This window comes from Rhodamnia argentea, chromosome 3, assembly GCF_020921035.1.
Source record: "Rhodamnia argentea isolate NSW1041297 chromosome 3, ASM2092103v1, whole genome shotgun sequence".
NCBI classification, from domain to species: Eukaryota; Viridiplantae; Streptophyta; class Magnoliopsida; order Myrtales; family Myrtaceae; genus Rhodamnia; species Rhodamnia argentea.
In genome coordinates this window covers 13,362,639-13,492,372 of record NC_063152.1, presented here as the reverse complement: position 1 = coordinate 13,492,372, position 129,734 = coordinate 13,362,639, and the positions used below count along the sequence as shown (strand labels likewise).

The 129,734-nt window shown below is 39.6% G+C and overlaps 9 protein-coding genes across 13 annotated transcripts; 6 read left to right on the top strand and 3 right to left on the bottom strand.

Annotated features, from left to right (window-relative positions):
* The first annotated feature begins 32,058 nt into the window (after nucleotides 1-32,058).
* Nucleotides 32,059-41,905, top strand: LOC115729515. Its single transcript, XM_030660106.2, has 10 exons — nucleotides 32,059-32,512; nucleotides 33,862-33,905; nucleotides 34,463-34,580; nucleotides 34,677-34,788; nucleotides 35,311-35,954; nucleotides 36,487-36,742; nucleotides 36,827-37,106; nucleotides 37,840-38,004; nucleotides 39,304-39,765; nucleotides 41,172-41,905. The coding sequence occupies exons 1-10, from the start codon at nucleotides 32,326-32,328 to the stop codon at nucleotides 41,460-41,462; spliced, it is 2,559 nt and encodes an 852-aa protein (XP_030515966.2). The 5' UTR covers nucleotides 32,059-32,325; the 3' UTR covers nucleotides 41,463-41,905.
* A 2,805-nt stretch (nucleotides 41,906-44,710) lies between these two features.
* LOC115757021 (coatomer subunit zeta-1-like) lies at nucleotides 44,711-48,240 on the bottom strand. Of its 2 annotated transcripts, none has more exons than XM_030660103.2 (6): nucleotides 48,084-48,240; nucleotides 47,513-47,672; nucleotides 46,860-47,007; nucleotides 46,688-46,777; nucleotides 45,109-45,193; nucleotides 44,711-45,015 (listed from the first exon to the last, which is right to left on the bottom strand). In XM_030660103.2, the coding sequence occupies exons 1-6, from the start codon at nucleotides 48,084-48,086 to the stop codon at nucleotides 44,956-44,958; spliced, it is 546 nt and encodes a 181-aa protein (XP_030515963.1). In that variant the 5' UTR covers nucleotides 48,087-48,240; the 3' UTR covers nucleotides 44,711-44,955. The 2 variants fall into 2 exon arrangements, with proteins under 2 accessions (XP_030515963.1, XP_030552955.1); XM_030697095.2 differs by having other exon boundaries at nucleotides 46,688-46,765.
* A 1,690-nt stretch (nucleotides 48,241-49,930) lies between these two features.
* On the top strand, nucleotides 49,931-53,894 carry LOC115729513 (pterin-4-alpha-carbinolamine dehydratase 2, mitochondrial). 3 transcript variants are annotated; one of them, XM_030660101.2, is made up of 7 exons: nucleotides 49,931-50,009; nucleotides 50,174-50,220; nucleotides 52,311-52,408; nucleotides 52,775-52,860; nucleotides 52,956-53,079; nucleotides 53,192-53,260; nucleotides 53,760-53,894. In XM_030660101.2, exons 1-7 carry the CDS (start codon nucleotides 49,953-49,955, stop codon nucleotides 53,846-53,848), a joined length of 570 nt encoding a protein of 189 aa, XP_030515961.2. In that variant the 5' UTR covers nucleotides 49,931-49,952; the 3' UTR covers nucleotides 53,849-53,894. The 3 variants fall into 3 exon arrangements, with proteins under 3 accessions (XP_030515961.2, XP_048132746.1, XP_048132747.1); XM_048276789.1 differs by having other exon boundaries at nucleotides 49,947-50,003; XM_048276790.1 differs by lacking the exon at nucleotides 49,931-50,009 and having other exon boundaries at nucleotides 50,151-50,220; nucleotides 52,342-52,408.
* Nucleotides 53,895-55,312: 1,418 nt separating this feature from the next.
* Nucleotides 55,313-59,188, bottom strand: LOC115729511 (probable methyltransferase At1g29790). 2 transcript variants are annotated; one of them, XM_030660098.2, is made up of 2 exons: nucleotides 57,929-59,188; nucleotides 55,313-55,632 (listed from the first exon to the last, which is right to left on the bottom strand). In XM_030660098.2, exon 1 carries the CDS (start codon nucleotides 59,089-59,091, stop codon nucleotides 57,955-57,957), a length of 1,137 nt encoding a protein of 378 aa, XP_030515958.2. In that variant the 5' UTR covers nucleotides 59,092-59,188; the 3' UTR covers nucleotides 55,313-55,632; nucleotides 57,929-57,954. The 2 variants fall into 2 exon arrangements, with proteins under 2 accessions (XP_030515958.2, XP_030515959.2); XM_030660099.2 differs by lacking the exon at nucleotides 55,313-55,632 and adding an exon at nucleotides 56,711-56,865.
* Nucleotides 59,189-66,659: 7,471 nt separating this feature from the next.
* Nucleotides 66,660-78,121, top strand: LOC115757009 (prolyl 4-hydroxylase 1). The gene is made up of 13 exons (XM_030697069.2): nucleotides 66,660-66,943; nucleotides 67,062-67,142; nucleotides 67,565-67,612; nucleotides 68,596-68,664; nucleotides 71,188-71,240; nucleotides 73,343-73,408; nucleotides 73,875-73,949; nucleotides 75,249-75,323; nucleotides 75,484-75,554; nucleotides 75,646-75,697; nucleotides 75,825-75,914; nucleotides 77,147-77,239; nucleotides 77,829-78,121. The coding sequence occupies exons 2-13, from the start codon at nucleotides 67,079-67,081 to the stop codon at nucleotides 77,934-77,936; spliced, it is 864 nt and encodes a 287-aa protein (XP_030552929.1). The 5' UTR covers nucleotides 66,660-66,943; nucleotides 67,062-67,078; the 3' UTR covers nucleotides 77,937-78,121.
* A 4,221-nt stretch (nucleotides 78,122-82,342) lies between these two features.
* On the top strand, nucleotides 82,343-86,016 carry LOC115757008 (phosphoribosylformylglycinamidine cyclo-ligase, chloroplastic). Its single transcript, XM_030697068.2, has 8 exons — nucleotides 82,343-82,925; nucleotides 83,918-84,012; nucleotides 84,106-84,207; nucleotides 84,286-84,345; nucleotides 84,771-84,943; nucleotides 85,022-85,124; nucleotides 85,253-85,411; nucleotides 85,595-86,016. The coding sequence occupies exons 1-8, from the start codon at nucleotides 82,586-82,588 to the stop codon at nucleotides 85,757-85,759; spliced, it is 1,197 nt and encodes a 398-aa protein (XP_030552928.1). The 5' UTR covers nucleotides 82,343-82,585; the 3' UTR covers nucleotides 85,760-86,016.
* Nucleotides 86,017-86,128: 112 nt separating this feature from the next.
* LOC115757010 lies at nucleotides 86,129-87,008 on the bottom strand. Its single transcript, XM_048276791.1, has 2 exons — nucleotides 86,844-87,008; nucleotides 86,129-86,807 (listed from the first exon to the last, which is right to left on the bottom strand). Exon 2 carries the CDS (start codon nucleotides 86,781-86,783, stop codon nucleotides 86,268-86,270), a length of 516 nt encoding a protein of 171 aa, XP_048132748.1. The 5' UTR covers nucleotides 86,784-86,807; nucleotides 86,844-87,008; the 3' UTR covers nucleotides 86,129-86,267.
* Nucleotides 87,009-94,409: 7,401 nt separating this feature from the next.
* LOC115757025 (receptor-like protein 35) lies at nucleotides 94,410-97,097 on the top strand. Its single transcript, XM_030697102.2, has 2 exons — nucleotides 94,410-94,914; nucleotides 94,985-97,097. Exons 1-2 carry the CDS (start codon nucleotides 94,449-94,451, stop codon nucleotides 96,883-96,885), a joined length of 2,367 nt encoding a protein of 788 aa, XP_030552962.2. The 5' UTR covers nucleotides 94,410-94,448; the 3' UTR covers nucleotides 96,886-97,097.
* Nucleotides 97,098-112,439: 15,342 nt separating this feature from the next.
* Nucleotides 112,440-113,830, top strand: LOC125314103. The gene is made up of 2 exons (XM_048275565.1): nucleotides 112,440-112,992; nucleotides 113,220-113,830. The coding sequence occupies exons 1-2, from the start codon at nucleotides 112,440-112,442 to the stop codon at nucleotides 113,828-113,830; spliced, it is 1,164 nt and encodes a 387-aa protein (XP_048131522.1).
* Nucleotides 113,831-129,734: the final 15,904 nt, after the last annotated feature.

Here is a 129,734-nt window from a genome sequence, read left to right as displayed (position 1 = left end):
CCGAGAGAGATTAAGAACGGCACGCAGTTGATCGAAAAGTTATGCCGATAAGCGACGCAAGCCTCTGGAATTTCAAGTTGGAGATCATGTTTTTCTTAAGGTGTCGCCAATGCGAGGTTTGTCACAATTCAAAAAGAAGGGAAAGCCGAGCCCAAGATATGTAGGACCTTTTGAAATTTTAGAAAGGAATGGAACGTTGGCCTACAGACTTGCCTTGCCACCAAGTTTATCGCAAGTCCACAATGTATTCCATGTGTTGATGCTGAGGAAATACCAGCCAGATTCGACTCATGTTCCGGATTTTGAAACTGTTGAAGTGGACGACAGAATATCGTATATGGAAAGACCGGTCAGAATCGAGGATCGGAAATAACAAGTGTTGGGGAATAAGACTATTCCGCTAGTCAAGGTCGTGTGGGAACATCACGGAACCGAAGGCGCTACGTGGGAAAGTGAAGAAGCGATGAGACGTCAATACCCCCATTTGTTTGATTAGTTGGGTGTTGTAATAAATTTCGCGGATGAAATTTTTGTAATGGGGGAAGAGTTGTGACATTCTGAATTTCATACCATTTCAAGACTATTGAATGAAGATTATCTACCGATGTACTTCGGTTTTATTTCGCTGGGATCTAATCAATCCCGAGTATACTGACCAAAAAGGGAAAGGCTAAAGCACGACAATGTACATAGACCTAGGAAACTCGAATGAGAATTGGCATTTTGACCATAAGGATTGTCCAGGGAATATTTAGAGCCGGTAAAGGTCGATCTATGAGCGACTATGGAATCCTTTGCTAGTGTTATACGATTGGAGCGCGGGTAATACCGCTTAACCAATGTATAATTTGCGAAATTTTCCTAAATCGGATTTTGACGATCGAGATCTAATGAACTAGTAATAAATCTTCGCAATTACATGATAACCAAAATGACCATGACTTGAGTAAGCCTAAGAGTGATGAAAATCACTGAGTCGATATGCGTAATGTCATTGCAAAAGTCGCCCGTCAATTTGAGATGAATTGAAGTTACGTTCGAAGGAAAATGAATCAGGAGATGGATTCTCGAAATTGGGAAAATGGAAATGAAGAATTCCAATTTTGGTTTTGAATTGGACGTCGCCTCATCGATAGTAATTTGGTTTGGAAAAATATGAATTTTTGGACGACAAGTGTAAAATGACCATTTTACCCCTCAAGCATTAACCTTACCTTAAGTGATCTAAAGGGTATTCCGGTCTTTTGCACACCTTATCTGCTGAAAATTTACTGGAGAGAGAGAGAGAGAGAGAGAGAGAGAGAGAGAGTTAGTGAGGGTCAAACCTTCTAGAAGAAATTCTTGGATAAGAGACAAATTTGATATTTACACTTCATTAACCCATGTGCTCAATTATTCACCTTTGGACTAAGCATATAATTGGCATTTAACTCTCTCTCATCCTTTTTGCTCAGCTGAAGATCATCTTCACCCTTGTTCTTCACGTTAACCCCATTTTCCTCTTCATTTTGTTCACCCACAGAAAGTCGCTCAGCCCGTCTAGCCCCAACACCCTTCACTGTTCTGGCCATATCTCCTTCGTTTGACGTCAGATTAAGGTGAGACCACCTACATTTGAAAGCTTATCGTCTTATCTTTCTAGGGACATATTATGAGAAAAATTTGGCCCACTATATTTTCCTGTAGGTCCGATTGAATGGACAAAGGTCCAGTCGGGATTGAATCTGATCCGGTTTGAGAGAGAGCTCTCTTACAACGGTTTTAAGAGCTCATCTTGCTTCAAACTTTTTGTAGGATATTCTAGACATATAGTAATTGACTTGGCTGAGTCAGGATTGCAAATTTAGTTGAGGATTGATGAGTAATCATGGCTGAATGGAGATGGTTTTTGAGGAGCAGAAACTGCCTATTTGCATGTCTGAAAGAATTGGACAAATTGGAGGTCTTCAAAGTCTTATTTTGACTTCAAATTTTCGGTGAACTCATGAGACATATAGAATAAAGTTTTAGCAAGTTGGTTTCGCATTAATTTGGAGCTTAGGATGAAATTATGGACTGTTGGAAATGGTATAAGCAGAACCGGTTTCTGCTCTGTTCTGGGAAGGTGCTATCCGGTTCTGTTCAAGGCTGGAATTGGTGTCTTCTTGTCTTGAATTTGTCGTTTAGACATGCTACGACGTATATGAATGTGTTATTGAGGAGTATGTGCAGTGAATTGACGATTAGAGGTAGTTTTGTGGCTAAACGGCACGATTGAACCTAAATCGCACTCTGCCCTGTTTTGGACAGAATTGATTTTGGACTTGGACGCTTGACTAGAAGGTCGTAGCTAGGTCAATTGAATAGGTAAGTTACCCTTAACCTTTTATTAAGACATTAGGGTACTAAGGGACCTATTTGTGATCTAATTGGGTGATTTATGAGTTGAATTATGCATGATCAAATGAATTGAATGACTATATGATATTTAATCTTTTGTGTGGCATGAGAATGAATTATGATTGAATTGACGAGAATTATGCTTGTTGACTTGATTGCATGTAGGTGCAATTTGTGCCGAGCCTAGTGTAATGTGGCCTTGAGTATTCTCGTGTGCTATGGATTAAATGCTCATTAAGTCGAGATGTACGTGATCATGAAGTAATTTGAAATGTGAGGTGAAATTGTGGACCCTTGGCCAATGAGAAATATTTTTGATTGAGAATAAGTTTGATCAGCTGACTTGCGAATACATGAGTTGTGTTAACCCGATGCGTTATGACTCGGGTTATGAGACTATTTGTACCCCGAGGCGTTATGACGTGGGGTTTTGATATTATCCCGAGGCATTAAATGCAAAATTTGACCTAATGCGTTATTACGCGGGTCCCGGCAATTATATATAAACCCGATGCGTTATTACGCGGGTATTGCCAAGTACATCAAGATAACCTGATGCGTTATTACGCGGGCCTTAATATCAAAAATGAGATTATTGTACTAGTACGTAGAGTTTGGTTCTGAACTACTGAATGCATGGTTATTGTGATTGTTTAAATTGTCAATGTCTATGTTTGCACTTGCATCATGCCTATACTGATTTTATTGACATCTTCGGACGTCTTTGATTTGAGAAGTAGTCCGGAGGTACTAGTGGCTTAGTCTAGGGTTATGGTTGATTTGCTGAGATTTATTCTCACCCCGTCGTGGGATCCTTCTTTTAGACCCCAAACCCCGAAGATGCCATCTGTTCGCTTGGGTGACCCCAAGGAGATGACCTCTACTTTTGACGAGTTTCCCGATGGTAGAGGTTTTGTGTCTATTAGGAAATGTATTGCCGTCAAGGTTGAAGAAGGGAAGGACCATTTGATACCCCATCGTTTTGAGGCGTGGTATCACCGAATTGGAAACTTTACTACTGGTCCAATGAAGCCAACCGAGGTTCCTAGAGGAGTCGTGCCCACTTGGTGTCATCCGATCCAAGATGAGGTTGAGCTAGAGATTAGTATAGTCGGTTCAAGGAACATCCCCGAGAGAACTCCTACTCCTGAAGAAGACATAGAGGTAATTGAGATTTCTGATTCTGAAGAGGAGGAGGAGGATGCCACCGAGGTGCGATCCGATAGTTCTTCCGATTACGACCCTAAAGAGGATCAAGACGAGGATGAAGATGAGACCAACAGTTCGGTGTAGTGGTAGTAGGTTGTGGCATCTTGGTTGTCTTTTGCTAAAAACCTTTGGTGGGACTAAGTGGATGTCTGTTGTATTTTGACCCGACCTTCTTGTAAGACTTTGATGCATATGTTAATTATGTGTGGGGTACCTCGGTGTACCTTTTGTTTGTCGGGGTTATTTATTTACTTCCGCGTGTGCATCTAATTTGAGTTTTGTCATCGTCCGGATCCTGGAGTATGACAATCGTAATGGGATGTAGCGAGCGCTAGGGTACGCGAGCATGATATTGTGCATGCCTTGTATGGGACTTTTTGATTCTGTCATTACCATCCCTCTTCCATTTTCACCTCTTCCTCTCTTGATCAAAACAGTAGTAAAGGTTGCGTGGGAATGTGCACAAGTTCTTATCTTCCGTGTTTGGCCCGAGGTTCGTCATGCGAAGCATCGAAGCAAGTTATACCACATCTCTAAGTCAATATCAATTAGGAACTATAATGATTTCTAGTGAATTGACTTTTCTTATGAATTGTGTAATAAGCATCTATGGAAAAAAAATCAAGAGGTGAAGCCAAGATACATTAATAACTAGGAAGATGACGGTTAGTTTATCTATTTAACCGACACTAATGTCTTGAAGAAATCAACCATAGCACCATACAAATTAATTCAACTCACAACATCATTAGATAGTTAGGTCACAAGCGTATTTATAATGCTTAAGTAAGTAAGGGGAGAAGAACACTAGAAGTGCGAAAGTTGTGTATGATGCTCACTTTAGTGGCAAAAATTTCACCGAATCACTTATGTGACAAATCGGAGAAAAAACGATCACTTAAGTGCCTCCGGCGAAATTCCGACCAAAAATAATACATGGTAGTTATAATTAAATGTTTAATATGAAGTGGCATTTTAAAAAAATAAATTAAGTCCATGTGGGCTTCCACGTGATCTTTTAAACATTAAAATTAGATTTAAAAATAATCTAAAAATTATTTTTTAAAAAATACAAATTTTTTTGAAAATAAATTGAAAATTAAGATTAAAAATTTAACAAAAAAATAAAAAAATTAATTAAAAATGGGTTGGGGGGAGAGCAAGGTGGTAAGAGCTTGCACGGCCCTTGGTGACTACCGGTGGCCATGCTATACCTTCGCCGGCTTGTCCCCTCCCCCCCCTCCTTTTTAATTTTTTAATCTTTTTTGCTGTATTTTCAATCTTATTTTTAAATTTATTTTAAATATAACTTGTATTTTTAAAAAATAGTTACTTTTGCTTTTTTAAATATAAATTAAATAAAAGCTCTATTAAAAATAGAATTTGAACCAAAACAATATCATCTTAGCCACATCATTACTACATAGGAAAGACAAAATATTAAAAATAAACATCAGCATTTTCAGTTAGTTCAAATGATGGAGTTAAAAAGTACTCGATTAATAAGTTTTAAAACTCGATTACACTTTTGGTAAGTTTTAGGATTCAATTTTACTTTTGTGATAAGTTTTAAGACCTCTATTGCACACGTCTTTCTTTTTTAATTTCCACCTTTTTTATTTTTTAAACTAATTAAGATTGAATATTTTTATTTTTTAAATATTTTTAAGATTTGAGCTTTTTTATTGCTAATTAGACCTCTAGCGAGCCACATCAACTCTAGACATTAACAAAAAGAAATGTTATGTCAAATTTTTGGCCAAGCAAATCAGAGTTGGCACTTAAATGGTCGTTTTTCAAAAAATTTGGTATTGAAATGATCCGGACGAAACTTTTGACACTAAAGTGAGCGTGGTATACACAAATTTGACACTCCGAGTGTTCTTCTCTAAGCAAGTAAGAGGAACTCAATAACGCAAAACAATATGACCAAAAGTGTGATGATCTGGATTTTTCCACTAGAATAAGTTTACAAGAGGAAAGTCACTATTGTGCTTAGATTATCAAAGATTGTGATTTGGAATTTAAATAATGGTGCATTACGGAGCGCTAGTAGACTTTTCTAGTACCTTGAAGGAGTACATGGAACCAGATATCCCGAATGTACTGTTTAGGAAGCTATTACGTGTTTTACGGGTAGATGTAGGTTTAGCATTAGGTCCCGTGCCTCACGTTTTGTAGCTATGTATGTTCGAGTCCACGATGGTAATCCGGCATGACCTATCCCTTTCTTGCGGGGCAATGATGGCGATGACAATAGTGGTGTAGAGTAGGCGAGTTAGATGTCGAAGGTGGGGTGTACAAGCAAGTTTTTGGTTGGTGACATGGCATGTGTCTTTTCGACGAGCCGTGGTAGCATGATATGGGTGATGCTAGTAGTTATAGTAGTACAGTGGTAGTTATAATGTAGCATTCCCAACGTTCCACTAACCTTTTGAACTCGTTATGTATGTAACTAGTGAAACTCATGTTATTTATATATAAATCAGGTGTCTATACATGTGGTGTACAATTATATATGACATGTACGAATAGTAAACTTTGGGGAAAAGTACACTAGAAGTGCCGTAACTTTTGTACGAAGTTCACTTGAGTGCCATAATTTTCAAAACGTTCACTTAAGTGCCATAACTTTTAAAAATCGCTCACTTAAGTGCCATGTTAACGTGACAGCCGGAAAAGCTGATGTGGCAAATGGAAAAGTTACTATAGGCACTGGAAAAAATGCTGTAGCACGCCGGAAAAGTTACTATAGACGCCGGAAAGCCGACGTAGCATGCTGGAAAAGTTACTGTAGCACTCAAGTGAACGATTTTGCTCCGACGTAGCACTCAAGTGAACGATTTTTAAAAGTTATGGCACTTAAGTGAACGTTTTGAAAGTTATGGCATTTAAGTGAACGCCGTACACAAGTTATGACACTTCTAGTGTACTTTTCCCGTAAACTTTGTAAGGCCATATCTTGGAGGCACGTATCTATCCCCCGATTGCACTTATATGATGACTTGATGTGTTTGTTTTCAATATAATCTTTCGCATGCGCCTTGATATATATATATATATATATATAATATCATATTAAAGAAGAGCACACTAGTAAGTTACGCTCTAGGGCGCCACAGCTCATCTTGGTATCTAAGCTTAGGTCACATTGCGGTGATAAGGTGCACTAATAGTGAAAGTGTTTGATAGGCATGTACGCGATAAAACTTACAAGTACATGTGATCATGATTGTTTCGAATTGGCGGTAGCTTATGCTACTTATTAGTTAAGAGATACATTGGTCACTACTTAAGAGTGATGATTATTGGGATTATTAATGATATAGTATGGTGACCAATGTGTGAAAGATAGTGGTGGTTCGCCTTTAGGTTTGGATTGTTGGGATCGATGGTTAATTTAGTACGATAGACATTGGATTTTGGACTTACTATGAAGTGATTGGCAATTGAGGATTATAGGAATGAATCGGTGTTGTCATGTTGAGGTTTAGATACCGATCTTCATCGATAGGCCCTGAATGACTAAGTGATGTTTGCGATGAAGTGAGTGGTCATCATGAACTATAGTCATGAACTCGTAGTTATGTATCAAGGATTAGATGTTAATCTCTATTAATAAATTTGAATGATCTTGGATCTAGTTTAGGGGATGATCGAGAAAGATTAGTGTGGACTAGTAATGATTGACCCTTACAAGTTGGATTTGGTGGTCGACAAATGGTTCTATGATATGGAATTTAGATCAAGAACTTATGTTTTGGAAGCCGATTTGGACTTGGTGCGAGTTTCGAGGTTATACATGCATTGCACATGCTTATTACATTAAAATGGTTGAGTTTTGAGGACGAGCATGCATTATACAGGTTATTATCATTATTTATATCAAACTTGATAAACTGTGAAGCTTAGTGTGGGACGAGCTAAACAAGACACCTAACAATTGTGAGACTCGATATGGAACGAGTCAAGCGAGACTCTCTTTGTAGATGTGTGGCTTGTGGACGAACCAGGTGAAGGTTGATGGACCCGTAATGACCCGGTCCGATGAGGGCGGGGAGTGATCGCCGAAGCAAAAAGGCTTAAATAAGGTTTGACTTTTGGCAGGCTTCTAAGATGGTGATGGGGGCAAGAATGAACCAAGTTATACATTGAAAAATGTGGGTATAGGTGTTACGCTAAGTTTGAGCAATTCTCAAAAATCAGAAAATGTTTTTGAGGTTTTCCAATTTTCTTAACTGAAATGGATTTCAACAATTGAGGTACTTCATGTTTTTAAGCTAAACCATTTTCGATGTCCGAAATGTTTCCTTGAGTTTGAACAGAATTATTTTGTTATGGCATGGACATATCATTGCACCGCATTTCGGATGACGAACAATGAGCAGATAAGATGTCATGGATGAGAAATGCCTAGGATGCCTTGTGGAAATTGGTGAAATCGTTTGAATGCCTCCGCTTTATGTATTTAAAGATGATCTCGGCTGTGCGCAAAAGATGTATGTATGCCTGCGGACATAGCGATCTGCAAAAGTTTGGAAAACGTACCGGAATGCCTGAGGACATGGTGATCCTAGAGATCTAGGAAGCGCACCGAAAGTTACCCACACGGGTTGATTAGCAAACCAGTGGTGCCATTAGATAGATGTGGACTTTCTAATTCATTAACCATCAAAACCACATGCATTGCATATTGAGGTGGCATTTATAAATGGCAGGTGATTAGCCCGATCTAAGATACGCAGATTAGACTTTAACTCGCATAGTGGACATTGTGAATTTTTTGTGATGCCATGACGATTGGCGAATTGTGGAAACGAATTTGAATTATTAATGGAGGTCTATACGTAAATAAGTAGTCCGAATAGCGCAGAAGAAGTGTAATGAGGCTGCCTGTATTTGATGAGTTATCGTCTTAAGCAGCTTCGAGGTTTAGTGAGAAGGGAATAAAGATTAAAACTCCGAGTATGAAATTTCCTAAGAAGGGAAGATTTGTGAATACCTGGATTTTTCCATCAGAATAAGTTTACGAGCGGAATAGTCACAATTGGGCCTAGATTATAAGAGATTGTGATTTGGAATTTAGATTATGGTGCGTTATGGAGCGCCGGTAGACTTTTCTAAAACTCGGGAGGAGTACATGGATCCAAATCTCCCGAATGTACTATTTAGGAAGATGTTATGTATTTTATAAGAGGTCCTAGATGTAGGTTTAGCATCGGGTCTTGTGCCTTACCATTTTGTAGCCGTGTATGTTCGAGCCCACGATGGTAGTCTAGCAGGACCTCTCCCTTTCTTGCAGGGCGATGATGGCAGTGACGATAGTAGTGCAGAGTAGGCGAGTTAAATGTCGAAGGTGGGGTGTACAAGCAAGTTTTTGATTGGTGACACGATAGGTATCTTTTCGATAAGCCGTGGTATCGTGATATGGGTGATGCTGGTAGTTATGGTAGTACAGAGAGCAGCTATGATATAGCATTCCCAACCTCCCGGTGACCTTTTGCACTCGTTATGTATGTAACTAGTGAAACTCATGTAATTTATATATAAATTGGGCATCTATATGTGTGGTATGCACTTTTATATGACCAAGACGAGTAGTGAACTTTGTAAGGCTATATCCTATATGCGTGTGTCTACTCCTTGATTGCACTTATATGGGCCTAATGTGTTTGTTTTCGATATTGTCTTCTGCATATGCCTAATGTATATATCACATTAAAGAAGAGCACGCTAGTAAGTAGCGCCTTGGGACGCTACAAAAAGAGTTAGGAATAAGTGTACTGAAAGTTCTAAAATTTATAATAAAAGTATAATTAAATTCTAAAAACTTGCAAAAGATACAATCAAGTCCTAATACTTATTAAGATGGTGCAATCGAGTTTCTCCATTTGCGCCATCCAATTTGACTAAGAAAAATTGTTGATGTGGCTTATTTGAATCATGTTTCTCTTTATGCAGTGGATCATTTAAGTGAAAACTCCAGATATCCAAAATGGCATTGTTCCATTATAGCCCCAAACCATTTCTTATTCATTTAGTTGTTCCACAGTTGCCTCAAATCGTTTCTTTTGCTCCAAATCCCTAAAACCAAATTCTGCGATGTTGGGGTGGAAAGTCCATGCGAGTCCCAAATCAAAGGTTTGAGATCTCTTCTTCGTCCATCATCAATCCGTGCAAGTTATGCATTCTAATATCACTATGTCGCGGTGACAAATTAAAGATATTTATCCCTAAATCATAGATAGGTGTCATGGCATCAAATCCCTTCTCATTTTATGTAAGTCGCAAGAGCCTCGACAACAGATTTAGCGATGACAACCAAGACGGCATTGGTGGGAAGATGGCTACGGCGACTATCTCTAAACCTCTTTCATCCTAGCAAGTATCACTTCCGTAATTTGTCTTTCAATGTTGATTCTATCTAGTCATTTGAACTATTGAATGAGAGCAAATGTTTCATTGTTACTAGTGTTTGTGTCTATGCTGGTGTTTGCATCATGTTCCATTTTGGTATTTGTCATTTTTGAATGATGTTTGTGTTGACATATAAATTTTGATATTCTCATTTGGTCATTAACTACATGGAAACTTAGGGGTCAATCCCTATCCCTAAAATAAAATATTATTTTAGTTTGCATATGGAATTAGGAGGATTCTACATATAGATATGTTCAGTAAATTCATTCTGACTTCAGGATGGCGGTGGAAGGCTATGAGCTCAATTGAATTACTGAGGAGACCGAGTCCTCATAGAGGCAAAAATTTGGGCAGGGTTATAAGGGGAATAAATGGTTGAAGATTACACAAAAGATGGAGGATTCTAAGCTCAATTTAGCCCATTAGAGTTAAAGGCTTTGGAATTAATTAGAATAAGCCCTTAAAGGGTTAAAGTATGTTATTAATTAGGTCTGCAAGTGAACAAAAATTCGGCCATACTATGCACCGAGCTTGGCCGAAATCACAAAGAGATGGGGTCAAAATTGGTGTAAATTGAGTTTCTTTCAGCCCATTAAAAGTCCGAGTGAAAAAGCCTTGCGTTATTGAAACCCATTATTTCCATAGAACTAAACCAAGCTCGGCTAATTTACCTAGGTTTTTCCTATATAAACACGTGAATGCCTTACAAATTAGAGGTTGGCACTTGAATCTTAGAACACATATCAGAAACATTGGAGAGAGAGAGAGAGAGAGAGAGAGCGGGAAGAAAGGCTCCGCCGCCTAGCGTCCCTCCACGGTCATGACTCACCCATTGCGCAGTTCTTCCCACGACATTGCTGCTTTATTCAGAGTCGTTGTTGCCTTGCCTGACTTATCACCCTCCACGACGTAGAGCGGTTGCCTTCTTCTTGGCCAAGTGAATCAGTAATAATAGGCTCAGCCCAACCTATATCTCTTAAACCCAAGCCCAAGTCCAACCATCTTTCTTTCTCCTCCAACAAATGTGCGTGAGTGCAAAAAGGAAAAGAAGCATTCAGTGGACAAAACAAGGAAGTAGGCATGGCCACGGGCCGGTTTAGGCCCGGAACCGGCCCGTGGAATAACTAGAACCAGCCCGTTGATCGGGACCGGCGGTTCCAAACCCGGCCCTCCCCTCCCCCCTCTTCTTATGGCCGTTGCACTCCCCTCCCCCCCCTCCCCAAAGTTTTTTTTCTTTTGTAAATTCTCTATAAATATCATATCCTCCCCTTTCATTTTTTCTCACAAATTGTCACAAATTCTCTCAAATTCTCTCAAATTCGCTCAATCTCGGTTCAATTATGTCAATTTTCTAAATTGGCTCTCCACTCAATTTTTTGAAAAAAATGACAAGTGGAAGCGGAGCCGGTGATAGGGGAAAGAGCCCGATACGGATGGGGAGGGGGGAATCCAATTATCCCTAATATCATGATCCTCGTAAGTTTACATATTGGGTAGACGATGATGATAATATCAATTATGTTCCCAACGTCGAGCACATCCCAATGCAAGAAAGTCTTCATCCTCCTACCGGCATCGAAGAAACGTCGACAGCAAAGGAGCCGAAATAGCGATACTGAGAGAGTACATCCAACTTATGGTAGCACTTCGACAAGATACATGTAAATAGAAACAAATACAAGATAAATTGTAAAAATTGTACAAAATCATACAATTTTAATAAAGGAGACGAATATGGAATATACCGTCGACATCCGACTCAAAAACATGCATCGCAAATGGGGATCGACATCGAGCAATAACAAATTTCCGGGTACGCCAATCCTAACACTTCTCCTTTATTTCGTTATAGTGATGAACTTTATAAAGAAATATTAGCTCAATATGTTGCCATTGAACATTTACCTTTTACTACTGGTGAAAATTTTGGTTTGAATTTTTTGATCAATACCGCATGTACTCCGCAAGCAAAACTTGTTTCGAGAACTACTCTTAAACGTAAACTTTTTAGGGTGTCTAAAAAACAAACAAAAGCTTTGCAAAATATTTTTGCATATTTCAATGGACATGTGCATATAAGTAACGATATTTGGCATGATCATTGACAAATTCATTCTTATATGGATATCATATGTCATTGGATAGGTAACGATTGGAACATTCAAAAAAGAGTACTTGCATTTCGAGTGTTTGATGAAAGGCATACCGCCAATAATATTTATAGAATGATTAGGCAAGTTTTAGAAGAATATAATTTGATTAATAAAGTTTTTCAGTTGGTTTGATAATGTCGCATCAAATACCGCTTCTATTCCCGATTGAGAAAATATTTGTAAACCCTTTTTTGGCGGATAATTTTTTCACATTAGATGTGATTGCCATGTTTTAAATTTATTTGTACAAGATGATTTACGAACTCTTGAAACTTTTCTTACCCCAATAAAGAGAGCAATTAAATTTTTATGGAGTCGTCCCCAAGTTATGAAAGAATGGGACAGATTTTATAAATCACATGGACAAAAACCAAAAAGATTTCCAAAAGATGTTTCGACTCGTTGGAATTCTACTTACAAGTTGCTTCATCAATCTTTTGCTTATAAAGATTTATTATGTACGTTTATTTCAAAACATGTTTATAAAATTACTTTACTCCCTTAAGATTGGGTTGTTTGCAAAAAAATTTAGATTTTTTGAAAGTTTTTAATGATGCAACTTATACATTATCTAGTGTTTATTATCTTACTACTATTTGTTTTTAATAGAATGTGTTAACATTGTTGGTATTTTTTGTGAATATGAGCAAGATTTTCAATTAGCTCCGACTATTATAGCAATGAAAGCAAAATGGCTACATTATTATGCCTGCATTCCTCTTATTTATTTGGTTGCTATTGTTTTCAATCTACGTACTAAATTAGATGGTTTGTATGATTATCCGAATGATTATTACTATGATTGTTTATATTTAAATGAAACAGTAGATATTAAAACTATATAAGTAGAGATAAAAAAAAACTCTACAGTAGTATTATTTAATGAATTTTATAGTAGATATGATTTATGTGATAGTGAAAGTGGATCTTCTCAACCTAGTAGCTCACAAAGGGAGGAGAGTGGAAGACTTAGTAGAGGGTACAATCTGCTAATTAATAGACAAAAAAGATAAAAGGGAGCAACAAGTAATATTTTTGAATTCTAAAATTATTTGACCATTGCTTTTTGAATTCCGTGATTCCGAACACAGCACAGATTTCAAAATTCTAGAGTGATGGAAAACTCATTCCACCCAATTCCCAATCCTTGCTCTCGTCGCAAGACAGATGTTAGCAACCCCTTCTTCAACAGTTGCAATTGAATAAGCATTTAGCGCTGGAGGATAATTTTAGACAACCGCCATTCAAGATTAAATCCGTATGCTGTGGAAGCTCAAGCTTGTGTTCATGATTGGATAAAGGCTAAATTTCGACAACAAGAGCTGGATCGAAATGACGAATTCTTCAATGATGATAGTGGAGATACCACCGCCATGGGTAGTGACGATTGACGATGAGATAAGTTGGGGTTATCAAAAGTAAAAGAACTATATGGATTTTGATTCTTCTATCCCCAAGAAGATATGTAGACACTTAATGATAATTTATTAAGTTCAAATCCATTCCCTCTCCATTTTTTTCCTCCAAATTTGATTACAATGTACAATTTAACTATAATTTATAATTGATAATTTATTATTATTTTTATTTCATAATTTATTATTTTAAATTAAATTTTAAATTCGGAACCGAAACCGGGCCTTGAACTCGCCCTTGAAGGGCCAATTCGGGTTCCATGATGGCTACGAACCGAAACCGCCGGTTCACGGCCCATGGCCACGTCTACAAGGAAGCTCATCCGTGGAGAAGAAAAGAAAACAAAGGAAATGAGAGAAGAGAGATTATGCGCGCACGATTTGACCACCCCAACGAGTTGAATCAACTGTGAATTGCAACGCCGTATAAGTATTCAAGCTTATTATTCATCTAGTCCGAGAAGTTTTCGGAATTAGGGTACCAATTAGGATCCTTGTCAAGTTTAATTTTCTGCGTCCCATTGCGTGGTTTTCGGGCATTGTTTTTATGGAGGAATGAAACTTTAGGTGTTGTAAAGCCCTAAGAGTTTGCTTGGAATGAAAATTTTCAAGTTTGGCATGCATGTTGCATTGATGAGAATAGTACACTTCTAGTTATTGTCTTCCGCTTTTGTATTTTTCCTTTATTTGATGAAATGTGGCTGAAAATATTTTTCAGCATTTGGATCTCTTTTAGAAAATGATCTCAACTTCATGACTTTATCTAGGCAAAAAAAATCGTATTTTTATAAATTAGGAGGAAACAAGGGATTTTTCTCCTTTTTATGGTTTTTTTCTTGATTTTTGCATATTAGATATCCTATCCGGGTTTATTCCACTCCCTAGGGAGAAATTTTTTTATTCAAATTATATTCGGATTAAATCCGGACATATCCGAATCTAGTGTTCTCCCAAACACAAATTATCCTATTCGGAGTTATATCCAGCCCACCAAACGCAATCGAAGTGTTTTCACCTCTTCGGATTGAGGAATTCATTTTTCTAAATTTATACATCAAAATTAAAGTTGATCGGAAAGTGTTTTCCATTGACTCGTCATTTTTAGCAAACCAAACGAGTAAAAGTCCGAAAAACCAATTTCCGTAAAACACTTTCCCCTAAACAAATGCACCCTTAAATTCATATGCGGAGGGAGGCCACATAATATATATATATATATATATATATATATATATATATATATATATATATAAAGAGCATATACCCATTGTCATGCAATGTGGGATATTTTCACCTCCTCTCAAGTGCAAATCGGATTAGATGTGACACATGGAATTTAACTTTAGGGGTGGATGCACATGTGAAAGGGGCAAGCGTAACTCGATCTTGAAAAGTTGAACTTTGGCTCGAACCTAAAGCATGAAGATTAAACTATAAAACCTCATACTCTAATAACATGTGGGAAAGTCCACCCAAAAGTGTAAGCTCATAGGCGGAGGATCATACGTATATAAAGAGCTTATAAAGCACATAGCCAAGTGATGTGAGGTATTTCAAGCCCCCTCACATGCAAGCCAAAGTAACAAATGACAAGTGAAATTTGATGAACAGGGGTGGATTTACATGCAAAATAAGATGGACAAAACTTTGACGGATGTGAAGACAAGAATAAAATGGAAAAGAGAATTGTGGAATTATGCCTTTATTTAATGGGTTAATACCATGAAAAAATCCTAAACTGGTACACCCACGACAAATTTACCCAAAATTATTTTTTTGACCATGAAAAACTCCAAACCGGTACAATTGTAACAAATTTATCTCAAACTATTTTTTGACTGCTAAAAACCCTAAACCGGTACATCTATAATAGATTTACCCTAAACTAATTTTTTTTATGATGAAAAATCCTAAATTGGTATACCTGTGACAAATTTACCCTCCGTTAAATTGGGCTAATACCACGAAAAATTTCAAATTAATACACATGTGATAAACGTAAGGTAAAAATCTCAAGTTGGTACACTCGTCAATTGTCAAGTGTCATACAACTTAGTACTTTAACAGTTAAATTTAACAAAAACTAACGAAAAGCAAATTTATTACGGATGTGTTAGTTTGGAGTGAAATTGTCACAATTGAACCAGTTTGGGATTTTTTTTTGTGGTTACAAAGTAGTCCGGGATAAATTTTTCACGGGCGTACCGGTTTGGGATTTTCTATGGTATTAACTTTTATTTAATAGCTTAAACTTTTAGAATAGTTGATAGTAGTTCCGTAAAATTTCACATAGCGATTAACAAATCCCATGGCTAATGGTCCTTAACAAAGGAAGACGATACCATGGATTTGACTAATCTCATTAAGCATAGAGGCAAGATACAATCCTAAGGAGAAGAGGAGTGACTCTCAAGGATGCAAATGACAACCATTCTGTCTCTTTATTTCTATTCCAAACCTATTTTTGGAATAAGTTTGAAACACACATCGGTTTAGATTGTGCATGGTAAGACTTCTGAAAGTAGATTTCTACTCCACAAGCATTTTTAGAGCAGAAATCCGTTTGATAATATAACTTCTAAAGTAAAAATCCGTTTGGAAACAATTTTTACTTTTGAAAGAAATTTCCCATTCTATAGTGAATTTTTACTTCTGAAGTTATTTTTTCCCCAATTTGAGAAGTTAAAAATAATTGGTTCTCAACTTAAGAAGCACTTCTTGGACAAAAAAAAAACTCAAGAACTACTTCTCGCATCACCCTCTTTTCATTACACTCTCACCCTCTTTTTGACCCCACCAGCCTCCACGACCTCCGCCACCACCCATCGCCACCCTCGACGACCGCCACACACCGTCCTCACCGCCAACAGCCAACCGCCACCGCCACCGACCACCATGGGTCGCCACCTATTGCCGACCTCCACCTGCCCCCACTCACAACTACTGCCGACCAACGCCAATCGCCTCCCACTACAAACCTCTGCCAACCGCAACCCATTGTCGCTTACAATTGCCGCCACCCATCAACCTCTACCCAACGCCGACCGCCACCCGCCCGCAACCACCGCCCAATGTCGATTGCCGCTCACAACCACCACCCCCGCCACTAACCGCCAACCACCACCGCCCACCATCGAACACTATATCGCTCAACGCAGCAATCTATCGCCGAAGTAAAAAATAAATAATAATTTTTAATTTTTAAAAAAATTAATAATATTATTAAAAATTAATTTTCAAAGAAATTTAAAAATTTTAAAAATGAAATAGAAATTTTTCCGTCGTCAACAATAATTTTTCATAAAATATTTTATGTTAATAATATTTCAAAAGTAGAAATTTTCAACCGCTACCCAACGAATTTATCTGATCAGAAATTAACTTCTGAAATAGAAGTATTGCCATGCGTGCCCTTAGTAATGTAATTTCATTTTTCTAGTTATGGAACAAAAATTTATTCCAAAAATAGGTTTGGAATAGAAATGAGAAGTTAAACTTTTTAGCTTCTTTGTTTTTGGAACAAAAATGAGAAATAATAATTCTTCTCCTTGCTCACTACCTCTATCTTACGTTCCGATTGCTGATTCGCCATACGCCGATTGCCGGTCCACTGTCTGCCGACAAACCGATTCACCGGTCACCGGTCCACCGATGATCATTCCATGTCCAACCGTTCGCCGGCCCCCGGTTGACATCGCCAATTTGCCTTTTTCTAATTGTTGTTCACCGATCACGGATAACCTTAGAAATTTTATACAGTTATCAAACAAATTTCTGTTTTGGGAACAGAAAGTTTGTATTATTATCAAACGTGTTTATTTGCTTGAAAACTCATCCATAAATTAGAAATAAAAAAAATTATTTCCGGCCAGAAATTGATTCCAAAAATAGTATGGTTATCAAGAAATTGATTCCATAAACAATATGGTTATCATTCACGCCCTAAGCTTTCATGAATGGACCCTTCAGCAAAGATAAATGAGTCCAAAAGTGGGGGAGGAATGATTGACCCAATATTTTTATAAAGAAAAAAAGAAGAAAAGAATGAAAAGAAATGTATTGTTACTTTAGTATCCTTTAATGCAATAAGAAGTGGAATTTGAGGAAGAAAGAAGAATTTTGTCTTTGCTACTTGGACCAATCCCTTCAAACCCTTTGCATTCAGATTGATTCGGAATTGTTAAAAAAGATAAGTGCACCAAATGACCTAAAATGATGAAAGAACAATTGACTCTTAAATTTCACAAGAATTGCATTCAAGTCTTAACATTTGTCCAATTAACACAATTGATCATTCTCATTAACTTAGTCTATTTTTTTTTTGGTTCAAAAACTCAGTCTAATTCAAGTGACAAAGTAGAGGGAGACATGGGTGCCCTATCAGCCGCTTGCCTTAAGAAAATATTAGAAAATAGACATTGGTTTACATTTTTCGTCACTTGAATTAGATTGAGTGTAAAATAATATCCACGTCACCACTAGCAATGCTATGTAGACGTCCATATCACCAGCTTCTCACCAAAAATGGCTAGGTGGACTCAATTGGTAAAATTTAAAAATTTTGAGGACTCAATTGATAAAAAAGAAAAAAGAGGTTTATGACTAAATTAACACAGTGACAATAGGTTTAGAGCTTTTGGGTAATTTTTCCAATTTAGACTTGATTGCATTTTTGTTATAATTTTAAGATTCAACTGCACTTTAATAGTAAACTTTATGAAGTATTGCACTTATCTTGTGTAAAAAAATTTATACCAACTCTTTTCTGTTATTTTTTCCTTTCTTCTCTTTCATTCTACCTACCCGGGCCGGTTAACTATTTCAATTCTTAGGGCTCATAATTTGACTTTTATTCAACACGGTAAGACCTAATCCGTTTAACACATACAAATATCACATGTCAACAAATATTTTATATTTGGTAGGATGGTAAATAAATTTCTCCATACTTTTCTAAGGCGAGAAAAGGATACTTGTCATAGTTTTCTTGCTGCTTTAGTGTCATAATTTTTCAAGCGAACATGTAAGAGCAACTTCTAACAATAGATTATTCAGGTGACATACTTAGACGACCAAAAAAAAGTGACTCACTTATGTCCTCAAAAAATCACTTGGCATTCTTTTAAAACAAATAACTAGATGTGTCTCATCAAAGAGTTTCAACACTCAAGATATAAGACCAAACAATGTTGTTTGATAACATAAAGTTGCTCAAAATTGAGAAATAAGGTTAAATTTGCTTCATAAATCAAACCCCAAACTCAAAATCTTCCCTCAAGTTGAGTAGTTAGGTTTTTATTTTCTTCCCAAAAAACCGTAGCCCCAAATTCCAATCTCTATTTGAATGGATTGTTAAGCACGGAGACGGCCTGTCTCATCCGAGTAGCAACCAAGGTGTTGATGATTTCAAACATGAGCCTTGTCGAAAGGTTTAACGTTAAGACTAGTTGTGGAGGGAGTAATGGTGGGCGCCGAAGACCTATAAAGAGAGATGTTTAGATCATGGCGGTGGTGGCCGAAGTAGTTGGTAGGCGGGATGTCTAAAATGAATCATTGATTTTAGTTTGCAATAGGGGTGAGTGTTTTCAAGATCCATACAAGTTCCACCAGAAACTTACCCATCATAATAGGTTTCTCATTTTTGTTAACTTGGAACCTATCCTACATACCCCGAAACTTGGAACCTACCCTATCACAGGTTGTAAGGTCGATTATAGGGTCTACCTAGGTTCTACATATAATCTTAATTGAATAATTATAGTAAATCATCACCTTTAATGACCATAAATATGAAACATTAACAAGGAAAATTCTTAGTCATAAATATCACCAGAAATGGAAGCTCAAAGTAGTTGTTCTAGCTTACACATCCATCATCAGATGCCATAAAATACCGCAGGATCATGCAAAGACATATATACTAAGAAAAACACAAAAATAGTTTCTAGGTTCCACTTACCCATAGGATCGGATTCCTCAATTTTTGACACTCAAAATCTACCATACATACCTTGAAACTTGAAACTTGAAACTAGACTTGCTCTTCACCGGCTAGTTTCGGGTTCAAGATTTGTTGACACGTGATTTTCGATCATTTTATTTTATAAAATATAATAAAAATTCATAAAAATTAAAAATCAACTTTGGAACAATTGGCCAAGCATTATGAACCAATTTTGAACAGAAAATAATTTTCCAAATTTGTAGGATTTTTTGAATTTCTCTTTCATTAAAAAGTATCCAAATATTAGAAAAAACACCAATTGTCGCCAAAAAAATATAGAAAAATAGTCGGTAATTTTGTTTTTATCCCAATTACATTTTGGCCAAATTAGTTTTCGAAAATTTAGGTTTGAGTCCTTGATATTCCCAATTTGTGATTTATCATACCTAAACCAAACAAAAAAAAATACAAATTGAGGCCTTTTTAGTTATTTTCTTTCCTTGAGTCAATTGTGACATTTGGTCCAGAAAACCTTTAATTTCATTTTAGTTTAACCAATTTCAAAGTTTAAGCAAATTTAAAATTTGATCAAATTTTGGGGACAATTTAAACCTAATTTGGGACTTGTGATCAATTGGTCAATTTCATGCAAAACCAAGTCATTACTTGAGCATAATTGGCTTTTCTAAACCCATTGGTCAAGTCAAATTTGCAAAATTAGATCATTTAAACGTTCAATTCACCAATTTTTTGCTTAATTTGACACAAGCATTTGAGATTTTCATGAACAATCGAACCAACTAAACCGAAAAACCATTTCTAGATCATATGTATGTTCTAAAGTCCAATTTTGAACTTAAATTTGAGAAAATAGGTCAATCTAGTGTCTAATTGGGCAAACATTGGACATTGGAGTCAATCGGGTATGACAGGTCCGACCCAATTAACCCGGCGACACGGTTGAACACCAAAGACCGGTCTTTTTTTTTTTCTTTCACTGCTATTACGACCCTCTCCGATCAAGCGACCGTTGTGTGGAATGGTCTTGAGGGTTAATGGGTCATCATCATCCAACTCATAATGAATGGATTTCAGACGCGAGCCCCTCCCAAGGCCTATTACCCAAATTGCAATGGCGGGAAAGATTAAAATCGGGGTCGACCTTAGTGTGGTCGTGTGGCTTGTGCATAGTGTATGTGCCATCGGAGTTGCCACCAATCATTTCTTAGATGGTATGATTGAAAACCCTATCGAATAGTCAAGAGTTACCAAACGATTCTGCGAAAATCAAAGAAATGGGTTCGGGGATTTTATTACGCCGAGAATGCCATAGATGCCCTTTCGATACTGAGTTGAGTATTTTTCTAACCTAAGAATTCATATAGATGCTTGAGGAGATTAGATAGGCCCTAACGACCTATGGGTGTCATGCATATGGGAATTTTCTATCTTATCAGACACAATCAAGTATTAAAGTCGCAAATCAAGGAATCAGATATGTGTGGATAAATCGCATCAAACCAATCAATCAAATTAATCATGCCATGCCTAGTGAAGCCCTATAGGCTTAGAGAGTTTTCAATTAAAGTCCAGGGTTGATTCGGAACGTGTTCGGGGGCCAAATACTCAGAAGGTTAAAATGGTCATTTTGGATGCGTCGGGAACCCACAAATAAAAAATTAGGGTCAAGCCAATTGAATGTGGCCATTTCCCATTTTTTGTAATTTTTATGAATTTTTTTAGATTTTTCCTTATTTTTTCTAATTTTTTTAGAATTTTTTACAAATTTTCTAATTTTTTATTATTTTTCTATTTTTTATATTTTTTTATTAAATTGGAACGGGTCAACCCGGTCAACTCGGATCGGGCGCCCAGTCTAAACCCAGACTTGGACCCGCTTGAGCATGAAAACGGCGCCGTATAGCTATTTTCTATTTTTGATTTTTATGATTTTTATGTATTTTCTAGAATTATTGAAAATCTATTTATTGATCCTATGGCCTCTATTAGACCACATGTCACACTCTCAACCGTTCGATCATTTAATTTTTATTTATTAAAACCGAACGGTTATAACGGCCTCACCGACTTGGCTGCCACGTGTCCCGCTACGTGGCGCCACGTCAACGCCACATTTGCGTTAACCTAGTCAACTTTGATTGGAGAAGATGATCGACGCCGGTGCCTCGTCGGAAGGCGATTCCGAGGCCTACAGAGTGCCAAATAAGTTGAAACCAACACCAATTGACTCATCTCGACATCCCTTACCACATAAGTCAAGCACAAGCAAGCAAAATGACAGATTACACACCCGCAACTCCGACCAAAGCCGATCTTCGGCAAGAGTCCGCCCTAGCCGTTTTCTACACAATATAGCTACAACAAATCATCGGGAAACATCACAGGAGGTTGAAGGAACTTACCCGATGCTCGCGATGGCTTGATTTGGCCTAGATCAAGCTCAACGGCTCTCAACCGACCGAAGAAGGTTAGAGGTCGACACGTAGTTTCACTTAATAAAAATGCACAAAACAAGTACAATTGTAATCGATGAAGTGTAAGGAACAAATCAAGGTCAATAACTCGCTAAATGGTCGACTGGATCATGAGATACCATGCGAGGCCGAGAGAGAACTTGAGAAGTAACCTTACCATTTTTCGAGTTCTCAAGCCAATTGGATGGGTCAACAAGCTTCCTTAGGTCTCTAGGGAGCTCGAATGATTATCGGCGTAACTCAATTTTGTCGGAGAAGACCCGGTGAGCTCTCGACGGGTTCGGCACAATTAAGCTCAAATGGCGGTCATTCAATCACCTTTGTCTCTCCTCTCTTTCCCTCTCTAGAGTGTTCTCGAACAGAATGGCCTCCTTTGCGATAAAAAACATGGAGGATTTTATAGTTGGATTTTTGAAAAAATTGGCGTGCGGGAAGGGGTTGCTCGAGCTGTTCCGCATGTGATACCACGTGCAAAATGGTCACCGGAGGTCGATCGTCGGCGGAAACGAAATGATCATTCCATTTGGTTCTCCAAGAAGCTCAATTTCATGCTAATTTGGCATGAATTTGCTCTACATTTGAATAGGCTCGACCGCAGCACAAATCAATTTCGTCGCCGTAACTCCCGCGAGTCTAGGCTATTGAACATGGCTCGATTGATGCGATCAAATGTCTTCTTCAATTCCTCCACCATAATTCGTCCGATTATCAACGAATTGGTGTCGAATTTCCTTGAACGATCTCGGCCTGCAAAATCGGTATTATTTCATGCGGAAAATTGGTCGAAGGAGCTAGGTTTCCACAGGGTCACTAGGTCGGACCCGTTCCGACCCGACAGACCCGATTGATTTTAATCTCAAAATTAGTCAAAAACCTTGGGGAAATTTTCAAATTAAACCTCAAAATTGGATTTAGGGATATGAATATCATCTAAAAATGTGATTTTCCCCAAAATTTCGTGACGAATAGATCAAAAACCCAAATTTTATGTCTTAACTCGGAAATTGAAATTGAGCAATTGAAACCCTAAATGGTCAAATCAAACCAAATCACCCCCACCAATCGATTCAAGAGGTTGAAAAACATAGGGTAATGGTCCTATTTTGCCATGACAATCCCTAGATTTTGATTAATTTGACTTTGAATAGGATTTAGGAACTAAATTAAAAATATTTATGCAATTAAGTCCAATTCGTGCAATTGTGCAATTTCTTCAAATTCAAGGACTCAGTTGCAATGCAAGGTAATCAAGTTGAATGTCAACACTCCAAAAATGCAAAAATTGCAAATAAAATGACTCAAATGGTATTTGTTTTTTTTTTTTTTTTTTGCCTAATTCTAGTTTCTGTGTAATGAAGGAACACATATACTTAAATTAACTTTTTGAAATTTCGCGTGGTCAAAGTGAAAAGAATATTAAAATAAAAATATATACTATTTTTTCATATTTTTCTAGCCTCGAATGCTATTTTTCTGAATTTTTCAATTTTCCTATTTTCAGAAAATATTTAAAAAATGGGAAAAATATGAAAAATTATTTTTTGTTTAAAAATGGTTCTCTAGGCTTGGCCAAGGTCACCAAAGTTGATTTTTCAATTTTTTCAATTTTTATGAATTTTTGAAAAATAAACTAAAAAACTACTAATCAAAATCCAAGTGTCAATAATGCAGGGACAAGATGAAGAAGAAGGACCCAATTGAGATCCAATTCAAGCACGCCCGAGCAACAAAAGGAGATCGTTAGCTTGCCCAATTCCTTCCGACGTCAATCATTTGGCACTCGTTGTTCACGTGCGAGGCGAGTTGACGGCGCCAATTTGCGCACGAGAAGATTTTTTCAAATCTATTAAATACTCCCGAGCCAATTACGAGAGAAGGAGAGCTCATTTGGTTACGAAAATCCTCTCAAACAACCTTGTGAGAGAAACTAGAGAGAGAGAGAGAGAGAGAGAGAGAGAGAGAGAGAGAGCCGACTTTGAGCTTGTTTGGTCGCAATTCTCTCGGACGATCGCGAGGGAGACCGAAGCTTCGCCAAGCCATTTGCGGACGAATCAAGCTCAACTGAGCTTCGTCCGAGCTACGTACGAGTCCAAGGAAGCTCCAGAACCCTGCGGCATCTATCGATGTTGTCGAAAAAGGTACTTGCAATTACCGACCATTCAAGCTGTGCTTTAATGGTAGATCCTCATTCCGACCTTGTTTCTTTGTTTTAATTGGTTGAATCGCACCTAGAGTCGTCCCTAAGCACGATCCTACCTTCCTTTCGCATCGGTTTTGTGTGAAACACCATTAACAACCTCCTAGAGCTTGTGGTTCAATCGTGAGCTCGCGATCTCCGTCCGATCCCAATCGAAGCTAACTGGATGTCGAGTAAGCTTCCTAAATGTAGCAAGTTAATATGAACATAGAAAAGATAGAGAAAAGAGAATATGAACAGAGGTTTACGTGATTCGGTCGACCAAGAAAAAGTTCCTTGGAAGCCTACATCCACGGGAGAAATCTCCATATTTTCTTATTTTCTTGGAGGGAGATACATGCTCCTTAAATAAAGAAGAGTACATCATAGTTGCTAAACATAGCCTATGATTTTTATGGTAAATATAGATATTACATATTGGATCTTGATCCTCAATCTTATCATGATTTGCCAAGTTTATCTTGTCAATCTCGCCGATATCGCCAATCTTGCCAACACTCCCCCTCCAAGTTGGGGCGAAGAGGTCTTCCGAGGTCAACTTAGCTAACAATTGTTGAAATACTCCGTTAGAAAGAGGCTTAGTAAACACATCAGCAAGTTGTTCTATGCTTCGAACATAAAGTGTTTCGATAGTTTTGTCTTGAACTTTCTCTCGAACAAAATGACGTCGACTTCTATGTGTTTTGTTCTTCATGAAAGACCGGATTTGACGCAATGTGAGTTGCTGCTTGATTTTCACAAAATAGCTTCATAGGACCACGAGATCCTTCAAGACCTAAGTCACTTAATAGCAAGCAAAGCCGGACCAATTCACATGTCACCGAAGCCATAGCTCAGTATTATGCTTCAGCGCTCAAATGAGCAACCACACTTTGTTTTTTACTTTTCCACGTAACAAGATTACCCCCCAACAAAAGTACAAAAACCGGTGGTAGACTTCCCATCAGTGGGACTATCAACCCAATCAACATCAGCATATCCAACAACCTCCGTGTGATTGTGTTTCTTCATAAGAATGCCACGTCCTAGACAAGACTTCAAATATCTCAATATATGGTCAACGAGCTCTAGGTGACCTTTCGTAGGGGCATGCATAAATTGGCTCACAAAGCTAATGGCATATGAAATGTCCGGTCGAGTGATAGTCAAATAAGTTAGTCGACCAACTAATCTTTGGAATTGGCCAAAATCTTGGAGAGGAGTAGTATTTTTTATCACTTTATTCCCAAAATCCATAGGAGACTCTCGAGGTTTGGCCCCCAATTTTCCTGTTTCTTTTAACAGATCCAATGCATATTTTCTCTGGAACTAGCAACCTCAATTCCAAGGAAGTAACGCAACCGACCCAAATCCTTGATGTCGAACTTCTCACGCAAATATTTTTTTAGAGATTCAATCTCTTGCAGATTATCACCGGTAATGACAATATCATCAACATAAATTAACACTACCACAATTCCTTTAGAATTTTTCTTAACAAATAGAGAATGGTCGGACTTACCCATTTTAAAGCCAAACATCACTAGGGCTGCACTCAACTTTCCATACCATGCTCGAGGTGATCGCTTGAGGCCATAGATTGCCTTCTTGAGTTTGTAAACAACTCCTTGATCTTCTAAGGGGTGACCCGAAGGGAGGTCCATGTGCACTTCTTCTTCAAGTTCTCCATGAAGGAACGCATTCTTAACGTCCATTTGAAATAATGACCAGCCATAATTGATAGGAACCGACATGAGAACTCTGACGGTACTCATCTTTACCACAGGAGCAAACGTTTCTTTGTAATCCACTCCGTATGTTTGGGTGTATCCCTTGGCGACCAATCTAGTTTTGTGCCCCTCAATTGAACTATCACTTTTGTACTTGATTTTGTAAATCCATCGACGGCCAACGGGACGTTTTCCAAGAGGTGATGGAATAATATCCCAAGTCCGATTTTTGTCAAGGGCTTGTAGTTCCTCATTCATGGCCTTCTTCCACACAAACGATTGTTGTGCTTCAAGAAAGTTTGCGGGCTCAATGTTTGTATCTATAGCGGATAGGAAAGCACAAAACTCGGGTGAGATAAAATCATAGCAAACGTAAACCCGAATCGGATAGGCCGTAGATGACTGATACGTGACAAAGTCGTGAAGATGAGTTGAGGGCTAAGATGTTCGGATTGATCGATGAACAGGAGCTATTTCCTGGATAGGGTCCGGAACTAAAGCGGTTGTGTCTTGATTAGAAGTGTTTGTCCCATCTCTTTGGGTTTCATCAATCACCATATCATCATAAACAATCAGCAAGGGAGAAAATTCCATATCAAATACACTATAATCATAATTGTTAGTGTAATCACCACTATTCTCCCCCTAAATTTGATCCCTAGAAGAAAAATACATGTGAGTTTCATCAAACGTAACATCCCGAGAAATAAACAATTTTTTGGTGGAGGGATCAAAGCATTTATAACCCTTTTTAACACCGGAATATCCCAAAAAAATGCATTTGTTTGCACAAGGATCTAATTTACTCCCTAATGAAGTGTGAACATAGCACACACTACCGAATACACGAAGATGAGAAAGATTAATTGAACGACCAAGGAGCACTTCCATAGGAGATTTGCATTGCAGCACCTTACTGGGAAGACGATTGACAAATAGCAACTTGTTAAAACCGCATCAGCCCAAAACTGTCGAGATAAGTTTCCATGAAATAGAAGTGATCGTGTTACCTCAAGGAGATGACGATTTTTCCTCTCCGCGACCCCATTTTATTGGGGAGTTTTAACACATGAAGTCTAGTGTACAATACCTAGACTTTTGAGAAAGGACTCAAAGGGATGATTGGTATATTTAGTCCCATTATTAGTACGCAATCTTTTAATCCAAGCACCATATTGCATATAGATCATTCGAGTAAATTCCTTGAAGACTGTCAATACTTCACTTTTAGAGGTAAGCAAATACAGCCAAGTAGTTCAAGATTTATCATCCATAAACGTAACAAAGTATTTAAAACCTTCTCGAGATTCAACCGGTGCATTACCCCAAACATCAAAATGAATCAACTCAAATAATTCGGATGCATTATTCGTCCTTTGAGAAAAAGGCAATATATGCTATTTAGCAAAACGACAAGTTTCACAAGATCTTGAATCTAGAGAGAAAGTAGGATTAATAAGACCGTAACACCCAATCTGATGGGTGCCCCATACGCCAATGCCATAGTTGAGATGTTAACCCTTTATCTTGGCTAGCAACCAAAGACGTACTCGCAAAATCAAGAGTATATAGGCCCTTTTCAAACCGACCTTCACCAATCTTCCTCTCTATGGTTCCGTCTTGAAAGATAACCTTATCATGGGAAAAAGTAACATTGCAATTTAGATCCCTAGTAATTTTACTAACCGATAACAAATTAGAGGATAATGATGGCACAAATAACACATCAGAAGAGTTTGAGAATAAATCTAGTTTCCCAACCCCTTGAATATGAACCATTTCACTATTGGCAACTATAATAGGAGAGTATGAACCAGAGGGAACCTCACGTAGATGAGTTATTTAACGAGAACTTACCACACATATAGTCGGTTGCTCCCGAATCAATTATAAAGTTATTCATAGAGGATGCAGATAGGGCAAATACATTAAGAAGTTTGAGCCATATTTCCCGAGTCAGCACTCGGTTGAGAAACACCGCTAGAGGACACCAATTGCTTTAGTTGCAAGGATATTTGTTCCAGAGAGGTTTGAAGATCTAGAGTAGCAACATGACTAGCAACTTTAGGATCCATAGTCTTATATATAGCCTTATCCTTACTCGGTCGTAAGTGAGGGTATAGCTCCCAGCAACGATCATGAGTATGCCCATCTTTGTTACAATGGGAACAATGAAACTTTGTATTACGGCCACGACCTTTCCCTTTGGCGCCATTAAAACAAATGCCATTCCTAGCTTGGTTGACAACATTAGCTACATTAACCGAACTCTCTACCAGTTCTCCTCCCGATTTGGGGTCAATATTCATCACCCTTCGACGGGTTTCTTCTCGTTGAATAGTGGCACATACATTAGAAAATGATGGTAGAGTAGCACTCATAAGAATCTGTCTCTTAACATCTTCATATTCGTGTCCAATGCTAGCAAGCAACCGAAATATGCGATCTTGTTCTTCTCGCTACGTGTACACATCGACGGATGGAACCGGAGGACGATACTGTTGGAGTTCATCCCATTTTCGTTTCAAATTGCCAAGATGTTCGCAAAACGTTTGGCCGGAGGTTTGCTTAGTATGAGCAATCTCCTGTTGCAATTTAAAAATCCGAGAATCATTATCTTGATGTCCATACATATCACGAAGAGAATCCCATAAGGCATTTGTAGAATCAGAATATGCAAAAATCTCATAGATCCGGGGATCCATGGAGTTAAAAATCCATGACATAAGAAGATTATCAGTAGCTTGCCACTCGGCATATTTAGGATTAGTGATAAGAGGCGGTTGATCAAACCATTAACATGCCCCAACTTTGATCTACCTCCAAGAGCGATTGTAACCCCCCGAGACCAGGGGAGGTAATTGCAACCATTGAAAAGGATAGAGGTGAGTCGAGTGCTCATTTCATTCGAGCCAGAACGACCCAAATCGGGATTAGCCATTGTGCAAAAACAAGAAAAACAGAAAAACTTATCCGATTAATAGGACAAGGCGCAACGGCCAATGAATCGACAAGAAGCATAGAAGCTTGATGTTGATCTAATTTGCTCTGATACCATGTAGCAAGTTAATACGAACATAGAAAAGATAGAGAAAAGAGAATATGAACAGAGGTTTACGTGGTTCGGTCGATCAAGAAAAAGTTCCTTGGAAGCCTACATCCATGGGAGAAATCTCCATATTTTCTTATTTTCTTGGGGGAGATACATTCTCCTTAAATAAAGAAGAGTGCATCATAGTTGCTAAACATAGCCTACGATTTTTATGGTAAATACAAATATTACATATTAGATCTTGATCTTCAATCTTATCATGATTTGACAAGTTTATCTTGTCAATCTCGCCCATATCGCCAATCTCACCAACACTAAACCTCTCTATATGCTTTATAAATGCTTAGTTTAAGGATCGAACCTCGAGAATAAACAATGGAGGTTGCCTGAGGTTCACAACTGTGAGAGGTTAGATCAACGTGTTTTAGCTAGTTTCGAAGCATAAATCTCACATATTTTTCATGTCAAAAGATGAGGAAGCAACCTAGATAGAAATCAGAAGAAGTTATGCATGGTTTAGGCTCTATTCGAGGTCTTCGGCGAGATTCCGAGGATTTTGGCCGGAATCCGTAAGCGCCTATCATCTTCCCTAGTGAGGCACTAACCGATTCAACGTAGATTGACCAATCAACGATGACATTGCGCTAACCTTGTGACACCCGTCTAACACGTGGCATGCTATGTTAGTGGGTGCAATATCCAAAAAATAAAAAATATATATAATAAATAAAAAAAATGGTCCGATGGCTAGGATAGTGCCATGTGTCGCGATTTGGGTTTTTCCGTAAATAAAATTTGGAAACTAGAAAATAGAATAACAATTTAGAAATTTTTAGAAAATTAAAAAAAAATCAGAAAAAAATTGTGTCATTTTAGGCCAACCCCGAGTTCCTATAGCTTGGGTTGGGTCACCCGATCCGGATAACGTTTTCGAAATGAAAAATAAAAAAATGAAAAATTGAAAAAATTAAAAAATTAGAAAAATTCCTGAAAATCTAAAAAAAAAAAAAAAGGAATGGCCATTTTTGGCTAGTTTGACCCATTTTTCATAGTTTTGGATTTAGAATCCCCTAAAATGATGATTTTGCGCTTTTGGGCAAATTATCACCAAATTGAATTCAAACCCTAATTGGACATTATCTAAGCCTCTAGGGCTTTACTATGGTCATTTGATGCGATTTATCCCCATCCATTGGATCCTTAATTATGCAGTTATATTATTTGATTGTGATTGCTAGGATAATTCCTCCCATTTGCATGAAACATAGAAATTAGACTTGACTCACCAAAAATTAAAACCTGCATGAACAAGTTAGAAAAACACTCGACAAACGTACCGAAAGGGCGTTGGTGACAAAGATGGCATAACCAAGAAATCTTTAGTTGTGTGTAATCGAATGGTTCCAGTTTACCTTTCTCAAAGACTGGTGGGGACTCCAAGCATGTACACCTTTGCACATGTCATATGATTATATTAAAATCAAAATCAATTACCCTCTAGGGCGATTCGATATGGGTCTAAGAAGACTCGAGTTGAACCCATCCTCGAGGTTTAGTAATCCGTTAATCCTCCTCCTCGAATTTTGAGATGATCGCCACAAGGTTCTACATTTAAACCATGCTCACTCCTAATTTGCAATTGTAAAAATGGATGAGGGTGTAAATTGCAACCGAATTTAGTCCCAAATCCTCACATTGTGGGCAATAAACGGGTTTTCATTTTGTCGGACAAGAAAGGGTTTAAACTTTGTGGTTTTGAAACATTTTCGTTGCCATCATCTCCCTAACTAGTGAAGTCAGATGATTTAATATCAAATATTGCCATGTAGGATTTTCGGACAAAAGAACTCGTTGATGTAACTTAATTGAACGTTTTTTTGAAAATTGATACGTAAATGATTGCTTAATAAGTTATAGAATCAAAGTGAGCATCGTACGAAAGTTATGACACTATTGATGTCCTATTCCCTTCTAAGTCCAAAAGAGTATCTGATTTTTAAATAGGTTTGTGCTATTAAAATGAAAATGAACAAGACTTTAGTATACCAGCAAAAGAGTAACAAGCAATGCGCAAACACAATATCACTAAAAAAACTAAACACTTGAAACTTGGTCAATTGAAAAAAAAGGTTAATATTGCCTCAAATTTCAAATTGGTGCACCCATAATTTTTAGGTCACGTAAAATTCAAATTGATATACACATAACACATTTACTCGAAACTAATTTTCACATTGGCAAAAGTATGTGAAAATTTTGAAAAACTATTTGACACAAAATTAATCTAAGGTAAACGTGGCACGAATGTACTAGTGTGAAATTTTTTACGGTATTAACCTTTTAAAATAAGACATATCAACTTGCTAAAAATGATAAGAAAAAGACTAAAACATAAATTTGAAAAGTGTAGGAGATTCCTGAATTACAACATAAGCCTTAGAAATTTAAAATGTTTTTGTAAAGCCTAGAAATTTAATTATCTTTATTTTAATTGTGTCTCTAATTCACTATCGCATTAGCCTAACTCAATGAAAAACCTTAACTTCATGTCCAATCACAATTCTAACCCCGAATTTCTTTTTATCTAAAAAAATCACAAACTTTTACTTCAATTTGAAATTTGCCCATGTTACCCATCCAAAATCGGACTTGATTTCTTCCGGTTGTTTCATACGAATGTAAGGTTGTTCACAAAGACACATGTTCTGACAATTCATATCTGCGCGGCCTTGTTATTGATAATTTTGAAAAAAAAATAAAATGGTGATTTTCGGACGGGGTTTAACGAGACAGATTTGAGACTAGAATAAAAGTTGACTTTTTTTTTAATTGAAAAAAGTTTGAAGTAGAATTTGGATTGAAAGTTTTGAATTTTTTAAGGAATTCAACCCTTAATTATATACACACTTAATTTGACATACAAGTTTTTCATGAAAGAGGAGAGAGAGAGAGAGGGTATTTCTAATCTTTTATTTTTGGACAAAGTATCTCTAATCTTAGGAGGATAGAAAATAAGCAAATCATAGCCGGGCGCATATAAAAGCAGATTTGCACGCCACCGCAAGAGAGAGAGAGAGAGAGAGAGAGAGAGTAGAGAAGAAGGGTTTTTGCTTTTGGTTCGCGAAGAGAGAGAGATAGAGGCACACCCAACACTGCGTCACACCCAGAGAGAGAGAGAGAGACAGAGAGACAGAGATATCTTTCTTCTTCTTCATCTTCTCTTCGCCACGGAAGTATCTGCAGACCGAAAAACCCATCCCCTATTCGGACGCCGTAGAAGGGGAAACCGACCCAGATTGATTGGATCTAGCGATTCCTCGAGCGAGCGAGCGAGGGGGGAGGGACGTGTAGAATGGGGAGCAAAGGAGGCGGCGGCGGTGGCGGCGGCAACAATGGAATTTCGACAATCCCTACGGGGTCGAGGAAGGTGGTGCAGAGCTTGAGGGAGATTGTGAACTGCTCGGAGCTGGAGATCTACGCGGCTCTCAAGGAGTGTGACATGGACCCTAACGAAGCCGTCAATCGCCTCCTCTTTCAAGGTGATCTTTTTTGCTGGGGTTTGTTTGTGTGTGGTCGCTCTGTTGCCTTTTTATTCCTAGGGAAAAGCACGACGGTAGGGCAAGAGGAACTTTGAACTCTTCGGTCTTTTTGGGGTTTTGCGTCGGTGGAGACTGGTGATGGGCTTAAGGTCGCATTAAAGACGGTTTTTTCGCCCTCTTTGTGTGCTTTCTGGCGTTGGTTGCTTAAATTTAGCTTTTAGGTGATTGAAGTTTGAAATTTTTCCAGAAGCGCGGAGTTCTCTTTTGAGGACGTCTGGGTGTTGATTGGCCTTTCTCTGTTTTGTCACTGAGTTTGAGCTGCTGTGTTTAGCATTTTGGCGAGGCATATATCTGCTTTTGCTGCCTTTGCTCTGCTTGCTCTCAGTGTTTTGACATCCCATTCTTAGAAAGCGTTGGACTTTTGTTGCAAGGCCAATTTCCCGCTATGCCTAGTTAGGAGTTTCAGTTGTACTAGATAGCTCTTATAAAAAATGCCGAGTTTGGTGTAGCATTGAATGATCTGACTCAGCGTGGGAGTCAGTTGAGTGAGTGGATCGCCGGCCTGAGGAGGGGAAAGCATGATCCTAGCTGTCTGTGGTACTGTTCTAATTTTTAGTGAGTTCTGGAACCAAACATTGGCATGGAAAGACCTTGAAATTCGAGGGGGCACTGCCATGCTTACTGCTTTTGGATCTATATTTCTTAGACATTATTCTGTGAGGGCCGTGCCCCAATGGTTCATCTTAGATCAAATTGTGGTTTTTAGTTGTTTTGTTCTTTTGTCTATGTGTTGCACTGGAAGCTCTTTCTACGTTTCTTTTGCTATGATATGCAAGTCAATATGTCTTGTTCCAGTTTTTTGCCATTGCACCGATAAATGGATTAGAACAGCCTGCCCCCCTTTACATGCTGAAGGTTCGGAAGGGTTGATATTTCGTCCTTAAAGCACGGCATTGAATTGTAGAAGAAATAATTTGGATCATTGGACCATGTATTGTCATTTGTATCCTTGCACCTATCATTTTCTATTTAGACTAACAGAGAGACGTGTGTAATACGAAAATAAATGTCTGAACGTGCCTTGCAAATACTATATTGGGAATTGTTAGGAGTTCTCTTGCTGATCGTTTTCTATCTTTTGCTGGCTATTAGCTTTAAGCTTTGGCCACTTCACATTGTTTATTTAAATTAACTTATTGCTGAATTGTTTTTGTATAATGTTTGGCTTTGGTACTCCATTACATAATAATTCGCAATTGCAAACTTTAAATTAATTAATATAGCAATTATCTGTCTGGTATTTGGTGACATTTAAGTTTCTTTCTGATGTGGAGCTTATTGATGTGTAGATCCTTTTCATGAGGTGAAGAGCAAGCGAGAAAAGAAAAAGGAGGTGATTGCCCTTGCTGTTCATAGTATTTTGTGGGGAAGCTAATATGTTTACGTGTGTCCAATATAATACTGTCTGCCAACATTTTGATGATACTCTGAGCATTTTCCAATGCCAGTCTGTGATTTGATGGTCTGGATGATAAAATCAAGATGAAGCATGTCAATATTCTAAATACATGAATTCTATCTTAATAAAATTGATACTGGTCGTGATTTCAGTTTTCTGTTGTGCTGGAGCTTGAGTATTAGGGCATTTTTTGTGTCTATTTGTTGCGTCTACTTTTACTGGCTTGTGCGTATTTGCTTCCTGATTAAATTAAGTTGTGGGTTTCTTGTTTGTCGAGCCAATTATTGATCAAATCCTTATGTTACTTTTGTAATTGTAACAAATCGAAGGATTTATCGTTGGCCATGGTAATAGTTATCATAAGTCCTCTCCTCTGTCGTAGTTTCTTTAGTTGATTTGTAGTTGGTGGAGCTCTTTCGCATATCTTTTATCAGTTGTTTTATTTATGATTATTTGAATGATTTGTTCTACAATGTAATTCACTTATTCAGAATAAAGACACAACGGAACCGAGACCTCGTGGGACTATTACCACATCAACTCGAGGTGGTCGGAGTGGTTCTGAACGATATGCTGGTCGTGGACGTGCAAATGTACCAAGCTCTAGTGGTATCTGAATTTATAAATCTGAGAAGACTTTGGCTTTTATGTTATAGTTTAAGGGAAGTTCATTAATTTGTTCCTTGCATTTCACCTTTCTGGCAGAGCCTGGTAAAGCTCCATATAAGAAGGAGAATGGGTCACATGTTTATGCGGGTTCTTCATCTTCTGCTTATATTATGTCAGGGAATACTGTGAACCGGCAAATCACACACAGGTTATTCCTTTTACAATTCGGACTCTCAAACTGTCTTTCTGCTTTTCTAATTGGCATTTAGGAATTGATCTGCGTCGCTGTGTATTGTTAAATTTCATCAATTACATGATCTGCGTAGATGCGTTTAAAAAAAAAAAAAATTCTCCTCCAATTTTCTTTTGAAGTCTTGCTATTCTTTCTTGTTGCCATGCCATGATATTGTTTTATGCCCTTTTTATGCTTCTCTGAGTGGTTCACTTCTCAATGCAATCTAATATATTGCTTATGAGTATATTATTATTAGGAATATTTGAATATGGTCATGAGGCACTCTAACTTCTAATCTCATGTATTGAATATTGACTGGCTGAAACGTGTAGAATTGCTACATTCCCCAGGACTTTCAACAGCCATTGTTGCAAGCTTTTCTGCATGTTTAACTGTCCTAGAAAACACAATGGCCTGATAGTCTTTTTTATTGTAAAATTTGCTGTTAATCCCGTGGCATTGGATAATCTAAATTTTACTTGACATCTCCCTCAGTGATGCTTCGGCCTGGGAAAATAAGGTGTCTGCAGCAGGTGAAAGTGAGCTTGTGTCTTCAACAGTTCAGCCTTCACCAGGATTGCAACGAGCTTGGGCCGGAGTCCCTGGTCAAGTATCAATGGCAGATATAGTGAAGATGGGTAGACCACAAGGCAAGGTTTCTGGGACCTCGAATGCACCTATTCATCAAGGTGTCCTTCCGCCTTATTCAGCAATTACACATGAAGACTTTCAACAATTGGATCAATCTTCTAAAATATATATGTCAGATCCCAATGATGACTGGCCCTTGGATGAGCAGCAGGCATGTCCTTCTAGTGACGAGTGGCCTCCATTTGAGAATTCACGGACCGCAGTATCCTCTAATTTGGATTCACAAGTGGTGGAGTCGAAACTGTATGGAGGTGCATCTGACTTGCCCTTGGAAGGAACCAGTCAGCATTTGACATCCCAGCTTGACAATATTCATCTTTTAGAAGATGGATCTTTGGAAAACAATGCAAACCACATGGGACTTGCTTCAGTGTCCAACAGAAACATTCAGGGCGATGATGATGTAGAGAGGTCTTATTTGGAGAACAATGTCTATGAGAACATCAATGCTTTCCAGCCTCACATGCATTCATATGACCATAATGAAGGTGATTACATTGATTAAACTCATGTTCTTGGCGGGTCTTTCCATGCACTTTATTACTATTGGTTTAGGACATAGCTCAGTTTGTGTAATTGATATTTTCTCTTGTATGATCTTGCCAAGTTTGATGTATACTTCATACTGGTCTGTTGAGTGGTTTTTGGCCTCCCCTTATTTTCCTTACATTCTTTAGCTTTATGATCCCTTAATCTGTGCATTCTTGACTGAAAAAAGTATCCTGTGACTTAAATGCCATTGTCTTGAGTTACTTTATGGCACGGCTTATTGAGAATTGCTTATATTCTCAAGAAAGGATATTAAAAGTTCTAGTGATGAAATATTGTGCAAATACATCTAGATAATACCGGTTTTGCATGGTGTGTCTCTAATGTGCATTATAGATTGTAGCTGAAATGTCTGACCTAAATATTCTGCAGTCAAGCTCTATGTTTTTACCCCATGTTATGAACCATTCAATATCTGATCATTTGGGACAATGCTAATGTCCATTTGTACTTGCGATTGTTGTTCTTTAGCTGAAGATGTTACGACGGTTGCTACGAACTTGCAAGAACTAAATTTTCAGAACAGTGATGAGGAATCGCTATCTGAGGAAGATGGTCCTGCTGTAGTAATTCCCGATCATTTACAAGTCCATACACCAGATTGCCAGCACCTGAGCTTTGGTAGTTTTGGCTCTGGCGCTGGTGCTGGTGCTAGGACCTTGAATAGTAATTTGGCTGAAACACAACCAGTTGCAGATGCTTCTTCAGTTGCCCTGTCTGACGCCAGGTCCATTTTCCAAATCAAATCTATCTATTTTACACCCTCTTTCATATTATGGTTCGAAACTGATACCCTTTTTGCTACATCCAGAAATACAGAACATTATGGCGACGATCATCTTAGGCCCCCTTCGGATGGAGATGATATGCATGTTACTGTAGTAAGTGCTGGGAGCTATGAAGCTCCTTCAGCTTCTCAACCAGACTCGTTGAAGCAGCAGTCAGTCGAAACTACTTCAGGGAATCAGTACAACTTCCCATCTTCAGCACCTGGTTTCAGTTATGATAACACCCAACACCTCAATGCTGCATTCACTCACCAGCAAACTAGCTCGCAGTTGCAAAACCTAGCTTCTTTCTCCAGTGTACTGGTAAGATAAAATATCTTTCCCAGTCTAATTTTGGAGAAAACTAGCATCATGGGATACAATTGTGCATGTGGGGGTTTGTGTGCGCATGAACTATGTGACCTAAGTCATATTTCAGATAAAGCATTGGCTGGTGGGTAGAAGGGCAACTGCGTCAGCAAATGTCAATGCATGTTGTGTAGTCTGCTGATAGCTTGTGAGGACCCTATGTAACGACCAGTTTACTTAATGAACTCCATCTGCTCTTTTCAAGATGCCCCAGAGCTTCGAAAGTTTGCGACACAGAGAAAACCATTGAGATCTAACTTCTGCCGTAATTTTCAAAATGGAGTAGTAAAGTTATTTGGCCAATGATCCTGTTCTATAATTCAAGCAGAACTCAGGACATCATGTCAGTGCTGACGTGTAAAGTTATGACAGAATTCTTAATTCTCCTTTCTGGGAGGGAGGGAGAGGGAAGGGATAGAATGTATGAAAAGTGCTTGATTTGATTACGGAGGGCAAGGCTTGTTTGAGTGATGAGTAGACCTCTGAACTGCTGTTATGAAGTATTTCTGTTCTAAAAGCCAGTTTGGGCAAGTGTAAAGTGGACCTTTGTGAAGGAGCTTCTCTTGTGCTGGGTTTCCCTCTTAAGTAGTATTAGTTGCTCTAGCTTTACCATGCAGGTGTTGCTGCGTATTTGCATCATTGACAATCAACAGTTCTAACTTTCATTTTCATGTGGCACAAATTGCAGCCGTCATATTCAAGTTCATTACCCAGTGCTTTGTTAGCTTCAACTGTTCAGACAGAAAGAGAGCCTGATCTTCCATACTTGCCCTTCCCTGTGACACACTCAATGCCTACAAAATTCAGCAATCCGACTTCGTCAATGAGTAGTTCAGTCATTTCTACACCAGAGGTATTATTGCCGTTATCGTCTTTTTTATGAGCTCTTTTTCATTTATTACCTTTGAGAGTATATGTAGCTTGGCATTCATCATATTTGAAAGGTTGGCAAGCAGTTTAGGACTGATTAGTGATTATAGACAACCAGGTAATATGATAATATTTGAGAATCTAATTATTAAATCACACATTCGTATAATAGTTTAATATTTGAGATAAGTTGGGTAGTGGGTCTACTTATTTTAAGTGATAATTAGAGCAGCATGTTTATATGTTTGAATTTCTCCAGCCCTTGTTTGCTCCCTCATTTATAACAATTTCCATACTTTGATTGTATTGTAGCCTACAGATAAGGTGCTTTGTTAGCTCATTTGAATAGTGGATGACCATTTAATAACTTTAGCTTATAAATAAGTAGGCATTCATCATATGTTTTTAATAGATGCTTACTGGTGGCACAGGATTTGTTTTACCTGAACTAATTCCGTGGAGACATAATTGAGCTTGTAAAATTGTCGGCTGAATTTGTTACTATTGTCTGCTCTTAGGAATCATTAAATTTGTGAAGCTTCACATCCTTCCTCCTTTTTCCAGCTTAGGCTTGAGCAGAAAGAATCCCAAGTAGATGCTTGTGCCCTTTGTATTTGTTGTAACTACTCTTACAGTTTGCATTTCCATTTTCTCTTGGTTATGGAAGTCACATTATTGTAATGTTTTGTTTCCAAGGAAAAAAGAAAATCGTACATGAACAATTATTTCTTGAAGGAACAAAGGGTAGTGAATGTGAAATACTCCTAAGGGGACATCCTATAATTTCTGGATGTTGTTTCTACAATCTGCATAACATGTTTCGTCCTATTGGATGTGAAGATGGTTCCATTGAACCTTTGAGTTTAAATTGTCAAACCAGGGAAATGTTATAGATCCAGAAGTAGCCATTTCGGGTTCTCAGACAACTGTAGTTCAGTATTTGTAGAGAGGATGTGTGCCAAACTATCAACACAGGTTGTTGCTTTTGACAGAAACATTGTAGTTATGGGTTTATTTAGTTTATTTATTTTGGGGGAGAGAGAGAGCTAAGGGTGGAAATTTGCATTGGAATTTTGGGTGACTGATGACCTTGTTTTCAGTGTGATTTATTTGCTCTTGATTTTGCTTGTCTATGCTTGATTCCAATTTTCCCCCTCATCACTTCTCTCTCAGAATAGACACCCAAAAAGAGTACCTAAAGAAGAAAAGAAAAGGAAATGTAATTTTGTGTCCCTTTTGATATACTAGCATCCTGATGATTTTTGTTTGTTGCTTTTGGCAGGCTTTCAGAGCAGCTAATATCTCTGGAGCTCAGCAAACTCCCCAAAGCCTCCCCAATGCTGGCCTGTCTACAGGACCTGCTCTTCCTCAGCACCTTGCAATGCACCCTTATTCACAGCCTACCCTTCCTCTGGGCCATTTTGCAAATATGGTCAGTTACCCTTTCTTGCCTCAGAGCTACTCATATGTGCCGTCAGCCTTCCAGCAAACATTCGCTGGTAATAGCACATATCATCAATCTTTAGCTGCTCTTCTTCCCCAATACAAAAATAGCCTCTCGTCCAGCAGCTTGCCTCAGTCTGGTGCAATTCCTTCTGGTTATGGGTTTAATGGTTCGACGGGCATTCCTGGAGGGAATTTCTCTCTAAATCCACCGGCTGCACCTGCGCCCACGACTTTAGGATATGATGATGCTTTGAGCTCACAGTACAAGGACGCCAACAGCTTGCTGTCTCTTCAGCAGGTAATTGTTCAATGAATGTTGTTGTGGCAGTAGATAAAAATTTTCCTCGAAGTAGTGGGCCAATAAAGAGTGTTCCTCCTGTGATTGCCTGATATTGTCAGTTTAATTTGACAGGAAATTATAATGGAACCTTTTGGGACTTAAGTTTAGAGTAAATACCTTATCTGGTTTCAATTGCCAGTAATCTGTCCCGGTTGAGGTGTTTATACTCTTTGTGGCCAAATAAATCTGTTTATACTCCACTTTTCTTTCATAGTAGTTTTGTCCTGTGATACATGAGTAAATAGGGATGAAAATGGAACGAGAGAGAAAAGAAGCGAGGGAAAAGGAAAGAAGATTGTAATTTATCTGTCTTGCTTATATTAACAGTAAAGGAAAATGATGAGGGAAATTGAGTTAATCAGTGGCCTAAAATGCGTCATGCCTTTGAGTACTTTAATATTCTTTTTTAATAGCATTTTGCATGTTACTGAGTTTGACACAATTTCGCTTTCCCCCCTTTCTCTCCAATGCTGGGGAATTTTTCTCTGCTCTTGTGCTGAAGGGAAGTAGATTCCTTCACTTCCTTTCATTTCTTTTCTATCCATGAGAACCGAATAACGAAGGTATTTCTGTAGGTATTTTTCCTCCCACTTCCTTTCACCTCCACTTATCCAAGCAAAGTCTGTCTTGCCTTTTGCACTTTATTATCTTCATTAAGGGGCGCAGTTTGCATGTAACCAAGTTAGACACAATTTCCATTCCCCCCATTTCTCTTCAATGCTGGGGACTTTTTGCTCTCTCTGGTGCCAAAGGGGAGTAATTTTCTTCACTTCCTTTCATTTCTTTCCTCTCCATGATGAAGGTACTTCTGTAGGTATTTTTTTCTCCCACTTCCATTCACCTCCACTCAGCGAAACAAAGTGTTAGGATCTGTCCGATATTGCTATGTTTGTGTTGTAGCTTTGTTGTGGTGCAGTTCTACTGGAATATGTTGTAGTTTTGGTAACACATGTTTTTACTTGCAATACCCTGAGTTTTTGCAATTGGGGTTGACGTGTTGCAACTGTGAGGGTGTTGTTGTGAGGTGTTTGGTTGGTAAACTTATTGGAAGTCGAAACAGCCATTCTAAAATCTGTAATTGTAGCCTTAATAGTTATATTGAGCATCCTCTTAATTCATGCAGCTCTTTCACGGTCCCTTATAATCAATGAATCGGTCTTCAAGAAACTTATATTGAACACTTTTACGGGGGCAAAGTGTGGATAACTTAGGATGTGCTCGCGTAACTAGACCGTAACATGGAGGTCTATCGTCACTAGCCCTAGATTTGGAACTTATCCTAGACTTCTAAATGCTATACAGTTTCTTGCTCTAGTAAACTAATTCACGTGGATTTCATCCTAACCTTTGCATATGTTCCTCAGAATGAGAATTCAGCTATGTGGCTTCAAGGACCCGGTGCGCGTACAATGGGTACAGTTCCAGCCAATACATATTACAACTTCCAAGGGCAAACTCAACAACCCACTGGTCTCCGACAAGGACAAGGCCAACAGCCTTCTCAGCACTTTGGGTCCCTCAATTACCCAAATTTTTACCAGTCAGCTGGGATGTCACTGGAACATCAGCAGCAAATTGTCAGAGATGGTTCGCTCGGTGGCTCACAAAGCCAGCAAGCCAAACAGTCCGCTCAGATATGGCAGAACACCTACTAATCTTATTCCTTCCCGTCTTTTTAGGGTTTAAGTTCTCGGTTTGAAAGTGGCCAATGAAAGGCATCCATCCACAGAGCGGAATCATCATGCATCGTTTGGTGGGTCCTTAAAGGACCTTGGCTGGCTGCCTCTTTGAGCCATGAGGTTGTATTTTACAGATACCCTTTCGAGTTAGGTTAACGTAGGGACCTGTGCTAATTCAGAATGGGTGGATTTTTCTGTCGTTTGTTTCGTTCTGTTTTGCTTTGCTCTTTGCCTCCTTCCTGTACTTGTGTTTCGTTCCTTCCATAGAGAAATTGCATTTACTTCAGATGTACCGGCCCGTGTATTTCTTATGCTATGGTCATGATCCAACCTTCATTAGATGTGTCGCACCACTAGACACTAGTATGACGATGTTGTCCAATTGTATCGTATTGTACTTAAATTGGTTTTGGAACCAATCTCGAGTGTATTTGTGGGGGGATGTGGGAGTATGCAAGTATTTTGCAGCAATGTGAAAGGTTCGTTTTAGTGCTACCGAACGATGATTCTGCGGCAAAATGGCGATTATTTAAGTACGGATTGTCACGGGCTATGTTGCTTTTGCGTTGTAGAGGATGGAATCTACATGAGAAAGAAAGCAATAGAATACGTAAGGCAAATGGAAGTTTCCACCTTTCGTTAAAAAAAAATAAAGAAAAATTAACGAGCAGAGAAGTGTTGTCAATTTATGAAATTTTCTCTGGAAAAAGGTTAATCCTGTACCTGGCTGAGCAGATAATTTAATCTCGTGAGTTAGTTTCCACGCAAATGTGTCCGATTGGAAAACGAAAGGGTAGGTGGCACGAGGGTAAAAGCTTTTTACTGGCGATGTGCATGATGATTCATCCATGCGATTTTTCTCCGCTCTCTTGTAAATTTCGAGTCTCATTGAGACAACCGCTAAATCCGACATTCTTGGACATTCTATGCTTGCATGATTGAAGGACTGAAGTCTGATTTTCACTTGACGCAAGGAAAACAGAAGATCTCCACTCATAAAGAGAGAAAGGGAGAGCGGACTTTCCTTATATCTATATAGAAGGAGGGAAGGATGACAAGAAGTTATGAACGTAAGCGGTGCACATGAAACGTATGCGCTCTTTCAAACACCCATTCCTTGTGTATCTGATGTTCTTGGTGTTACCGGTCGTGTTGAAATAAAAGTTGTTTTTCAAATTTAATATAAGGGCTTTAGTCTTATTTATTGCATTAGCCTTAATTCCTTAGATAGAGGGAGGGAATGATTTCACATTAAAGAATCCGAAGCAAACACCCGACCCTCGTAGATCAATTATAGAGTTAGATTTTAAATTAGCACACATGTACCATATGAGAAAATTGTCAAAAAAATCCAAAACCTTTCACACTTTTGTCAATTCAATCTTAAACCTTTCAAATTTGCCGATTCAGTCATAAACCTATTTACTTTGTACCGATTCAATCCTATATGCCTAAAATTGCTGACGTGGATGTTGACCGTCATATGTGGCACCGTCGACGATTTTTTAAAATTTTTATTAATTTTTTGTTTTTTTTATTTGCTTGCCTTAAGGCCAGCGACCCCCGCTGGATTAGGGCTGGAGGGGTCACCGGCCATGGAGTCAACAAACCAAAAAAAGGAAAATAACAAAAAAAATTAGATTTTTTCAAATAAAAATATTTAAAAATTATCCACGTCAAGACCGGTGATGTCACGTAGGATGACCAGCATCCACGTCAGCAATTTCCATAACGGTATAAAGTGAAAGGTTTAGAAATGAATATGCAAACTTAAAAGGTTTAGGATTAAATTAACAAAAGTGTGAAAAGTTTAGGATTTTTTCTGTGCCTTGCGCAACAATTGAAGAACATGAGCCGAAGAGCTTAGCTCTTTCATTTGACTATCTTTTAGTGTGATTGCTTTAGTTATTAAGGCCGCCATACCTTGTCTAATTCTCAATCCTTTGCTATAATTCCGTCCCTCGGGGCGAATGGACACCTTCAACTTAATTTTCTATAGTGATTGATATGAATGTGGTTATCGGGACATGGTCCTAAAGGTTCACAGTTAGGCCTCACGATTCATCACCGTTTCAATTTATGTTTGAGATAGTTCACAACTAAAATAGATATAAAAGTCAATACGACGAAAAGCCCCAAACCGGTATACTTATAATAAAATTATTTCAAATTAATTTTTTAACCAAAACAAATCTAAGCAGGTACACTTGTAATAAATTTACACTAAACTAATTTTTTTACCATAAAAAATCTCAAATTGGTACATGTGTAATAAATTTATCATCCGTTAGTTTCCATTAAATTAGGTTAATACCATGAAGAACTTCAAACCGATACACCCATCAACCGTTACGTGTCATCCAACTCAACAATTTAACGTTAAAATTTAAAGAAAACTAATGGAGGGTAAATTTGTCACTTATGTACTATGAAATTTTTCTGATAAAAAGTTAGTTTTTGATAAATTTATTATATGTGTACTAGTTTAGAATTTTTCGTAGTATTAATTTTAATGGCAGGGCAATATATTCAAGTCTAGTCTCATAAAGTGGAGTGCACTGTCCTTTTTAAGGCACTCCAGTCAATTTTGTCTCAAGTCTTTTCCGGATTTCTGTGCGGATGCTTGAAGGATGGATCTATCTTTAATCTCTTGATCTTGTCTTTTCTAAGATATAGGTGAGAGCTTTTACTCAGTCATCTCATCTGCCCTTCCCATTGTGCTCCCTCTGGTCATAAAGCCTTTTTGACCCCGCATTGTTATAAAGCCTCATCTTGTTATCGAACGTCATATGATTGCCATTTTTGGTGTCTTAAGCATATGAAATCAAACTTCTCTTCTTATCTCCAATGAAAGGCCACGCATATTGCCCTACTAATCGATCTTCGGCGACCTTTGGACATCTGATTCTCTACCTTTATCAGATGTTGCAGTTTACAGATCTTGTCTTTGGTCGACTCCAATGAGAATAATCCTAAGTTCTCAACACTTAAGCTTGCCATGTATCCATGCATGTGTTTCGTCGGCCCAGTGAAGAAATAAACTTTAAAGATGAACTTTGACATGAGCTTTGTCATCATCGAGAGGTCGTCGATTACTAATCAATATTCACAGAATTACCTCCTCTTTATATAGCAAAATTTGAGAGCTTAGGATGATAATGATCAGATTTAAACACAACTCTAATAGTTGTTGAACACATGATTAGAGCGTAAACCACACCCTCTTTCTTCTGGAATCTTTTCCATTAAGCTAAAGTGGTCGCTTTAGTACTTGATCTACAGACCATACTCAGTTTTGCCTCCACCAAAATCCTCACAAAAGCCCACCCACATCATTCAGTGAATCCAGAAGCCAAATTGAGATTGATAGTTCAATTGGCATGAAAATCAAAAGCAACGAACAGAGTATGGATACGACCCTAACCCTATGATGGATAAGAAGACACAATGTATTCCATCAGGTGCAAAATCAGTTCAGAAGAGATCTGGTCAAGTGCTCTCTCGCTGTGGCCAGGGCTTGACTTATCGTCTGCAGAAAGTGGCGGGAAAGATTGAGAAATCTAACAGTGAAGAATATATCATTGAACCATTCCGTTACGTATGGAACTCAGGTTGACCATACCTGCTCAGACAGAGGACCTCCAGCATCCACGCTTTGACTTGCAACCTTCCCTGCTATCACGTTCGGATCAGTTTCAAGAATAATGCTGCATGAGATACATTCCACATTAGTGTCTGCCAAAAAGAAAGGGGAGCTGATGGAGGAGGGGTGCCGATAAAAGGTGCAGAGCTACAATATGATGATAACACACTCAGAACACCAAGAGTTCAATCTCCTCTATCGCCAATACATCGTCCCTCGAGATAAATAGCAAGGGTAACGTGAAATGGAAAGAAATAATATTGCAAACAAAATCAAGGAAATTGTAAAGGCACAATATTTAATACCAAGGCCTGCTTGTCTCCCTTTCCCCGCCCAACACTCAAATCCCCCTTTCCAGTAAAGGAGCAGGACAAAAATTAGAGAGGTGAAGAAGGATAAGGGACGCACCTCAACCTGATCAGATGCAAATCAGGTTTTGGAAGTACTTGTTCAGGACTATGTATGGCACCCATGAATAGTTCATTTACTATTCATGCTGAACTATAATGGAGTTTATAAAGAGATTGTGAGGTTGTCAAGTAAAAGTTTTGACAGATAGTATTTGTACTAATAGATTACTATATCCTAATTCAATTAAACAACAGACACCAGAATCCCACTTCAGATGGAATCATAGAAATAGCCAAAACTAGGCCTTTGGTAACTATCTGAAGTGTCGGTATCTAAATATTCAACCTTAATAAGATCAAGCATATTGACCAAAACAAAACAAAAAAAATTAGATCAAGCATGCTTGATAATGCCAACTAATTCAATAATGAATTCATCGGATAAAGTTAAGTAAGGAAAGGGTTCCTTAATTTTATAAAAATAAAAAACCTTATATGATACATACAAAGTTACCAGTTATATGACAAACTATAATATCCTTATTACATAGCATTTAGACTCTTACCCTAAGTAATTCAACCAGGAGAGAAATCAACGATATATCTCGACGAGTACCAACCTGTTCAAGGCTGCATGGGCAAGGAAAGAGGGGGGAGAAGGAGGAAAAGAAAAGAAATTGGCTGATTTTGATTCAGTTGCATTTCTAATGCTTTGACTATGCAATTGAAAAGATGCTATTTTGGTAAGTTCGCCGAAAACATCAAACACTTAAATGAATGATTAATGCTAACTACATGTACTTTTCTCTTTAGGGCTTGTTCATGTAAAACTCACAACACGAACTTTGTGGAAAGTAAATACCATAATTCCAAAAAATGCTTCATCAAACACAACAAGGCCCTGACCCTTTAACATTCTTCCCCGCTAGGGACAAGAGACGCTAAGTTGTGGTCAAATAGTGTAGTTCAAACTCGGTGAAAACAAAACACTTCACCCATATGATTCATGACACCTAGGTAAAAATTTCACCAGCCATAGCCCTCCTCGCACAGATTGTAATAATAAGTACTCCTTCTTAATCCCCTAAGGATCTGATCTCAATAATAAGACATACAAAATTAGTATATTTTAGAATACTCCAGAAGGTATCACAATGACTCTTCATATAGGGCAGTGATACTAAATATGAAGGCTCATTATGACTTACCCGCCATCAACAATTTCATCAAGGCACATTAGGATCAGATCCAGATTTTCTAATGCCTCCCTTCTGTCAACATGGCCCCTGGAACAAGTGCTATCAGACAACGTCAGTATTAATCATTTCTGAAGGGGCACACTAAGTATTGGAGTTAGTTAACAGGAATGAGAAGAAAGACCTTAAGAGAAGACCAACTGCATCACAAAATCCTTGAAGAACTGTCGCTAAAATGAGCTCATTCTCGTCTTCACCTCCGGTAACAAAAAAGTGAAGACTTTGCACAAACTTGTAAACGACAACGTTGTTTTCGATCATCGCTATTTCAGCTGTAAATGAAGTAGCAATCTTTCAATTCTTGGAGGCAGTCAAATTCAGCAACTTCATCTTATAGAATAGCATAACCAAAACGTAGGCAACATGAAAATGTCCAATACAGGAAGCAAAGAAGAACACACAACAAAAGAAGGATTCTGCAGTCATCAGCACCACCATGAATAAGTATAGGACTACGAGTGAATTGTTGCCGAAGCTCCAATAACTCTGCCCAATTTCACATACGCAATTCCAATTGTTCACAAAAATCCACGAAAAGACAGCAGTGATTCGTACAGAAAAAAAATAATACTAACTTCACACATATTAGAGCGACCAAATCAAACACCAAACAAGAGCATCATAGACTGGACATCAGCACACATATATGAGATTCTCAAACAAAAACCAAACAAGAGCATCACAGACTGGACATCAGCACAAATCTGATCCGATGGTATACACATAATAATGCGCCAAACCGATCTAAATAGGTCTCGAGTTTCTTTTCTACTTTACCTTCTGTTCGGGCATTGGTCTTCTGGGTCTTAGTGAACACTGCTTTCTCGAAAGCTTCCTTCGCGCTGTTGGTCGGCCAGTCATCGCAGTAGTACTTAGCCGCAACGCGGTTTCCTTCAGAATCTAGTAAGAGTACATTCTTCACCGAAGGGCACAGCTCCTACAACCCATGAAAGAAATCCTCAATAAAAGAAAAACCCAAAGATCAACAATCACCACTCATAGCAAATAGCAGCTAGCTGTCGAATTCTTGCTCACAGAAACAGCCTTGGATCTCCCCCACCAAAATTAACAGCTAAAGTCGACCAGAGAAAGGCACTCTCGTTACATGCAAAGTTCAAAATTTCAAGAACGAAAACCAAAACACGAAGTCCCAGATCAAGACCCTTAACGCCAGACACAAGAATCCTCTCCAGCAGCAAGCACATGCACCGAGCTGATCAGTACGAGTTCAAGAACCTCAAGCCCTTTTTTCACGGCCAAGAAGCTACCCTAACAAGTAAGACGAAAGAATTCGATCAAATGACGAGCAACAGGAGATTGGGTTGAGAAACGGAGGATCGCTGCACACCATTAACGCGACGCTTCGCAGCTTTTCGGGGACCGCTTAGCTCAGGGGAGGACAGCGACGGAGGACTCGGAACGCTCGCGCAAAAACCTCTTTCTAGCTCAATGCTGTCTTCGGACAGAGCTGGACTGAGAAAATAAAGAACGCTGAATATGCAATTTTTTTTTTTAATAATTTAGACTATAGAAGAACATCTCAAATTTCAATGTGAATTAACATTTTTCCTTTTTATTTGTGTAATAGTATTTGAAAAGAAAATGAAACATTTTGAAAAAAAAATGAACAAATTAAAAAAGGAGGACAAAATAAGAAAAAAATTTAAAATAAAGCTACATAAAATGTTGCATTAATATATGGAAAAAGAGAGAGAGAGAGAGAGAGTAAAAGCGAGGAGAAAAAAAAAGTAAAAACAAAAGTAAAAGGAGCAAATGGGGAAAGATAGAAAAAGAAAATGGGAGAAAATCTTAAAAAAGAAAGGGAAAAATCCAAAAAAGGGCAAGCATCTTATTTTCTCAAATAAGGCCTCAAATGGATTGAAAAATGAAAATGTTTCAATTAGGCAATGGTTATAATATTTCAAAAAGGGTCTAGCCTCAAGGGTATTTTCGTCATTTTACTTTTAAATTTTTATTCATTTTTCTCTAATTTTTCCTTTTTCTAATTTAAAAAAAAAAGCCACACAACGAGAGGGCCGCCCTCCCGCTTGTGGTCACCGCCCACCACCGGTGGAGGCCTGGCGCGAGGGTCGCCGGTCGCGCGGGGGGGGGGCCGGCAACCCCCCGGCCATTAGCTAGGGCCTCTAGCCCTCACGAAAATTTCAAATAGAGTGCGTCGTCCCCGTCTTCTTCTTCTTTGGGCTTCATCCGCAACTCCTGCGAGGAGTTCATCGTCTTCTTCTTCCGCTTCATCCGCAACTCCTCAGGAGTTCATCCGCCCCTAACCAACGAGGACGAGCTCGTGCAAAACCGGATCTACTTTGTGCTCCCCAAGTCGAGGCTCTAGCACCGCCCGAAGGCCTCACATGGCGGCCCTCGCCGTGAAGGCGAGCATCGCGATGCAAGAGGCGTTGAGGCGATCTCGCCCCGTTGGCCACGCTGGGTGAGCCAAGGGCCCTCGACCAGCGAGCCGAGGCCGGCGAGCCGACGAGCCGCCCCCGCTCCCCGAGCGAGGCCGCACCCCCACAGGCCGCCACGGTGAGCTAGGGCAAAAAAAGAAAAAAAGAAAAAAGAAAGGAAAAAAGAGAAAAGGAAAAAGTTTTAAAAAAAGGGAAAATGACTAAACCGCCCATACTCAGCCCCTTTTTTGAAATAAAAAGACCACTGCAGGCCCTTATTTGAAATAACGTCTATTTCAAGACCTTATTTGAAAAATTGAGAACACTTCGGGTCCTTAAACGAAATTTTCCCAAAAAGAAAAGATAAAAAAAAAAAAAAAAGCATAAGGAGTGCTCCGACATATATTTCAACGCTAAATGTCGATGTGGAGTTGGCGTCGATTGAGGTCGAATTCTATCAGGAGCTTTTGAGTCGTACACTTTCAGGTGCGGTAGTTCTTTTATATACGTAGATGTAGTAATGCGACGTATAGTTCCTTAATACTCGATCGTGTCCTATCGCTTGATTAGAACTTCGAGCAAAGTTCGGTCGGAGTCGTTGCCTTGGGGGGACACATTGCAACAGGTTTCTAAGTTCTGGGGCAAGTTGCAAAAATCGAAACGAGGTGGGGGGGACAATTTGCAAAATCCCAATAACTTGGGGGTGCAATACATAAATTCATCACGAGTCGAAGGTTCCGTGATGACACAGCACCAGCGCACCGTTTAAAACCCCGCCGCGACCGTGGGAGCTGAACCGGCTCGGTGCGTCTCGTGTCATGTTTCGGATGATCCATCTCTCTCTACCTTCTCTCTCTAGACCTCCTCAGGCTCAGGTGCTGCACCTTCTCCTCCTCCTCCTTCTTCTTCTTCCTGGCGCGCATCGCTTCGTTCTTCTCCCGCACTCATTCCCCTCGCGGGTCGTTCTCGCTTCCCACGCATTGGTTTTGACCCTTCTCTGCTGATTCTTTCGCGGTCTCGTGCTTCGTTTCTTCGGCAGGTGAGGCTGGCGTCACTGCTCCAGCGACTGCGGACGGATCATGGATGGTGGGTTCCCTTGTCCGGTGCCTTACTTTGGTGTTTTGCTCTCTCTTGGATGCAATTGAGCCTTGTGGGGTTGTTTTCATGTGCTCGTTGCGGGTTTCTGTTTTTCATTCGTGTGTTGGCTGAAGTCTTGGGCTGAGAATTGGGTGGACGAGCTCGTGTGTTGCATTTTGTTCGTGGATTTATTTGGAGGCTAGGCTGGGTAGACCAATCGCTTTTCGCCGAATTTGAACTGTTTTGATTTGTTGTATTTCGGCCATTGGAGTTCGCTCCGGTATCTGACTTACCATTACTTTTAGTAGAAGGTCACTTGTTTGGTTGGAGAAAGAGAGAAGCAACTATTTAGACTTGGTGCATGGTGTCTTCAATCTGTTACCTGATCCTTGTCAAACTCATATGTCTTACATTATTGATTTTGTGCAAACTTGTCTAGAGTCTAGACTAAAGTAGTTTCATCGCTTTATTAACTCTCTTCACTTGGAGATGGGAGCTTTGATGCATATGGATGTGGATAGGAATGTAAATCAGAATCCGCACAAACGCATGTACTCGTGCTGGTGTGTGTTGGTGCAAGTGGAGAGCAAGGCCCGAGGCATTTCATGGCTTACTGCCGGTCTCGTGATGCTTCCCTATAAGATGGAGTATCTCCATGGATGGTTTTTGGATGGGGGGAGGGAGAGGAGGAGGGAGGGAGAGCAAGGGAGAGTGAGAGGGAGGGAGGGAGGGAGGGAGATGGGAGTTTGCTACCATTCTTTTTCTTTTGTCTTAATTCTGCCATGCCAGAAATTTGTTATGTGGGATAGGTATGGAGAGCTACTGCTCCATTAAACGTTTACATCAGAGAAATTAGTCTGTGGGATCTGAGAGTCCCTTAGATTTCTAATCTAGTTTGAATAAGCCAAAAGGTGGCATAAGGATGGTAGCAAGTAGAATTCTACACCTTTATTTATGAACTATTTGTTTCCACGCCCACTGTCAATCTGGGAATGAGATTGACAAATCCTCTGCTATTGTTTGTCCAAAAGAGAGTGCCAAATCAGTTCCCATAGCTGTCCCTTCCCAAAGTAGAGGATTAAGAGGTGATTATCTGAATGCGGCCATATTTTCCAAATAGCCAGATATTCCTCTGCAGAATTCAGCTCTTAAAATAGTGTTCAGGGAACTCTGGCTGGACTGCCTCCTCCATAACTGGTACTGGTGCCACTATTCCCTGAGGTCATTTCCAAGGAAAGTTCACACTCCAATTAATGAAGGAATGTAAAGCATAATTTCTGTCTGAGGACTTGATAGAAGATTTCTGGTGGTCGAGGACTATCTGACCATGTGTTGATGTTGCCCTCTGCAATCTTGTTTCTATACAAGTTCAGAAAATTTTAGTAAGAGTTCCAATTTACTATTTCTGCACCTCAGCACAGAGGTTGATTTCATTTTTGTTTTTATTGTAGTTAAAAAAGCAGCATCTGTGCTTTCTCAAATTGTGGCAACTTTGAATTTGGGCTGCATGAAACTGGCTGTGTGATATGGATTTGATAGCGTGAGTGAGATGGTATCCTTTGTTGGTCAAACTTCATATTTGCAGTAGATACATTAACTTCAGACAAAATGGTATACTTGTATGCTTCTCTGTTATAGCAGATAAATAACCTGCCAAAAATAAGACTCCATTTCTTTGTGAGAATATCTAGCATCTGCATGTGAATACAAGTGAAAGCTGTGAAGAAGTTGGCTTAAAGTCCTCGATTAGTATGTCATATAAAAGTTTCCCTTAGTTGGTTACTCATTTTTTTCGAGTTGCGAGGATGTTGTAACTCTTAATTAAACGTTAGGATAACTATTTACCTGTGTTTCAGTTGCCAAGGCACAAAGAAGTTGTATATGTATGCATAAGTTTTCTCCAGTAATAATATGTCAAATGTCATTTCTCCGGAGCTTCAGCCTCATATTTCCTCAAGACAAAGGTTTGTGGCTTGGCTGAAAGACCATTTTGCCTTTTTCCTCCTCTGTTAGTTTGGAGGCGGGCGATTTTGAAATATGTCCTCACACCACTTGGGGAAGTGATATTTTTGGGAATGAATAAATGTACTTATTTACAGCTCAATTACCCAAGTAAACCGGATATTCCAGAATCATGTGGCACTGTCGTCAAGTAGGAAGTTGCGGGGTGGATTTAGAACTTTTTCTACTAGTGAAGGTGTGTGCGCAAGCTTCATACTTTAATTGCTTTGCATTCTAGTTCTTTACAGTACTTAGCTTCTTGCAAAAAAAAAAATGCATGAGAGGCAGTATATGATGAAGGGTTAGTGCCAGAAAAACTACATTCCAAGTTCCCCTAATTTTAAAGAAAAGGAGTTTCCTTAATTTGTGCCAACTAAAGCAAAAGTGAAACTTCTGACCAAAGAGCAAAAGTGAAATGCTACAATTAGCATTGAATTGAGCATCATCAAAAAGTTGCTGGCAAATGGATTTATGCACAAACGCCACACTTCTATCTGTTATGATCTTCATACAATTGCTTATACAGTTTCTTCTTCTCTAAGATGTTGCTGTCTTTGCATAGATTTTTCGGCAAAGAAGTGTGTGCCATGCAACGCAAAGGATCTGAGGCCCATGACTGAAGAAACAGCCAATGAACTAATTTCAAGGGTTTTTTTTTTTTTTTGGTCGTGTTCTTTTTTCATTCTCCTTTTTTCTGTATTGTCGCCTTAAGGTATCCTCTTAGTAGTTGATTCTGTTGACAGGTACCTGAGTGGAACCTGGTCAATGAAAGTGGTGTTCTGAAGCTGAATCGTTCTTGGAAAGTGAAGAGTTTCCTTAAAGGACTGGAATTGTTCAGGCTTGTAGCTGAAGTTGCAGAATCTGAAGGTCTCTGACGTTGACTTAATGAAAATGAGTTTATACTTTTATTATTATTTAGTGATGCCGTGGAGTAGACAATATGATTAACGTGTGAGTAACCTTGATTTGTTTAACGCAGGTCATCATCCAGATCTGCATCTTGTTGGATGGAATAATGTAACGATTGAAATATGGACGCATGCAGTTGGTGAGAACTCGCACCTGACTCTTTTTTCCCTTCCACCTCTTTCCCTCTTCCTGTGCTTTTTTCATGTTGATATACTGGCACTAGTTAAGTTGTTGACAACAGCATTAACAACAATGACCAAAAGACTTTTCTCGTATTGTTAGAGATGCATTATTAAACTAGTCCATGATGGAAAATGTTGCTTCTATCTTGTTTACTCTTGTGAGAGATTCATTTGTGTGAAAGAAAACAATTAACAATCGATGTGTTGCCTAATTTGTAACTTGCAACTTCAGTCCTTGTAAACCAAAAGAAGTCAAATTTTATTTTCGGATTTCTATTTTCATATCATCTCAAGAAAGTTTAATCATTTTGAGATGCAGGAAATGCCTTCCTATCTTTCATTAATTTTGTCTCCTGAATTACTCTAGCCATATTCCTCAAGTTGCCTTTCCGGAATTTGTGCTTCTGCCATCTTTCTGCATAGTTTTCCATGCATGAAATTTTGCGCGCTTCTCAGGTGGGTTGACAGAAAATGACTTCATACTTGCTGCTAAGATCAATGGACTGCCCCTGCAAGATCTGTTGAGGAGGAAAGCCAAGAGCTGATATGCCCTAAGATAGTTCTGCTTACTGTGGTACACACATTTTCCTCTATGAGCAGATCGTTCTTGTTTCGTGTGCGAGTTCAACTGGATTTTTAAGCAGTACTTGGGAGGTGCTGTCTGACCTCTATGAGGAGGTTGGTTTCAGGGCTGATGTAGTTTCATGTTGACCTCTGTTTGACAAATTTAGAAACACAATCAATGAGCATCTTCTCTTTACGACGTGAGTAGATGCTCTGTAGTCCACCTTTATTTGTCCTGTGGATATGTTTAATGTTCTATATTTAGATCGTTACTAGTGAATAGGATCCACATGAATCTACGGTTTTGATATTCAATGATTATCAAGGAAAATGCCTAACAAGATTGATTTGCAACTGTCAAAGAAATACAGGAGTTCCGAGCCAAATACATTCTGGATTGTAAACCTCAGTTTTCGGAAACTCGATACGTAGCAATGAATTATCCAAAATGATTATTACTTTCCCAAGTGTAGCCAATCTACTTAAGTTTCCCTACGAGGTAGTAATTCCAAAGTTCGATTGAGGTGCTAATTTCAGTGAATCCAGTTCGGCCCAACCTTTGGATATAGATTTTCCAGACGCGTGGTGCAGAATCGATATGGAGGCTACTATCGTTTATTCAAGGGGGGAAAAAACTTGTTAGAACATGTCAACGGAAAAAGTCTAAGACTTCCTTTGGAAGGACAGTCTCTCGGAAACGTGTTGCGCAGTTTCGCTACTGATTCTACATCGTTGGTTAGCCAGTAGTGTCGAGATTTACTGTTATTCTATCCCGCGAAGCTAGCCGTATGGATTTCATTACGGTATACAGACTTATCCTCACGTGCGAGGAGCCGAGTCGAGAATTAAGAGACGGGAATTGTGGTATCCAATCCTGATAAATCTCGGGCAAGAATGTTAGGCACCAGGACTAGGAGGCAAAAAATGTTCATCTGGGATTGTCGCGCTGCGTGAACGAAAGTTTGTGAGAAAGAGAACGAGCTCCTCCGTGCAGATTTGATGAATCTTCCAATTTTGGGGGGCTATTCTGAAATCCTTTAAGCGAGTAGAAGAAGCACGTCTAGGCATTCGGTTCACAAATTTCACCATTTTCGGTAATGGCCAAACTTCACTGGCCTTGAGCATGTACCGTCGACTCGACCATGAAAGTCCGAAAACAGCATTCCCGGAATCAAGTTTGTTGCTACACAGTCGGCAATATACAAGACGACAACTGAATGAAGCACACTCGTAGAAAGGAAAGAAAACAAAAGACAGAATGAAACACAATCATATCAAGATTGAAGACCGGGGCAGCATATGGAAGCAAAAGGCAGGAAGTGGAACTCTGCCTTTCTTTCTTTCAATTCCGATCGTGCCTTTTGAATCAGACTTTGCTTTAGAGATCTGCTTTTAGCCCCACCCACATGCTACAAAGAAACCTTCTTCTTAAGTACTTCCATAAGTACAAGGACAGGTCAAATAATTTCTTTTTCCATAATTATTGTAGAATAATTGTTACAGCAAAAAAAAAAAAAAACATGAAAGAAACAACGGCGATCTACCTTGTTCATGCCGTCCCTAGAACTTACAATGCCTTCGACACCCCTTTACAAGTTCCCATCTTGTTCCTGTGCAGTTGCCCTGAATCCTTATTTCTAAGTAATAGAAAGGAATAAATCTTCATTACACCAGGCGGGGGAGGAGTCAATCTTCGACCGAGTCTAAATCTTTGGTGAGATTTTCTTGTTTTTCCACCAGAACTTTCATAATCTCAATGCGGTTCCTGAAAAAAAAAAAACAGACCCAAGGATGCGATGGATTATTGGAATCAGAACGAGAGGTTTTGTCAAGAAAATAGGAGCCAAGGGACTAAATTGATTGTCTACTACTAGGTCAAATAGCGTCGGATCGAACCAAGCATTCGGTGAAGTGGATAGCTGCATTTGGCTTAACTGCAGTACTAGAGTTCAACACCGGCACAGAATTGCTACCTACAATGCCCATTTGACTCTTAATTCTCCCACTGGATGAAGAGGAGCTACATATTTTTTATTAGCCGAAACAGTTTATACCAGGGCACCACACTCCAACAAGCATATTTTGGTTTATACATGATAAAGAACCGCAAATGTTACTCGGCCATAAGAATTATTGGAGACATTATGCCAACCAAAATGCTACAGATGCGCAAAAACTGATGCCAATTGAAGACATTAACTATCTCGATGCTTCCTCAAATATGAAGCACTTTGACAATCTACAGAAATTGACATAGATGATGAACATCCATAATATGAACTCCAACCTGGCGAGAGTATGCAATCTCTGACCACTGACCTTGCAAATTCAAGTCACCATTTCGATAAAAAGGTGATGCAATGAAATGGACTTAAAGTTTGAAATCAAAACCTCATCAAGGCTGAGAAGTTTTTCACTTTCTGTGTTTTTCTGATAATGGTATTCACCGAAAAGCTTACAGTCGGATTGCAACATTCTGCCTCAGCATGACAAAAGCATTTCATGTATCTGGCAGCAAATTTGTGTTACTTAAATAGAGGTCCTTCGTAGGGGAGAATTTCTTAATCCCCTGCGAACAAAATCATTTTGCATTGGCTTGTTCTTCTACTTTTGTCTGACGACAGCTACCTCTCAACCTCCCTACTGAGTTGTTACCCTTTTTGGTATTCTTGTGTTTAAAGACTATGGTCCCTTCTCCTGTGTGTTCAAGTGAAAATGACATTTCTCCTGTGTGTCCATGTGAAATTGAAGTTCTAGGGAAAATTTTCGATCAAGCAAGTTTCCTAACACTGTGTCCTAGCTCCCTTATAGTTTTCTTGATGCTATATCAATCCCCAAATACATAATGTCTGTAAGAATTCCTGCCCTAGCGTTGAAAAGAGCGGAACTGTTTCCGGAGAATTTTGGTCAGTGCGATATACCAAATGATGACACCGAAATACTCAAATGAAATAGAAACAGAGAAAAAGGGAGGGCTGGCTTCATTATTCATTACTTCCTGTAGAAAAAAACAACACGCATCAAATGGAGGGCTATTTGAGGAACAGGAACTATAGAAATGCTATGGACATGAGTGTTTTCAAAGTTCACCACCTTAGTAAATGGGAATTGTTAAGTGGGATTACATGACACAGAGAAGGTTTAGGAAGGAAGCTAAACATCGAGAGAGATCAAAAGGTAGTATCTTCTGCTAAAAATCTAGAACAATTTTGGTGGCATCTTGCTTGTGAAAAACTTCAGAATGACTAAGAATGCTAAAATTTATAATGTGTTTAAGGCAGCTCGAAGTGATAATCTCCAATGAAGGGGATGATTTGCAATGCTTCTTATTGGAACTAGCAGTTATATCAATGAATGACCCTCAACTACACTGCAATTTGATGAGTTATAATTGGCGTTGTGTCTATCAAATATGGGAGTAAGTCTGAATAGAGCAGGGTCAAGTCAGAACGTTGGACGGACTAGAGGTGGTCATTTCCCATATGATTAATCTTTAGACAGTAGGCCAAGTAAACAATCTTGTCTTAATCCCTTCGACAATGGTCTAGCCGCATGGATGGGGTACATTGCGGATTTGATTTCTTCTCTCATGACTGATTCTTCAGAGTTATTCCATGGGCGAGCATGGCTTGCCACCTTTAACACTTAAGTTTCCTCCTCCACATGAAGGAGTAAAAAGTGGCCTTTCCAATGCCCCAACACTTCAAATCTATCTCAGAAATGACAGCGAAATCATGTGTTTGGTTCGCCATATAACAACCGAGGCATACTCATTAGTACGACATATACGATATAAGGATGAAGTGCCACTGAAGAAGATTGTACTTGTTTGATCACTTTTGGAACAATTCAAGAGCGCAACAAAGCGATATGGCAGCAAATTGTGGCATGGTTATAGCTCAGATTATCTCAACTTCACCAGAGTACCATAACACTGACTTAGGCAATCACTAACCATATGTGGATAATACGAAGATCAATGGCAATCCAATGCACTCCGATCGCTATGCAAAGATGGCCAGCCAACATATTCAAAACAACATAAAAGGAAGAGCATTTACCTATGTGTTTCCATGACTTGTAGTCTTCATTTGGTAACAGGCTTCTGCAACAAGGCAGTCAAATAAACCTCCCCATTCTTCAGCCCGCTTGAGTCCGTCTTATTCCCCATCGCCCACTTCACCTTCTTATACCCAAGCTTCCCGATCAAGGGCTTGTAGACATTCTCTATGCTCACCCCTTTGCTGAAGAAGTGATCCAACCACAAGTACCCACCGCCCCTCAAAACCCGATCGATATCAAACAGCATGAACTCGAGCACTGTCTCCGGTATCCACCGGTTCACCGCGTGACCACACCGGACCAGATCCACCGCCCCGTCGAACACCGGCAGCCGCTGCTGCAGTGGCACGTGCAAGGGCACAAGCCCACGAAGCGCGGCTGCCTCATTGTAAGGCGCGCCAAGGTTCATAGTAGTCGTGACAACAGTCACATTGTGCATCTTCATGGTGGCGGCAAAAGTGCCCGTGCCGCCACCGATGTCGATCCCAAGCCTAAGGACAGAACCAGCAGACTTAGCAATCTGAAGCAACTGCGAAACAGGGAGATCCAGCTCAGACTTGTAGGTGGTGAACTTTGAGGATTCATGGGAGGTGTCAAACCCCAAGTTGGGGTTGTAGTGATTGAGGCAAGAGAAGCTCTTGCAGGAGTACTTGGCCCAGATGACATTGCTGTCCGGGAGGGAAAGGGGGAAGGGGTCATGCGGCAAAGAGGAGGCGGAGGCAGCAGCAGGCTTTGGCGGGGTGCGGGAGAAGCAGCGGCGGCGGGGGAGGGGGTGGCAGCCGCGGAGGATAAGGGCTTCAGCAAGGTCGGGGTCGTGGGGGCAGAGGGAGAAGGGGGTGTAGTTCATGAACCGGTGGAGGAGGTCCGGGTAGCTGTGGCAGGCGGAGGCAATGGGGGAGAGCTGGGAGTGAAGGAGAAGATCGGGGGGGATGGTGGGGGCGGGGTTGGCGGCTGCGGAGGGCGGGGAGGGGGGCTGGAGGCGCGTGAGGTGGTTGATGGTGGCGCGTATGGTGCGGAGCTGGTGGAGGAGGTGGTCGGGGACGGGCTGTGGGGTGGGGGCCCTGGGGGACTGGACGGTGGTGGAGAGGTGGTAGACGGAGAGGATGTTGGTGGCCACCATGGCCATCAGCAGAACCAGGTTCAGCCCCATTGTGAATCCCATCTCTCTCTCTCTCTCTCTCTCTCTCTCTCTCTCTGTGTTGCTCCTGTTCTTGATCTTGATCTTGATCTTGATTGTGGGTCTGGTTCTTGGCTTTTGCTTAGAGTGGCTGGCCCTCTAATCTTCCCTTCACTTCACTGGGTTGAATTGAATGAGGAGGGAGACAAGTGAGGAGGAGGAGTTCAGTTAGCTGTTGATAGAAAAGAAATCAAGACAAGGGGAGGGTTTTTATTGGGTGTGGTTCATGTGATCCCCCATTAAGTGTGTCATTACAATCTGGGACTCTCTTGGCCGTTGGATCGTAGGATGTGTGGGGCCCGAACAACCGGGATCGATCCCGTGAGTGTGATTTTGTTCCGGGATCCAATGTGAAGATGGGACTTAGGAGTTAGGGTCGGTCTAAACGGCCCTTTGTCCTCTTTTAATCTCCTGATTTTGTCTTTGTATTCCCTTGTTTTTTCCCTGGTTGTCGGTGCTGACTGATGAGGGAAGATATTAAATAAGCTGTGTGAAATAAGGGAATTAAGTGGAGGCACGTGAAACTAGGAGGCTCCTCACTACTTTTTTTTTTTCAATGAATAATAGTTATTAAAGACAACTTCCAAAAATTGGTATCCAGCTTCAAATTTATTTAAAAGGGGAAAACTTTAAGAACAACCTTTATTAGTTTGGTTTAGACATAAATTTACATCCTTAACATTAAAAGCGTAAAATTAGGGCGCGCATCACAACAGTTCTATTTCCCTATTTTTTTTCATTTTTTTTTATTTCGGAGAACATATTTGGAATAAAAATTAGTTTGGTAACGTAATTTTATTTTTTTATTTTTGGGACAAATTTTTTGCCTGAGAAATAGGCTTGGAACTAAAATAAGAAGTGGAAACTTTCTATTTCTGAAGCAAAAACAGAATAAAGAATTTTTCTCATTGCTCACTCCCTCCCTATCACGTGTGGTCTCCCTCTCTTTCGCATCTCTGCCGCCAATTGCTAATCGCCGCCCAATTGTCTCCGATACTTGACCCCCTCCCCCCCGACCACTTCTCTTGCGTCCCCGTCGTCGTCCGCCAATCCTCATCCACCGGCAGCCCTTCACCATCCGTTGTTTGTTGGTTGTCAATCTCTAGTCCCCGGCTCCCATTCACCCTTTGCAATTCACTACCTGTCAATCATCGGTCTCCGGTTTGTTGATCCACGACCACCGGTCTCCGATCAGTCGGTTGCCGGTTTCCGTTCGCTAGCCACCGATCTCACGTCATGGTCCCCATTTTCCCTTCGCCATTTGCGGTATGACGGTCTCCGAACTCCATTCTTTGGTCTCCACTTGCCCTCTGCCGATATTTGATATGCCGGTCATTGGTCGCCGCCTCTCTTGTGTCCCTACCTTCAACGACCTCCCGTCGATCACCACATGCTAGCCACTATTCACCGGCCTCCATTCGCTGGCCCCGGTGGCCATTCACTAGCAATCGGTCTCCGGTTCCCGACTCCCATTTGCCTTTCACCTTTCGCCATCGGTATCCATCACCATCCGCCTATCGCTAGTCTCCAGTCCCCTACTCCTGTTCATCCTTTGCCGTTCGTCATTCCCACCGGTTGCCGGCCGACAACCGTAGAATTTTTATGCTATTATCAAACAAATTCATGTTCAAAGAATAGCAATGTTGTGTCATTATTAAATACTTGTCTCTACTCAAAAACTCATCTAAAGGATAGAAATAGAAAAGTCTAATTTTGGCTAGAAATAGAGCTTGGGAAGAGCATGGTTGTCATTCGCACCCTTGACATCCTTATTTTTGCTTTAAAATTGTGGGTTAGGTCTACGATTAAGTCCGATTTTACGAATTTGGCATTTTTCCTTTCAATTTTATCCTATCCACTGCTTGCCCGCTCGGCCTTCTCCTCCTCCGCCCCATCGACACTCACCGCGCCTTCACATCCACCGCCATCCAATTGAGCCACCATCTCGTTGTGCCGTCTTTCACCTCCCCCTATTCTTGCTTTGTCATCCGAGCTTGCGGACTCCTCCAAGGTCGTTGAGATCTTAGCCAAGGTTGGCAGGCTTGGCTCAGCCGCGGCATCAAGTGTTAGATCGAGCTCGACGCTCATTGTGGTCGAGCAAGTTGTAGTGGAGAGACAGAGACACGGTGAAGACAAGGGAGGTGAAGAGAAGAGCGGGGCGGCCAACTTGCGACGACACGTCTAATTTGCGGCGGTAGGGCGGGAGACGGAGGCATGGGTTGAAGACGGCGAATCTAGCGGCATTTTGGCCAGAGAGAGAGACAATATGCGAGTGCGGGGGAATAAAGGGGTTACGACAATATATGCATCCAGCTCTACATGACGTGGATCAAGATCTCACCCCAAAATGCTTTTGAGGACACATACTTAAATTAGTTTATACATGCTAGCTAAGAGTTACCATTTTTGCTGATCAAGGTTCTCTAAGATAAGATTTTCTCTTACCTCAATATGGTTCGATTAGGTGTCTTGTTTGCCTAATTCAAGATCATATCACTTAATTTTAAGTGGATCAAACTTTATGTTCACACAAATCTCTTCCATTTACAGAAAGAGAATCTCTAGGGGGAAAGTGGGTTGATTCATTTAATGCTGTTGATCCATTAAATACTGTTGGCCCTCTATTTGTTATTGGCAAAATGACATAAATGGTCATTGAATTTTGCTCCAATATGAGAACGTAGTCCTTAAATTTTTAATTTGATCAATATGGTTCTTGAACTTTAATCCAAATTCAATATGGTCCCTGACATTTTATTTTGATCAATATGATCTCTGAATTTTTGGAATATATTCAACTCAATCCCAGAATTTGAATCAATGGAAGGACTAAATTAAATATCTTCCTAGTTCGGAGACTAAGTTGAATATGTTTCAAAAATTCAATGACCATATTGATCAAATTAAAAGTTCAGAGATCACATTGTACATTGGGTTAAAGTTCATGGACTATATTGGCCAAATTAAAAGTTAGGAGACTATACTGTTCAAATTAAAAGTTCAAGGACTACATTGCATATTGGGTCAAAGTTCAAGGACTATTTGTGTCATTATCCCTTTGTTTTTTTAGCTTTAAGTATGGATAATATCATAGATTCATGTCTTTAAAAAGAATTAATAGTTACATGATGAGCTAATATGACGCAAGACTATCATGGTTAATTACAGCATCTTAAACGAAACGTAAATATTTGTCTAGAAAGTGTAAATGAATATTCCTTCTTGTGAGTATGTTGATCTCCTTATTGTAATATTGGACAAGTTTTAAAGGAAAATTGACTTGGTTGTTTTGTACTTGTCATTGCTTTTTATGAATATGTGGATTTTTCATTTGTTCGTAAATTCACGTTGTAGTTTGTGTTCACAAAAGATGAATTGGTTAACATGTTGACCTGGGATTAAATCAATACAACTTGAATAATGTAGAATGCACTTTATATTCTCGAGTGATTTAAGTTTTCTATTGTGAATATGTAACATAATTAAGAAATAAGTTGCATTTATACTGTTAATAATTTAAATTTATATTGCACTTTTACAAATTGAGTTGTTATCATTTTTAATAATTCCTATAAATGACATGTGATAACTTATTGATTGTTATTATATTGTTTTGCTCTTGGATCGAGTGGTGACTACATGTCCCATTTTATACTTAGGTAGCATTTGATCGTTTGGAATTCTAGCCAAAATAGGATTTGGATAGGATAATATATGAAATCCAGGGATTTTGCCATATACCATCCAATGTTTGGCGAAACACAATAATAAAGCCGAACATACCTATTATGTTCATCGTTTGGTATTTACACATATCGATGCAAATGAACCCGAAAATGCACAAACGGAGATTATAAGAATCTCTCATAATGTATTGCCAACTCTAGTAAGAGAAAAAAAAAATATGATCATTCATATTCGCAATTATGAAAAGTTTGCCTCTCTTGCTACCTTCATTAAATTTTGACATAAATCACAAAACTACGGAGGATAATGAGTTTTAACTATCTTCCTACTTTCATAGACTTTTGATGAGAATCAAAAACCTATAAAAGAGAAGAAGTTTCAATTCCCTCGCCGTTTTCATATAATTTTGACGTGAGCTAAAAAATACAAAGGAGTGGTGAAACTTTAACATGAACCAGAGATATATAAGAAAAGGAAATGGAGATTTCTAGATTTTTTTTTTAAGAAATTTCATTGCCTCACACTATTCGAGAATTAGAAAGATCATTTTCAAATTTGAATTTGTTTATTTAAAATCTAGGTTCTTCTACTTCATTTTTATTTACTTATTTTCTTTATTTTTATATCTCTTTTTTCATTATTTTTATTCCATTTCATCATTTCTTAATAAATATGTTATTAAATAATAAACAATACTACCATACCTAAAATATGTAATGATATCGACATGAAGTTTGTCTATATACATATATATGTATACAAATGCACAAAATGTATATTATAAAATAGAAAGAAACTAAATTTATAAATACATATAGGAATAAAAAATAAAATTATTTTCTTTACTCTTAATTTTCTTTATAATATTAGAAGAATTCAAATATAATTCATTTTTAATTATTATGTTAATTTTATTATTTAATAAGTTTGTTATTCGAGAGAAAATAGCTTTTATACCATGAATACAATAAATCATATGCACCTTTATCCCACCTCCCCTATGTGATAATTTTATCCAAGCTATATTCCTTCATCCCACTTTATCCCTGAAAAGGAGTCAGGTCATGATATGATAAATTTTATCATGTCCCGATTTTTATCCCGACTACCTTTTTATTTACTAAGTTTATGCTCGTTCCAAAATATTTTATAGATTGATCGAGTTAGGAGTTTAGTCACATTTCAATTAGCGCTTCCCAAGATCTTTTTGAGTACGTGATCGGAGTGCTCAACAAAAGTAGGGCTTTATACTTTGTAGTTGGAGTTTTGATTCTGTGCACTCAGAGATAATTGTGTACATTACTTTTTGTTAAGCCGGTCAAGGTTCAAATTGTACGTAAAATTCAGCTCATGACAATAGCATCATGACCTCCAGGATATCTTCATAGCCCGTGCTCATCTCAATCCCAATGAGAGTTCCTTTTCTCACAATTCAACCTAGACATGACCAAATGAAACGGAGCGTGCCATAACATTTTTTTATAAAACAAAAAGGGAGCCCTGAAGGAAAAGGGCCGTTGGACTCGGGAACCGGACCACTTTTCGGAACCGAACGCGGTTCGGCGGAACCGGCCATGTCCAATTCAACCTATCACCATACGGATTGTACTCCTCCAAGCTGGACATCGGTTACTTCACACAATTGGAGCAAGAGTTGGCCGCGAAAGATCGAGGGAAACATAATTATGTCTAATCGGATTTTCTCTTTATTCTCGGTGTTTACAAGCCACTAGTGGTTAAGTTCGGCCTTCCAGTCGAAAAGTCGTGGCATTTGGTCTTTGTTCTATAGACTCTTGGTGAGATGGTTGTCGCTAAAGTCGCCGGCGTCGAGCTTCGCGGTCCCTGCCGATCACTTGCTTTACCCATGTCGATCACTTGTTGTGATTAAGGGTGATCGATTCTCGGTCCAATCTCACCCTAAGATTGGGAAACAGAACGGTTCTCAAATTTTAGAACCGTGGATCGGACCGACCGGTCCAGTCCGATTTTCGGGCGGTCCAATAAAATTGGCTTGTGCAACGTTCCGTTAATGTCTAATTGTCGCCATTAACTCCTTCGTTCCCGGTTTGTGTAGTATCCAGAACTAAAGACCAAAGAGCTCTCCTCTTCAATGCATCCTTGGCTTCCAAGGACGAGGTTCACGAACCCATCACCAATGCTGACTTCAATATGGACGGAGCAACGGACCGGCCCAGCGAGACTCTCCTCTTCCTCGCCATGCTTTCTAGAGGTAATTCATCTGTGTGTGTGTGTGTGTGAAGGGAGTGCTTGTGTTGCATGATGATGTGGTTGCAAGGACGGGCAAGTGTATCAAATATGAATTAATCTTCAATTAATTATAAACGTAGGATGAAATTTCATAAAGTAACTATGTAATTATTTGACTTAAATGACATAAATTGGGAAGCGAAATTATCCCCGGGAACAAAAATTTTGTGATGTTACCAAACGTGTTTGTGTTCCATGAATAGAAATTTTGTGCGGTTATCGAATACATTCTGATTCTCTAAAACTTATCTAGGAAATAGAATAAAAAATATCAATTATAATTAAAATCACTTTTTCATATCAAAATCGTTACCATGCAAGCCCCGAATGAAGGATAGAGTACAATCCGATCAAGGCCTAATGGAAGCACCACTAGGCAAAGATCAAAATCGGGATTAACAAAGTTCACGACCAGGCCTAAAGGACGAGTCACCAGCCAAGGATAACAAACTTCGGGATATAGAAGCTCACCACCTAAGGCCTAAGGGATGAACCATCAACCAAAGATAAAGTGCTTCTTGGCTCACCACTAAGGAGTAATCCATTCTCCAACAATAAAGAAATCGAAATAAGAGTTATCCACTCTCCAAGATATTTGCTCAAAATAGAGGCAAATTTCTAATATTCTTATTCATCAAAGTCTTCCTTTATAATAGAGATTACACCTCTATTTATAGAGATGGAACAAAAAACAAAAGAATAAAAAAACTTTTCGAATTCCCTAAATTGAATAAACTCTCGAGGAATTCATCTAATTAAGACTCTTACAAACACCACCACAATAAAGACTCATAAAAAACTATGAATTGAAAGACTCAATAAACAAATGCATTGAAATTTGATAAAGACTCCAAGTTCATGTACCAACTTAGGCAGCCCAAAAGACACCATTAAATGTCATCAAATAGCAATAGAAATTGATTCAAAATTGCCCTCAGTCTTCAATTGGTTGATGGGAGTCTCAAAATCAGCAATAAGTCTTTGTAATTTCCACTATATCGCATAATCAGCAAGCTTCATCCTTGAGCCCCCTAATTAAGTTGCAGCAAAATTTAGTTTTCTCTAGCATGAACGATGAATTGGTTGGTTCAATTGATGATACATGAGCTGAGCTTAAGGATGGATCAATTAAGCTCGATGCTCCCACATCACTTGACCAGAGACATTCTCTCGTTTCCGAGTTGTCAAATGTCTCCACGGTTGTTCTCTCGATTTTGCTATGTTTTTCCCGCTTCAATACTTCTAAACTTTTATATATAAATTTTTTGTAATGTTTGCCATAGCTATTGCTTCATGGTTCCTTATTTATTACCATGTAAATAGTTTAAATATTTCATAATACTATATTCAATTTTATATTTTAAAAAATGAAAATGATCGGTTCGATTGGATAGTCGATTGGTCCGGATCTCCCTTCTAAATCGAGAACCGAACCCCTCGAACACCAATTTCATTTTTTGAAATTGAAAACTGGATCGGAGCTCACTCGAATCGAATCTGACCAAATTAATCGATTCTTAATTCGATTGGTCCATTGTGCTTGGCTAGTTTTGATACCATGTGAGTAAGCAGAAACGAGGATGTCTCAATCAGAAACTCAACGTACAAGTTGTGGCAACGTTTTGTCATTTTCTCCGTTTCAGTTCCTATCCTTTTTTGACCGCCCGAACTTAAACCCTACGAGAAGAAAGTTTCTCTGAGTCCTGTCTGTCTCGCGTGGCAATTCGCAGGATCCTGTCGTTTCGGCGTCCCAGGAATCTCTCCATTGCAGATTCTCAATCTCGCCTCGAACCACTCGATCCTGTGTTACCCACCGCGCGCCTGACTCCAAGCAAATCGACTCGGTTCTCGCTGGGTCTCGCCCTCGCTTTCGCTTGCCAAGGTACTTCGATTGAATTTGCTGGGCTTCATAATCGTCCACTTCTTCGTTCTTTCATTGAGCAATCCCTCCTTCCCTCCCCCATGTTCTTGGTCCTATGAACTGAGACGGGTGCTGTCAGTCTATGTTGTACGGACAATGGCTCCTACCATGAAGATTGTGTTCGGGCTGCTGACATTCGTCACCGTGGGAATGATCATTGGTACGTAAGCTTTCCGATTGACGGTGATCTGCTTTTGCAGTCCTTTGAGTTATGCTTTCATCGGCTGATAAAGTGGGTTGTGATTAAATTTTTCACTTTTTGGAGGCGATCAAACTGGGAATTGCAATTATTTGGCAGGGATTCATTTTGTTAATTGTTTCTTGAAATAGTGTTAGCTGTGAATTTTGCATATAATACCAGGACTTGCTGTGTTCGAGAATAATGGGGTTTGAACCGGAGCTTGATTCACATGGATCTAAGCTTGTTGATTTATTACATCAAACCATTTAGGGACGTTGTATTTTAACTCCATATATGTAGTGGTAGTTGTTCAAGGTCTGATTGTAGACAGCTATTCTTGGCTTTTCACTGTATGAAATCTGCACCTGATAATTGTCAACTCTGGCTTGCTTTTGAGGCAGGTGCTTTTCTTCAGTTAGCATTTATTCGGCAGCTGGAAGACTCATACGGTACGCGTAATATTCCCCGATTTTATATGTATTGATTTGCTTCGGAGCATTTTCACTAGTGATCTATTCCTGAGTTCTGATTGTGCTTATAAATTTCACCCCTTTAGTTTCTTATGCAAGAGGGTGGTTGGTTGGTTCAGTACAAGAACGAGCTACAGAACTATGGGAACTCAAAAGCATTTCAGTTTCTATTGAGAATACTTTTTAGTTTGACAATGATTGCATTGGTGGTTCTTGTCTTGGTATCTGCTGGTTCACGTTTTGCTCTTTTTGCCTGATGTTTGGTTAGGTTTAGAACCTATTAGAACTTATCAGGCAAGATTTGCTGGAATTATGCTCTATTGTCAGTTTTTTATGTCTCTTTGCATATGCAGCTAATTTGAGTTCTTGAATTAACTGTGATTGTGCATATCAATTGCAAAACTCAGATTGAGAGTCAGCTCTTTTGGACTATTTAGTGGGGAGCCATGAGGAGTGAAGAGCCATATTAGGTTTCATTCCCTGTTTATTTTGTTAATTTTTTTATGCATTTTCTATATAATTGGCATGGTCTCATGGGCAACTGTAAAGCTGTCTCTGACTTTATTGTCTCTTATAAGTTTCCTGTACCTTTTTTTGCCTTTTTGATATTGGGTTTGTACCCTCTTGGTGTCCTGTGGTTGACTTTCTTTTAGTTACTAAAAAAAAGGAATTGTCATGTTGGTGAGAAATTTTAATTGCGCTTGTATTACATAAAGGATATTCTGGATTTCAAGATGCATATTGGTGTTTGTCTACAAATTGGTGGACATCATATTAAGGTCTGAATTAGAAGGACATAAACTCTACTCAGATATGGTTGATGGTAGAATATTGTTTATTTGATTGTAGTTTGTCATTTCCTTGTTTGTGTGAGTTTGTGAGGGTTGGGGAAGAGGGGTTGTATGGTAGCTAGTGGGTTGTTAAAAATCATATCGGTCTTCTAAGAGCATTGTTATTTACAGGCACGAAGTTTCCATCTTTTAAAGGAGCTCGTAAAATTAAGCAAGATGGCTATCTTAGGTTACCCGGAGGTATGTATTTAAGCTTAAATTCTCTGTGAAGAACACAGGTTCACGTTAGTAACTTGGTCATCCCTTTTCTTTCATCATAAAGGCTTTGTCAGATAGTGGTTTTATTTGTGGATGAGCTTTTATGTGGTCTTGGGCTCATTAAGGATGATCTGTGATAACTTTTAGCATCCTTTCTTTGTTTCTGTTTATTATTATTATTTTTTATTTATGGAAGTTATAAAAAATATAATGATACAGGTCCTGCACAGGGTTGCATCTTCTGGACTACATTGTCCAGGACAAAATTAGGCTTTCTGATGAAATTGTTTGTTGCCCGTATTGGTTCATGGAAGTATCCAAACTAATGCCATTGTCTGTTCTTTTTCCCCCAAAAAAAATGCAAGTGTTTTGTAATGCTTCTTTAGAGTTTAGAGTTTAGTCGATGCATTGTCTCCTTGCATCCAAGAGTTTCCCGATGTATGTGAATGATATTTTGTTTTTTGCTAATCAATCATTATCAGAGAAAGATGTGAAATTTTTTCCTGTCACTAGTCTATATAAAAGGGCTAGCTGAACGAGATTTTTATACTGAAAAATTGAAGGCAAGCTGGTTGAGCTTTTTATTATGGTGAAGTTACCATGCTTACCAGAAAAAAAAGAAAAGAAAAAAGTTATATGTTAGAAGAAGGTTGCATTCCCTTCATGTAAGATCACCTACTGATGGAGTGACTTTTCCGGACTGTCTGAATTAGACTTCTAGTTTTGTCTTTTTCTGTTGACCACAAATTTATTTTAAAGCTCGTGAATAGTTAAGACTGTAACTTGGTCAATTAAAAACTCATATAACTTTGACATGAGATTGATGCTCCATTTGTTTCACGGAAAATGTGATACTTTTGGAAAATGTTTCCCTTGAAATCATTTTCCAGGAAAATGACTATCTTTTGGTGTTTGGCTAAACTCATTAAAAATTATGGCTGAAATTATTTCACCTGTTTGGAATGAAATAATTGATTTTTATAAAGAAAATTTTAGCTGTACTGGTGATCTAAATTCTGTAGAGCCATTTTATTAATTTGAGCAGAATCATCATATCAATCTATTGATGATACAAAAATATCTCTTTCAATTGTAAATAATCCATGTTTTCTCTTCTAATTAGACTAAAACTGTGGTCTTACATGAAAAATTGACTCATGTAAAAGAGAGGAGACAAATCTATATTTAGAATAATTATTAGTAATAAAATAGTTGATGCAGTAATGCTGGTGAAAATTCCAAGTCCAATTCTTTGAGAATCTTTCACAAACATCTAGTAGGTAAATGATAACTCTCACCAGTACAGCTACATAACTATTGATTTCTAATAGAGAATTTAAGAAACATGCTCACCATAGCTGATTGAAAAGCCCCAACATGAAAAACAAAAAACTCACTGAAAGACATCACAGATTGCAAAGTATTCACATCCCAGGTGGCTGGCAAATGAGTCATTTTTTTTAGTAGTTGTTTATAAAAATGGAGAGACATGAGCGGAGAAATCATCATCATGCTCAACAGAATTGGACATGGTAGTGCTTCACCAAGAAAGAAGAATTGCATGGAAGGGAATTTCTAAAGTACATTACTGTAGTGTGCCCCACTTTTTTAAAGACTGTTCTACATTTGGTTAGGATGATTTGTGGTAATGTCCTAAATAAATGCTACAGCTTGTTACGATGTTTGTACTTAATCTCATCATGTCAGTCTATTCGCAAGTTTACGGGAAATGACTGGCAGATTTATCTCGAGAAAGTCATTTCCTCTTTCAACCCTCCCCCAGTTGAATAATGAAAATATTTTCCCAAATATCATTTTGTGCGAAACAAGTGGAGCTTAAGAATTTTATTCTTTTCCCTTTGAACCAATAAAGACCTTACTTACACAACAGGGTGTCAAATTCTATGTAGCTCTGATTCCTCTTGAGAACAATGGCACAACCTTTGAAGACTTAGAAAAGGCATGCAAGATGAAGATATACTATTTATTTTCTTTGATTAATTAGGAATTTTCACTAAGTGTTTAATTAGAATTTTGATAAGTCACCTTTTTCCTAGCTGGAATTGGATTTAATGTTTCCTTTTCCTGGTTGGCAGGTGGATACATTTCGTAGTTTTATATGAATATCTAAGTTTCTTATTTTGACTTGGAGCAGCAATGCAGAGAGTCTATACATATTGATTTAATTCTTTTATTTGATTAGACTTGATGATTGTTTGAATTGGCAATTCTTTGTTTTGGAATTGTGTGATACGATTCTTCTCTTAGGTGTGAAGCTTTAAAAACCCTAGGTGTGATTCTTAGTAAGCTTTGGGTGTGATGAAGCCTTAAGATTTATTGTTTGTTGTGGACTTATTGTCCTGCATCAAAATCTGTCTCAGTTAAACTTTATTGCTTTGTTTCAGTGAGTCTGCGCAAGTTATATTACAGAAGCTGCATGTGTGATATTTTTCTGCATTGTCCTTTTAGTTTAACACAGGCCAATTTGTTTTGCCATTTTTCCAGGCATTTCATTTTGGGATAATGACAAGGAAGCTGCAATCTTGCGCCTTGGTTATGTAAGCAGAGAGTTAATTTATGATATGCAACTAGTGGAAACAGCTTGCTTGTTATATTTTGCATACAACCTCTTCTTTTACAGGTGACTCCCATTTCAGAGATTGAAACACATTAGCCTTTGCAATTGGATGGACAATAATGTTATGATCAGAGGCTTTCACTTTTCAAAAATTACTGGCCTAGAGTCTTTAAAGTGATGGGCACGAGCTTTTTAACTTTGATGTCTTCCTTAACTGCAAATACATCCCTTGACTTTTCATGTCAGTTGCAGAGTCACTCTTGTCCTTCTCATTTTTGCAATTAATGCCTCAACTTTTCAAGTCGTTGAAAATCATCTCCAAGACAGTTTGTCCACCCAAAACGAGCTTGTTTTAATAATCTTCTCCTTTTGTGTGAGATCATTGTCAATCTGTGGAATTTATTTATAGCTCTTCGAAGGTGTCTTTTTTCCTTTTTGAAATGTATCCTGTAATTCAGCTGTTGCCTTTGGTGGCGATTTAATGTCAATTATCAAAATCTTGGAGTGCTGCATTTTTTGCCTAATGTGCTGATTTTGTAATACATGATAATAGATTGTTTGAGGGAACAGAAGCTTCCATCACTATTATGTTGTACTCTTTCAGTTTTCTTTGGTCAACGGGCTCAAATTTTCCCTAGTATTAGAGTTGTTATAGTTTCTATTTACTCTTTTGTTCCTTAGCTATTGCACATCTCTCATGTACTAGAATCTCCTTTTCTCAAGGAAAAAATAATGAATGCCTAATAATGAGCAGAGCATGCAAAAATTGATTGGCATTTGAGCTGCTTTAGGGAAAAAAATAAAAAAAGAAAGTGTATTGATATAGAAGTTTCTATTATCTCTCATATTCCATTGTTATAAATTGAAGTCACTTTGATTCTTACTGATATATCAACTTAATCAAATTCTCAGCATTTCTGTATCATGAGTAAGGTGATTTATTAAACAAAACTAATGCAGGAGGACTACACTTTGGTACAAGCACATTGCATCTCGAGGAAATTTAATTAACAATGATATCCCACTTATACATTTTATTTGGTGGTGACCCTAGTAACTTTTCTCTCCAAATATACATGATGCTTGATACAACATTTAGTAGTGACTTCTCTGCGCTATAAAATTAGCATCTCGTCTCTTGAATTGGTTTTACAACTAATAATATATTTCTATTTTGGGTGGAAGGTAAACGATCTGTGTCTTGAATTGGTTTTACAATCAATTTCAAAATTCAACCAAGTATTCAAAGATCAATTGAGGAAGTGCACAACAGAAAGCTCTTTCTTGGAGCTAATATCAATTCTTACGTGTAAAAGAATGTTTTTCTTGAATGCTTGCTGGATCCACATGTGCATGTTCGATGTCGCCATGGATTTGAACGAAGGAAGCTTTTCGCTACAAAACCTCTGTTTCTGCGTTGTTTCTATCCAATCTTCCTGTAATAAACCAGCCTCATATGATCTCATCATTTGGCTTGGGATAGCTGTTTTACTTCCCCTGCCATTGATCATTTATTCACTTTAAGTGCCAATGTGAGAAGTTGCTTACTACTGTCTCGCTCTTCCACATCATCAATCTGTGAGGGGTTCATTGTTTGTTTCCCGGATTAGCCCTAGGTGATAGGTCTTATGCCTTTGGACTTCTTGGGCATGCTACCTGCTCGAGCTGAGATCTTTGGAAGGGTCTTGTTTTTCCTGCTAATGGTGTTATGACAACATGACAACTAGTCTTGCGATATTCATTATGTAGACACACCTATATTGCCAAAACTTGAAGTCAGTCCTATAGACTTTTGCTAACACAAGAGTATTAGTATAAAAGCCTAATATTGATTGTGAAATATATTCTGAACTTGTAAAACTACAAAGAATCATGTTCCACCACAGAAAGTTATCTGTATTTTCATCCCTTACCACTATTGTGCCCATATGTTGTGTCACACCACCTGAAGTTTACATAAATCTCGATGTTTGTAATTTTTGGGATGCAGCCCTTTAAACGCACCAATCAACTGTGTTGTTATATGGTACTCTTTTTCTTTGATCGTCTAAGGTTTTTTATAAAATGTATTTCTTGTTGTAGGTCAAACCTGAGATTATTAGTTGGTCGCCGCGAATCATCGTACTACACAACTTTTTAAGCGTGGAGGTATGTTTATCACCATATGTACTACTGCATTTTCCAATTTTTCATGTGTTAAATTGTGAGGAGTAAGATTGCATTATTCGGATTAAGTTACCTTAAAGTACATCTTACTCAAGCGAAAGGCATGGGCAACTCATGTTATCATTAGAAATATTGCGACTTTGAATGCTCTATCCATTGAGTCTTGTTGGAAATCCACCCTCTAAGGTTGTGGTGCTTTTGCATATCATTTGGTGATGATATGCAATTTAGGCCATGATTATTGACCACCTTGTTTATCAAACTTTTGAAGTAGATGAGGTGGAATCTCTCCGTTTTAGGTACTGTAAATTACTTTTTTTCGGTGTACTTGTTCGGTAATGGTAACTAAACATATTAATGTAGGCTAATTTTTCATGCAAAAAGTACTTCTGAGTATGTACTCTGCTGATACCTACAACTGGTAACTGGAATTTCGTTTATGTTTCAGGAATGTGACTATCTCAGAGCCATTGCCCTTCCGAGGCTTCGGGTTTCTACAGTGGTGGATGCAAAAACAGGGAAGGTGTACTTTTTTTTTTCTTCTCTTTTTTTAGATTTGATATTCATTGATTTATTTTAGAAAGAAATGCACTAAAAGCCCTAAAATTTCTTGTGAAAGTGCAACGAGTCCTAAAGATTTCAAAAAGTGCAATTCAGTTTTAAAACTTGCCAAGTTGGTGCAATCAAGTCCCTCCATTAATGCCCTTCAATTTGGCCAATAGAAAATCGCTGACGTGTTTTTTTTTTTTTTTTTTTTAAATTATTTTCTTAAAAAAAAATTAAAAGTTGAAAAAGTAATAGAAGGATAAGAATAAATACTTTAAATAGCTAAAAGAGAGAAAAGAAAGAGACCATCACTGAAGATGGCTTCTTTGAACTGAAAACCCCCGTCACCTGAAACTCCTTCAGACTCCTCAGCCACAACCATCTCTCTCCCTCCTTCCCCTTCTTCTCACCCACCACACAACCCATGAAAATCAAAATCTTCTATGCGTGCCCGAACCTACCCTGTTTCAGGATCGTACTGGTCAAACCACGTACCCTGAACGTGGTGGTTGTTTACCAGTGGTCACCACCCTTGTCCAGGTTGAACCTGCTGCTCAGCGCGCTGCACACAAGCACGGACAGCCGCCTGCTGCGGTGTCAAGAGAGTCGATTCGAGCCATTCATGACCTGACTAAGATGACAAGCGAGCGATAGTGAGATGAAGAAGAGGAGTGCGGGGGAGAGGGCAAGGAGGGGAGAGAGATGCCGTTTAGGCACAGGTTCAATGGCAGCTGCATTGAGTGGTGGCTTGGATTCACGGGACTTGCATTGTTTGCCAATACCAGATGCCCATCGATGATGGGGCGTCCTGAGGAAGGGTCAAATGATGGCGACGAAGACGACAAAGGAGGAGAGAGGAGAGCGGAGAGAGATATTTGGGTCTGCTTCTCAGCAAGGCGAGGAAACAGTTTGAGCGAGATCATTCATCATCTTCATCGTCCCTACTCAAGTGCCAGAGAAAAAGCATAACTTTTCCTTCGTTATTTTTTTTTTAATTTTCAAGTTATTTCAGATGTGATGCCTGCCACATTGTCGTCACGTGTCTTAAGAAAGTAATAAAAAATGCATGTTAGCCGAATTGGATCGAGTTAATAGAGAGAGTTGATTGCACTAATTAGATAAGTTTTAGGACTCGATTGCAGTTTCTCGATTGCACTTTCACGACAAGTTTTAGAACTTTTAGTAAACATATTACTTTATCTTAAATAGTGCTTGATTATCTTAATTAGGATGTTATTGAGTCTCTGGCGTGAACATTTTTGTAACTTTTGACCAGGGAATCAGGAGTGAAGTTAGGACAAGCTCTGGTATGTTTCTGAATCATGAAGAGAGAAGATATCCCATGGTGCAGGTTAGTTCAGGATTATGATTCTTTGAACCTGGAAATAGCGCCAGCATTTATGAATACAACTATATGACCTCTAGTGCGATTTGCCTTCTTTGTTATGGGGGACCCGTGGAGCATTTTGTCAAAATGAGGCTTTCAATACCGTTTCTTTTAACAAATTCAGGCAATTGAAAAGCGCATCTCTGTCTTTTCTCAAGTTCCTGTAGAGAATGGGGAGCTCATTCAAGTCTTAAGGTAGGAAATCACTCGTTCTCCTGTAAGTTGTTGCTCCTGAGCAGAAGACTAATATGTTTCAGTATCGAAGCTAACATCTCCAGAAGCACAGGTATGAAAAGAATCAGTTTTACAAGCCACATCACGACTACTTCTCTGACACTGTAAGTTCACCCAGTGTCTTTCAGCTGTTGCACTTTCTTTTGCTCTGTCTCGCACTATTATCTTGTTGTTTGAAGATTTGTTGCCTATATATGAAATTGAAATATATTCTATTTGTACCTTTTGTAGTTCAACTTGCAGCGCGGTGGTCAGCGAGTAGCCACAGTGCTTATGTATCTGAGTGACAATGTGGAGGGAGGAGAAACTCATTTTCCTATGGTAAGTATTCCACACATCGATCATAGATTTCCATCTCTGACAATGTTTTTCTTTGCTGGATGTGTGTTCTTTTCACTGCTAACGATTTCGGTGTTTGGTCCTTTCGGGAAAGGAGGGGTGGATACTGACCACATCACTTTGGGGGTGACACAACAACTCAGAAACTCACTTTATGAATGCTTCAAAATTTGTCAAGAATGTTCCTACTGCCACGATAAGCAATTTATTTGGGCACTGTCAGTGTCTGTTCTGTTGATGTCATCATTTGGATTTAGACTCATACATTTCCTCAATAAGTTGCTTCTCTTAAATATAGTCGACACTGCACTTAGCTAAAAATGGGCCAACCCTTAGATGAATAAATCAAATTGATAAATGCCACCTGAATCAGTTAATTTGTAAGTTTCAGTTTAGAAACAACGCTGCTATGGTTATCTTGCTTCTGTAAATACTCAGATAACTGGAACTTTCAAATGTTCTTGTGGTGACCAATTATATATGTATCAACTCGTGTTTTTCAGGATATTGTTACTGCCTGAAAGCTCCCATTTATATATGTACTTGTGTAACTTAGCCATTTTAGTTCCAGTTTTACCAGGGCAAGTATACCTTGTAGTTTTCTTTTATTTATAGGTTGAACACGAAAGACCTTGAGAAACTCTTTTTTTGATAAGAAACATGGATTTGTCAGTGTCTGTTATTCCTCATTTACTTTTTCTATGCATTATACATGTATCAGTTTGGATTTCTGGTGCATATGATTATCAAAATTCCCATATCAAATTGGAATGGCATTGATTGCAGACAACACAATGATGTGGAGGATAGATTCTCTTCTGTAACATTGGATGCCAGCCAATGTTACAGTCAACCACCAATTTAGTTGACTGTATGAGAGAAGAGTCTGTGCAATTGCTCTACTCTTGTGATTTTGTGTGCCCAACCTTTTGGATCCTTCTTTGTCTGATCCCTTTTTTCCGTGCTTTCTGCTTTGATTGAAATTTGGCATCCCATGGTGCCTACTTTGATTCGCTACATAATCAAATTCGTAATGGACATTGCTTTTATCTTCAGGGGCTCGCACTTTCTTAAATTTACATTGATACATGTGATGTGGCCAGCATTGACAGAGAAATGGGCATTAAGTGCTCTTGAATTTTATCATTTACTGCTGTGTATGATCTCTGTATTAGATGCTGATTTGTTTGTTGATTCGGCATTTGCATTGATAGGCTGGAACAGGTGAATGTAGCTGTGGTGGAAAGATGGTGAAGGGCTTATCAGTGAAGCCAGTGAAAGGAGATGCAGTGCTCTTCTGGAGCATGGTTTGTCTCAATTTATCTGTTACTAGTTGGGTGTTTCTTGCTTACGTAGATATCATGCGCCAGCACAGACATTAGGGTGCCTATTTATTAAAGGAAGATCACTTAGCAATCATTCATGCAAGCAATACATAGACAGGGGAGTTGGGTATTGTTTGGTGGGTCAAGGGACTACAATGCAGTGGGAACCTCTGTCCTTCATCCAAGTTCATCAGTTTTTGTGTGGCCTCGCATGTGTTTCTATATAGTCATATTTTTGTTCAGGATATTAGAAATAACAGAGATAACTGGAGATTGCATTGCTTGTGGATTGATTGAGGAACGTAGCAATGGGAATGCTGAGATCTGGGACTCGGTTACTGTTACTGTAGGGAAGAGATTTCTATTTGTAGTTGTAAGTTGTGAGAGAAAGACAATCAAGATATGCCGAGTGGACGAGATGTTAGACTAATTAAAGTCGCAATTTTTTCCTTTAGTGTCCCCCGAGTACAATTTTGATTCTGTGTATTATATTTTCCTTTTTGGATGGCCCCATGTGGTTGGCGGTACAAATATATCATATTGATTTTGGCTTATCTTCATTTCTTTTCAGGGACTAGATGGACAATCGGATCCAAACAGCGTACATGGAGGATGCAAGGTTCTAGCCGGCGAGAAATGGTCAGCTACTAAGTGGATGAGGCAAAGAGTTACCTCCTAAATTGATTTCTGAGTTTATTAGATTTCACCGGGGGTGGATTTTCTCGCACATTCGTCACCCCGATATAAGCATCATAGATTAACAGGATAGGAATGAAGTTCCATGTAGGTGACAGATACAAAGTAGACACAGGGAATATGATAATTCAATGACGAAGTGTTCTAAAGGTGGCAAAATGGATGGGGGAACCCTGAATATTTTAGGACTTGATTGAATTTTGTCATAATTTTAAAAACTTTGATTGCACTTATAACTGAAAAATAGATACCAGTGGAAACATGTTTTAATTTTCCCTATTAGATGCAATGTTCATAAGATCTAAATAATTTACTATAGTGGAATATAATAGGTGATGCAAATTTAAGTTATTGTACGACCTAAAATATTACAAATACGAACACGTGTGTTGGATATGTTTAATTAAAACCTAGTTTCTATATGTATTTTGTGTTCGGTCGTCTGGATTTTCTTGTTGGAAAAGGTAAAGGACGGATAAAAATAAATTTTGGATAGGATAATGATAGGATTTGTAATATCTTATATAGTGTTTGGTAAATATCCAAATATAACACGGATATGAATGTCCCAAACCAAGTGTCCATTATTGCATGTCATGTAACGGAAGTCGCAGTGGCCGTCCGACGCCTATCGTCGGCTAACCTCACAACTGTCACCTCCCCACGATCATTGCCCTCGCCCCTAGTCGTGACGGGTTCTATCCACTTCTCTCTTGCCGGCTATTATTTTTCGTAATCTACAGCAGCCTTCCATTTGAAGATTTTTGGAAAAGAAGTGGAATTTGCCTCGAAATTTTGTCATTCAATCGATTGCTATCACATCCCCCACGAAACTCTCTGTTCACGATTCTCTCTAGTAGACTCTTAACCTGCATACCTACAACGAACGCATCAGAGCTTCTCTTCCCCGCCTCTGTCTCTTTCTCACGTAGAATCTCAACGGCAATACCAAATTCCCTGATGAATTTCTCCGGAAAAATTCGTTCACGTCCAACAATTGCAAGTGCTAATGTGACCCCTCCACATTGCTCGATCACTGCGTCGAAGCCTTACGGGCACAAAGGTCGAAAAGGTAGAAAGTGGACCATTGCGAACAAGGTCTCTTTCTCTCTCGCTCTCTGTATTTCTGGGCGACCATCCTCGACGGCGGGTGAACGATTATGCCGCCTGTTTGCGCTAAAAATTGGCTGGGTACAGCCAGCCCTAGTGTGTAGGGGCTTGGCCGAATTTCGCATGTTTAGGGGTTGAATTAGGACCGCTGAAAAGAAGATAAATAATATTCTATACAGCTCTAATGAAACGGGCCTAACTTAGAAGGAACAAAAACAACGTTATATATATAACCCAGCGAAGAAGAGAAACTAAAGTAGGAAAATTTCACTTCTTGTAATTTTGGAGACACCCTTTTGTAGTTGTTTGATTTGAGAATGTATATTCAAACAAAAAGAGCCATTAAGAAATAGCTGTTAGAAAAGAGCCGTTACAAGACCATTAATGAACGATTAGAAAACTAATCATTAGGAAAACCGTTATATGTCCGTCGGAAATCTGGCCGTTAGAAAACCGTTATACGACCATTAGAAAACCGATCGATGGAAATATTGATGGCTAATCATTGTCGTCATAATTTTATCAAAATCAATATAAAATAATATTTCAAAACTATTGAAATGTCCAACAATCCCTCACATATTTCAAAAGGTTTTGAAAAGAAATAAAAATAAAATAATGCGGGGTTATTTGAGCGTAATGCATAGGAATTGATGCTAATTAGGCTATGAACCCACCCTAGAAAGATTGAAATATAATTCCCGAAATCATTGGTGAAGTATAAAACTTCGATGAACCAACAATTCCTTTTTGTGAATTATGGTTTTCACCAATCGCATTGCACTCCCACAAGATTTGTTGTTCAACGTGGTTTTGCGCTAATAGGCCATGCGCGTGCTTGGTTTATTCATAAGTACTCTAGAGATTTTCCCTAAAAATTTTCATAGGAGCGGCCCCACTCCACACTTATATAGGTAATTCCATCAAGTGTATTGTGCAGCTTAATACACCACTAATAATGGCTATGGAATTTATTAAGAGCTTGGCACAACCTCTTTTTCTTGTAGTCTTGCACTATTTTCATCTTAGGAGGGACATAAATTTTTAATAGTGCATCGCTAAATCAACAAGTGACTTGTTATTACCCATATGAGCCTCATTCATGGGATCACCAATTACATAGGTTGGGTTACCATCACCATTGATTTTCTTCAATTGGCTAGTCCCATTCCCCTTCGATGAATAGTCGGAGGATTGGCCAAATCCACTTTTGACTTCATTAATCAATGGACATAATTTCATCTTTCAACAGTTGCTTTACCGGATCATGCCTCAATGGGATTTGTCTATTTATCATTGAAAGTTTCATTCCTATTGCCGCTTTGCAATAGTTATTGCCGCTTGGCAATAACAATGTATACACGTAAGGTGTCAATTTCATTCCCAAGGGAACATATGCTAAGAAATTTCTCAATTACTCAGTCTCATTTTCAAATTTGAGTTTGAGAAACATTTTCCCTTTTCTCAAGAAGTTGAGCAGTTCTTGAATCACCAAGATAAATATTCTCTTCCTTCCTCTACTAGAGTGTAAAAGGATAAAGCATTATGTATTTACAAATATGCTTGGTAGCACTTGAGTCTTCCACCCATTCTTTCACATTAACCGTAATATTGCTTAAGAAATGACCGCAACAATTTCCGTCATTAGAATCATCTGCTTCAGCCAAATATACTTTTGGTTTAGCGGGATTGTCATTTCCCCCCATAGTTTTTTTTTGGCTAATTTCCAAGTTACAGCACTTCCACAAAAGTGAATACACATTCATTAGTGGATTTTGTTCCACATGAATTCAAGATCCATTTAACATCGCTGTATCATTCGATACGGTGGGGAAATCCACTATGTAAAATGTCGTAGTTTTATATTCACGTGTCTGTAAAATTATAACTTTGAAGTCAATATTTTACAAGTAGCCTCTCCATGTAATGCTCTTGATAAGCATTGAGCCACTACAACTTCTTATGACTTTAACTCCTCAAACACACGCTTGTGAGGTACACGCTAGCAATGTTCATAAGATGCATTTGCAACCCAGCATATTTACTAATTTACACATATACACGTGCGATGAACACTCCAGCAATGTTCAAATGATTTTCTTACAAGTCACAAATCAAATAAAACAAGATAAAAACATGTTTTAATGAACATAAAAAAAAGGTTTTTTCAACCCACAAAATATAGCGTGCTAGTTACCAGGCGCTCACATAAAAGGAACATAAACTGCTGTGCTCTATCTTGCTTCAAAATGTGCATCAGAACAATATACTCTAGAAAAATGCATTTGATGATGGTGACCATGATAATCATTGATCAACCACTGTAGCATCACGTCCACATAATTGCCACGTTTACAATACTTAAATTTCTCATAACGAGCACTTCTAAATAATCAATTTTCTTGCAATCTATTTTCACAAAGAAGACATCGTGATTTCTCACAGATTCGAAGCATTTCCCTTTATCAAATTCCACGGACATAACAAGAATAGTGGTGTCTCCATTCCCAACAAGAATTTCCCAAAATCATCACCCCAAAAAAATTGAATGGGCACAGATTTTCCCAGAATAATACCATGAATCCTCATCATGGTTTGCATGAAATTTCTCAAATCGACTGACCGGATGGCCGATAAGTTCAGCGAAGGCTTCAATAGTGAAAGTGTGGATGCGTATTTCAAACGTAACAATGAAATTGTTTTTCTTTTTGTATTTTATATAAAAAACGATTTGCATTACTAACTTAACGAGTAGTACATAAACCGAGATTCCGAACAAAGTCTCCGGCTTCGGTGTAGTACACACGTGCTTCCCACGTGAACTGATCTGTGCCTTGAAGAGTCTTTATAAGTACCGCACAGTCAGAGTGGAGTACGAGGGCTTCTTCCATTCGTGCGCGGTCACAAGGAGAAAATCTTTAGGTTTGTACCGAAGCCGAAGCTCCCGCCTGTTCAGCGGAGATCGTCCGCACCGTTCGGGCAAAACCATCCACCGGTACTCCGTTGCTGTCTTGAACGACACAACTGATAGCTCCGAAAGTCTTGACTCTTCGACAGAGGAGGCGTCAGTATTGATTTCAAGGGCTCCTCTTACCGGGCACTTCCAGATTAGAGGTAAGGTTGTCTCGACTCCAGATTTTTCCTTCTTCTTTAACCCAGTGGACGAAGAATTGATGCTCTGCCATGGCTGTTCTAATGAGGTGCTGTGGGTCCGTTTTAGTGCATCAGCAATTTTTCGTATAACAATGAAACTGCGAACATATTCACCGTTTTTTTTTCGGCCTCTGTGGGTGCAATTACAGATATTACAAGATTTTATTTTTATTACGTTTATTTATTCATTCATTCTTTTGAAGATTTTTGGAGTAAGTGCACTCTTTATCTTTTGCTGTGTGGTACATGAGTTCTCTGATTGTGGACTGATCCTGTTTTAAATTACTGAATTTGGATAATATTGATCCGTCATTCTTTTATTCCCATATTTTTTTGTAAGTATTGATTTGCCTCTTTCATGTTTCCAGCATGATTCCAAGTATTGGAACCAAAACCGGGTTGTTAAAATCTCTTGTGGTCTCAACTGGACCTTGTGGTCGGAATCCGCATGCGTCTGGTTCTTATCAATGCAAGATTCCCTTAGACGTAACCTCTGGGAAATTTCTGCTGCTACCAGTGAATTATGGAGGAACACAGGCTAGAGCATGTGCAAAGAAACGTTTTAGGAAGTATAGCGTAAGTGCAAAAATGGCTGAAAGTCTTACATACAAGGATGCTGGTGTGGATATAGATGCTGGCTCGGAGCTTGTTAGAAGAATTGCGAAAATGGCCCCGGGAATTGGAGGCTTTGGAGGTCTTTTCCCTCTTGGTATGATATCCTAGACCTTTATACTTTTAATGCTAGTTTAGTTAGATACTTTGTTTTTTTAACTGAGAAGTTTAGTTAGACTCTAATTAGCAGAACAAGGCAATGGGTTATGTATTTTGGTGAACTCCAATTGATGTTCCAGCTCAAGGAGAATTGTTGTTGCAGAGTCGAATTCCTTCGAAAGAATGCTATGTGCTAGATCATGGCAGGAATTTTTTATTAGATGTTGTTCATATGAAGTTCATTCGAGGATTGTACAGACTAATGGCCATTTGTGATTGTAAGCAGGGCATTTCAGCTTTAATTATATCTATTATGGAATGTAGGCGCATGAAGTTTAGAACATGTTAACTGTTATATATTTTCTGCCATATGCAATAAGATTACTGGTTTCAGGAATTCCTTAATTGCCATTGGCAGGTTAAGCCAACAAAAAATTATCTTGGGCTCTCCCTCTATTAGGAAAGAAAGGACATAAAGAAAACTTGACCTTTATAATATAAGTGGATAGTACATTAGTGTGGTAGTCCCTAATTTCTACACTTGACTGGTTATTCCCATTGGTACTTTTCACTGAGGCTTCTGAGCACACATGAGGATATTCCTCACTTCAGCCCTATCTACGCCATGAGATAATTCTAAATTGCCTAGTTCAATGATTGAATGTCCCAACCATTTAATAATTTGTACTTTGTTCTTTGTTTCTGAATAAGCCAGTTTTAGAACATACTTCATTTTAATCATGAAAGAAGAGCAAAAGCTTTCCCCCCCCAAAAAAAAAATCTAATTGTCATAAGCCAGTTCATGAACATGTTTATGCTTCTGATTGAACTTAATTTGTTCTGAGGCATAGATTTTACTTGGACTCTCAATTGCATATTCTTGTTGCAGCTTGTTTTTGCTGTGGTTAAACTTGGATGGCAGTTGCTTCAAGATAATGTGTATTTGTGTTTAGGTTTTGTGCTAGTTAATAATTAGTTTTTCATGAGCAGGGGATTCGTACCTTGTAGCTGGTACAGATGGTGTTGGGACTAAGTTGAAACTTGCATTCGACTCTGGGATCCATGAAACGATTGGAATCGACTTGGTATTGACTGGAAAAGATGATGATCTCTTCTGATCTTCTTCTTCTTCTTCTTCTTCTTCTTCTTCTTTTTTCCGTCTAACACTCTTATTTTAGGTTGCGATGAGTGTTAATGACATTGTTACTTCTGGGGCGAAACCTCTGTTTTTCCTGGATTACTTTGCGACGAGCCATCTTGATGTGGACCTTGCTGAAAAGGTAGCGGCTGATCTTGTTTATCATAGCTGAATCCTAGAGCTGTTAAAGCCTACTTGAGTTAATACAAAGTTTATGCAGGTTATAAAGGGCATTGTGGATGGCTGTCGGCAAGCTGATTGTGCTCTTTTGGGAGGAGAGGTATCTCACATGCTTTATATTTCATTTTTATGCTACTAGTTATGATCCTAGACACCTTTGGTTGGAATTCGGAGGTCACTTCTTTTCAGCAGCTAAGCAATTTCAAGGGCGAAGTGGGAGATTGTGGGACTTAAAGCAATTAAGTTGTCCATTAGATTTCGCTATTGAGCCGTTGCCCTTGTTTCGGCGAAAAGAGAGCTGTTGTTCCTGTTGGCTTTTGCTACTATGTAATTTGGCATTCTCTCTCCCTGGAAGAGTTTGTTGTATCTTTTCTTCATTGTGTGCCAAACTAAAGTAAAGGAAAAATTGTTGACTTATGTTTGAAACTGCATGATTACTTCTTGACTTACATAATCTGGGTAGATCTGCATGGTTACTTGATTTTTGATACTGTATGAAACCAACATAGTCAATGTGCCTTCCAGACTGCAGAAATGCCTGATTTCTATGCGGAGGGCGAATACGATATCAGCGGCTTTGCTGTTGGCATAGTGAAGAAGGATTCCGTTATAGATGGAAAAGACATTGTTGCTGGTGATGTGCTCATTGGCTTACCGTCAAGTGGGGTGCATTCGAACGGTTTCTCTCTTGTCAGAAGGTTATTTTTATCTTGACCCAAGTATGCTCACGTGTGCCCTCTTATTCTATTATCTTAATTTGCTAATATATTTTCCAGAGTTTTGTCCCGAAGTGGTCTTTCCTTGACAGACCCGCTTCCTGGTGAAGCTGTGACAGTAGGTGAAGCTTTGATGGCTCCTACTGTTATTTATGTCAATCAGGTATTTCTCTTTCTCTTTCTTTTGCTTTCTGATACTTTCCTCAAACATACAACTGGAGTATTAAGACTGAGGCAAAATATATGAGCCAAGTACCACCCTAATCATAGCATTGCTGTGTTGCTGTACAGGTTCTCAACCTTATCAACAAGGGAGGTATCAAAGGACTAGCCCATATTACCGGTGGTGGGTTTACAGATAACATACCGCGCGTGTTCCCAAAAGGCCTAGGTGCCACCATTTATGGCAACTCCTGGATGGTTCCTCCACTATTTAAGTGGATTCAAGAGGTTGGTTTTCCATTTTGTTCTAGACTAGAATCTCGCTTTAAGGGAATAGCCCAGGGTGAAGAGCCTGCTCAAGCATTGTATATGATTTGGTAGAATGTAGTCAAGCTAGCACTGGCTCTTCTTGGTAACTTAGAAGTTCGAATACATGCTTATGTGGATTGGTGATTTCCTCTCCTGTATTAGGTGGGAAACATAGAAGATTCTGAGATGAGGCGGACCTTCAATATGGGCATTGGGATGGTTTTGGTGGTTAGCCCTGAAGCTGCCCTTCGGATATTGGGTGATAATGAGATAACAGCTTATCGCATTGGTGATGTGGTTAACGGCGAAGGGGTGAGGTACTGCTAAGAACAATTCTGTACCCTCCTAAGATATTTTGTATTATTTCATCGTTGTATTATAGCGAATGAGTTACACATTGATGTGAGGCCCTTTTTTCCCCTACTAGATGTGTGCATAATTGACTTGTGAGGAGATTGAGGAAATTCTGGTGGTTGTTTTTTGGGTCCGAGGAGAATTGTAGTTGTGCTAAATCTTTTCAAAGCAATTTTAATTCTCAAGCTGAATTTTGATCTTTTACATGATGCAGAATGATTTTGTCTTGAGGTTCTTCTCATCTCTATTTGCATCATATGCTGTGGCATCTGAGGTGTTCTGCTTGTTTTCCTCTTAATAAAGAAAATTAGTCACGCACCAGTAAGGCAACTAACTCATATGTTGTGTAAAAAAGCTGTGGAAAAGAATGAATGGAACTCATGAGAAATTTGCATTATTTACAAAGTGCCGCGGCTCTTTTACAAAAATGAATAGACAGAAAGTTGAATGTGGTGCAAAAATTGTTAACACTGAATGGGGATCAGCTTGCCCTTGGTTGTGGCATCTCATCGTACTGAAGGTACGAAATTTGCCTTTGCAGCTTCATTTGTTCGTAGAATCTAGCTATGAACTCCTCTGCTCTTGTGTCAATCTCTTGCTCTTCCTCCATATCCATTCTTCCATCCACCTCCTCATCGAAATGAGTTTCCTCCCTGCCCCCATTTTCGAGAAAGCTCTTCCTTGCAGCGTCGTACCCATAGCATAGCTGGTCGTCCTCATCATCGAACTCCGGATCGAGGTCAACGTGGGGGTTTATACACGGGATGTGTGGCAGGTGACACCGCATCGACCCCGGGCGGTGCATCTTCACGTGGACGACCGGGGTCTTGTCGAAGGAGAGCTCGCGCTCTCCGTACCAGATTTGGCTGCTCGGTGTCGCCTGGCCAATGGTCTTGAGGAACTTGGGCACGAGGCGGAGCTGCAACTTGAGCGCCCCGCCTTTCCTCGCCCAGAGCAGCACTAGGCGCAGGAGGTTCCAGGTGCCCTTCCGCGGCATTTTTTGAGACTCGGTTCTAGTTGACTATTGTGTTGGTGAGAGGAAAAGTGTTGCAGTTGCAGAAGACAAAATGAGAGAAGATGAAAAGAGTGTGTGTGTTTAGAGCTCTTTTATGTTTAGGATGATCTGTGAGAATGAGCAGAGTTTAGAGACGTTTATATATGGATGGGAATTTTGTATGACCACGCGGTGTTGCGGAGAGAGAGAGAGAGTAGTTTGGTTGTGGGGACACGAAGAGTGCGCGGCGGCAACTGGTACTCAACACGGCTGTACGCGGTTTGCTGTTTCCTTCATTACTCTTTTTTTTTTGGTTTTGTCTTCTCATGCAAGATATTGAATTTCTTCGGTTCGATTAATATTTGTAAGTGCATGTAAATTGTTCCGTTGATGTGCGTCGGATAAGATTTCACCAACAGGATCACCGGCTGTACTCTCAAAGTGTTTTTTTTTTTTTGTGGTCAAAGTACTCTCAAGATTATGCCGTATCTATGTTTAGCGATTAATCACTTCATCCGTAGCTTTTTAAAGAGACGTCAAAGAGTAAATTTTTGAGGGCACTAGTAAATAATCAATTAAGCAAAGTTTACATTTTCAATATATTGATTTTTTTTTTGTGTTACACACAATTAATCATAGAGATTGACTTATTTCAAATAAAATAGACTGTGAAATAGCGAACTCGAGTATTATTTTTTGGAAGCTACCCAGTCTTTATTTTGTCAGAAAAATCTTTTGTGTGTGTGTGAAATAAAATGTCCCTTTTTTTTTTTTCTCCAGAATTGATGAATTTTATGTGCACTCAATGCCATTTCATGATATTTACTTCTGCTGGTAGTTGTGGAAGTCGAAAAAAGAAGGAACATTTTATTTCTCGTCTTGCTTGCCGTTCACTTGAATCTACTTCCGTTTTCCCTTTTAGCCCATCTTACTCATGAATTCCAAGATTATGGCAAAAAATTTCTTTCGAAAGATGTTCATTTAGGATTATGGCAAATCGTCAATGAACCAAATAGTCATCCTCTAACGTAGGAGATGTATTTGCGCTATAAACATGATATATTGATCTAATAACAATGTCTATATCGACATAAGTTTTAACTCACTCCGCATCAGAATGGGCGGAATTCCCATGTTCTCACGAAGTCCTACTTTTTTCCTTTTTGAAATTTGCTTATTCATCTTAACTTATATATCCTCGCATTTTTCATTAACAATACCCATCAACATTACATCTAGACGGAAGGCGATCATTGATCATGTCCCCATGAATGGTGGGCATTAACAAATTTGCCCCACATTTCATATCACAAAATACTGAACAAAGGGTGACGACTAGCCTAAGTAAACGGTTATTAATGGAGAGAGAGAGAGAGAGAGAGAGAGAGAGAGAGAGAGAGAGAGAGAGATGGAAGAATGATGGGTTGTCTGTTGCCTGGATCCTTCTAAACCGTGTAAGGAAACCTCACTTAATGATTACATGTCCCTTTTATTTCTGAGTGAATATCAGTCAAAATCTCCAAGTTAATAATTAAGCATTAATAATACAATTAGTAGTTAAAACCCCTTCAAAATGCAGCGCAGAGAGTGAGAAAAATTGACAACCCTAGTCGTTGGAGAAAACGTGAAGAAAGCCGAGAATCTACAGTTCTATGTATTTCAGATTGAAATTTTTCAAATTTTGTTTAATCTCTGTGTGGTTCGTGCATTTTGACTTTTTCTTTTTTTCATGTAAACCGCTTAAAAGCTTTCACTTTTCGACACCCTTTATAACTTTTCCAAAAGTGACTCAATATTTTAAAAAAAATTATCGGAAAATAAAATACCTTCCTTCCGATTCATCAAAATAAAATCTTAAGTTTTCAATTGGCCAACAGCCAAAATGTTGAGTCCCGTTAATAGATTTATGAGAAATATAAGGTCACGATGAAAACAAACTTCCCTTCAATTTGTAGAAATATTGCCTTGTCACTTTCTTCTGATTTTCAAGGCAACGAAGCAAATTGAACTGGACCAAAATCGCCGGTTTGGCCCAAATCTAGTTCGTGGGCAACCAGCAAGACATTATCTTATTAAACCGAATGCAAAAAAAAAAAAAAAAAAATGTTGTGATGCCAATTTGCTAGCTGTCTCACCACCCGTAAATCAATCAAGAATTATAAATGAAATCTAAATCACTGGCTTTTCGTGGCCCACCTTGTATTCAATTCGTGCCCAAGATTGAGGGCTTCTATCATCCTTCACCCTGGGAAGATTCTGCTTTTTTGGCCTTATGGATGTATGCCAAAAAAATTATCCCAAAAATCTTAAATATATTAGAATCGTGTCAATTCACTATTAAAAAATATTTAGGATTGAATTAACGCTATTACAATAGGTTTAGAATATTTTTTTTTGAAGATTCTTTAGATGAATGCTAATAGTGATTTTTAATTATAACAAAAAGGCAAAAATAAGAACCAATATAACCTCTTAATCTGGTAGAGTGTGTTTTGTTCCCGTGGTACCTTAGTTTGGTCGAAAATTTCGGGGTTGCATAACAGTAACACCAAAAATGTGAAGGAAGAGGAGCAGGTAATTTTAATTGTGGATTGTACTTCGGGTGGTAGGTGAGAGTGTCGAGCCGCTCCAAGTCGAGAGAGCGGTGAATTGTGTAGAGAGTTCTTTGTGGTTCGATAGAGGAAACCCCAGACCTCAAAATGTCGCGTGTTGTGTGACATTGGCTAATGATTGGTTAACACGTGTCGAGAGGACCCAATCTAATGAAGGATTTGCCCCATGTTAGGAGAATGTGTCGGAGAAGATGAAAAAATAAGGACGAGAATAGCGAAGGTGTGCAAGCATTATTCTTAAAGATAATTTCACCCCTCAGAATATGAAACTCGGTGTGTAAGGCTCTAGTGGCTATTCTCCCAGTATACAACAGATCTTCCTCTATATTCTGCATAGAATAAATAGAGGGAACAAAAACAATAACTTTATAATAAAACCCAGCCAATCAAGAGAAAGAAATAAATTAGGATATCTTATTTTGGTATATTTTTGTTGTACTAGGAGATTCTTTATAGGTAAATAAGGAAGAGAGTTAATAATGAAATAAATCAAATCAACGATACAGAGCTATTACAAATTGATTGCATTAATAACAATTGCTTCGATAATACAAAAATAGTGAAAATATCCAACAATTGCTCATATTTCAAAAGATTCTTGAAAAAGAAACGTTAGGTTAAACTCAATGAATGTAATACATCAGAAGCTGGTTCTTGTTAAGCTATGAACTAAATCTAGAAAGAATAACTATGATTTACGAAATCATTGGTTATGTTTGAAACTCCTATGAACCAAAAATTTATTTGTGAATTATAATTTTCATCAATCATATTACACCCCCACAATTTTGTTGTTCAACGCGATTTTGCACTAATAGGCTATGTGTGTGCCTGGTTTGTTCTTAAGTGCTCAGGAGATTTTAGCCAAAAATTTTCGTAGGAGCGGCCTCACTCCATACTTGTATAGGTGATTCTATCTAATGTATTCTGCAATTAAATGCATCACCAATAATGGCTATAAAATTCATTAAGAGCTTAGTTCAAGCTCTTTTACATAGCAATCTTTCATTATTTTCACCTTAGAAGAGACGGCAATTTTAATAGCGCATTACCAAATCAACAAATAACTTGCAATTACCCATATGAACCTAATTCATGGGATCTCCAATTATATAGGTTGGGTTACCATCACTTTTGATTTTTTTCAACTAACTTAAGTCACATTCCCTTTGATGAAGCATAAATTATTTTTCTCCCCACATGTTTAGTTGGAGGATCGGACTTTACATAATCGATGGACTTTGCTCATTGCGACACACTCTGTCCCCATCATCTAAGATTTCTGTTTTACTCTGTGTGATTTAAACTCCGCAATAAATTTTTTAAAATCACATTCCATCACCTATTCACCCCCCTCTAGGTGAAATTACTAGCCACCAACGGAAATGAACCAAGTTGGGAAGACTTTGATGATGACTGCAATTGGATGTTTTGGCATCTATAATGTCAAAATTGAAAGAAACTAATTTTATTCTAGAAAGAAAGAAAAGTAACATGTAGAAGAGAATGGAAGGAGAGAGAGAGAAGGGGTGCAGGACTGGGTGGCGATAGCAACCACCTGCAATGATGGGTGATGATTGGAAAATGAGAAGAACTTGTTATAAGCTTTGACAGGAAAAGTGCCACAAAAGTTTGTTGAAAAAGTCATAAATCTATTGTATTTATGCTAATTTAGTTTCAAATTGTTTAATTATGCCAATTTAGTCATAAATTTTTTGACGTAAAGCTCATTAACCAAAAATACTTAATGGGTCTTGCGCCCTCACCCGAGACTACCGAGGCCGTGGTGGCCGTCAACCGGGGCCGTCGCGGCCTCGGCAGCCACCATCCGAGAAACCTAAGGGTTTCTCTTTTTTTTTTTTTTTAAAATATTAAATAATCAAATAAAAATAAAAACATAAAAAAATAAAAAAAAGTTTCATAAAATATTAAAAAATGTAAAGAAAATCACGTGGCACTGAGAAATTAATAAAATAATAGCAAAAAGTCCACGTCGGCTTTTCCAACAAAAATGGCACTCAAGTGAACGATTTTGCTCCTACATGACACTCAAATGAACGTTTTGAAAGTTATGACATTCAAGTGAATATCGTACAAAAGTTGTGACACTTGTATTGTACTTATCCTTGAATGTGCCCATTCCCAAGTCAAGTCAACCTTAGATAGTGGCGCATCCGCATAGGGTCTAAAAAACTAATTATATGATGTGATTAGAATTATGGACCAAACATAGCTCCATTGAAAGCTATTGTCTAGTTGGATGGTATTACACATTAGGCAAAAGTTTAAAGATTATATTGAACAAATTAAAAATTCAATGACGATATTACAGCGAAAGTTTAGGGACCATTTTTTTCAATTTTTTTTCTTTTACATATAGGGACATTAAACAAGAAAATCATGTCCTAAAGTAGCAAACCTTGTAGAAATAAAATGGGAGCGAAATGAAAATCTGTTCCCTAGAAGGGACCTTATGATGCAGAAAGGAGGGAAAGAGTTGCTGATGTTTCTTCTTCCTTATCACTTCTTCACCAATAGTAAACAACCACTCGAGGCCACCATAGGCTCAACCAAGTGATTTGATGAATATGCGCATTCCCAAGTCAAGTCAACCTTAGATAGGGGCGCATACGCATAGGGTCTAACATGCTAATTATATGACGATATGATTAGAATTATGGAGCAAATACAGCTCCATCAAAAACTACTATCTAGATGGACCGCATTGCTCATTAGGCAAAAGTTCAAGGATCATATTGAATAAATCAAAAATTCGGGGACGATATTATAGTCAAAGTTTAGGGACTATTTTTGTCATTTTTTCCTTTTGCAAATGAGGACATTAAACAAGAAAATCACGTTCTAAAGTACAACAACCTTGTGGAAATAAAACGGGAGCGAAATGAAAATATGATCTCTAGAAGGGAACTTATGATGCAGAAAGGAGGGAAGAATTGCAGATGTTTCTTCTTAGTTGAAAATAAAAATGCGGAAGAAGAAATTGGGGAATTTCTGTGTAATTCGATATATCATGATGAATATTACATTAGCCTATTCATAGGCTTTATAATGTATCACTATCTAAGGCAACATATGTCAATAAAGATACACACAAACAACGATATACGTGCAATCTTGAGAAATATAGAAATATCTCTAAATAAGAAATTATTCTAGAGAATCCTTAATTATCTCTAACATTCTTCCTTATCACTTCTGCATCAACGGTAAAGAGCCACTTAAGGCCACCATTTGCTCAACCAAGTGATATGATGAATGCGCACATTCCCACATTAGATAGTGGTGCATACGCATAAGGTTTATGGGACCAAAGTCACCAAACACAGCTCCATTAAAATTGCATTGAGGATAGTTCGTGTTCATCTGCCTTCCAGTAAGAGCACAACTCCTCCTTGTATGTAGTCAAGCGTGTATCTCAAAATTAGTGGGAGCAAGATAATTTTCTCAGTACTATATATTGGTCTTTGCTTGCCTGTGTTGATTTTGGCATGCTATACGAAAGCAGATCACTTTTTTCTTGAGTTTTTAAGATGGATGATTTGGGTAAAGTTTCTTATGCCGCTAGCATAGAGATTCATAGAGATAGATCTAAAAGAGGAGTATCCCGACATGCCTACATCAAACCAAGGATTCTTGTACAAAGTAATCGGTGATCTGATCACCTTAAGGCCATCGGATTGTCGGTGAACCTGTAGATTTGTATTTACTATTACGTTTGTTGATGGCCATCGGATTGTCGTTGAACCTGTTAAAAATGTTATTTACTATTACGTTTGTTGACGTGGTAAAAGATGACGTGGCTCCAAAAAAGTTACTCTTAAGTGAACGATTTTGCCAATAGACTTACAAGCGATTTTTAAAAGTTATGCCCCTTAAAAACGTTTTGAAAGTTATGTTAAAATTTTTCATTGATAATACAAATAGTTACCTTTATAAATATAAAACCACAAAAAGCAAGTGATGATTTACAATTTGGTTCGTTACTATGGCAATTTCAAATTTACCATCCGCGTTATGTATTTAACATCCACAAACTGCATTTTGCAAATCCGCGAACAGAGGGAGCACCGAAACGAAAAATCTTGCATTCTCCAGTCAAGTCAAGTTAAAGCTATTGCGTCTACTTTGGAAGAAGTTAGAGCACAGATAGAGTCATTCAATCAGGACCCTTCTTCACGTTCGGATGGAATTGAAATTCTTCACGCGTGTGTAGTGTACCCCCACCAAACTGGACTGAAGGCGAAATCCTGGCAAAGGGTTTTCAAATTCTTGTTCAAATATATTGTTTGTTAATCTTCGGTTGCACTTGCGTTGGACGACTCCTCCACTCCTGAGTGTCGACTTGGTTTTGGTTGACTCCCTCTTCCCGGCCCTCTTCTTCCTCCTTCTTCTGATGAACCGTTCAATCGTCTTATGGCTTCTTCTTGCTATATCCACCATCTCCATCTTCTCCGACGTTGCTAGGGCTTCTTCAGCTTCAGCCCAATGCCTCGGCGTCGACCAAATATCGCTCTTGCTCGAACTGAGAGACAGCATTGTCTTCGACGCCTCTGCGTCTTCCAAGCTAGTACACTGGGACCGAAGCACCGGTTCATGGAGCGGCGTGACGTGCGTGGAAGGCCTGGTCGTCGGTCTCGATTTGAGCGAAGAGTCGATCTCTGGCGGAATCGACAGTTCGTCGAGCCTCTTCAGGCTCGAGTTCCTTCGGAGCCTAAACTTGGCGTTCAACGATTTCGACTCCTCAGCGATTCCATCCAGACTCGGGAATCTTAGCCAGTTGGTACATCTCAACTTGTCCTGTGCTGGATTTGCCGGGAAGATTCCGGCGGAGCTATCGCGCCTGTCGATGCTACGCACTCTTGATCTCTCTACTCCTTATAACTCCCAGCCGGGCCTGCTAAAGCTTGAGAAGCCTAATTTGAGGTCGCTGATTGGGGATTTGGGGGAATTGAGAGAGCTGTACCTCGATGGGGTCATTGTGTCTGCTGCGGGAAGTGAGTGGTCTTCTTCAGTGCCGAAGCTCGAGGTGTTGAGCATGCGGGTCTGTTCTCTATCCGGTCCTATCCACCCTTCTCTTACGAGTCTTGCTAATCTGTCGGTCATTCAACTCGATGGCAACGACTTGTCCACCACAGTTCCTACTTCCTTAGCGAATTTTTCCTGCTTGAAAACTCTGAGCCTAATGGGTTGTGGCCTGCAGGGAGAATTACCCCAAGAAGTCTTTCAGGTACAAACACTTCGGACCCTTGACCTCTCCTTCAACCCACTTCTTCAGGTTTCTTTGCCCGATTTTCTGGAGGATAGTTCTCTCGAGACTCTGGTCCTGAGTGGAACGAATATTTCGGGGAGGCTTCCAGATTCAATCGGTAATCTCAGAAAATTGTCGAGATTAGAATTGCATGATTGCACATTAAGTGGATCGATCCCGAGCTCGATGGAGAACCCGTCAGAGCTGACTTATTTGGACTTGTCTTTTAATAATCTTACTGGTTCAGTTCCGCCGTATGGTGCATCCAGAAAGCTGACTTATTTGGACTTGTCTTTTAATCAATCTTACTGGTTCGGTTCCGACATATGGTGCATCCAGAAATCTGACCCAAATAGACTTATCTCATAATGCTTTAACGGGTCGGATAACCTCCGTTGGCTGGGAAGACCTTCCGAATCTTGAAATTCTGGACCTGCAAGACAATGCATTGGAAGGGGACATTCCCCCAGCTCTGTTTACACTTCCCCGACTTACGGAGATACGGTTTTCAAAAAACAGATTTAGTGGTCGACTTATGATATATTCGAATATCTCTTCGTATCAACTGGACATGCTTAACTTGGGTAGCAATCAGTTACAAGGATCAATACCAGCATCCATTTACAAACTGCGAGGGCTCCGTTACCTCGACCTTTCTTCCAATAATTTTAGTGGCTCGATGAATATCGATGCGCTTGAGGGATTTGAAAATTTACTTGTTCTTGATCTATCGTATAGTGGCTTGTCCATTAACACCATGGCGTTTGCTTCTGCTGCCGCATCCTCTTTCCCTGATTTATATGGGTTACATTTGGCTTCCTGCCGGTTGCGGGCATTGCCTCGGTTTTTGGCTAACCAGTCCAATTTGGAGTCCCTTGACCTCTCCCACAATTATATCCAAGGGGAGATACCGCGATGGATATGGACACTAGAACATCTTGCATTTCTCAATCTTTCCTCTAATTTCTTTGAAGGTTTCCAAACAGCTCTGCACAATCATACTCATGTCGTCGACCTCCATTCAAACATTCGATGGAAAAAGTACCTGGATTTTTCAAAGAATAATATCCATGGGACCATCCCAAAGTCAATTTGCAAAGCTGGTTATCTTGAAGTTCTTGACTTATCGCATAACCATCTGAATGGAACTATTCCCGATTGCTTAATGATGGGGTCCCTCGTGGTATTGAATCTGAGAAGTAACCAGTTGAGTGGCGATATTCCGCAAAATATCCCGGAAACATGCAATTTGAAAACATTGGATATCGGTGAGAATTTTTTACGGGGGCAGATTCCGTTGTCACCGGCAAATTGCACGAAGTTGGAGATTTTGAACATTGGGGACAATCAAATAGGCGGGACATTTCCATGCCATTTCAAGGCCATATCAAGTCTCCGTGTCCTTGTTTTACGACTCAACAAATTGCACGGGGAAATTCGATGTCCGCATAGCAACATCACCTGGCAAATGCTTCAAATCATTGACCTATCTTCAAATGATTTCAGCGGCACACTCCCTGCGAGTCTCTTTGCATCTTGGGTGGCTATGAAGGCCAATGTGGACTTCGATCGCCTGCAGTATCAGTTTTCCTCGAGTGGGCTCTATTACGAAGATACAATTAGTGTAACCTTGAAAGGTCTACAGCTAGAACTTGTTAGGATCCTGACTATTTTCACGTCGATCGACTTCTCGGGCAATAGATTGGAGGGTCCAATACCACACACACTTGGGAATCTCAAAGCACTTTATTTTCTCAACCTATCGCATAATGCCATTTCGGGTTCAATTCCTCCTGTTTTGGGGAATTTGCATCAGCTTGAGTCATTGGACCTCTCATGGAACTACCTCAGTGGAACCATACCGGCTCAACTTGCGAATCTTGATTTCCTTTCATTCCTGAACCTCTCCAACAATCAACTTGTGGGAAGCATCCCGACTAGCGGACAGTTTCTCACGTTTTCTAAAAGTTCTTTTGAAGGAAACCTCGGATTGTGCGGGCTTCAGCTCAACAAAAGTTGCTCAATTACCAGGAACGGAACGGAAGAAGCTAGAGACGATGACGACAGTGATGATAATGACTTCAAGTGGTTTTACATGGGCATACCGATTGGGTTCGTCATTGGTTTCTGGGCATTTTGTGGTCCGTTAGTGTTTATCCAATCATGGAGGTTTGCTTATTATCGATTCTGGGATAAAGTGCTATTCAGACACTCACGTCCATGAAGATATCCCTTGAGGTTCAGTTGTTAATATAGTTTCTATGTTTTTAATATTTGGGTAGTGTCGATGTCTTTAATGCTTAGTCTATTACCTATTTGATAGTTCACTCATGCTTAGAAGGTTGTTCCATGCTAATCTATATAAACATGTTATGAGGAGTAATAATACAGACTCGTTTGATTCATAACTTATTTGAGCATTTGGCTTGAGAACAAGAAGGATATTTTATTTTGCTCTTATCCCTTGAGTATTTCTACAGGTGATGAGTGACATATCCATTTAAGTTCGTACTTGTGTCACATCCTAATTCTCTTTGGTCTCTTTCGGCTTCACACGTCCATAAAAAATTCTCCTAAGATTCAGTTATTAATCTTGAAAAAGAATATTTTCATTCTTTCCACTGAGTTTCGAGTCTGTTTATTCATCAATAGAACTCTTGCTTACCAATTGGGAGAAAAGTATGTTTGCATCTAGCGTAGCAATAAGAATATAGCAGAAATTTTCAAATTTTAGCCTTTTTTGAATTTTTAGCTTTTTATTTTTTTAAACTAATTAAGTTTGTATTTTTTAAATTATTGATGACTGGATCTCTGGTAGGCCATGTCAACTTTAAATATTAATAATAAAAAATGCCACATCAGATTTCAGTCAATGCATATCGAAGTTGGCACTCAAATGATCGTTTTTTTATAATAAAAAAAATGACACTTAAAGTAATCTGAATGAAACTTTTGACACTAAAGTGAGCGCCGTACACAATTTTTAGCACTTATCCTATCCTTCTCTCAAGAAATTTTTTATGAAGAAGATCCTTTAGTGAAGATTGTTTTAAACTAAGGTGGAATGCTTTTGAGGGCTCGGATTTGATAATTTTACTTTGCAACATTATTTACCAGCCAATAAATCATAAATCTTATAGCTAAAGACTAACCAAGTGTTAGAAATTTCAAATAGGTCAATCTCATCCCTCATTAATGGAAGTACTTCGTAACACTTTTTCGCACAAATTTTAATATCCGATTGTATTTTTTATATTTTTGTGATTTGACTACACTTTGTTTGCAAGTTTTAAAACTTTCAGTGCACTTACCCAAAAAAAGAAAATATTGAACTTGTATACTAGGTATTTGACCAAAAAAAAAAAAAAAACTTATATAGTAGGTTCATGGTATGTGTGAGTTGTTCACCAAGTGATTACAAAATGTTAAATGAATAAAATGACCGGCCAAAAATACGAAAAACGAAGTCTTTGTGTAAAGAAGGTTGAGAAAGGAGTAAAGTACTATTGTACGGAAAAAAAAGACGAGAGAAAATTCAAGCACTTTTACTAGAGCGTGCAACAACAAAAATGAAGTTCACTTTCAGTCCCCCTAATCTATGATCTTGTGCAATTAGATCTTTTGGAATCTATGATGTCAAAATTGAAAGAAACTAATTTGACTCTAGGAAGAAAGAAAAGCAAAATGTAGAAGAGAAGGGTAGGAGATAGAGAGAAGGGAGTGGAGGACTGGGTCGGCGATAGCAACCACCAGCGATGATGGGTGATGATTGCAAAATGAAAACAACTTATCACAGGCTTGACCTTTGGGAGAAGCAGTCATGGTTGAAACAATTGTGCGCTTTACCAGCTTTTTGTCCCATGCTTCTTCGAAATCGGGCTCTAATTGATTCGTCACGAACCAACGAATCAAGCTACTCGAGCTCGGGTATATCGTTTACGAGTTGAAGTGCAAGACTGAGTCAAGTTCGAGCCTTATCGGTTCGGATTTTGGGGAAGTTGATTTTGAGCTCACCACTAAATCGAGCTTCGACAATAATTCATTTATGACAATCCAGTCCGTTCCATCGAAATTTCTCTCGCGACGAAATATCTTTTGCCGAAAGTCGTTCTTCGGCTTTTAATAAGAAAGGACATGGTCCCTGAGCCAACTCCGAACAAGAAGTATCACCGGCAAATAAACAACAACCAATTCGATTACAACAAGAATGTCCAAGCGTAAATCATACCGGAATTTAAATTGACCGCAAGATTTGGCAATACAAACTCGATAGAGTAACCAAGTGTTAACAAACTATGACAGAATTTAATCAACGACACAATACTCAAGATAGAGATATACGCCAGAATTTATGTCTACAACGCAAATCTAAAAGCTACAACTACGAAAGATAAGGTGCAATGCATGAAGATAAAGATAAAGTAAATTTGTTTGATTTGTGCCGCGGGATCTCTGATGGAAGACTGGTAGTAATTATACTGGTTCCAAGGAAACTACTTCCTGAAGGTCTCCAGCAGTTGCATCCCTTGAGTAACTTCCTTCGAGTGCTTCCACGTTCTTGTATTTCCACAAATCTTGCATCCATACTCTTAGACGGTTACTCCTGCCGTATGTAAATTTCTCCATATGTCCAACGATCCTACTTTGGAGTGGCAATTGTTCCCTCCAAAGAATGCACGCCCTTCACCTCCACTACCTTGCCGATGTCGAGTTTTAAAGAATATTTCAACTTCCCTCCAATAAATTCATATCGACGGCTATCAACTGACTGGATATGCTGCATCAAAAAACACCAATGTCGATTAGCATATATTGAAGGGAACCGATACCATAAACATACGCAGCGGAATTACTCTGAATCAACAAGCCCTAGAATCATCTTGAATCACCGATCGGAGAAGCATATCACAGAACGAACATACCTCGTTTTTCCACAGATTATATGTTATCGTTTTAGTCCCTCGACAGATTGTTCGTCCATATGATTTTCGGAAGTTGAGTTGGAATTCGTCGTTCGTTCGTTCTCTACTCCCCTCTTTTCGTTTCTCTCTCTTGAATGATATGAGGAAGCAACGACGTCTGTTTTCTTAACGAGAGAATAATGACGCTTGAAACGTGACCCTTTATCACGTTCAAAATAAATTTGATAACTGCCTTAAGCGGTTATCCAATATGGGTCAAGGGCTCTGATAGCCTACATGGGTGGACCATGGTCCTTCCCATACACCCATTAAATCCAACATCTCCCACTCGCTTATGATGGGCTATCAATAACTCTCTCTTCTCTATAATGTTCATATCAACAAATAATCTATGGGACCAGCATACTACGAGAACTCGTTGCCGTACATCCGTTGGAAGTATATGGCAGCTTAAAATGGGCATATTAATTTAGAGTAGATTCGGTATGCGGTACCCTAGATCAATCAATCACATTTACACCATATCTCTCTTTATCTCTTTAAGCACTTCGTATGCATTGTATTCACAATCATAATTAAACTCAAATAATTATAATTGATTGACTTGTGAATACAAAGATTGAATGTGATATCAAAACAAATTAATCTTCCTCTTCCCTTAAACCTCTCAATCTCAGTCCAACTCACTTTTCTAGAAATGTCCCATTAGATTGAATCAATCTCATGACTATTGGTAACACCCTATGATAGCGAACACCGAAAAGAAATCTTGAGAATAAGTAAGAGTCATGAGAGGACTTAATTGAGGAACTCTTACCCTCAAAACTCTCACACGGCTTGAAAGTTGAGATCAAAACTTCCACTAACTCTTATTGGTCGTCTCATGCACATGTAATATGAAGTACGTATTACGGTATTTTCTCATTTCCCATGGAACGTATGTCTTTCAACTTAATACCGTACGGATGATAACTCAAATATACTCAATGTCTAGCTTGAGTTAATAAATCTACTCTTTTGAAAGAATCCATCAAAACTCACATCTAGCATTAAAGACGGATAAAGTGAAATACATGGGCTATTTAACTTTCAAACATAATAAACATTATGACCTCATCTTAACACTTCTATTAAGGCGACATCAAAATTTCAATCTTGAGCTCTTTATTATCACCTAGATAATAAGATTGAAATCGTCTCATCTCTATTCATCACGCAGTAAATAAAGGCGATTACCCGTGTGTGTAGGATAATCTCTCATCTGTCCGACATACCTTCTCAATATAATGCACTAAGCATCAATATGCATAAATGTCATACAAGCTAATAGGCATCAATAATGATAACAAGTATCATTAACTGTGAACTTTGGGAAATATAAATATCTAATACTTTAACTTCTACGCACTTCTAGATATTTCAATGTATAGAACTAATTCCTTTGTCAACACAGGTCTTAGGGAAACATCTTCGGGAATTCACTTCGTCATAGGATCTGCTATCATTCTATGCGTATATATGTATTGTATGTTCACATCTTTTCGTACAACCATATTTTTTTACAAAGTCATTCTTCGTGTCTATATAATTGGTTTGGTAGTGGATCTTTAGTATAGGCTCTTGCTGCTTGGCTATCACAATTAACCAATAATTGGACTCGTAGCATCCTTACCAATACCTCATTGATCCAAACATCTCTTAAGCCAAACACTTTCTTGTATTGCTACCGATAACACCACGAGATCGGCTTCTATCGTGGATAAGGCCATATGCGTTTGCTTCTTACTACTCCATGACATGGCGCCATCGTTAAGTAAGAATGCAATCCCAGAGGTAGATTTCCTCTTATCTAAACCTCTTCCTCATTCAATATCGATGTAGCCTTCAAGGCACGGATCTCTACTTTGATAACTCAGCAAAAATCAGCAGTACTTTTCAAATAGCTTGAAAATCTCTTGACGGCAATCCAATATGCTTGACCTAGATTGGATTGGTACACTTACCATTCCAACTGCATAATAAGTATTAGGTCTAGTACACTTCATAGTGTACATTAAGCTTCTAATAGCATTAGCATATGGAATATTTTTCATTTCTTCATTTACTTGTGGAGTCTCGGGACATATTCTACGGCTCAAACCTTCACCTCTTGCAATAGGAGCATCTTTGGGTGTACAATCTTGCATACGAAATCATTCAAGAACCTTACCTATGCAAGTCTCTTGTGAAAAAGATCACAATCTCTATGAAAATATCCTGAAATCTTAACTTCGAGAATGTATGCAGACTCACCCATATCTTTTATCTCAAAATTGGAACATAACCAATTCTTGATTGTAATGACAAGCTCCATATTGCTCCTAGCAATTAGTATATCATCAATATATAATGAGAAGATCAAATATCGATCGTTGGATCTTTTGATATATACATAATGATCTTCATCGATCATTACAAAATCATATGCCAATATGGCATTACGAAAAAGTATATATCATTTCAACACATGGCGAGCCTTATATCTCTCAATCGAGCCATCAACTTTAGGCTTTATTTTGAGAACTCATTGCTCCCAATGGCTTTGCGTCCATGCGGAAGATCAATCAGTTTCTAAACTTGATTTGATCCTATTGACTCAATCTCTTTTTCCATTGCTTATATCCAATTTTCCTTATCGGGGCAAGTCGGAGCCTCATTTACATTCCTTGGCTCATTCTCTTCTTGTAGAGTGACCATAAAAGCTTTACCTTCAATGTCTAAACATTGATGAGTCGACGGAGAAAGCTTTTGCGACTTACTCGCCAAATTGGAGATTGTACAATTAGTACATCATTCTCCATTATGCTCCCACTCGGATTAGATAATGACAACATTTTTACATCAGGTGGTTACAATTGAGACTAGTTTGAAACAAATTCCCCACTTCTCACATTGCTCCCACTTGGATGAGATGCTCTAGTAAAATCATTATCACTATCCAAGATTTGAAACAGAGAATATTTTTTCACTTTTCTAGCGCTTATTTGAAAATTCATTCACTAAGAATGTGACATCTCGTGATTCATATTCAGTTACACTTTTACTTTCTTACTCACCTATAATACGTACCCTTTTGAGTGCTCTTAGTATCTCATGAAGATACTCTTTTTGCTCTAGGGCTCAATTTTCCATACATGTAGGAGAACTTATGAGTAAAGGCAGCAAATTCTCAAGGTCTAAGAAAACTCAAATCTTATTATCGACCTATCCACAACTCATATGGAGTAGAAGTAACTGATTTAGAAGGCATACGATTAAGTATCTAGACAGCAAACAACAAAACCTCACCCCAAAAGGTGATAAGCGAATTAGCTTATGCCATCATAAATCTCACCATTTTCATTGGGACATGTTTCCTCTCTTTGCAACTCCATTCTATTGAGGAATCGCTGAAATAGTTAATTGTCTTTCTATTTCTTTTTTATCACATAAACATCCGAACCGATCAAATAGATTTTTCTCGACCTCGATAAGATTTTTTTTATATAAATTTTTTTTTTCAAAAGCTCAAAAATTTTCTCAAAGCAACTTATGCCTCGGATTTATAAAAAAAAAATCATAAAACAACATGTTCGAATCAAGTGTAACCATCTATAATGCTATGAAATAAACAGCCCATGCATTACCCTCACCTTCATTGAACCACATATTTACGAAGGGATCAATTTGCAAAGGAAACTTAGCTCTTGTTCCTTTTCCAAATGGTTTCGTCTTTGTTTGTCCCGCTAAGCATGCTCACAAATAGGCAAATTGATATTTTCAATATTACCCAATAAGCCCTATTTGGCTTACGTAAAGATTTGCTATTGGCCAAAATGACCCAACCTAACATGCCACTTATTCATATCATCACAAAAGATGAAAATAGAGAATAACTTACATTCACATTATTATACTTAACAATCAACACAATGAAGCCATCCAGAACCATAATAACTTGTTCCCAATGACAAGTCATCATCATCGTTATGAAAGTTTAAACTGAAATTAAGTTTAACCAAAACTAACACGGAAACTAAATTCCGTCGAGGTTTTGGAGCATATAATACATCATATAGAAGCGGGGTGCAACCACCACGCATATTCAATTGACATGTGCCAATCCCTTTAATTTTCACTCAAGAATTATTTCCCACATTTTGCTCATTTTGCTCCATGTGAAACCCATTGAAATTCCACTAAGGCATTTCTTTCCTTCGCTACATGGTCCGTGATCTCTAATTCTACAATCCACAAAGGATGAGATCCGATTCTGAAATTTGAATTGAGATATACATATACTTTATTTGGCTCACTCTAATTGCAAGTGAAATGACCCTTTCTATCACAACTAAAACATTTCACATTTGATATGTTTTTCTTGAAATGACGTTTTCCTTTCTAATGTTGGTTAAACTTCGATTTCTATCCGGAAGGTTCTATTCCTTTATCCTTTCCACTTCTTAAACCCACCTTGACGCTTACACTTTGAGCACAAAGCTCATTTGAACTAAAACCAGTATAACAAATATTGATTTTAGGTTTAGCCGCCAAAAGGCGATCCACCTCTAGTTCAAGACGGCGCATAATGTCTCCAAAAAACTTGCTTTTATTGTAGATTAAGTGGATTTTCATATGTACATAGCTATGAAGCAAAGAACGGATTACTGCTTGCACTTTCTACTCACCGGTCAAAATGTGGCCGTATCTTACGGTTCACTTCTCATGTTTGACAAACGCCGCAAAATATGGTTTCATATTTTTCCCATGAGGTATCATATAAGTGTCAAACCTTATAGTGATCTATCTCAAGTTGGTGACCAATGTTTAACCAAACTTAGTTTTTAATGCCTTTCACTTGACTATAGTATTTTCATAAATATCTGAACTCATGCATAAAACTATTTTCATGATATTCAGCAACATAATGCGAGCAATAGAGTTCATCTTATTCCATGCGGCAAATGCTTATTCCCTTCTATATTGTGCGGTATTCCAATCTTTAGGTTCTTTCATAACTAGGTTAAGACCTCCTAGTGCTTCTTGCTCTTCTAGCACATACTGGATCCTATTCCAGTTTTCATAATTTTCGCCGTCCAATTTCTCTCTTTAATCAAGCTCGGGCACGATATTGTAAGAGCTAAAACCATTGTATCTGAACACAAAGTTCTATATACATGTATTCACGAACCATTAATGCCTAACATTTATGCATCTATTTTACACTAACTAATTATATTAATAAATAATTTCACATAAGGCCCTAGATTCGAAAGTTCACTACGTTCCCAATCATCATCCAAGAATCCTCGTTTAAAATTACCATTAATATAATCATTTAAGTAAAATTGAGTTCGTTAAAGTTACTAAAACTTAATAGAACTCCCCACTCGAATAAAGATCATAAATCACATAATGATCCACTTATATTATAATCATAACATGGCATAGCATGATTTGAACTAATACACAAATAATTCACGCATTAAATCGTACTTTAATTTCATAATACAAGATATAAATTGAGAGCACACCTAATTTCATGTAAAATATTCATAATATTGCATGTAAGAGCAAAAATGTAAATTCTGGCACAAATCGGGGGCCCAAAGGGTGTTGCACGCATTTAGGGCCAAAATTGGAAAATCATTGCGCGGAAGGGGGTAAAACCATTTTTTTTTTACCCTCATTCACGTGCCCCTTCTTGAATTTCATTTCACAAATTTGACTTGTTAAAAATAACCTAGCCGAGCGGTCCAGGGCACTAGGCTTCAATGCGGAGGGCGTGGGTTCAAATCCCACTTTCGACATTTGTCCTCCTTCCTCTTTTTTTTAAATGCGATAAAAAAAAAATCTCCCACGTGGGCAGTCTCATGGGAAACTCTCCCATTGCCCACATTGCTCGGGCGGACTGCCCAATGGGTAGTTTTTTTGTTTTTTAAATTTATAACTGAATGCACGGGCTCCCTTGTCCATGGTCTGCCCGAAAGTGCTCGGATTGGCCGAAACTTCTTCTTCCTTGTGACGGTTTTCTTTCGCGAACAATACACATTCCTCCACGACTTCGCCTGATTCTCCTCCGACAGTCCACCACAAGCCAAAATTAATAGTGGGTTTTCATTACCACGTCGGCTTGACCACATAGATCCAAGAATCAATGAAAACAGTGAAGAAATTTTTTGGAATCGAGCAAAAAACGCTCCGATGCGGAACCCTAATCCGCAAAATTTCCCGTAAAATTCGTATCTGGCGAACAACCAAATGCCGAGAAACATTGGGGCTTTAGGTGCCCATGGCGGTGCGACCCTAGTTGCCGGAAGCCAGGCTGTGATTCGCTGAAATTTCGCTAGAATCGGCGAAAAACTCCATGGCCGAAAAACACTAATTTGCAAATCTCCATAACCGATGAAAAATTGCACCCATTATTCAACCATAAACAAATGGTAAACATTATATCAATGGGCTATGAACAGTATCGACGAAAAACTACATACAAGTGGTTCTTTCACGCTAAAAACGATTACGAACATTCACAACGATCGGGAAACAAGAACAATTGCTCTGATACCAATGAAGGGAACCGATCTCATAAACATATACAACGGAATTACTCCGAATCAACAAGCCCTAGAATCATCTTGAATCACCGATCGGAGAAGCACATCACGAAACAAACATACCTCATTTTTCCACGGATTAGATGTTACCGTTGTAGTCCCTAGAAAGATTGTTCGTCCATATGATTTTCGGAAGTTGAGTTGGAATTCGTTGTTTGTTCGTTCTCTACTCCCTTCTTTCTGTTTCTCTCTCTTGAATGATATGAGGAAGCAACGACATCTGTTTTCTTAACAAGAGAATAACGACGCTTGAAACGTGACCCTTTATCACGTTCAAAATAAATTTGATAAGCGCCTTAAGTAGTTATCCAATATGGGTCAATGGCTATGATAACCTATATGGGCGGGCCACGGTCCTTCCCATGCACCCATTAAATCCAACATTTATTAATATCCATGTTTGTCAATGGATTGGCATATGTGTCATGACACTATTTTGCTATGCAAGTGACCCCCCCATTATTCACGTGTTGTTACGTGTTTTTTTTCTCATTCACCTGTCAAATATGTGCTTGTTGATGACCGTAATATCTTTGGCGTTGACAAAGTGTTGGTAGATTTTTTTACAAACAAACTAAGAGGAGCCTTGTCCAATATCGAAAAGATGTGAGTGCGCATGTGAACTAGATTTGGCACTAACAACGATAACCATCTTGTTTTATTGGAATGGTTACATTGTTCACAAATGGCTCTTACAACCTTTGAAAAGGTGCATTTCGAATTGCGTCTATTCGGACATAACTACTTAGCTTTCGAAAGGTTGTATTTGTTTAGACATAACTATTTAATCTTCGAAAGTTTGTGTCTTTTCAAATGATTTCTTTATAATATACTAAACATTTCTTTTTGGCTTTACTTCTTCCAATTTTTGTTCTTTCAATGTAAGAGAAGTACAACTTTTATTTTTAATTATTTTCCTTGAGAGATTACGGAGAAATATTAGATTTGCTATCTAATATTCTTACTTGAAACTCTGTTGTAACCTTGTGACGCCCTGGAAATTCGTAGTATGTAATTTGCCCGAATTCAATTAAAGGAAGAAAATTAAATTTTAGTCGGTGCAAAATTTCAGATCGTAAGGGCTTAAGTGACGAATTTTGAACGAGTCCCGATTTGTCGTTCGGTTTCGATTAGGTCTCGAAATCTCGGTCGCTGCGACTTAGGATTTTTAATTCTCGCGCCTAGACCTTTTCCGGACCGAACCTAGCTTGTGAAAATCCAAATTTTATTCTCCGTCGGTCGAGCCAAAAATTCGTTTAGTCTTGATTTATCAAAAGACCGTTTCACCCTCCAATAATACACTAGAAGACAAGATATTTAAAAATATCTTGTGGGCCGCACTTTCCATAAATTCCCTCACCCACCAGTAAAATTTGGTCAACTGATCCCTCTCTCTCTCTCTCTCTCTGCGGACCTCTCCCCCCCCCCCCTTCACCGTGCGAGCATCTCTTCCCTCACTGAAGCTTCCTCCTCCTTCCTCGGTTCTTGTTGCACGACCACCGCTACCTCGGCTCCACGCTGTCGCACCTCGGCCCACCCGCCATTGACGACCACCATGGAAGGCGCCGAACAACCCTCGCGAGCCAAGCCCCCCACCTCCCCTATTTTGTGTCGCTCGGGTCTTTGCTTCTATACGGGCTGCCGCACAACCACCGCTGCCTCTAGCCACCTCCGCTTGCCTCTGGATACCATCCCAACTCCGTCCGACCGCCGCGTGCCACCTCGAGCCGCCACGAACAGCCCCAGAGCGGTCCTCGATGCACACCTGGCCTATTTTGGCGTCTCCGATTTCCGTAGCTGCCGCAGCTATTTTAGTTCAGCTCTGCCGCTCGTCAATCACCCTCGGTGACCGTCCTCCATACCTTACCGTCCCCCAAAGCTGTTGGAAGTGGTTCGCCGCCCATAGAGCTCGATTTTAGCCCCGGAAACCTCTCCCCTATTCTGACCCAAGCGCCCTGTTTCTGCACCGGTTCTATCCAGCCGCTGCACTACCCCCTTCAGCCATCTACTACCGCCTCCGGCGTTACCTACAGACTACCCCGGAGACCCCGACCATGGCCAAACTTCTCCCCGGCTCGTGAGCCGCCCAAAACCCCACAAAACAGCTCTGTTTCCCTGTTTTCACCGCTGTCATGTTCTGTGATCTACTGTTCACAGCTGGCCGCCACTGTTTCGCCTAACTCCTACTACCGGCCGCCACCCTCGGGTCCCATGCCGCTGTCCCGAGGTGTCTCCAAGTCCTTCGGGCCATCCTTGACCAAGTTGGAAGCCCAAAGTCGATTGGGTCACGAGTCGCCAATAGTCGTCGTCGAGCCGAGCTAAGGCAAGTTCGTTATCATCGCCGCCCGAGCTGAGACTACCCGAGCTAGTTAAAATTGTGAGTTAGCCCCTAACTCTTGGTTTGGACGCTAATTGGGTTCGGAATTAGATTAATTAGCTAATTAGGGTATTTAGGTAGATTAATTACGGTTGGGCTAGATAGAAACATGGTTCGAGCTAAATGACCGTAATTATTTAAGACTAGTCGATTAGCTAGGTTGTTTGTGGCTAATTGGTGATTAGAATTGATTGATTGTGTTGATTGATCACGAGTGAGCGATAGGTTAGAGACGAGCGCGCGATTGATCATCAATTGGGATTGAAATTGTAATTAAAAATTGACTGGCCGTAATTGATGAATTGATTCTTGAATTGTTGAGTATGAATGCCAAAGTGGATTATTGGTTGCCGTGGGGGTCCGATTAGAGGTTAATCGCCCTGAATTGCTTGATCCGTCGGTCGATATAATTGCGCATTCATGTGACCACGTATGATATCGAGTTGCATGATTTTGCACGAAAATAGCCTTGGGTCAAGCATTTGAACATGCGAGTATGAGCATTCGATCTAATCCAAAGAAATGAAATGGATGGTTGTCGAAGTGTTTGAGTGGTCACATAATTAGATAATTCCGACAATAATTGTCTTCTAGTTGGTCGGTCCTGGCAATCATTGTCTTCTGATTCTTGGATGCGCGTCGGTCATTATCTTCTGGCTATTCGTTTGCCGGTCGCAGCTTGTGAAGGGCCGAAGCCTTTTAAGGATTCCCGTTAGCTTTGTGCTGTGTCGACAATCATTGTCTTACGGTTGGTCGAGTGGAGTCACATGGACTATCAGAAGCCGTCGTAGGAACTAAGGGACAATGCCTGGCCCTGCCCAGATAGCACCAACCGACTAGTGTGCTGGCCCTACGGGTCGTTGCTGATAATAAATGGACTACGTGTGGTGTCATGTGCATGTAAGTGCTGTGATGCTTTGCCAATGGATTGATCTGGTTTGATTGATTTGACTATTGAGTCGCGTACGCATTGCATTACGTGTGGCCTGGAGGGTAAGCTTGCATGTAGTTGAAATATCTACTATGTGATGATGTGACCGGTTGTTAGGATGTTTGAGCGAATCAACGCCCTAGCCAGGCTTAGGCGTTGGCTCACTGAGATTTATTTCTCACCTTGTCATTGTTAACCATTTTCAGGCAATGATGGGGCTTGTGGACATTAAGGCGAGGATCGTTGTAGGATTTTTTGGGAGTAGATGAGGGTTTAACCCTACCCGACCGTGTTTCTTTTTGAGGTCTTAGAGAGCCGCCCCGAAGTATGGGGTTGTCTATGACTGTGTGTAGCTCTATAGAGTTAAAATTCATCTGCTCTTGCTTTATGAATGAAATGATCTTTTATGAAATGATTGTGGTGATTTTTCTACTATTCTATCCCGCCGATCTTGTTTGTTTGGGAGAGTTGCACGTTCCGCATGCGCCGTAATTTCGTAAGTCGATAATGTACCTAGGATGCTATCATTTATGACTTGTGGCGAATTGGTAGGGATGTTGCGAGCCGAAGAGTCGGGGTGTGACATCCTCGCCCAAGGTGGTATGATGATAAAGTCAGCCTAATCCATCCGGTCATTAGCCTAGAGTAATAAGGAGTGATAGAAATTGGGATAATTAGTGGGTTAATAATCGTTATGCATGTGGTTGTTGATATGGATTTGAGTTGTGGGGCTGTCTTACGATTGCGCTTGCTATGAGGTATGCGGGACTCCGTAATTTACTTGCGAAATGAGCGAACACGATAGAAGAGCACCCCGAGGACCCCAGATTGGGCCTGTCGGGCCGATAGAGGAAAGTCTATAGGAAGAAAGAGCACCGCGTGTCGTTGGACCTGTTGAGCAAGAGCCGATTATGGCTGGGATCCTACAAGTGCTTGGAGCTATTGGAGACCCGATGGGGCAACAAGTGTGAAATCAAAACCCTGCTGCCGCCGTTGCTTCTGAAGCCCCACCCGTGAATCCGCCAGCGAGAGCTATGAATGATGGACGCCTGGCTCAAAGGATGGTGGAGCAATTTCTTAAGTTGAAACCGCCCAAGTTCACTGGGAGCGGAGATCCCGAAGCTGTCACCTCGTGGATCGAGGAGCTAGAGAAAGCGTTCGACTTGCTAAGGTGTACCGATGAGGACAATGTCACCCTGGCCATATACCGGTTGTAAGGAAACGTAAGTACATGGTGGAGAGCTTCTAAGGATAGAGTCTTCCCCAAGGGCATGGTCCCGATGTGGGATGCCTTCGTGGAAGCGTTTAATAGGAAATATTTCTCAGATACCGTAAGAGAGCAAAAGATGGCAGAGATCTTTCGCCTGCGTCAAAACCAGGTGACAGTGGATTAGTATGAGGCCAAATTTGCTAAGCTATCTAAGTACGCTCCTAGGCTGGTTGAAGAGCTTGTGGATAGGGCCGGAAGGTTCAGAGATGGGCTGAAGCCCGAGATTTGGAGTGTGCTGGTACCAATCAACTTGAAGGGCTACAATGACCTCTATGAGAGAGCTCGGATGGTAGAACAAGATTTGGCTGAAAGGGCTGCCACTTCTGGATCGCGGTTCGTGCCCTCGAATAGGTTTGATAAGCGGCAAGGGAAGAGGCCGATGCAAGGTAACAGATTTAACATCCCGCCTAATTGTCGAGGAGCGATTAGTAAGCCGATATCTCGCCGAGATGATGTCTATCGCTTATGTAATTAGAGGCATGGGTTTGCTCTGTGTGGGATGCGTGAAGCCTACTTTGGATGTCGCCAACAGGGCTATCTTGTGAGGGACCGCCCGTAGAGGCAATAAGTAAAGCCGCTGGGAGGCCGGGTTGGAAGGATTGCGCCACCGAATTACCAAAACAGACCCTAGGCGCAAGGACAAGTGTTTGCTATCACCCGAGAGGAGGCAAAGGATTCCCCGACCGTCACAGGTACGGTCCTCTTGCAGAATAGCGTAGCCTATGCTTTGTTTGACTTTGGTGTTACGCATTCGTTTGTTGCGGATCGGTTCGTTAAGCTTTCTAGTTTAATTGTGGCACCGTTAGATATTGTTTTCAAGGTGTCTACACATTTAAAGGATAGCGTAATAGTTGCAATAGGCTATCTTGGTTGTAGACTAATAGTAAATGGTCACGAGAGTGAGATAGATCTAGTTGTATTGGAGATGTACGATTTTGATCTAATCGTGGGAATGGACTGGTTAACAAAGCAAAGGGCCATAATGGATCGTTTTCGCAAGGCTATTCAATTTAGGTCGTTGGATGGAGCCAATTTTGAATTTGTGGGAAATCGAGGAGGAACCTCAATCGTAGTAATCTCATCGCTAGAGGTGACTCGCTTGTTGGAAAGTGGTTGCCAAGGTTGTTTGGCTGCAGTAGTGGATACGTCTGCTGGGGAAACAAAGCTAGAGGATATTGCTGTAGTATGTGAGTTTCCAGGCGTCTTTCCCAAAGAACTGCCTGGATTACCGACGGATAGAGAAATAGAGTTTGTGATTGAGCTAACTCCGGGGACGGAGCCGATCTCTAAGGCGCCGTATAGGATGACGTTGTCAGAACCGAAGGAACTCAAGATTCAAATGCGGAACTATTGGATAAAGGGTTCATTCACCTTAGTGCATCACCTTAGGGAGCGCCCGTGTTATTCGTTAAGAAGAAGGATGGGTCTATGAGGTTGTGTATAGACTATAGGCAGCTAAACCAAGTGACGATCAAGAACAAGTACCCACCGCCGAGGATTGATGATTTGTTCGATCAACTGCAAGGAGTATCAGTGTTTTCTAAGATTGATCTACGGACGGGATACCATCAGTTGAGGATCGGGAAAGAGGATATACCGAAGACGGCATTTAGGATGCGTCATGGACACTATGATTCACGGTGATGCCGTTTGGTCCGACAAATGCTCATGTTGCTTTTATGGATCTAATGAACAGAGTGTCTAAGGAATTCTTGGATCGCTTTATCATAGTGTTTATAGACTATATCCTGGTGTACTCGAAGAGTTCTGAGGACCATGAACAACACCCGAGGATAGTGTTGGAGACTACGAGAATGCATCGAGTTTTTGCCAAGCTCAATAAATGCGAGTTTTGGTTGGCTCGTGTGGCGTTCTTAGGCCACGTAGTTTCCGACGAAGGTATTGCTGTGGACCCGTCTAAGATTAAGGCGATCGTGGGCTGGCCAAGACCGACGATAGTGACTGAGATCAGAAACTTTTTGGGTCCGGCGGGCTATTATAGGCAATTTGTAGAGAAGTTCTCAGCTATAGCCTCGCCTATGATTAAGCTGCTGAAAAAGGATGTGAAGTATGAATGGACAGACAAGTGCGAGCGTAGTTTCCAAGAGCTTAAGCATAAGGCGACTACGGCTCCGGTGTTGACGATTCCGTCTCGTCCCGGAGGATTCGAGATATATAGTGATGCGTCTCTCGGAGGTCTAGGGTGTGTTCTAATGCAACATGGAAGGGTTGTTACGATGCAACATGGAAGGGTAGTAGCGTATGCATCTCGCCGATTGAAACCCCATGAGTTGAGCTACCCAACACACGACACGGAGTTGGCTGCGGTCATGTTCGCGCTGAAGAATTGGAGGCATTATCCGATTGGGGAAATTTTTCAAGTGTATACCGATCATCAAAGTCCCAAGTACCTATTCTCTTAGAAAAGTTGAACATGAGGCAGCGTCGATGGATAAAGCTGCTTAAGGATTATGATTGTGAGATCTTATATCATCCGAGCAAGGCGAATAAGGTTGCAGATGCCCCGAGTAGAAAATCAGCGATTGCTCAATTACGTGTGAATGAATGGCGTCTGTTTGAGCAAGTGGGAGACTCGGACTTCAAGTTAGAGATAAGTCGTCTGTCAAGTCTAGTGGATACTTTGAGGATTGAACCGGAAGTGCATACCGGAATTAAGACCCTACGATCGACGGACCCTACTATTCAGAAGATCCTTCAAGAGGACTCAGCTAAACGAAGAGTTGACTTTCAAGTGGCCAATGATCGGATACTCAAGTTTAGAGGACGTCTAGTTGTGCCGGTCAATGAAAGTCTAAGGGAGGATATCTTATCGGAGGCGCATCATAGCAGTTATAGTATCCACCCTGCAGGTACCAAGATGTATCAGAATACGAAGCAACATTTTTGGTGGAATGGAATGAAGGCGGATATAGCCAAACATGTGGCTAAGTGTTTGACCTTTCGGCGGGTCAAGGTGCAAGACTGTAAGCCTGGAGGACTCCTGCGGCCTTTAGAGATCCCGGAATGGAAATAGGAGCATATCACGATGGACGTCGTGATGGGATTGCCAAGAAGTCAGAGAGCACATGATTTGATCCGGGTTGTAGTCGATAGATTAACGAAGTCGGCACACTTCATTCCAGTAAGAAAAGACTTCACCATGGACAGATATGCAGATTTGTATGTGAGGCACATCGTGAGACTGCATGGAGTACCGGTGACGATTACCTTAGATCGTAATCCCAAGTTCACTACCACATTTTGAAAAAGTCTGCATGCTGCTTTAGGAATGAAGCTGCAGTTCGATACGACCTATCACCCGCAAACAGATGGTCGATCCGAAAGGAAGATCCAGACTCTTGAGGATATGCTAAGAGCCTATGTCTTGGATTTCAAAGGCGGTTGGGAAGAGCGATTGCATTTGGTTGAGTTCGCCTACAACAACGGTTTTTAGCAGAGTATCAAGATGGCACCATTTGAAACGTTGTGTGGTAGAGCGTGCTGAACGCCGGTCTGTTGGGACGAAGTAGGTGAAAGAAAGATCACCGGTCCCGAGTTAGTGGAGTAGTCTGTGGAAGTTGTCAAGGTGATCAGAGATAGGCCGAGGACCGCTTAGAGTCGTCGGAAAAGCTATGTAGATAGGAGGCGTAGACCTCTAGAATTCCAAGTGGGCGATCATACCTTTTTGAAGGTATCGCCTATGAGAAGGACATCTCATTTTGGCAATAAAAGAAAGTTGAGCCCTAGGTATGTTGGGCCTTTCGAAATTTTGGAGCGGATAGGAAATTTGGCTTATCGTCTTACACCGCCTCCAAGATCGGCCTAAGTGCAAAACGTATTCCACGTATCGATGTTAAGGAAGTGCGAGCTAGACCCCTCTCATGTGCTGAGTTATGAAGAAATCGAGCTAGATGAGCGAGCCGCGCACGTGGAACGGCCCGTCGGGATCGTAAATGGGAAAGAGCAAGTGCTCCGGAGCAAGACGATTCGGTTGGTCAATGTGGTTTGGCAACACAACGCAACCGAAGGTGCCACCTGGGAGAACGAGGAAGTTATGAAGAGTAGCCACCCGTATCTTTTTTATTAGTCATGATCGCATTGTAATTTCGAGGACGAAATTTTCTAAGGTGGGGAGAGTTGTGATGCCTTGGAAATTTGTAGTACGTAATTTTCCCGAATTCAATTAAAGGAAGAAAATTGAATTTTAGTCGGTGCAAAATTTCGGATTGTAAGGACTTAAGGAGCGAATTTTGGACGAGTCCCGATTTGTCCTTCGGTTTCGATTAGGTCTCGAAATCTTAGTCGCCGCAACTTAGGATTTTTAATCCTCGCACCTAGATCTTTTCCGGACCGAACCTAGCCCGTGAAAATCCAAATTTTATTCTCCGTCGATCGAGCCAAAAATTCGTTCAATCTTGATTTATCAAAAGACCGTTTCACCCTCCAATAATACACTATAAAACAAGATAAAATATCTTGTTAGGTTCAACTTGCCATAAATGCCCCCCACCCACCGATTAAATCTGGTCAACTCAGCCCCCTCTCTCTCTCTCTCAGCAGACCTCTCCCCCTCCCCTGTTCACTGCGTGAGCAGCCCCCATCACCGAAGCTTCCTCCCCCTTCTTAGGTTCTTGTTGCGCGACTACCACCTCCAGCCACCACCACCTTAGCTGCACGCCGTCGTACCTCGGTCCGCTCGCCATCGACAACCGCCGTGGAAGCTGCTGGACAACCCTCGCGAGCCAAGCCCCCCACCTGCCCTGTTTTGCGTCGCTCGGGTCTTTGCTTCTGCTCAAGCTGCCGCACGACCACCGCCGCCTCTAGCCACCTCCTTCCGCCTCTGGACTCTATCCCACCTCTGTCCGATCGCCGCGTACCACCTCGAGCCTCCACGAACAGCCCGGCGGCAGTCCCCTTCGCACGCTTATCCTATTTTGGGGTCTTAGATCTCCGCAGCTGCTGCAGCCGTTTTAGCTCGGCTCCGCCACTCGCCGATCACCCCCAGCACTCGTCCTCTACATCTCACCGTCCCCCAAAGCTGTTGGAAGTGTTTTGCCGCCCGTAGAGCACAATTTCAGCCCCGGAATCCCCTCCCCTGTTCTGACCCGAGTGTCCTGTTTTCGCACCGGTTCCGTCCAGCCGCTGCACCTTTGCCTCCGACGCCATCTACAGCTACCCCGGATACCCCCAACCATGGCCAAACTTTCCCCCAGCTAGTGAGCCACCCAAAACCCCACAAAACAGCTCCGTTTCCCTGTTTTCACCGCTGTCTTGTTACGTGATCTTCCGTTCACCGCCGACCGCCACTGTTTTGCCCAACTCCAGCCACTATCCGCCACCCTTGGGTCTCGTGCTGCTGACCCGAGGTGTCGCCAAGTCCTTCGGGCCATCCTTGACCACATTCGAAGCCCAAAGTCGATTGGGTCGCGAGTCGCCGATCGTCATTGTCGGCCCCGGCCGGATTGGGCCGCGAGTTCATTATCGTCGTCGCCCGGGTTGAGATTGCCCGAGCTAGTTAAAATTGTGAGTTAGCCTCTAACTCTCGGTTAGAACGTCAATTGCGTTCGGAATTAGATTAATTAGCTAATTATGGTATTTAGGTAGATTAATTACGGTCGGGCTAGATAGAAACTTGGTTCGAGCTAAATGACCATAATTATTTAAGACTAGTCGATTAGCTAGGTTGTTTGTGGTTAATTGGTGATTAGAATTGATTGATTGTGTTGATTGATTGCAAGCGAGCGATAGGTCAGAGACGAGTGCGCAATTAACTCACAATTGGGATTGAAATTGTAATTAAAAATTGACTGGCTGCAATTGATGAATTGATTTTTGAATTGTTGAGTGCAAATGCCAAAGTGGATTGTTGGTTGCCATGGGCGTCCGATTAAAGGTTAATCGCGCCAAATTGCTTAATCTGTCAATCAATATAATTGCGCATTCATGTGACCACATATGAGATCGGATTGTATGATTTTGCATGAAAACGGCCTTGGGCCAAGTATTTGAACATGCGAGTATGAGCATTCGGCCTAATTCAAAGAAATGAACTGGTTAGTTGTTGAAGTGCGTGAGTGGTCACATAATTGGATAATTTCGATAATCATTATCTTATAGTTGGTTGATCCTGGCAATCATTGTCTTCTAATTCTTGGATGCGCGTCAATCATTGTCTTTTGGCTATTCGTTTGCCTGTCGTAGCTTGTGAAGGCGCGAAACCTTTTAAGGATTCCCGTTAGCCCCGTGCCGTGTCGACAATCATTGTCTTACGGTTGGTCGAGCGGAGTTACATGGACTATTAGAAACCGTTGCCGGAAGTAAGGGACGATGCCTAGTCCCGCCAGGAGAGCACAAATTGACTAGTGTGATGGACCTACGGGTCGTTGCTAATAATAAATAGACTACGTGTGGTGTCCTGTGCATGCAAGTATTGTGATGCTTTGCCAATGGATTGATCCGGTTTGATTGATTTAACTATTGAGTCAGGTCCGCATCGCATTATGTGTGGCCTGGAGGGTAAGCTTGCATGTGGTTGAAATATCTGCTCTGTGATGATGTGACTGGTTGTTAGGATGTACGAGCGAATCAACGCCCTAGTCGGGCTTAGGCGTTGACTCACCGAGATTTATTTCTCACCCCTTCGTTGTTAACCATTTTCAGGCAATGATGGAGCCCGCGGACATTAAGGCGAGGGTCGTTGTAGGATCTTTTGGGAGTAGATGAAAGTTTAACCCTACCTAACCGTGTTTCTTTTTGAGATCCTAGAGAGCTGCCCTAAAGTATGGGGTTGTGTTTGACTGTGTGTAACTCTATAGGGTTAAAATTCATCTACTCTTGCTCTATGAATGAAATGATTGTGGTGATTTTCCTACTATTCTATCCCGCTGATCTTGTTTGTTTGGGAGAGTTGCACGTTCTGCGTGGGCCATAATTTCGTAGGTCGATAGTATACCTAGGACGCGGTCCTTTATGACCTGTGGCGAATTGGTAGGGATGTTGCGAGCCCGAGAGTCGGGGTGTGACAATCCCCGCCGGATCTTTGCTAGTATCCATTAACAACGTTGTAGGGAAAAGTTTAAAGTATTCCATCAAAGAAATTATGTTAAATTCATTTTGTATCGTATATCTATTTGTGCGTGGGATGCCGGCTCTTAAGAAGTGGTGCTAGAGCATCTCGATTCGAGACCAAGTGGCGGCATGGCATCATACCTTAAAAGAGTGCTATCACGCCTTCTAATTTTGTTATTTATCCCATTCCGATCGATATTTTCCAAAAAATTTAAGAAGTTATTCATGCGACAATGGAGTCAAATTCAATTAAAGTTGTGAATCAAAAAAATTCCTTAGAAGCCTACGGATGAGAAATGTGATGGGTTCAAGTATTAGAATTATAGATTCGCCGAGGAGCGTTGGTGGTTCAACGATATTCTTGGGCAATTCCATAATTAAACGTCGATAGAGATTAGTCGTACTTCTCGATGTATGAAATCCAAATTTGGTATCATAGCCTTGGTTAATAATCTCTGCCTTATTTTCTTTGATCTTTTAGCTTGATTAATACGTTGATATTATTGTACGAATGATTGACTATGAACTGAATGAGAAAACACGTCTCGAAGTACGTACTATATAGCGTCGATCCGTGTGTTTCTGGCTAATGAAAATTGGTTTTGCACACACATATTCGGACATCTCGCCTGTACAAGAAAAATGAGTGGTCGCACACGTTCGGGAGATATCGAAAACCTTCGTACGCACCACGGCAAAGTCGAGGCACAATAATCACCGCGACCATTACTGCTTTGGCATGTTTAGCGTGTTTTCATTCGATGAAATTTAGTTTTGATTAGATAGCCAGATAGGTCTTGAGAATATGACCATTTTGAGTGGTCACCCGCCACAGAAGGACGCTAGACGGTGACACACGCCGACACACGCCTAGTACCAAGTGACGCGACCGTTACCAAGCAACGGTCAATGCTAACGTTGTGACATTTTGAATTTCCTGCCATTTCGAGACTAATGAATGAGAAGTTATCTAACGATGTATTTCGATCATATCTCGCTCGGACTCGATCAATCTCGAGTTAACCGACCATGAAATGGGATCTCGAAATTGGACAATGGACAATGAAGCATGCCAACATTTGACACGAATTGGACGTCACCTTATCGAGGGTAATTTCTATTGGAAAAGTGAAAAATTTGGACCGTTAGTGCGAAATTATCATTTTGCCCCCGGGAGGTATAATTTGGTATTAAGGAAGGATGAAGGGCAATTTGGTCATTTACAATTTCAGCATGTGGTGGCTGAAATTATTGGGGTGTTATGGTCATTTTGCATGAATAATTATGAAGAGAAGCCAAGTGTCAATTATTGGAAATTAGTCAAAATTGACCCATTTTGAATTAATATTCACTCTTTGACCACACCAATAATTGGTGAATTAACACTTTCTCTCTCCTCACTTCAGCTGAACATACTCTCTCTCTTCCTCTCCACATTCTCTGCTTCTTTTTCTTCAATTTCCTCACGAACAGAATCATTTCTGCTCGACCGGCCGTTGCCTGCCCCGATGCCCTATACTGTTCCGGCCATAACTTCTTCCTCCGATGTTGCCTTGAGGTAAAACTACTACCATTGAAAATATTATCGTCTTATCTTTCCAGGGACATATTATAAGCTTGATTTGGCCCAGTAATTTTTCCCATAAGTCTGTTTGAATGGACAAAGGTCTAGACGAGACAGAATCTGACCCGGTTTGAGAGAGAGCCTTCTTGCATCGGTTTCCATAGCTCATTTGGCTTCCAACTTGCGATGAGACCTTCTAGACATGTTGTACTTGAGTTAGCTGAGTTAGGATTGCAAGTTTAGTTGAGATTTGAATAATTTTCATGGCTAATTTTAGGTGAATTCTAGAGGACATAATTTGACCATTTGCGCGCCTAAAGGAGTCAGATTGATTGGAGGCCTTAAAGGAATCATTTTGACTTCAAATTTTCGGTGAGACCTCTATAATCATAGATTGAGAGGTTAGCAAGAAGATTATGGGATAATTTAAAGTTTAGAGGAAGTTTAATTGATGATTTAAGTTGGTTGTTGCAAGAACAGTTTCTGGTTAGCTGCTGCCCTATTCGGGCTGAAGCTGTTAGAGGCTATTCAAGGTGTCAATTGGCTTTGAAATTCTTGGTAAGACACCTTAGGATATAGTATAATGTGTTATTATGGAGTACACAAATTAGATTAGAGTTTATAAGTGGTTTCATAGCTGATTTGTGCAATTGAACTCAAGCCGTATACTACCCTGTTTTTGGACAGAATTGAAGTTAGACCTTGAGGCTTCATTTGGTGGATTGAGCTAGTCCAATTTGCTTTGTAGGTGACCCCTAACCCTTTATTAGGAAGTTAGGGTACTAATGGAGGAATTTAACCTTCAATTGATTGATTTTATAAGGTGAAATGTACTTGCAATGAGCAAGGTCCAATGTGTGTTTACCTTAGAGTGAAATTGTGTTTTCATGGCCATATGATATTTGATTGCCATAATGTGTGAACTGTTTGCCATGCAATGAAAGTGTTTGGCCATGGTGTTTCTCATGTTAATAGCATTGTTGATTGCTTGAGTTTGATATACTCGATCATGAAGTCTGTGGAAAGATAAGAACGGCTCGTGAACCCTTGATAATGAGAGACATAACATGAATTAGCTAGTGGATGGAAATGAGATATGTGAAACCCCGGGACTTGGCCATGCGGGGACGAGTTTTCCCCGGGACTTGTGTCATGCGGGGAGAAAGGAAACGAGATATATGAAACCCCGGGACTTGGCCATGCGGGGACAAGTTTACCACAGGACTTGTGCCATGCGGGGAAAAAGGAAACGAGATATGTGAAACCTTGGGACTTGGCCATGCGGGGACGAGTTTACCTTGGGATTTGTGCCATACGGGGAGAAACTATACCCTAAGTCTTAGTCATGCATGGTAAGTTTGATGCGTGTCGACACGGGCCATTGAGATGGCATTGGGAACCTAATGCGTTGAAACGCGGGTCCCGTAAATTGTTATAGCCTGAGGCGTAATTTACGCGGGCCTTTGTGTGGAATTGAGGTTGAATGGTGAGCCTTAGGTGTATTTACGTAGGTCAATTCACCGAGTTGAGAAATTATGGTAAAATGAGAATTAAATTATAAGGTCGCGCAAGTACTGTTCACGCGCCTCCCCCAAATGCTCTCGCCGGGCATCCTCACGGGTCTTGTTCACCCGACGGGAATTCGTTGATTCCGATTGTCTCCTCCATTGGATTTGGCTGATTTTTTCAGCGAAGGTCGTTGCATCCCATTCCACAAGTTCACCGCTCGGATTTCCCATTCAACCTCTCCTGTCACCCGAGGAACAGATTTACCATTTCGTGATTTTCTTCTGCTGGGTCTCGAGATCTTTGGTTGTTCCGTGGCATCCCGGATTCTTCAACCGGTGGATCAAGCTACTTTTACGTGCTAGTGGTCGACACAACCCTTCTCCAACTCCACTGCCTGGAGATTTCTTCCCGTGGACAACGAACAGATTTGAAAGTGGTCCTTTTCTGCTATATCAGAATAAAAGGAAATTGGTTATAGATGCCGCGATGAATGTAGTAGCTACAATTGATGATAGGGATGGTATTGGAACCGAACGGCGGATCGAGCGTGACCCTAGACGAAGTAGGGGAAGATCACGTGATAGGAAATCTAGGCCCCCTCCTATACATATACGTGAGCAACAGGGCACTTCAGCTGCTGGTCCTTCTAAGACTAAGGCCGATGCGGGCAGTCGACATGACAAGACACATAAATCTGCCATGGATGGGAATCAGGGGCACCGTAGAAGCAACAACAAGCCTAAGGGTGCTCGGCCTCGCTCATGGGCTAATGTTGCTAGAATGATGACTAAGGGCTATAACCTTGCTTATGTTGCCCCTTCAATGGTAGATGGGAAACCTATTGTGGACATTACGCCCGACATTGTAGCGGATGAAAATCCTTTGTTGAATCAATGTGTTGTAGGACGATTCATGGGGAGAAAACTCTACTTCAAATTGACCGAGGAAGTGATCAAAAAGACTTGGGGGGCTCAAGTTGTGGATGTGCGTACGCATGATAGTGGCTACTACTTCATTCATATTTCGGATGATTCCTTTAGAAGGAAAGTCTTGGACATGGGTCATATTTCCATCCAAAATCGTACTATGATGCTCCAAAAGTAGCACTCAAAGTTGAAGCTTAAGAAGGATGCTCATGACACCCTCCCAATTTGGATTAGACTAAAGAATGTTCCGCTATCTCTTTGGTCACAATCGGAGATTGGTCGTATTGCTAGTGCCATTGGCAACCCTCTATATGTTGACGCCCAAACCGAGGGAATGAAGAGACTCTCTTTTGCCCGAGTATGCGTGGAAATCAAGGCAACTCAGGCTCGCCTTGAAGTGATTAAAATACGTTGGGATGGAGAATTGATCCCGATTGAAATTGAATATGAATGGAAGCCTCTCTCCCGTCATTCTTGTGGAGTTTATGGCTACAAAACCGAGGTGACGGGCTTTCCTTGTGCCACCACCGTTGATGCTCCTATGGACAAATAAGCCCCCGCTTAGCCCCAAAACAAAGAAGAGTGGCAGCGGGTCCATAGGAAAACCGGGCGCAAATTCATGGCCTTGAGCTCCCCCCAAAATGCTGTGGTTCCTACTCAACCCGACTTGGTTCCCCCTCAACCCGTTGTCGCCTCCCACCTAGTGGAGACCGACTCCATAGAGACCGTTACCCAGGTCCAAACAAGCCGTGTTGCCTCTCCAAATCAGAAACCCTTGCTCGCTGAAACCGAGATAAAGAACACAGCAGCGAGAGCTTCACTCGCCCCTGCTCTACAGCAACAACCGTTGTACTCGGTGGATAACTCACGGGCCTCTTCCATACATTCTTCCGAATCTGAAAATGGTTATGGTAATGTAAGCAAAATAGCTCCGGACCTTGAAGAAGATTTCTCCTCTCCATCCCCTCCATTACTAGATCGCGAGCGACGAATGCTTTACCAGTACCGGTGAATGCTGAAGGCGAGGAGCATCCTCCTCTTGATATAGTCACTCCTCCTCTAAGACAGCCAAGCCTAAGTCTAAGAGGAAGAAAGGTCGCAAAAAATTGTGATACCCCTCCTCTCTCCTTGTAAATATGTTTTTAGGAGTGTGGAATATTAGGGGCCTTGTAGGCCCCCTTAGACAAACCGAGATTAGAGCATTTATAAGAAATAGCCAACTCTCTTGCATTGGCATCTTGGAGACAAAAGTCAAACAAGCTCGATTCGAGGCTATTTCTGCTAGTATCCTTCCGGGATGGCGTTGGTTAGCCAATTACGAATTCTCTACTCGCAGTAGGATATGGATCGGTTGGGATCCCCGGGTAATTGACTTCTTGGTTATTTCGGTATCGTCTCAAATTATACATGCCCACCTCTCATTTATTGCCATGAATAAGTCGTGTTTCCTAACGATTGTTTATGGCAATCACACTTTCATCTCTCGGAGACCTCTTTGGGTTGATCTCATTCGATTAAGTGCTTGCGACGAGTGATGGATGGTTGCTGGGGACTTTAATGCGATTCGAGATCATTCGGACGGGATGGGTGGCTCTAGTGCTTGGATTTCGTCGTTCGACGAATTTGGGGATTGCTTGACACAAGCGGTTCTTGATGATCTTAGATATGTTGGCCACCAATTCACTTGGGCCACCACATCGGGTGAATCAAGAAAGCAACACAAGATTGACCGCGTCTTGATCAATGATCATTGGAGCCACATATTTTCTTTCTTTGAGGTTACTTTCATGGCCCCCGGTATTTCGGACCATAGCCCCATGGTGGTCAGAGTTATGCAACCTCCCCCCTCTAAAAAATCGTTTAAATTCTTTAATTACTGGTCCTCTCACCCATCCTTCCCGGATATAGTTGCGCAGGTGTGGGCCACCCCTATTAGCGGCACTCCTATGTTCGTTGTTTGTAGCAAGCTCAAACTACTCAAGGGCCATCTCAAACAACTAAATAGAAGCTCTTTTTTCGACATTTCGGAACGCACCGAACAAGCTCGACTACACCTTGCTTCGGTCCAAGATGCTTTACGGCTTGACTTCAACAATCGAGCCCTTCTTGACCGAGAAGGGGAATGCCTTCGCAACTACTCTACACTAAGAATTCGGGAGGAATCTTTCTTTAAGCAGAAATCGAGAATCAAGTGGCTTAAGGAGGGCGACATGAATACAAAATTTTTCCACCATTCCGTCAACAAGAGGTTACTTCAAAGCTGCATATTATTGGTTTCTACTCCTACTGGTGAGCTACTCTCAGAACCAAATCAGGTTTGGTCTCATATTGTTGAGAAAAATCCCTAGACAGTTTTGAAGTTGACAAAATAATCAAAGTACTTTGTGTTTTGAGATAATGTCGTGATTTACTTGTTTTGCAAATTATTCTTTGGTGCGGGGATACACGGGATTGAATCTGGCAAAAAGATTTGGCTTAAATGTTGTTTCTGAGAGTCTCGGATGCTAGTTCGAGCTCGGACGATGAGCGGAGATAGCTCAGACATTGGAATAATGCTCAAGCTCTGAGAGAAGTACTTCACGAGCAGTAATCAGAATTTCAAGAGGAATACAAGTTGAGCTTAATTGATGCATATCAACGGACGCCATCGAGCTGGATCATTCTTGAAGATTCTCGATGACAGAGATCAATCAAGAATGCGGAACCAAGAAGACAAACAAAGACTTTCCAAATGGAAAAAATCATCTATGGAAACCCGGGATCATAATTGTATGGGCAATTTGATCCAAGAGGGGAAGACTCTCCTTTGGCGATCCCCAACAGCTAAGAGATCTTCTTTTGGCAATCATCTCATCCAAAAGGGTAGATTTAGAGAGATCTCTTCCGGATGTCTTGCAACGACTAGATTGGAGGCGGAAGAGTATAAAAGACATCTCGAAGATGAAGGGAAACAAGAGATCGGTGTTAAGAGGGAAAAGTGTTCATAATTCTTAGATAGTGTTAATTCCATTTCCAACACACTTCTTGATCTATCCATTGTAATTGTGAGGAGGTGTACACATAAGTGTTGAGCGCTAGGTTTGAAGTCTTGCATATCAAGGAGATCGCGAATCAGTAACCTCTGAGCGGCTTTCTAGTGGAATCCGGCCGATTGGGCGTCAGTAGAAGAAGTGGACGTAGGCTTAACCAAAGCTGAACCACTATAATCCCTCCGTGCGGTTTTCCTTATCTCTTACTCTGATCACTCTAAATATTTTGTGATAGCTAAACTGCATACGAACAACGCGCATCGTTCCCATTACATATCCTACATCAATTGAATTACTTGTTCGTTGCGATATACTCTAGCTCCATCATCCGAGATCTCCGTTTTTATTTGTGTGTTCTAAATTCCGCAATAAATCCTGAAAATCACACTCTATCACCTATTCACCCCCCCTCTACGTGAAATCACTAGCCATCAATAATTGGTATCAGAGCCCGATGCTCATATTTTGTGAAGTGTTTTTACTTCTGAACTAACGATCTTTATGGCTAGCAATTTCTCTCCTTCTTGGATTGAAGGTGGAAGCAACAACAGGCCACCATACTTTGAAGGAAAAGATTATAGCGATTGGCAGAATAAATTTAAAGCATTCTTCGGATGTCGGGATCCTCAAATGCGGGATGTCGTACAAAGAGGAGTAAATCCAACGACAGAGACTACAAGTGTAGGGGATAACACGACGGCTGCTCTAATCGCAACCGAGATAACCAAGAGATATGCTCTTGATGCAAAGGCCATTTATTCATTTTACAGTGCATTATCTCATACTGAATATAGACGTATTGCGGATTGCTCCTCATCGAAAGAAATATGGGATAAGCTTCATGTCACCTATGAAGGAACAAATAGAGTAAAGTAGACAAAAGTCCATTTTCTACTCGGACAATATGAAGCATTCAAAATGAAGCCCGAAGAGACAATAAAAGAAATGTTTGAAAGGTTCACGTAAATAGTGAATGGTCTCACATATCACGGGCAACTAGTTTCGAGACCGATGAGAATCAACAAGCTACTCCGAGCTCTTACAAAAGAATGGGACAACGTTAAAACTTCCATTTGAGAGACTCAAAGAATATCTCCCTTGTCAATGGATGAACTCATTGGAACTCTTCAATCTTATGAAGAAGAAAGAATCAATGATGAAAACACAACTAGAGGTAAGAAGTCAATTGCCTTAAAATCTAATGTTGATTCTGACGTTTCAGATTCCGAAGTCGAAGATGATGAAGAGCTAGCGCTCATGGTCAAGAGATTCAGAAGAATGGCTAAACAAGGCAGGAACTTCAAAGACAGAAAGGATCTCGGACGATACAATCAAAGAAGATCATCCGAGACCAAAAATGAAGGTCAAGAAGTCATCTGTTACGAATGTAAGAAAAGAGGCCACATCAAACCCAATTGCCATTATTAAAGAAGAAAAGCAAGGATGAGAAATCCAAGAAAGCATTGAAAGTAGAAACTTGGAGCGACACCGAATGTGAAAGTGATAAAGAATACGCAAATGTCTGTCTAATGGCGGACTCGGATGATGATCTTGAGGTAACTCATACAAACATCTCTCCCGAAGTATCTATGTATATAGATGAGCTATGTTTAGAATACAAGGCTACTCTCAAGAGACTTTCCGAATAGAAAAAGGAAGTAGCTGCTTTTAAACAAAAGGATATTTTGCAAAAAGATAAAATCAGCTTTTTCGAAAAAGAATTTTGTCAACTAAATGAGAAATACGATTTTATATCTTGCGAAAATGCACAATTGAAATCAAGGGTGGAAACTCTTAAAAAGGAAAACGATTTCTTGAAAAAGGAAAGAAATCCTTTTGAAGAGGTAAACATTTCTCTGGAAAAGGAAAAAGATCTTTTTGAAAAAGAGAACTCCATTTTGAAAAAGGAAGTTTTGGAGATACACAAAAAATTCTCATCCGGTTCAAAAACTTTACAACATATACTTTCTATAGAAGTTCCCTACTACAACAAGTCGGGACTTGGTTTTCGAAAAGAAAGTGATGAGAAAAATTATTTTCCAACAAGAAAAGAAAGACTTAAGCATCGACCTTCTAAAGGCACCTACGTAAGTCACTTTAGGAAACAATTTGTAAGATTTGAAGGACAACATCTCTCGGGATGTTCAAATTATGGTGATCCGAAACATTCCAGGAGCTACTGCTCAAAGATCAATCGACCAACACGTAACATTCTTAGATACACTTCTATGGCTAACCTCAAAAGACCCAAACAAATTTGGGTACCAAAGAAAAAGTGAGAATCTTTGATCATTGCAGGTACCGAACAAAAGAAGAAACAAATGGTACCTTGATAGCGGTTGCTCTAAACACATAATTGGTTACTTATCCATATTCATTGAATTTGAAAACTTGATGGAGGAAATGTTTCCTTTGGAGGCAACAACAAATGAATGATTACCGGCAAAGGAACCGTGAAGATTGGCAATCTACTTATCAAAGATGTTTCATTAGTCGGGGTTTTGAACTTCAATCTTATTAGTATTAGCCAATTATGCAATATTGGATACAAAGTTTCTTTTGCAGAAAATAAGTGCTCAGGTACAAGCCAAGACAACAAGTCATCATTTACCGGACGAAGATATGGCAACATGTACCTTCTAGACACATCGTCCGAGAATGAAAAATGTCTTCTATCCGTCAAAGACGATCCAGAATTATGGCACGGGATGCTAGGACACATAAGCTTCAAGCAAATCAACAAACTTTCCAAAAAGAAGCTTGTGAGAGGACTTCCAAATGCCAGATTCGAAAAGACAAGACTTTGTGAAGCATGCACTCTTGGAAAGCAAGTAAGAAATTCCCACAAATCTATAAATGAAGTTATCACTACACATGCTCTGCAGTTGTTGCACATGGATATCTTCGGACCTACTCGAACACAAAGTATTGGAGGTAAAAAGTATTGTCTTGTTATTGTGGATGACTATATTAGATTCACATGGGTATTCTTTCTTACTCACAAGAGTGATGCATTCTCATTCTTTAAAATCTTTTCTAAGAAAGTTCAAAATGAAAAAGGTTATTCAATTACAAGTATCAAAACTGATCACGGAGGAGAATTTGAAAATCACTACTTTGCTGATTTCTATGATCAAAAGGTTTCAAACACAATTTTTCCTCTTCATAGACTCCTCAACAAAATGGAGTTGTTGAAAGGAAAAATAGATCCTTGCAAGAAATGGCACTAACTTTATTAATTGACAGCAAAGCTCCACCCCATTTATGGGCTGAAGTCGTTTCAACCGCTTGTTATATTATCAATCGTGTTTTCCTCGGACCATTGATTGAGAAAACTCCCTATGAACTCTACAAGGGAAGAAAATCAAATATTTCATACTTTCATATGTTTGGTTGCAAATGTTATATTCTTAGGAATGCAAGTGATCGGACTGGTAAGTTTGATGAAAGATCAGATGAAGGTGTATTCTTGGGATACTCCACAACTAGTAGAGCTTACCGAGTCTTCAACAAGAACTCTCGGATAGTCGAAGAATCAATGAATGTGAAATTTGAAGATGAGCGGACTACTCAAATGATAGATACTGAAGAAACAATAAGATTTGAGAGTCAGAAATCGTCATCCGATAAGGAAAACCCATCATTTGAAGACGCAGAACCGGATGAAACCTCTCAGAACATGGAAAATACTCTGCAAAGCACATCATCCGAAGATTCAAATGATGAAGATTTCACTGTGATCGAACATGACAAATCAAATAAGAGCTAGAAATACAAATCCAATCATCCCGTAAATCGGGTCATTGGAAATATAGATGAAGGAGTCAGAACCATATCCAAACTCAAGGATACAATAAATGCCTTTGCTCTAGTTTCTGAAGTCGAACCCAAAAGAATCGAAGAAGCCCTTGAAGATGAAAGCTGGATCGAAGCTATGCAACAAGAGTTACAACAATTCGGGCTGAATGAAGTTTGGGAACTTGTACCCGAACGAAAGAATCATCCTGTTATTGGAACCAAATGGGTCTTCCGGAATAAGCTGGATGACAAAGGAAAAGTAATCGGGAACAAAGCAAGGCTCATTGCAAAAGGCTACTCACAAGAAGAAGGGATTGATTACGATAAAACCTACGTACCAATAGTAAGACCGGAGTCTATCAGATTGCTACTTGCTTACGCTTGCCATCATGACTTCAAGTTGTACCAAATGGATGTTAAAATCGCATTTCTCAATGGATATATCAAGGAGGAAGTTTATGTCAAACAACCTCCAAGCTTTGAAGATCCAAAGAACTCGGATCATGTGTACAAGTTGAAGAAGACTCTCTACGGGCTGAAGCAAGCACCCCGAGCTTGGTATGAAAGGTTAAGTAATTTTCTTACTAAAAAATGTTTCGAAAAAGGTAAGGTTGATACAACTCTATTTATTAGAAGGGAAGGTAAAGACATTCTGCTGATCCAAATATATGTTGATGATATTATGTTTGGCTCGTCTAACCAACATCTTTGTAAGAACTTCTCTCAAACCATGCGGAATGAGTTCAAGATGAGTATGATGGGAGAATTCAAATTCTTCCTAGGACTACAAGTAAATCAAGCTAATCGGGGCACATTCATACATCAAGAAAAATATGCCTTGGAACTAGTGAAAAAGTTTTGTCAAAATAACTGCAAGAAAACAAAATCGCCGATGTCTACCTCATGCAAAATATGCGACTTCTTTACCGCATCATTTCCCAACTAGATATGTATAATTTTACCATTGAAAGTTATATTCTTGGCCATGGCTGTCGCGACCCTCCGGAAATTTTTCCATGAAAATCTTTCCGGTGGTGAGAGGGT

What these genes read in the sequence shown, in the direction of transcription:
- LOC115729515 (XM_030660106.2), top strand. Translation starts at nt 32,326, where the DNA reads ATGGGGAGCAAAGGAGGCGGCGGCGGTGGCGGCGGCAACAATGGAATT. An exon ending in AGCGAGAAAAGAAAAAGGAG is followed by an intron (nt 33,906 to 34,462) that starts GTGATTGCCCTT and finishes TCACTTATTCAG; the next exon opens with AATAAAGACACAACGGAACC. An exon ending in GCTTGCTGTCTCTTCAGCAG is followed by an intron (nt 39,766 to 41,171) that starts GTAATTGTTCAA and finishes TATGTTCCTCAG; the next exon opens with AATGAGAATTCAGCTATGTG.
- LOC115757021 (XM_030660103.2), bottom strand. An exon ending in GACCAATGCCCGAACAGAAG is followed by an intron (nt 47,008 to 47,512) that starts GTAAAGTAGAAA and finishes CTTCATTTACAG; the next exon opens with CTGAAATAGCGATGATCGAA. An exon ending in GCAGTTGGTCTTCTCTTAAG is followed by an intron (nt 46,778 to 46,859) that starts GTCTTTCTTCTC and finishes GTTGTCTGATAG; the next exon opens with CACTTGTTCCAGGGGCCATG.
- LOC115729513 (XM_030660101.2), top strand. Translation starts at nt 49,953, where the DNA reads ATGTTTCGGATGATCCATCTCTCTCTACCTTCTCTCTCTAGACCTCCT. An exon ending in AACTTTTTCTACTAGTGAAG is followed by an intron (nt 52,409 to 52,774) that starts GTGTGTGCGCAA and finishes GTCTTTGCATAG; the next exon opens with ATTTTTCGGCAAAGAAGTGT. An exon ending in CCAATGAACTAATTTCAAGG is followed by an intron (nt 52,861 to 52,955) that starts GTTTTTTTTTTT and finishes TTCTGTTGACAG; the next exon opens with GTACCTGAGTGGAACCTGGT.
- LOC115729511 (XM_030660098.2), bottom strand. Translation starts at nt 59,091, where the DNA reads ATGGGATTCACAATGGGGCTGAACCTGGTTCTGCTGATGGCCATGGTG.
- LOC115757009 (XM_030697069.2), top strand. Translation starts at nt 67,079, where the DNA reads ATGGCTCCTACCATGAAGATTGTGTTCGGGCTGCTGACATTCGTCACC. An exon ending in GAGCTCATTCAAGTCTTAAG is followed by an intron (nt 75,555 to 75,645) that starts GTAGGAAATCAC and finishes CCAGAAGCACAG; the next exon opens with GTATGAAAAGAATCAGTTTT. An exon ending in CAGTGCTCTTCTGGAGCATG is followed by an intron (nt 77,240 to 77,828) that starts GTTTGTCTCAAT and finishes ATTTCTTTTCAG; the next exon opens with GGACTAGATGGACAATCGGA.
- LOC115757008 (XM_030697068.2), top strand. Translation starts at nt 82,586, where the DNA reads ATGATTCCAAGTATTGGAACCAAAACCGGGTTGTTAAAATCTCTTGTG. An exon ending in AAACGATTGGAATCGACTTG is followed by an intron (nt 84,013 to 84,105) that starts GTATTGACTGGA and finishes CTCTTATTTTAG; the next exon opens with GTTGCGATGAGTGTTAATGA. An exon ending in TATTTAAGTGGATTCAAGAG is followed by an intron (nt 85,412 to 85,594) that starts GTTGGTTTTCCA and finishes CTCCTGTATTAG; the next exon opens with GTGGGAAACATAGAAGATTC.
- LOC115757010 (XM_048276791.1), bottom strand. Translation starts at nt 86,783, where the DNA reads ATGCCGCGGAAGGGCACCTGGAACCTCCTGCGCCTAGTGCTGCTCTGG.
- LOC115757025 (XM_030697102.2), top strand. Translation starts at nt 94,449, where the DNA reads ATGCGGGTCTGTTCTCTATCCGGTCCTATCCACCCTTCTCTTACGAGT. An exon ending in TCTTACTGGTTCAGTTCCGC is followed by an intron (nt 94,915 to 94,984) that starts CGTATGGTGCAT and finishes GTTCGGTTCCGA; the next exon opens with CATATGGTGCATCCAGAAAT.
- LOC125314103 (XM_048275565.1), top strand. Translation starts at nt 112,440, where the DNA reads ATGCCGTTTGGTCCGACAAATGCTCATGTTGCTTTTATGGATCTAATG. An exon ending in TAGTGATGCGTCTCTCGGAG is followed by an intron (nt 112,993 to 113,219) that starts GTCTAGGGTGTG and finishes CTATTCTCTTAG; the next exon opens with AAAAGTTGAACATGAGGCAG.